This window comes from Esox lucius, chromosome 21 (assembly GCF_011004845.1).
Source record: "Esox lucius isolate fEsoLuc1 chromosome 21, fEsoLuc1.pri, whole genome shotgun sequence".
In the NCBI taxonomy this organism is placed as follows: domain Eukaryota; kingdom Metazoa; phylum Chordata; class Actinopteri; order Esociformes; family Esocidae; genus Esox; species Esox lucius.
In genome coordinates this window covers 30,463,940-30,608,118 of record NC_047589.1, presented here as the reverse complement: position 1 = coordinate 30,608,118, position 144,179 = coordinate 30,463,940, and the positions used below count along the sequence as shown (strand labels likewise).

At 43.4% G+C, this 144,179-nt stretch overlaps 2 protein-coding genes across 5 annotated transcripts; one reads left to right on the top strand and one right to left on the bottom strand.

Moving 5' to 3' along the window:
• Positions 1-38,691: 38,691 nt before the first annotated feature.
• On the bottom strand, positions 38,692-80,856 carry dipk2ab (divergent protein kinase domain 2Ab). Of its 4 annotated transcripts, XM_029116402.2 has the most exons (5): positions 78,574-78,731; positions 78,262-78,382; positions 67,584-68,489; positions 43,479-43,782; positions 38,692-39,816 (listed from the first exon to the last, which is right to left on the bottom strand). In XM_029116402.2, exons 3-5 carry the CDS (start codon positions 68,235-68,237, stop codon positions 39,470-39,472), a joined length of 1,305 nt encoding a protein of 434 aa, XP_028972235.1. In that variant the 5' UTR covers positions 68,238-68,489; positions 78,262-78,382; positions 78,574-78,731; the 3' UTR covers positions 38,692-39,469. The 4 variants fall into 4 exon arrangements, with proteins under 4 accessions (XP_028972235.1, XP_028972238.1, XP_028972236.1 ...); XM_029116405.2 differs by lacking the exons at positions 78,262-78,382; positions 78,574-78,731 and adding an exon at positions 80,577-80,856; XM_029116403.2 differs by lacking the exon at positions 78,262-78,382.
• Positions 80,857-84,032: 3,176 nt separating this feature from the next.
• Positions 84,033-115,515, top strand: dipk2a (divergent protein kinase domain 2A). Its single transcript, XM_013131567.4, is given in 5 exon segments — positions 84,033-84,476; positions 94,823-95,740; positions 111,343-111,646; positions 114,249-114,439; positions 114,441-115,515. Coding segments are annotated over 4 exon segments (1,305 nt in total). The 5' UTR covers positions 84,033-84,476; positions 94,823-95,086; the 3' UTR covers positions 114,597-115,515.
• Positions 115,516-144,179: the final 28,664 nt, after the last annotated feature.

The following is a 144,179-nucleotide window of genomic DNA, read 5'->3' as shown; positions in this document are numbered from 1 at the left end:
ACAGCAGTGGGTTAGTAAATAAAGGTGTCTGGTTTGAATTCCCAAATCTACAACCTAATCTGCTCGTATGACTTTGAGCAAGGCAAAAGATGGCTCAGTGGGAGATGGGATATGCAAAATAAAAAAATAAAAAAAATCACACCAACACGTTTTGTGTGGAGCAGGGAAATATAGGCACCCTGTATTAATCCCAGTATAAAATGTCTATTTTTGTTATAGTATGGAAGGAGTCTACATACCCCACCCCTCCCTCCACCCCACATCCATCCCTCCACCCTCCACCCCACATCCATCCCTCCACCCTCCACCCCTCCCTCCACCCCCCATCCATCCCTCCACCCTCCACCCCTCCCTCCATCCCCCACCCCTCCCTCCACCCCCCATCCATCCCTCCACCCCTCCCTCCACCCCCCATCCATCCCTCCACCCTCCACCCCTCCCTCCCTCCATCCCCCACCCCTCCCTCCACCCCCCATCCATCCCTCCACCCCCCCCTCCACCCCCCATCCATCCCTCCACCCCCCCCCTCCACCCTCCACCCCACATCCATCCCTCCACCCTCCACCCCTCCCTCCACCCCCCATCCATCCCTCCACCCTCCACCCCTCCCTCCACCCCCCATCCATCCCTCCACCCCCCATCCATCCCTCCACCCTCCACCCCTCCCTCCACCCTCCACCCCTCCCTCCATCCCCCATCCATCCCTCCACCCCTCCCTCCATCCCCCATCCATCCCTCCACCCCTCCCTCCATCCCCCATCCATCCCTCCACCCCTCCCTCCACCCCACATCCATCCCTCCACCCCCCACCCCTCCCTCCACCCTCCACCCCTCCCTCCATCCCCCATCCATCCCTCCACCCCCCACCCCTCCCTCCACCCTCCACCCCTCCCTCCACCCCACATCCATCCCTCCACCCCCATCCATCCCTCCACCCCCCCCTCCACCCTCCACCCCCATCCATCCCTCCACCCTCCACCCCTCCCTCCACCCCCCATCCATCCCTCCACCCCCCACCCCTCCCTCCACCCTCCACCCCTCCCTCCACCCCACATCCATCCCTCCACCCCCCCCTCCACCCTCCACCCCTCCCTCCATCCCCCATCCATCCCTCCACCCCCACCCCTCCCTCCACCCTCCTAGCAGGTGCTTCTGGGGCCGATCAGGTCTCTTTTTAATTTGCTACATATTCCGTCTTCGCCCGTCCGTATAAAAAGGACTGTTGATTTCCCTCACCTCTCCCATTAAGTGCAGTGAGGAGGAATGTTGAAACAGCAAGGAGGCCATCTCAGGAGGAGGCCTGATTACTGTATATCATTACCATTCTAGTCAGCTGAGGCACAGGGAGCTGAGCACAACCTTCCTCCATGCACAGCAGAAGATTAACCAAGGGACCTCTCCCCCTCTCCCCCATACTCTCTCTCCCCTACTCTTTCTCCCCTATACTCTCTGTCTCCCCCATACTCTCTCTCCCCTACTCTTTCTCCCCCACTATCTCACTTTCCCCCTCTATTCTCTCTCTCCCCCTACTCCCTCTCTCTCTCTCTCTCCCACTATTTCTTTCCACTCCCACTACTCTCACTCTCTCTCTCTTCTCCCCACTCTCACTCATTCATAATAGTATGCATCATTTGTACCAAATCCAGGCTTGTTATATTTTAATTGTTAAGTGATTGTAAGGCTAATTCCCTAGCTGACAGTGTTGATTGTTATTGTTAGATATTTTCAGCCTGGGGGAGAGATAAATGATAATTTATGAAGTTATGTGGAGTTCAAACAGGGAGATTCAGGTCCATTGTACATAATCCACCATCTTTAAACCTTGTGTTAGTTCAGTAAAATGAGAACTGGGGGCTTAGAGAAAACATTTCTGTAATAATCTTCACCATCTTTTCTTCCTTTCTCAGTCTCACTTTCTCACACAGTGTCTCTCTGTCTTTATCTCACTTCTATCTCGTTGAACTTACTAGTACGATATTACACCCTTCTAAGTTTAATATTACAAAAATTGTCCGTTTGTTTCTACATGGCTCGGCCGCAAGGTGACAGATTTGAATGGAACAGATTTCCTTTTCAGAGCCGATGTTTGCAGCAGTAATGAAGAACGGAGAGATGAGAGAGAAGAATGAGGAGGGGTAGAGAGTGATAGACTGAAAGGGAAGGAACAGGAGGGCTGGATAGAGGGAAGAGGGTGAGAGACCCACTACAGAGAGAATGATAGAGACATTCCTTACGGAGTGCTGCCAACTTTAATAGCATAAAAGCCATGAAGTGAAGCAGTCATATCCCCTCTAAACATCACCCCCCCCCCACACACACACCCACACACACACATATATAAACGCACACACGCACAGGGTGAGATACACACACACATACTGTCATAACAGTTAGGTTATTGTGGTTAAGGTTAGGTTTATGGAAGGATTTGGTTAGGCTTAGGGTTAGAAAATAAGGAACATATATATCTGGGTCAGGGCTCCAGCTTAGGGGCTCAAGGTCAAATGGACCACTGGGCATAGTGGTAAAGTTGGTTAGGTTTAGGTTAAATGGACCACTAGGCACAATGGTAGTGTTGGTTAGGTTTAGGTTAAATGGACCATTGGGCACAATGGTAGTGTTGGTTAAGTTTAGGTTAAATGGACCACTGGGCACAGTGGTATAATTGGTTAGGTTTATGTTAAATGGACCACTGGGCACAGTGGTAGAGTTGGTTAGGTTTAGGTTAAATGGACCACTTTTCTCTTCATTAAATAAACTGTCTGGGATTGACAGAAGAATATGAGGATGCAGATTACATTGTCATTTTGAAACCGTGTGTGAAGAGCTTGGCATTACCATCACTTGAATGGAGTGAACCTTTCACAATATACTAAGCATTCCATTGTGTAAAATAGTGTTTCTGTTAAATAACAGTTAAACTAAAACCAATATATGTACTTGCAAGCATTTTTGCATGTTATTTTATTTTTATTTTAATATCTTTTAATATCTTTTTGCATGTTAAGTCATTCATTAATTTGTCACAAATTTACTTTCAGTACTTATTGCACACATCACCCATTACTGAAATTGTTACTCCAGAGGTATAAGTTATTCTCCTAGTTATTGCACACATTTCCCGTTACTGAAATGGTTACTCCAGACATGTAAGGTATTCTCTTACTGATTGCGAATGCAGGTTGAGAATGAATAAAGATAATAAATGGATAACCTGACACTGGTTGCATGCCAGTAGGAATAATGCATCACTTTGCAAGCCAGTAGAATGTGACTTGCTAGCTGGATGTAAACTGAGTTTCAGGCTTCTCCGTTATGTTTTGTAGGCATTGTGTTGAATAATGAAATGTTAATGACAACATACTACTTTCGGATCTCATATAATGAATTACCATAAGCCGGTGAAGGGGTGTTGAGCAGTTTGTGAATGATTTCTGTGTCACCGCTCTGTTCTATTTGTGACTTGTTCAATTTTATCATGCATTTGAAAGACAGTCCCTCATAAATTAGTGATAAAAAATAATAATATTACTTCTAAGGGAAGCAAGGACAACAGTCACTTTGAAGAAGCTACTGGGTTCAGTGGAGTAATTAGGTCTGATAACAGTGTTCAGGATGCAGTAATTATACCATGTGTTGATTACTTAATTGAATGAGGGGGACACAGCTTTATAGAACCTACACTGAGACACTGCCTAAGGTAAAGACCTTGAGTTCTTGTATGGTTCTTCAAATACCATGTAGAAGTGGAATGGAAATGTGTGTTTCTTTTGTATATTTGGCTTTCCCCGAGGCCTTCTCAGAGAGCCGGGTCGCAGACAGAGATCCGTCGTTATTGAAGGCAACCCTGGAGCAATTAGGTTTATTATTTATTGTATGTTTGTGTTATTGTTCTTGTTGTTCTGGAGAAGAAATCTGTCTTATTTAAAGGGTTTCTGTTGGTGCCACTATTGAATACAAGATATAGGCTGGCTTCAACAAAATAAGAGTTGAGATCAATACTCTAAATAAAAAAGGCATAATGTTCAGTGGAGACATCCAGTAGGGTTCAGCTTAATGTTCAGTGGAGACATCCAGTAATGTTCAGCTTAATGTTCAGTGGAGACATCCAGTAGGGTTCAGCTTAATGTTCAGTGGAGACATCCAGTAGGGTTCAGCTTAATGTTCAGTGGAGACATCCAGTAGGGTTCAGCTTAATATTCAGTGGAGACATCCAGTAGTGTTCAGCTTAATGTTCAGTGGAGACATCCAGTAGGGTTCAGCTTAATGTTCATCTTTCTGTATGTTTTCTATTATCATCTATTTCACCTGTAAAGTAATTATTTCATGTTGTGCAGATCGAACATATTACATGGGGACTCAGGAACGAAGAGAGAATGTAACCTTCCTGATTCCTAATGGGAATTTAGCATTTCATTACAAACATACCTTCATGTCTGATCTGAATAACTTAGAATAAGCCCAAAGAATTAGATAACATATTCAGCTATTTAATTTTGTCTCTCTCTAAAGGAAGTATTATCCCACATACTATTGAACACGGCTATAAGGGTTTTATCACTTCCAAACAGATGTTGGTTTTCAGGCTGTGGGTTTATTTGACTTCTTACAGATCTGAGTGTCTTCTTTTTCCACACTGGAATTTTATTTTTTTCACATAATGTCAGCTGTAAATGTTTGGGCTCAGAAAACAGATCCTGGTTTGATGTTCTTGACCTGCATCTTTCCATCCTTTTACACCAAATAATAGTATAGATTTTACTGTGAACTATTCTTCATGTCTCTTTGTGTGTTTTGTTTTCCTTCCTTCTTTTCTACCTTCTTCTTGTACTGTTTATTTAGTCACTAGTAAAACTGAACATAGAGTAAATGATTGTGTTTCCATGACAATGGGGTCTGTGAAACGGGATGTTCCCATGGGGAAAGATACCTAAACAGTGGAAATAGTGCTGTTGACTTCTTAATTAAGGAGAGTGTCTATTCTAGAAGCCCTCTCTCGTTCAGTAGAGGGTTCTAGTTATGGGAACATTATTCAGAAGCCCCCCCCCCCTCAGTAGAGGGTTCAAGTTATGGGAACATTATTCAGAAGCCCCCCCCCCCCTCAGTAGAGGGTTCAAATTATGGGAACATTATTCAGAAGCCCCCCCCCCCTCAGTAGAGGGTTCAAGTTATGAGAACATTATTCAGAAGCCCCCCCCCCCCCAGTAGAGGGTTCAAGTTATGGGAACATTATTCAGAAGCCCCCCCCCTCAGTAGAGGGTTCAAGTTATGAGAACATTATTCAGAAGCCCCCCCCCCCCCAGTAGAGGGTTCAAGTTATGGGAACATTATTCAGAAGCACACCCACTGATTCCACCAGTCTTTGAAGTCCAGCCCGTAAAGTCAAACTTAGTAAGAAAAGTCAAACTAAGTAAGAACTTGAAAAGAAAGACAAGGGCAGGGCTTAAATGAAAAAGCCAGCTCTTATTGTCAGCAGGAATGATCCGGTCTGTATCGCAGCATCAGGCCCAACCCAACCTAAATTAAAATGAAAAAGAGATGAGTGTATGAGGGGCCGACAGGAGAGCAGGAGAAGAGGAGCGCAGTGTCAGGGTTTATTTCTCAATCTGTATGCGTCTGCATTTGTTTGGTTTTATTAAGTGCTCCTTCTCAGCCCCTCTTGGTAGAAATCTATCAGTGTTTGGCTTCAGAGGAAGAAATCCTCTCCATTTCAATAGGGCAGCGTTCCTTCTGTCTTGCCTCAGTGACTCAGCAACTTGAAGCAAAGCTGTGAATAAAGAAAGAATGGAACAGCTCACACACACACAAACACACACACACAAAGAAACAAGCACACACACAAGCACAGACACACACAACCACACAGACAAACAGACACACACACACACAAACACACACACACACACACACACACACATACTAGTTCCCTGTCTAGGAAATTCAATGCTCTAAATACTGACAGACTCTCCACTTCATTTATACCTGCGTCATTAGGCCCTATCTTCACTTCCTGTATACCTATACCAATTGGCACCCTCTTCACTTCCTGTATACCTGTGCCAGGAGGCCCCATCTTCACTTCCTGTATACCTGTTATAGGAGGACCCCTCTTCACTTCCTGTGTACCTGTTATAGGAGGGCCCCTCTTCACTTCCTGTATACCTGTTATAGGAGGGCCCCTCTTCACTTCCTGTATACCTGTTATAGGAGGACCCCTCTTCACTTCCTGTGTACCTGTTATAGGAGGCCCCTCTTCACTTCCTGTATACCTGTTTACGAGGGCCCCTCTTCACTTCCTGTATACCTGTTATAGGATGGCCCCTCTTCACTTCCTGTGTACCTGTTATAGGAGGGCCCCTCTTCACTTCCTGTATACCTGTTTACGAGGGCCCCTCTTCACTTCCTGTATACCTGTTATAGGAGGGCCCCTCTTCACTTCCTGTGTACCTGTTATAGGAGGGCCCCTCTTCACTTCCTGTATTCCTGTTATACGAGGGCCCCTCTTCACTTCCTGTATACCTGTTATAAGAGGGCAGACCGGAGATGCATGCAGTGCTGCCAGGACCCAAAATGTAAAGAGCAGGAATGTAATTTTTACAACCTTTTGAAGAACTGAAAGTTTAGATGGTGCTTGCTATGCCCTCCACTAATAAGCCACCATGACCCAAGTCAGGGCAGTAGTCTGGGACAGTCAATAATGTTTTTATAACAAATTAACTCAATTCAAACTGTTTCATGTTAGGTTTATTTTATTGATAGTGTGAGAAAAGAGAACGTTTTGTTAAAAGACCAGTGGGCCAGTTTCAAACCCATGCTACAGCAGTATATGTGTGACAGAGGCACATCTGGACATCCCAAGGCCCATAACAAAAAATACATTATTTCCCATGAGCATAACACATGGAAAGAATAATGAAAATACAGATATTGCTTCGCTGAAAATATATTCCCCCCCTCCAGACTCTATCCTGCCCCCCCCTCCATCCCCCCCTACAGCCCAGACTCTACCCTGCCCCCCCCTCCATCCCCCCCTACAGCCCAGACTCTACCCTGCCCCCCCCCTCCATCCCCCCCTACAGCCCAGACTCTACCCTGCCCCCCCCTCCATCCCCCCCTACAGCCCAGACTCTATCCTGCCCCCCCCTCCATCCCCCCCTACAGCCCAGACTCTATCCTGCCCCCCCCCTCCATCCCCCCCTACAGCCCAGACTCTATCCTGCCCCCCCCTCCATCCCCCCCTACAGCCCAGACTCTATCCTGCCCCCCCCTCCATCCCCCCCTACAGCCCAGACTCTACCCTGCCCCCCCCTCCATCCCCCCCTACAGCCCAGACTCTACCCTGCCCCCCCTCCATCCCCCCCTACAGCCCAGACTCTATCCTGCCCCCCTCTCTCCATCTCCCCTCCCTCTCGCTCCCCCCTCTCCATCTCCCCTCCCTCTCGCTCCCCCCTCTCCATCTCCTTTAATGCATCTTGTCACAAGGAGTAGCTTTTGGATTATGGAACCCTTGACAGGTTGATTTTTCCCTCCCCTCTACACCACCACCCTTTAACAATATTTCTCTCCCACTTTCTCCTTTCCATCGCCTCTCTCCCTCTCCCTTTCTGTCTCCCCCTCTCTCCCTCTCCCTCTCTGTCTCCCCCTCTCTCCCTCTCCCTTTCTGTCTCCCACTCTATCCTTCTCTCACTTTTTCTCTAGGCCCCCTGCTTATTTTTTCCTTTCTCTCCACCAGCAGTGAGTTCTGTTGTTCTGCGTAAGCCTCTTATCCTCCGTGGCCTGTCTTCCCCTCTGCCGTCCTGATTAGAAGAGGAGAGGAGGAAGTTTATAATAGAGTGCGGCCCATCTGTCTCCCTCCCTCCCAGACACTAGCTGGTCCCGCTCCCCCTCTTTTCACTCCCTCTCAGTCTTGCACGATCCTGTGACTCGAACAGTGTCATGATTCAACATGAAGTGAGGCGGAGAGCCTTTTCAGCCCTTCAGTTGGCTCCTCAAATGAAGAACATTGAGCTGAAGACTTCCTGGCAAGAGGATGTTGAGTCTCCAGTGATGCCTTGCCAACGGAGTCTCCGCTCTAGGAAAGATGGCTACCCAAAATGTTAGGATGTAGCTATTAGATAACTATGCTCTAGTTTATTGTGTCTGTTTTCTGAATTAAAATACCTGTACAATAGCTAGTAAGCCAGATTGTTAGGACCTTAAAGGTTCCAGTACAAATACTGTCCTTGTTAGGACCCTAAAGGATTCAGTATAAATATTGTCTTTGTTGTTCTTGTTAGGACCCTAAAGGGTCCGGTATAAATATTGTCCTTGTTAGGACCCTAAAGGATCCAGTATAAATAGTGTCCTTGTTAGGACCCTAAAGGCTTCAGTATAAATACTGTCCCTAATCATCATCACCTGTTCCCATTCCCTAATCATCATCACCTGTTCCCATTCCCTAATCATCATCACCTGTTCCCATTCCCTAATCATCATCACCTGTTCCCATTCCCTAATCATCATCACCTGTTCCCATTCCCTAATCATCATCACCTGTTCCCATTCCCTAATCATCATCACCTGTTCCCATTCCCTAATCATCATCACCTGTTCCCATTGTCTAATCATCATTACCTGTTCCCATTCCCTAATCATCATCACCTGTTCCCATTCCCTAATCATCATCACCTGTTCCCATTCCCTAATCATCATCACCTGTTCCGATTGTCTAATCATCATCACCTGTTCCCATTCCCTAATCATCATCACCTGTTCCCATTCCCTAATCATCATCACCTGTTCCCATTCCCTAATCATCATCACCTGTTCCCATTCCCTAATCATCATCACCTGTTCCCATTCCCAAGTGTTGCTGTGTGCGCAGTCCATTTATGTTGAGGAATAAAAACCCTGTTCCTGGTCCCTTCCTTGGTGCATCCCTCTGACATTGGCTGCTAATTTCTGAATTAATGTTTCCATTGTTTCATTGATTGTTTGACAACTACATGACCCAGCACTGGAACACTCAAGAAATGAGGGTCGACAGCCGGCGGAGGGCCAGAGGCCGGGAGAGCTGACGGAGGCCGCCCCGACGCCCTCTCCTGTCCCGGCCGCCCCGACTCCCTCTCCTGTCCCGGCCGCCCCGACTCCCTCTCCTGGCCCTCCGCCGGCTGCCGACCCTCCGTCGGCTCTCCCAGCTCCTGGTCCTCCGCCAGCTCCTGATCTTCAGCCGGTTCTGCCTCCCCGGTCTGTCCCAACAGCTCCGCCGCCCTGGTTAGTCTCGGCTGTTCCGCCCCCTCGGCGGGTTTGTGCCGATGGGGGTTCTGCGCTGCCCTGCCCCCCCTCCCTTGGGCTGGGGTTCGTCTAGGCCCGTCCGGTGGCCGGCCCTTTGGGGGGGGGGTACTGTCATGGTGCGGTGAGCAGCAGTACCACCGTGCCATATATTCTCAAGTTCCCATATCACACGAACACATCCCAGACTGTCACATGTCTCCAATCTTTCACACCAGGTCCCAATTTGTATCGTTTGTATGTGTTTAAATGTTTCCCCTCCCCACATTGTGGATCAGTGTTGCGGTTATGTCTGTTCGTATGCCGGTGAGTGTTGTTTGATGTACTGTTTGAATGTTAGTTGTTAAGTCGCGGTGTCGCACACTTTATTTTCATTCAGTCCTTAGTATCGTTTTCCGTTCGTGTTCGGTTTGTTTGTTTGTTGTTCATTAAAACCCACGAACGAGGTAAATGCCTGCGCCTGGTTCCCTTGCCAACACTACACCACAACTACAGCGTTACAGTTTGGGGGGGGTGGGGAATAGCGGTCGTGCGGCAGACCCTTATGTCACCTCACAACTTGGCTGTCACTTTGAGGAAGAAGTCGAAAGAGGTCGTCAAAAAAACTAAAAGAATTTGACCCAAACCGCTAAATTCAGAGCCAAGCAATACCCATAAGAGCATTGTGAGTCAGGCAATAAGCTGTTCTGGCAACACACTATTGATTGGACCTGTAAAGATATGTGATGACCCACTTAAAACCCATTTGAAGAAAAAGGAAAAGCACCGTGTTAGCGAGAGCACACCTCTTCAAACGATCATTTGCCCGCTAATGCAAGTGGTTCAACAGATTCAAGACAATCATTTATTCAGGACATTGTGGCTGTGAGCGCCGAGTCTCACATCCCCTTTGACAAGCTATGGCAGTTTCTAGTGAAGCACTGCATACAGGGAGAAGCGTTGCCTGAAAATGAGAGCAGCCTCGGTCAAACTCATCTACACCGTGTGTTCGACCAACATATGAACAGCCTATTAATATACTGTCGCAATAGCCTTCATTTACATTCTGCAATGTGAATTATCGGCATGCAAATTGTGATAATCCTGGTGAAATATAACGATGCATAATGTCAGCCTCTCCATCTAGCTGACCATCGCTGTAGCCATATTGTGTTTACACTTGACATTTGAATAACTTGTGTTGATAGAAAATAGTGCAATCGTGTGTTGCATCATTATAAATGTACTGCTATTTCCTATTTAATTGTTGAAGTTTAATTCATTCACATTATTACAAACTCTTTCTGATGATAAATGTAACGTAAATTGTAAAACACAGACATCATAAAAACTTAAATGGGAAGAAAGGGCGTGCATATGTAATTCAGTGCCTATAAGCCCTTGGTTCAAATTTGTACACTATTTAGACCCATTTGAAACACAGGCCACTAGCCTTTCAAGGTTTAGTCCAACAGACAGCTGGCACCCAGAGAACGGTGAGGATACTGGGGCCTCTCCCACTCCCCTCAGGGCGTCCCCCTGACTGGTGCTGCCACTAACACTTAGCTCCGGTCTGGTCACACAGAAAATGCAATATTCAGGCGTGTCAAGTGAAAACACTTCCACATCACACTCTTTTCTCCTCCTTTCCCCCTCTCCCACTCAACATCCCTCTCCAGACACTGTGAGAGTCCCTGGCTAAAAGAAATGTAAAGCAAAAACTCAACATGAGTGGCCTACTTCTCCTTGCTAGGGGTGTGCTTCCAGCCCAGTGACTTCACATCTTTTCGCCCTTAAAGAGCAGGTAGCATTAAGTACTTTTCAAAGTAAAAACTAATTACTTAGAAAGTTCCTTGTAGTCACGATCTGGATATCTATTAGTAAATAAATAGTTATATTTCAGGGTTTAAAATATCTCCGGAACTACCCAACATGCATTAGTGTAAACATCCTCAGGAGGTCCTCCCTCTTTGGTACTCTTGGTGACTAGCGTTAGCCTCAGGCCATGACCTGTGCTGCTGTGTGGTCAGTTCCACACTCTAGAACCTTCCTGTTGACCAGCAGCTTCTTGAGTGCTCACCTGGTACCCATCACTTCCCTCAGAAAGTCCTTGCTGGATATGGGTAGGAGAATAATTTTACTGAATAACTTGAATAACAGGCTCCATTTCGTCATATTTCCCCTGTTGTTTTAGCAATGTTCCCTTTGTAACCAGCCACATGGTGATGCTGGTAGGTATTAGAAGAACCAAGCTAGATGCTTTCACCCCTGTAACTTGCCTAGATCAACTAATTTACCGTACGAGATTGAAATACAGTCTAACTGCTGTGGCCCACCCAACATTACTGTATACTGACCGAAGGACTGTGGGTTGAGTGTTACCTGGTTGGCCAGTATGCTCACAGATGAATGTGTCAAAGGCCTAGCTAACAGGGTATTTGGAAAATAATGTTGTACACTGATTTGTGCTTGTTGGCTGAAAAGTGAATTGAAAACTGTACATTTTTCTGTCAGAGTTCAGAGTAAAGTGATTTATACGTTTGAAGATATTTTTCATAAGGTTTATATTGTAGGTAAAAGGCTGGCTGGCTGACAAGTTTTATTGACATCACAGGCCTCATATAAGAAGTGTTTAAACAACCTCACAGATCTTCTGAATTCTGATGGGTTTTATGTAACAACTCTAAAAATAGAAAAGTGTAACATTGCATTGGGGCTTTGACTTGTAACAAGTCTATATTTTACAGTTCCAAGCTCCAATAAATGGCCTCAAGGCCTGAGGAGTCTGAAAACATTAGGTCTCTTTTTATCCTCCATTTCTCTTTGTTAGCCCTTTAGTAGCACATCTGAAATATTAATATGTAAGAGATGTAGAGGGGTGGCTGTATCACTGGAACTCAGGAAAATACACGTTGAATTTAAAACATTTACATTTTTCAGTTCGATGTAAAGAACAAAACATACCAACTGATTTACCCATTGAATAGTGCAAATAGAGCAACACAAAATAAATGTTTTATATAAATAAATAAATAAATGCATACATCAATAAATAAATGCATTTATTTATTTAATTCCAACAATGAATAAGCATATATGGTACAATACATAATAATATACAAACAAAATTGTCTCACTGTTATGCATAATACATTATATTATTATACATTTATTAATTTGCAGTTATAATTATAATTAATTGTAATATATAATATCATGCATCAGTTAGTTCATACAGTCTGCTATATGTGTAATCCTATATTATAATTAGTTGTAATATATAATTTCATGCATCAGTTAGTTTATACAATCTGTTATATGTGTAATCCTATATTAAAATTAGTTGTAATATATAATTTCATGCATCAGTTAGTTCATACAGTCTGCTATATGTGTAATCCTATATTATAATTAGTTGTAATATATAATTTAATGCATCAGTTAGTTCATACAGTCTGCTATATGTGTAATCCTATATTATAATTAGTTGTAATATATAATTTCATGCATCAGTTAGTTTATACAATCTGTTATATGTGTAATCCTATATTGCTACATGCTGACCCCTGACCCTTGTCCACTGTTGAAAGCACCTACAATGGGCACGTGAGCATCAGAACTGGACCACGGAACAATGGAAGACTGTGGCCTGGTCTGATGAATCACATTTTCTTTTATACCACGTGGATGGCCGGTTGCATGTGCATCACTTACCTGGAGAACACATGGCACCAGGATGCACTATGGGAAGGAGGCAAGCTGGCGGAGGCAGTGTGATGCTTTGGGCAATGTTCTACTGGGAAACCTTGGGTCCTGCCATTCATGTGGATGTTACTTTGACACGTTCCACCTACCTGAGCATTGTTGCAGACCATGTGCACCCTTTCATGGCAACGGTATTCCCTGATGGCATTGGCCTCTTTCAGCAGGATAATGTATCCTGCCACAAAGCAAAAATGGTTCAGGAATGATTTGAGGAACACAACAACGAGTTCAAGGTGTTGACTTGGCCTCCAAATTCCCCAGATCTCAATGTGATCCAGTATCTGTGGGATGTGCTGGACAAACAGGTCCGCTCCATGGAGGCCCCACCTCGCAACTTACAGGACTTAAAGGATCTGCTGCTAACATCTTGGTGCCAAATACCACAGCACACCTTCAGAGGCCCTGACCATGCCTCAACAGGTCAGGGCTGTTTTGGTGGCATACGGGGGACCTACACAATACTAGGCAGGTGGTTATAATGTTATGGCTAATCGGTGTATAAGTCCATCCAACCATTAGGCTCATTCTGAGATGAAGCTAATGGTTCATTAGCATTTTCACTTCATTTATTTGTGCCTCCCTGGTAGAGAAATCAGACAAAGAGACATTTCAGCGCAGCCCGGATGGAGAGGAGGGAACGGCTGGGAGGAAAACTCTCCCTTTCCGCCTCACTTTTCATTTCTTCTACGCTCTCTCACTTTTTCTTAGTCAGACATCTTCACCCAGATTCCCCTCCCCCTCCATTTAATCTCATCTACTACACTCTCTACCGGATTAAACATGATCACGCAGAGAGGTGAGCAGAGGGGACTGTGGGAAGTCAGAATGAACATGGGTAGTTAGGGAGGACTATGGGTAATCAGACAGGACTATGGGTAATCAGACAGGACTATGGGTAGTGGTAGAGAACAAGGGTAGTCGAAGAGGACTATAGGTGATTGGTATGTCTCTGATCCAGTAACATGTATTCAGTCCATCTCCATGTCACGAATCCTTTCCACCATGCACGGATGTGCAACAGCATTTACATAGATTTAAAATCATTAGAAATACATGGCGGTTAGGGTGACTTAACAGACCCATTCTGGTCATAGAACCAAACCCCTATTAGGCTGCATCCCAAATGATCCCCTATTCCCTATGGAGTGTACTGCTTTCCACCAGTCTCTATAGGGGATTTACTGTGGACGCTGCTGCCTTCGATTGAGCTCGAAACACAAGGGATCAAATGAATGTGTGGCTCAGATAATTCTCCTCACGTGGAAATATCTCAAAGCACATGACCGCAGAAAGCATCCGATGGAAATGAGAAGTACTTGTACTGACTCCAATTACAGCAAGCAGGCAACAAGGGTGTATCAGTGGACGTCCCAAATGACACTATTCTCTATAGAGTAGACTACAGGGATCAGAGAAATAAAGTGCACTATGTTGGGAACAGGGACTGATTTGGTCCGTAACCAGTGTGAGAATGCATATTTGAAAGCAAATTAAAACAGCTTGCTTAACCATCACCCCCGGCAATTCAATTCACGTACCCGCTCCGCTCTGAAATTACTTTCGCAGCTCTACTGCCAGTCTTTCATTTCAGGACAAATATGGGGGTGTTTGTGCTGTTCTACACACAAAAGTGTTGTACAAGGGTGTTGGTGTGAAGTGGAGATTGGTGTTTTTGCGCATGCAAACTCACCCCAACAGACCCTCAGGTCAGGGCCAGAGGTCGGACAGTAGAGTGCCTAAAGCGTATTTCCTGGAAGTCTAATACAATGAAACCTTCCCCAGTCCTGGCTTGGATGTGAAGCCTCACACCTTCAGTCAGGTCACGTGTTCATCGAGACACTTTTTAACATGTAGCGTGTCCACAGTGTGATGCCCATGGAATACACACTGAGATCCCAGAAACCCACATGGCCACGGTCTATCACTGCATGTTGCCCCCAGCGACAGCCCGTCTAAAGGTGTCCATACTGTTCATTGGTAACACAGAAGAAACAGGCTTGAGAATAGGTCCACAGGCACATTTGTTCCACAGATGCGACATGGAGTCATGGTACCAGTGTTATAATGTCTCGTAGTCATGGTACCAGTGTTATAATGTCTCGTAGTCATGGTACCGATGTTATAATATCTCGTAGTCAGGGTACCGATGTTATAATGCCTCGTAGTCATGGTACCAATGTTATAATGTCTTGTAGTCATGGTACCGATGTTATAATGTCTTGTAGTCATGGTACCGATGTTATAATGTCTTGCTTATCATATTACAATGACCTGTAAGTGCTGTTGAGCTTCACATTTCAGATATGTCCAGAAGATCAGAACATAATGCCTGGCTCATGCTAATATCGCTGCCAGGACATTTTGCCACAAGAGCGGTAAAACCGAAACCAAAGCATGAGAGCAGGGGTTTATGATATAAGGCCTTATATGGTCCGAATTCAGGCTGGCCGGCCCCATCCAACCACCCATGGCTGCTTCCAAAGTGAGGAAGAGGGCAGTCTGCACACCTGGCCCCTTGCTCTGTATTCCGCTCAAACAGCCGCCTGTAGGAAGATACTAAAATCACAATGCTGGTGCTTTCCTTCCAGGAAACACACTCTACCATCTACCGTCCGTTTGATATTATCTGAGTCCTTTTTCTATTTCCACAAGTGGATCATTTAACCTGGACATTACACTGGGCTATTTCCAGACACAGTAAACAACATTGCCATCTGCTGATGATGAGTGCTGACACTTGCAGAAATAAACGTCCCTTCCCCTCCTTGCTATCCCTCTTCCTCCCTCTGTTACACTCTCCCCCTCTTCCTCCCTGTGTCCTGTTCTCCCTCTCCTCCTCCCTCCCTCCCTCTACCTCTATTGTGCTACCTCCATCTCTGTTGTCCCATATATATCAAATCAATTCAATTCCTATATATCTGTATTGTACTATCTATGTCTACGGTGCTAAATCTCTCTATCTTTTAAATGTTTATCTCCCTCCTCTCTCTGTCCATCTTCGTGAACAACAGGGTCTCTACATTTTGGGATGCAGACCATGTCATTTATTTCAACTGTGCATATGTGTGTGTGTGTGTGTGTGTGTGACTGAGTGATTAGGTAAAGGTTACATTGGGGGCAACCAGTGTTTGTTTTGACTAATGGATGTGCAGCACGGTGCTGATACATCTTAACTACCCACCTACACAGACCCTCCTACTACATCACACACACACACATGCTGGAACATTACACACACACACATACACACACATTGGAACATTACACACACGAACATACTGGAATATTACCTACACACACACACAGGAACATCACACACACACTGGAACATCACGCACACAAAAATACTGGAATATTACACACACACACACACACAGCACATGATGAAAGGATCCCACACACAGAGACCTTTGTTGCCCTGCTGAGGCGTGACATTGTCTCCAGTGTCTCCAATGTCTCCAGTGTCTCCAATGTCTCCAGTGTCTCCAATGTCTCCAGTGTCTCCAGTCTGTTGCAGAGGGACATGAGGGGCGTGGCCAGGCACTGAGGACCATCGACCTCCTGATTCCACATTTCTGCTCTGGACGGCCATGGAGACACACACACACACATTCACAATGTCTAGGTGTGTTGTACAGTAGTCCGTCCACCCGCCAGCTTGTTAATCTGCTCAGCTCCAGCTGGATCTAATCCCCTATAAAAACCTCTGACCCCAGGTCATCCAAGGGCTCAACATAATCGTTCTTATGATACAATAACCCCCATCATCTCCCCGTAGGCTTTTTCCTAAATGCCTCCATAATTCCCAAAACAGTGCACTGCCAAGGCACATAGTGCACTTTAGTAGGGAATTGACACAATGACAAAACCATTTACTCTGGTTGGTCTTCTGTTCCTAACCTGATCACCTGTTTATCTTCTGTTCCTAACCTGATCACCTGTTAAACTTCTGTTCCTAACCTCATCACCTGTTGGGGTTCTGTTCCTAACCTGATCACCTGTTGATCTTCTGTTCCTAACCTCATCACCTGTTGGTCTTCTGTTCCTATCCTTATCACCTGTTGGTCTTCTGTTCCCAACCCCAGCAACTGTTTGTCTTGTGTTTCTAAAATGAGCTACAGTTTGTATTGTGTTCCTAACCCTCTCCTCCTCTCTGCTTTGCATGCTACCAGCTTGTATTTGAAATCACATGCAGCGGTACAGATGGTACACAATGTTTGATTGGAATCCTTTTATCTGAGGTTGATTTCAGAACAGCAGAATCTTTTAATGTTCTACTAAGCTTCAGAATAAAAGCTTTTTGCTGAGCAGTTCTTTGAGGTCAACTTTGGAACAACAGAATGTTCCATGTAGAAGAATTCAAACTAGGATGACTGTTGAAACAGATCCTGGTGGTTTTAAGCCATGTTATTTCATGTCCCCAGTGTCATGGTGGCCTACGTCCCAGACAGGTTTTATTGTGGCCTGGTTTTCCAAGCAGAATGGCTTGGCGAGATGTGCTTTGGAACAACCACGCTTTGGAACAACCACGTTTTAGAACAACCACGTTTTGGAACAACCACGCTTTGGAACAACCACGTTTTGGAACAACCATGTTTTGGAACAACCACGCTTTGGAACAACCACGTTTTGGAACAACCACGCTTTGGAACAACCACGTTTTGGAACAACCATGTTTTGGAACAACCACGCTTTGGAACAACCATACTTTGGAACAACCACGTTTTGGAACAACCATGTTTTGGAACAACCACGTTTTGGAACAACTACGCTTTAGAACAACGACACTTTAGAACAACCACGCTTTGGAACAACCACGCTTTTCTCCTTTACTCTCCTACACCTACCATGGTCTTTTTGTGAGGAGTCAAGACCATGACCATGAACCAGGCAACACACAGCTGAGAGGCGGGATCCACCTGATTCAGTACAGACACAGCCAGGAGGCAGGATTCACCTGATCCAGTCCAGACACAGCCGGGAGGCGGGATCCACCTGATTCAGTCCAGACACAGCTGGGAGGCAGGTTACACCTGATCCAGTCCAGATCCAGCCGGGAGGCAGGATCCACCTGATCCAGTCCAGACACAGCCGGGAGGCGGGATCCACCTGATTCAGTCCAGACACAGCTGGGAGGCAGGTTACACCTGATCCAGTCCAGATCCAGCCGGGAGGCAGGATCCACCTGATCCAGTCCAGACACAGCCGGGAGGCAGGATCCACCTGATTCAATACAGACACAGCTCATCTGAAGGCCCTGCTACAGCACAAATTATGACAAGTCAGTCCATACAGGCCCCAGAAAATATGGGGTAGGGAGTGTGAAGGACAAAAAATGGGTCAGAGTTTTGATTTATCTTAAAGAGTCATGTTCAGATTTTGCCATTAACATGGCTGAAATATGTAGGCCTAATTCTGGGAAATGTGTAGGCCAAATTCTGGGAAATGTGTAGGCCAGATTCTGGGAAATGTCTAGGCCAATTTCTGGGAAAAGTTAGGCCTAATTCTGGGAAATGTGTAGGCCTAATTCTGGGAAAAGTTAGGCCTAATTCTGGGAAATGTGTAGGTCTAACTCTTGGAAAATGTAAGACTAATTTTGAGAAAAGTGTAGATTTATTTCTGGGAAACATGTAGGCATAGTTTTTATTCTGGGAAACATTTATGCCTAATTCAGCAAAATGTGTAGGCCTATATCTGGGAAAAATTTTGGTTTAATTCTGGGAACGTGTAGGCCTGATTCTGGGAAATATTTAGGTTTATTTCTGGGAAACATTTAGGTTTAATTCTGGGAAACGTTTAGGTTTAATTCTGGAAACTTGTAGGTTTAATTCTGGGAAATGTGTATGTTTAGTTCTGGGAAATGTGTAGGTTTAATTCTGGGAAACATGAAGGTTTAATTCTGGGAAACATGTGGGCCTAATTCTAAGAAAAATGTAGGTTTAATTCTGGGAAATGTGTAGGTATAATGCTGGGAAATGTGTAGGTTTAATTCTGGGAAATGTTCTGCTTTGACTGCATTATATATTGGGACTGACACTGCATGTATTATGAGGAAGATAATACAAGACGATGATTCTGTGTCTACTGAGTTCTTTATCCACTGTTGTTTCGGATGCACACAGTCCACATTCACAGTCCACATTCAAAGCTCCCAAAAATCACTGGGCAGCCCATAATCCATCACACAGGATCTGTGTGTGTGTGTGTGTTTGGAGTCGGGGTGGGCAATCACAGAAGTCAACTTCAGAGGAGATCATGGTCAAACCATTGTCTCAAACACATACTCAGCACTATGATACGGTTTATAGGAGCAGGTCTGAATCATGTTAGGAAAATACGCCTTCTGAACATGGAGTCCTGGCTAGACAGAGAAGCCAATATGGCCAGTGGCGTGTGGTCTGGTTAGGTAGGGACGGCGCCGCCTTCCCTGGAGTTTTGGAAGAAATAGAAATGTATGATAGTGTGTTCCAAATAAATATTTTTTTCTGCAGTTATTATTGATTTGTCAACAGAAATCACATTTTTATTTTGTGTATTTAGTTACAAGAAATATGAGAGCCTGAGACTCAACATCCTCTCAAGATATCAACAAATACACTCACCTAAAGGATTATTAGGAACATCATACTAATACTGTGTTTGACCCCCTTTCGCCTTCAGAACTGCCTTCATTCTACGTGGCATTGATTCAACAAGGTGCTGAAAGCATTCTTTGGAAATGTTGGCCCATATTGATAGGATAGCATCTTGCTTTGTGGGATGCACATCCAGGGCGCGAAGCTCCCATTCCACCACATCCCAAAGATGCTCTATTGGGTTGAGATCTGGTGACTGTGGGGGCCATTTCAGTACAGTGAACTCATTGTCATGTTCAAGAAACCAATTTGAAATGATTCAAGCTTTGTGACATGGTGCATTATCCTGCATGGACATGGTCAGAAACAATGCTCAGGTAGGCCGTGGCATTTAAACGATGCCCAATTGGCACTAAGGGGCCTAAAGTGTGCCAAGAAAACATCCCCCACACTATTACACCACCACCACCAGCCTGCACAGTGGTAACAAGGCATGATGGATCCATGTTCTCATTCTGTTTACGCCAAATTCTGACTCTACCATCTGAATGTCTCAACAGAAATCGAGACTCATCAGACCAGGCAACATTCTTCCAGTCTTCAACTGTCCATTTTTGGTGAGCTTGTGCCAATTGTAGCCTCTTTTTCCTATTTGTAGTGGAGATGAGTGGTACCCGGTGGGGTCTTCTGCTGTTGTAGCCCATCCGCCTCAAGGTTGTGCATGTTGTGGCTTCACAAATGCTTTGCTGCATACCTCGGTTGTAACGAGTGGTTATTTCAGTCAAAGTTGCTCTTCTATCAGCTTGAATCAGTCGGCCCATTCTTCTCTGACCTTTAGCATCAACAAGGCATTTTCGCCCACAGGACTGCCGCATACTGGATGTTTTTCCCTTTTCACACCATTCTTTGTAAACCCTAGAAATGGTTGTGCGTGAAAATCCCAGTAACTGAGCAGATTGTGAAATACTCAGACCGGCCCGTCTGGCACCAATAACCATGCCACGCTCAAAATTGCTCAAATCTCCTTTTCCATTCTGACATTCAGTTTGGAGTTCAGGAGATTGTCTTGACCAGGACCACACCCCTAAATGCATTGAAGCAACTGCCATGTGATTGGTTGATTAGATAATTGCATTAATGAGAAATTGAACAGGTGTTCCTAATAATCCTTTAGGTGAGCCTAGATAATCAATGGAAATAGGAGGCAGCATTTAACAGTCACTTTTTCAAAACCTGCGGAGGACCATTTCAAAACATTATGTAGCAAAAATAGACAGTGACAATATTGTGGGTTACAATCAATAAATCATGATGGATTTGATGAATATCCACATCTACATAGCAAGTAGTGAGGAACATATGCACCAGAGGAAGCGGCCTTGTGCACAGATCAGAGTATTAACTGTGTGCCAATGACATTCCTTCTTTTATCCTTTCACGGGCTGGGTTCTATTGAGCTCTTTTCCACATCTCCGATCACTGGGTATTATTCCCCAGATAATCCCTTTTTCCCAGAGATAATGCAGTAGTACCATGCGCGCCTTTCACTGCTAATCCACACTGTTGCTGGATCCTCTTTCTTGGTCATAACCAATCCCTAATATCCCAACCTAACCCTTATAACCCCACCCAACAGCACCTTGTCCCTGTTATCGCTGTCCTATTATAGCAGGAACAAGGTGCTTTTGGGTTGACGTAGGGGTGTGACGCTACACCCCTACCCCAGGGGTGTAATACTAGATTCAGAGAGACAAAGAGGAAGAGAGAGAGAGAAAGAGCGAAAGTAAAAGTCTAAAGTTCAGAGAAAGAGAGAGAGACACACAGAGCAAAGGATCAAGGTAGAGAGGGCCTAGAGATCAGAGAGACAGATGTAGCGCCATAACAGATCGTGGTCCTGTGGAATGGTAGATGGTGAAAACATGTTGAACCTTGTAGTGATCAGATTATCCCTGAACAAAGCCTCCTGATGGACTGCCTCTGGACACAGTCTTCCAGGTGAAAAACATGCTGAATGAAGGACATGAAAACAATTACCCAGAAACAGAGCAGCAAAACAGACCACTTCAAGCCACAAGGTGCAACAGGGTTTCATGGTTAATTTCCCATGGTTCACCATAGAGTTAGACTGAGAAATGGGCGGGAGAAATTAACCTGTTAATAAATCAATACATTCTCCTGTTTCAATTCAAATCTGTAGGATCGTATTTTAACTGCATGAATCTCTGCATGAGATTCCGCGAGAGATTAAACGATCGTTACGTTGCAATAAAAGTATCAGTCTGCAAAGACATTGCTGAAATTATTTATTGTGCTGGGTTGTCAAAATTAATTTCCCAGTGCTTCTGTAAACAACATACGAGTTGACGCGTTGCTGTGAAAGCGCCACGTATTGTGGTATTCGAATAGCGATGTGTTTCATTTGCTTAGTCTTAAGCTTCTCGTAATGGTTTTCAACTAACAAACAGATCCCCGATAAAATAAAGAAAATAAAGTAACAGTACAGGGAAGCAAAAACACTTGCAACGGACAAAGACTTGGAACGACCGAAGGTGGTACATGCCTTTGACTTCGTAGAAAAACGGAGCGCTGAGACCGAGACGTACTTGCAGGACGTATAACAACACAAAATGACCACCAGTGTCCTATTAAAGGTAGATCGTTTTGACTAAATACTTATTTAACTAAACAATTAATACACATGCTTACAGTTGCAGTGTCACGAGTGTAGGTGGAGAAGGAGCCGGTCGCAGGAGTATGAAGAAGAAATTAATTGTATTACTCAAGTTCAAAAGGCGTAGTACAATCAAACTGAGCATGGGGTTATTGTTTATTTTATTTTACTACCAGAAAAAAAATCGTAACTGGAAAACCAAATTCTGTTGATAGTTTACTCTTCCCTCCCCATCTGAGCCCCTCTATCGGAACAGGAAAGTTTAGAGCCAACATTAGCATATATCATCGGTGTAGCCCTGGTACCGAGGTAAAGCACCAGTGGAAATGCGGTATTATTAAAGACTTGTATGAACATCTTTCAGTCAAGTCTTTAGCTGAATTTGGTGGGACTACTTGTACTATGTAGTGTGGATACATTGAGTGTATAAGCTGTCAAACTGTTGAATGTCTGTAGCATAAACTGGAACTGAAAGTTGAAAACAGGAAATCTTATTTAGGCTGTTGCTGGGGAGAGAGAGCAGATTGAGCTTGTGTGTCAGATTAAGAATAGACAAGACAGAAACCACAAAGGGCAAGATGACGTTTGTGCTTCTTTTACACATATAAGGTATAGAACATAAACTGGACCAATGGCACACATACTTGGCATAAACCCCCACTTTTAGGCATGTTTGAAGTATAAATAATGCTGATGTGACTGATTGATCTTTAGACATTGTGAGGCGACACTCTGTCTCCAAAAGCTTTTGTAATAAACGGAATATACGGTACGGTAATTGACCTGACTCCTGGTGTGTTATTCTCCTTTCCAACAAACCAACTCGGGGAAGTGTTAGACTTCAACAGTAGATTGTCAGTGGTGTGGAATTTTCTCCATTTGTAGATAAACTTGCGGAATGTAAATGGCTTTGTAACCCATCGCAGACTCATGACAACTTTGTGAGGGTCTTGAATTGCTCTTTCAATCTTGTTTCACCAAATACCATAAGGTTAGAAAGGCTGGCCTCTATCATAAGTGACTCTCTGACAATTTTCTGATCATTTGCACCTGTTTTGGTTCACCTGATTATAATTTCAGCCGTGTTATGTGATGGTAAAGGCAGGAGGTGACAACTTTCCCCTTCATTCCAATGCTAGTGTGATTGAATAACTGATCATTTAGATGGGAAGCAGCAAGCCTACTTATACATTGAAGCGATGTCAATTAAGCTGTTTATTAAAGTAAAGCTAGCTAGGTAGCTCACAAAGGTATCTAGACACAGCGAGTTAGCAAGTAGCTGCTCAATTAAATGGTGGCAGAAAAGCTACAACTGACTTATTGATTTACAAATCATCTTGAATCCTGAACAGCTCATTTTATCTCTAGATTAGACAGTCAGTCACAAATTACATATGATCAAAACATTGCAGTTTTGATCGTCTCAAGCACGGTTATTGTGATAACTGTAATGAAATGTCGGAACATTTATTAGTTTTTGTTTTTCCATGTGATTCTCTTAATATGGTGTTCCCTCCCTCCAGTAGAGTAAATGCATTTGAAGCTGTTCATTGCGGCTTGTTGTCGCCCAAAACTTAAATGAGCCACTCTGTTGGTTTTTCCTTTAATTTGTCACCCATCTGTATATTTCTAACACAATTAATGATATCGGCCAAAATGTATTGAAAACACTAAGAAACATTTAATCAATATGTAATAATGTTGAAATCATTGTGTAATTCAAAGACGTGTGTATACTAGAATGTGCCTGGTGTTTTGTTGAGTGGCTTGTTGCAATTGCCTTGAACTTCTCAGATCAGGCTGACTCAGTATGAGAGTAAGATGTGTGCAGTGGGCTTGTGTTATCATGCAGGAGTTCTGTGAAGTTTGACTGTGGCTTCATCTTGTCTGCTCCCCAGATGCAATAGTTGGGAGTCGTATATGTTATAGCTTAGATTTATAGAAAACTGTTAGCTCCAATAACAGTCTCTGCCTCTCTATGGTAAACCGAGGATCCTTCTACAAGAGACCAACACAGATCAACTGAGAGTAATAGCAGAGAGAGAGTGAGAGAGCGCAAACCAAATGCAGGGAATTTATCTACTCTGAAGCCATCAAAGGACTCTAAAATACCAGCAGATTCGTATGAGCCAGATGGTCACAGTAAAGGAAACAGGAGGTCTCTACCACAAACACAGTGCTGTGCATAACAGGTGAGAAGGTGATGTCATGCTGTCACCCTGGGTTTTAAAGTGTGTTGCACTATGAGGATCCTAACTGCCTGGTTTGAGCCTACGTGTTAACCGCATGCATTGTGCTGGAATCAGTGTGATGAAAGTTGCTTCGCACCTGTCGTTTTTCACCAACTGCATCATGCAACCATCACCTGGGGTGTGTTTGTTCATAAATATTTGATCAGAAGTTTAGAAAATAACTTCTTAGTTGCAAAAAATGTCATCACACATCTTCAAACAGATCAAAACAGGGAGTGGCCTACCTAAAAACGTAGGCCACAGGACAACTCAGGCAAAACGTTTTCAAAAATAATAACAAAAATATTTTTAGGCGGCCAAAAAAACTATTCTGTCGTTTTTTTGTGATATTACCAACCAATCATTAGTGCTGCTAAGTTTTACTAAATTAATGAATTTCCAAAGACAGGACTACAACACCGGAACCAATATTTTAAAACTATACAGGTTCTAAAATAGGAATTAGAAAACACATTAATGTTATATTTTCAGTTTGAATGTCTGATATGAGGTCATTATTTTCCTGAAAAATTCCTCGTGGCAGAAGGAAATTCTACTCCCAACACGTCAATGACTCCAAGAGTCTTTATGAGGATTTCAAGAACACAATTCTAGGCAGCTTGAGTAGTCCTAGAAACTGGTCGTCAAAACTACAACACTGTTTCCAAAGAAGTTGGGACATTGTGTAAAATGCAAATAAAAAAAAATTGCAATGATTTGAAAATCATTTATTCCATATATTTAATTGGAAATAGTACCCAAAACAACATGTCAAATGTTGAACCAAAGAAATGTTCTTGGAAAAATATATGCCAATTTTTTTCTTTGATACCAGCAACATGTTTCAAAAAAGCTGGGACGGGGATGTTTACCACTTCTTTTAAACAAACAATACTTTACAGCGTTTGTGAACTGAATAGACCAATTGCTGTAGTTTTAAAAGTGGGATGTTTTTCCATTCTTGCTTGAGAAAGGATTTCAGCTTTGTTTTGGGGTCTCTCTTGTATTTTTTGTTTCATAGTGTGCCAAATGTTTTCAATTGGTGACAAGCCTGGACTGCAGGCAGGCCAGTTTAGCACCCAGACTCTTTTACTACGGAGCCATGCTGTTGTAATACATGCAGAATTGGTTTGGCATTGTCTTGCTGAAATAAGCAAGGCCTTCCCTGAAAAAGATGTCTGGATGGCAGCATATGTTGCTCCAAGACCTGTATATATTGTTCAGCATTAATGGTGCCTTCACAGATGTGCTAGGAACCCATGCCATGTGCACTAATGCACCCCCATATCATCACGGATGCTGGCTTTAGAACTTTAGTGCTGATAACAAGCCGTAGGTTCCCTTTCCATTTCAGCTCAGAGGACGTGGCACCCATGATTCCTACAAAATGTTGATTTGTCAGACCACAGGACTGTATTGTATTTCGCCTCAATCCATCTTAAATTAACTCGGGCCCAGAAAATGTGGTGCCATTTCTGGAAGTTGTTTTGGTATGGTTTTGTCTTTGCATGATTGAGTTTTACCTTGCATTTATGGGTATAGCGACATACTGTGTTCACAGACAATGGTTTTTGGAAGTGTTCCTGAGCCCATGCAGTGATTTCCACGACAAAATCATGTCTTTTTAATGTAGTGCCGGCTGAAGGCCTGAAGATCACGGCCATTCAATATTGGTTATTGGCCTTGTCCTTTAAGTACAGACATTTCTCCAGATGAATCTTTTAATGATATGTACCGTAGATAATGAGATTCCCAAACTCTTTGCAATTTTACATTGAGAAACGTTATTCTTACATTGTGCACTATTTGTCTGTTCAGTCTTTCACATAGTTGTGAACCCCTCCCCGTCTTTACTTCTGAAAGACTCATCTGCTCTGGGATACTTTTTTTATACCCAATCATGTTACTGACCTGTTGTCAATTAACCTCAATTGTTGTGAGATGTTCCACCAGGTTCTTTTTTTACATCACACAACTTTTCCAGTCTTTAGTTGCCCCTGTCCCAGCATTTTTGAAATGTGTTGCTGGCATCAAATTCAAAGTGGGCATATATTTTGCAAGTAACAATAAAACATTTGATATGTTGTTCTATTTAATATAGGGTTTAAATTATTTGCTCATCTTTGCATTCTGATTTTTTCCATTTTACACAGGGTCCCAACATTTTTGGAAAAGGGGATGTATTATAATATGAAGCAATGAAACAAAAATGTTTCTATTGTATTCTCAAAGGGAGCACATGTCTAAGAACTCATGCTGTTTTATTGCATGACCTTGTGTTTAACGTTTTTGTAGTCATATATTTAGAAATAATTCAAGCCACTTAGTAGACCTTTGAACAAACGAGCTCAAGGTCATCATGGATTATTCTGAGAGGTGTGTTCATCTGTAGCTGCCATTAGTTTTCTCTCCGTGAGCACACACAACAGCTTTTTAAAACTGGAAGAAACCACTATCTCTGATAGAGAAATCACAGAGAGAAAACCAAACAAGCTTTTATGAAACGAGAAAGATGGAGTGGGGTATGTGGGTTGGGGTGGGGGGGTCGATGACATCAGAGAACATTTAGCATTTTGTCCAGTGAGGTGAAGCTAAGTGATGGACCTCTCTAGAGAGAAAGAGAGAGACTGTATGGTGGCACTCAGAGTGTCCTGTAGGCAGACGTGAAGCGCTGAGGGTTTTAGCACTGCTTCACTGCTTCACAAGGCACATAGTGGAGATACAGTGTGAGGTCAGTGAGAAATGTAGATCATGTTAAAGTCTTTTATCTCTGGGTCTACGGCCCCACCTCTGTCTGTCCTCTGGCACCAAGCCCCAGGCTAACAATAGGATCACAGTTAATGGTTAAATTACGTCCCTGTTGTGGCCTGTTCTGGTTGGGGAAGAGTTCTATGTTTCTCTACAGGGAATGTGGCCAAGCCATTTTAAAATACATTTATTCATAAATGTAAATATTTTTCTTAACAAAATTCATCTGGAACAAATCTAATAGAAGTATCTTCCCATTGATAAACTGTATATAGCATCTCTGTGTCTGGGTGACTGAGAGGTGTGTATTACAGACAGATAAGATCTTGTTCTGCTTCCACGGGTCCCGATCAATCGGCCTCCTATTTCCTATGGGACCCTGGTTAAAAGTGGTCCACTACAGAGGAGACAGGGGGCCATTAGTGACGCCAACCTTGTTGTTCCCTGCTGCAAATTACCCATGAGCCTCTTGTGTTCATCTGTCTGGAAAGACTGGGGATAAGAGCTGGTTATAAGGGGCTGCAATAAGGAGCTTTAAATTGGTTCAATTATTTCACCCTCGGAAGGAATAGTTGTTGCCTCCGACACAGTGTCTCTGACCTGGAACAGGCTGGACATGGATTCTATGTGTTGTATCAGGATGAGCTGGGGCTAGTGCTGAGGTGATGTACTAAGTTATGCTAAGTTATGCTAGTAATGCAGTATTACTGAGTTACTGTACTGAGATGCTAGTGATGCTAGTGATTCTTTACATTGCTTTAACGTTGTTCTTCACATTTAATTTTACATTCCCGTGTGTCCCTCAACACTTCAATCCTGGTCAAAAGGGCGCAACAGTGCCTGTACTTTTCAAGGAGGCTGAAGAAGCCAGTCTGTCTTCCAAGCTCCTTGTGAACTTCTACCGCTGCACAATCGAGAGCATTCTGTGAACTGTGCCACAGTGTGGTTTGGCGGACGCTCCGTGGCTGACTGGAAGGCCCTGCAACGGGTGGCGAAAACCACCCGGCACCTCACTGGTGCCCAGCTCCCGGCCATCGTAGACCTCCAGCACATCACTGGTGCCCAGCTCCCGGCCATCGTAGACCTCCAGTGCAAGTGTGCGGTGTCATCAGGGACCCTTCACATCCAGGCCACAAACTGTTTGTCCTCCTCCCATCAGACAGGCGCTACAGGTCTCTTAGGTCCTGCACCAGCAGGCTCAGCTTCTTTTCATCTACACATCCCATCACTAACCACACCCACCGCTTAGTACCGCCTCTCAGGGACCCAGTGTACAACGGGCCTCTGACACAGCCTTGCAAGGTCTGGTAGATTTTCATTCGTTACATGCATGTGTCTACCTTGGGAGGGATATCATTGCTGGTATCTCTATGGTGAGGAAATGTCTTTCTTATGCCCCTACACACATTGTGGAGCGGGTGGCTAAAATCTAAAATGTTATGTCATTTGGATTATTGTGCCCCCGTATGGTCATCTATATCTAACGGTCAACTAAGAAAATTACAAATGACCCAAAACAGAGCTGCCAGGTTAGTATTACATTGTCCCATTAGAACAAATACTGTAAGTATGCCCTGTCAGCTCTCATGGTTAACGGTGGAGAAAATTTTGGTTTTTAATACAACTAAGTTTTTTAGAAACATTGTCTATTCTTCTCAACCAGTTTTTTTATATAACCAAATTGTTAGGTGTGACCAGGTACATTCTCAAGTGACTAGGTCTGCGGATGATGGCCTGATTATGTTACCACGCCCAAAATCAAATGCTTTAAAGAGGACTGTTATTTATCGTGCCATCAATCATTGGAATAATTGCCCATTGAATATACATAAAATGAATGGCAAAGACTATTTTAGGTACCATCTGAGAATGCACTATTTAAATTAGTGAGTAAGGAAGGACATATTTACTATATGATTTTAATACTGTAATAATTTATTCAGACTAATTTCTGATGTGGTAATAATGTCTATAATGTTATACTGTTTTTATATTAACATTGTTATGTGATTTCTTTTTTGTTGTGGACCCCAGGAAGACTAGCTTGTTCACTTTGGTGACAGCTAATGGGGATCCTTTTTACAATAAACAATATCCCTGCATTTCAGTTGTACAGACTACCTCACACCTCCAACTAGCTCTATTGCATCAGAAGAATTGCCATTTGTACTTGCATTTTGTCTCATTGCACAACTATTCATTCCCACTTGTACATACATTATACTTAATACTTGTATATTTTCTGCCCTCCCCTTTTTGCATTCAATGCTCATTTAGAATTGCCATTTGCACTGTATTTGCCTTCATTGCACATCTATAAATTCCACTTGTAACATATACTATACTTAATACTTGTACATTTCCTGCCCTCTTCTATTTGCACTTCTGGTTAGATGCTAAGTGCATTTCGTTGTACTGTACTTCTACTGTTCAATGACACTAAAGTTGAACCTAAACTAATCTACTGAGGATGTAGGCAGCAATGTTGTTGTTTATATTAAATTTGACTGGGGATGGAGGCAGTGATGTTGTTCTTCATATTTTATTTGACTGGGTATGGAGGCAGTGATGTTGTTCTTCATATTTCATTTGACTGGGGATGGAGGCAGTGATGTTGTTTACATTTTATTTGACTGGGGATGGAGGCAGTGATGTTGTTTACATTTTATTTGACTGGGGATGGAGGCAGTGATGTTGTTTACATTTTATTTGACTGGGGATGGAGGCAGTGATGTTGTTCTTCATATTTAATTTTCCTGGGGATGGAGGCAGTGATGTTGTTCTTCACATTACATTTTCCTAGGGATGGAGGCAGTGATACTGTACCTCTGGCTGGGATAAATGCATCTGTTGTATAAATGACATTATAATTAGGCCTCGGGTGACGGCTAATCTGGGGAGAAGACCCCCCCCCCCCCCACTGCCAGGCAGATGATAGTGTGGGTTTAAACGGCAGTAGCACCCGGACTCCCCCCCACCCCCTTTCTCACCACTCACCCCTCCTGATATCTTGTTTGAACCTTCCCCCACAGGAACAGCTAGTGTGTCTGGCTGCACATAAGGGGGGAGCTACATGTCTGGGATGCTGTATGTGTATAAGGCTCATATCTGTAGTGAATACTACACACTTCCAACAGAGAGATTCATATTTGTAGTGAATACTACACACTTCCAACAGAGAGATTCATATTTGTAGTGAATACTACACACTTCCAACAGAGAGATTCATATTTGTAGTGAATACTACACACTTCCAGCAGAGATTCATATTTGTAGTGAATACTACACACTTCCAGCAGAAAGCATTCATATTTGTAGTGAATACTACACACTTCCAACAGAGAGATTCATATTTGTAGTGAATACTACACACTTCCAGCAGAAAGCATTCATATTTGTAGTGAATACTACACACTTCCAACAGAGAGATTCATATTTGTAGTGAATACTACACACTTCCAGCAGAAAGCATTCATATTTGTAGTGAATACTACACACTTCCAGCAGAGAGATTCATATTTGTAGTGAATACTACACACTTCCAGCAGAGATTCATATTTGTAGTGAATACTACACACTTCCAGCAGAGAGATTCATATTTGTAGTGAATACTACACACTTCCAGCAGAGATTCATATTTGTAGTGAATACTACACACTTCCAGCAGAAAGCATTCATATTTGTAGTGAATACTACACACTTCCAGCAGAAAGCATTCATATTTGTGATCACCCTTGAAACATGTTTCTCATTATTACACTAAATGTCAGTTTTAAGCCAATATACTGAATATATATTTTCAGTAATTTCTTGATTTGTGCTGCAATCACCTCACAGTTAATTGTCAGCCCTCAGTCTTAGATGTAGCCCTTTAATTATAGAGCAGTGTGTGTGTGTTTGTGTGTGTGAACAGACAACCAGACGTTCAGTTCTTTCAGTGGTTGACCTTGTGTGTGTGTGTGTTGCTATGCTACTGTTGACCGTGGCTTTCTGCAGCAGAATCGTTTTCACATTCCATCTGTGTTCCCTCCATCTCCTAGGTCAAATGGAACATCACCCCCATCAACCCCAATATCTTCACTGTCAGATATAGGAACCCAAACCCCTCTCCTCTCCATCTCAACAGCCCCCGTTCCCGCGCCTTCATTCTCAATCAAGGTTGGGAACGTTGTTCTCCATCTCCTCCATACCAGTCAGTTAAATTAGTGATGTCATATCAAGCACGCATTCAGACTTGATGTCTTTCAAGTGGCAGGCTTTCCCCTCCCCGCCCTGCTTCAAAGGGCACTAAATTAGGGAACAGGGTAGCTCTCTCTTCCCCTCCCTCTCTCAGTTAAACCTGGAGAAGCACCAGAACAGAGACATTTATTTTTGTCTTCTACTCCTTATTTTTGTTATTCATGTCCTGTCCTGGCCAGAACACAACACTACAGGCTAAATCAATTTCCCCTCAGAAAAATATAGGTTCTATTTCATCTAAAAATGTATCTCTTTGTCTCTGCTGGGGCTGGTGTAGCATGAAATAGACTTTACGTTGCAGTAGCAGAGACACGGCAAGTCAGGATACTACTCTTTCCATCGTCATTTTTCATCCTCCTCTTGCAGCCGTAATACATAGGGAGGTTCTGCTCCTCAGGTTATCGCCTCCTCTGTCTCCGTTTACAGCCTAAATATCTGCTCCTTGCCAGGCCTGGATATATGACAGGAGAGGCTAAAGTGATGTAGAGATTTAGATGATGTGGCCGCTGAAGACTTTACAATGCCTCCCTTTCTCATACCTCAGCCTGTTCATACCCGCCGTGGCTGATAAGCAGTCTGGGACCGTGTCCGTGTGTGTCTTCGTGTGTGTGTATGTGTGTGTGTCTGGGGGGGATTTAAAATAGTCTGCTGCTGAAAGCCTTCCTTATACAAGCCTTTAAAGGTATTCACCTCCCATGAACAGACCTTCTCACCCAGACACTCAGTTTTTTAAGACAGCCAGATCCGGACTTTCAGAGTTGTGCCATGTTCTCTTCATTTCTTAATAATTTATTAATAGGGGACATTCAATGCAGAGGACATGTTCTTATATTCTACCCCTGATTGGTGCTTATGAAGAACCTTTTTCTGTATTTTGATTAAATGTTCCTCCATCTTCATGATGTTGTTTTTGTTAGGAACAACTTGTTTTTCACTTTGACAGAAAAATATAAGATCCAAATCTTTTTAGTGTTGTTCACTCCGTTGTTGTCCACTCCGTTGTTGTCCACTCCGTTGTTGTCCACTCCGTTGTTGTCCACTCCGTTGTTGTTCACTCCATTGTTGTTCACTCCATTGTTGTTCACTCTGTTACCAAATAACATGGAAAAGTCCAGAAGAGGTGAACACAGAAGAGTCTCATTTCCTGACTGAAAATGGTGAAAACGCCTCCCTAAATTGAAGCACCTGTGATAACCCTGACAGCTGCATTACACACAGAATGGTCGAGGTAATACTACCTGTCATTGTAAAGCACAGAGACACCCCCCTCCCCAGCCCCCCACCCGGGAAGCTTGTATTTGGTCTGATGGCTGGAACAGCACAAAGTCCTTCCCAGGGCTTTGATGTCCCGGTGAGCGTGTGTGTCTCAGTAACATGGGTTGAACTCCGCAGGACACAGTAATACAGGCCAATTATCACCAAACTATATCCAACCGTTCAAAAGTTTTGAGGTCACTTAGAAATTTTCATTTTTTTAATATAAAACAATATCAAATTGATCTGAAATACAGTGTAGACTTTGTGTTCATCTCATCTTCATCCGGTATCGGGTCACGGGGGCAGCAGCTCCCAGCTGTCGAGATATAATCTCTCCACCTAGTCCTGGGCCTACCCCGAGGTCTCCTCCCAGCTGGACGTGCCTGGAACACCTCCCTAGGGAGACGTCCTGGGGGCATCCTTACCAGATGCCCAAACCACCTCAACTGGCTCCTTTCGATGCAAAGGAGCAGCGGCTCTACTTCTCACCCTATCCCTAAGGGAGAAGCCAGCCACCCTTCTGAGAAAACTCATTTCAGCCGCTTGTACTCGCCATCTTGTTCTTTCGGTCATGACCCAGCCTTCATGACCATAGGTGAGGGTAGGAACAAAAATTGACCGATATGTGGAGAGCTTTGCCTTCCGGCTCAGCTCTCTTTTCGTCACAACGGTGCGGTAAAGCAAATGCAATACCGCCCCCGCTGCTCCGATTCTCCAGCCAATCTCCCGCTCCATTGTCCCCTCACTCGCGAACAAGACCCCGAGATACTTGAACTCCTTTACTTGGGGTAAAGGACCCTCATTCCCTACCCGGAGGATGCACTCCATGGGTTTCCTGCTGAGAACCATGGCCTCAGATTTAGAGGTGCTAATCCTCATCCCAACCGCTTCGCACTCGGCTGCGAACCGGTCCAGTGAGTGCTGAAGGTCACAGACCGATGATGCCATCAGGACCACATCATCCGCAAAAAGCAGCGATGAGATCCCCAGCCCACCAAACTGCAACCCCTCCCCACCCTGACTACGCCTCGATATCCTGTCCATAAAAGTTACAAACAGGATTGGTGACAAAGCGCAGCCCTGGCGGAAGCCAACCCCCACCTGGAACGAGTCCGACTTACTACAGAGAACCCGAACACAGCTCTCACTTTGGACGTGCAGGGATTGGATAGCCCTCAGAAGGGACCTCCTCACCCCATACTCCCGCAGAACCTCCCACAGTATCTCCTGAGGGACCCAGTCATACGCCTTCTCCAGATCCACAAAACACATGTAGACATGATGGGCATATTCCCAGGCCCCCTCCAGGATCCTTGCATGAGTAAAGAGCTGGTCGGTTATTCCGCGACCAGGACGGAACCCGCATTGTTCCTCTTCAATCTGAGGTTTGACTATCTGCCGAACCCTCCTTTCCAGTACCTTTGAGTTGACTTTCCCAGGGAGGTTAAGAAGTGTGATACCCCTGTAATTGGCACATACCCTCTGGTCCCCCTTTTTGAACAGGGGAACCACCACCCCGGTCTGCCACTCCTTAGGCACTTTCCCCGACTTCCACGCAATGTTGAAGAGGCGTGTCTGACTTTGTGTTATAAATGGCAGATGATCAATGTCTAGACAGGGGTTGGGAACCGAATGCTGTACTTTTAAGGGTACCAACCGAATTACGCCGGTACCACAGAGTACCGATTCACGTACAATCAATCGGTGCCAATTTTTGGTACCTCACAGGGCATCTGGGTGAGAGAGTAGAGAGAAAGAGAGAGAGCGAGTCTACAAGAGTGAGATTACCTGACCCTGCAGCTTGTTCAATGTTCAACACCAACAGAGTTGCTCAGCAATGGCGAGCCAAAAGCAGTCCGAAGTGTGGTTACACTTTTCAGACAACGCTTGCTGCATTATTTGTGACATAAAATGCAATGCTGGCCAAGGCAACATGTCTAACCTTAGGAAACACCGGGTCAAACACAAAGTATTTCTTAAAGCTGAAGCGTGTAACGTATTTGATAGCATGAAAGCCAAGTTGCCCGCAGCTACAAAAGTACTGAAAAAGGGTACCGGTATCGGTTCAAATGCAAACGGTACCCAACCCTAAGGTGTACAGAGGCCCAATATCTACAACCATCACCCTTGTGTTCCAATGGCGCGTTGTGTTTGCTAATCCAAGTTTAGCATTTTAAATGGATAACCCTTTTGTGATTGTTAGCACAGCTGAAAACCGTTGTGCTGATTAACCTTTTCACGCGTGAGTTTCAAATATTCCTTACCGACCCCCCAGCGTGAGTTTTTTTGCACGTGACTTCAGTACTCTGCAGCATTTGAACTCACGCCAGCATTTGAACAGTCACCTTGCTAGGTAAGGAACACTACATGCATTGCATTGCAAGCTTCTCTCGTTGACTCAAATTCTAAGAGCTGCAAAAGTTGGTTGATTTATAACTGTAGCTAGCTAGAAAACGTCAGCTAACCGCTAGCAAACGTCAGCTGCCCGCTAGCTAACAAATCGTGACCAGTAATTCAGTGCAGTGAAAATTAATAAACTATATAAAATGCATACAACGGGTAACGTAACTTCTAGAAAGCTTTTGCTATGGTTTTGATAGGTAGTAGTCGCTAATAATATAATAATATAGTTTTTGTGTATTAGTGTTGGCTGTCTGTTGGTACGTAAGTAACACTTCTTGTACCAATTTGAATGCTTTCTACCTGGTTAATATCAGAGTATGGTCTTGAAACAATTACAATCAGGAAATAAAGTTATAAACACTGTTTGAGCTAAATGTGAGTACATAATAGCGCGGTTTTACCAGGCATTGTTACGTTACTTGTAGCAAGGCATGCTAATGGTGCGTTCTAAACATGACGTTCTAATCACACCAGTGTGATCGTACGCTTCAGGGACTACTCTAGCTTGATCACACTGGTGTGACCGTACGCGTCAAAGGGTTAAAGAAGCAATAAAACGGCCTTTAGACTAGTTGAGTATCTAAAGCATCAGAAAATGTGGGTTTGATTACAGGCTAAAAATTGCAAGAAACAACTAATTTTCTTCTGAAACTCATCAGTCCATTCTTGGTCTGTGAAATAAGGCTATTTCATGTGAGAAATTGCCAAGAAACTGAAGATTTTGAAAAACCTGTACTACTGACTTCACAGAACAGTGCAAACTGGCTCTAACCAGAATAGAAAGCGGAATGGGAGGCTCCGGTACACAAATGAGCAAGAGGAGAAATTATAACACAGCCTTTTAAAATGATGAACTTGGATTAGCAAACACAACGTGCCACTGGAACACAGGACGGATGGTTGCTGATAATGGGCCTCGGTACACCTATGTAGATATTACACACTGTATTTTTACACTGTAGAAATACACACTGTTTCTGATCTATTTGATGTTATTTTAATGGACAAAAAATTGGCTTTACTTTAAAAAACAAGGACATTTTGAAGTGACCCCAAACTTTTGAACAGTGGTATAACTGAGGCAATACCATGAAGTCAAAGACGGAAAGAAACATCAACAACACCAGTAGAGTATATATATATATATATAGTCATATATTTTAATATTTAATCCCACTAAAAAGTTGTCAATACAACTTTTGAATGAAAGGCACAGTAAAATCAGACAGTGCTGATAGAATACTCAAATGAAAAATTACAGTACAAAAGCAAACGCATATTCACGCATATACAAATCCCTTGGCCATCTACGGAACCAAAGCAAACCAAACAGAACCTTCCAGGCGAGGGAAACATGAAACATATCTTTCAAGAAAAAAGTAAGGTAGGGTGCTGTTCCGCACACATAAAAGGTGATTAAAAAATAATAAAAATCAGCCATTATTGCTTCTTCAAACGGATAGGGCAACAACCTCAGAATCAGCGTCGCTACCTTTCGCTTCGCTATAACATGGACATTTATTGAGGGGGGAGTTGCAAATGATCTATGTCTATATAATTACATCTGGACGGTAGATTATGAACTATGCCACGCCGTGTAACTGCAAAATATAATGTGCCACGGTGCACAGATTTGTTACCTGTTCATTTCACCAGGGCGCCCCGTTCAACAGTAGGGCACTTCCATAGCTTCTTGTGTCAGAACAAACCTCACCAATCCGATTGACTGCTTAAAGCCGGGACCCTTCATTTTCAGACTAATAAAGTGAGCACCCCACCTGTTCTGCTAAAACGCAGAGGGAAACACTGGATGTGTCAAGAATCAAGTCATACCATTGCTAAAAGGGAGAGAAGCCCAATGGCTGGGCAGTGATTTTCTCATTGATCAAGCATTTTGTCTTAATACGTTGTTTTTTTTTACTTCTCAAAAGCAGAACATTAGAGTGGACTTTTATTATTTAACTTTTGCGAAATTTGAACACGCCACTATTGCACAAGACCTTGCATGTTGGCTCTAGGCCCCGCCCACGTGAAACGTTGGCCACCTTTGTTAGGTAATAAAAGAAAGCTCTGAAAGCAAGGCCCATCAATTGTATGTAAAATCCCATCATGCTTTGAGGCAAAACAGCAACTGTTTACATTTAAATAGTTTACAAGAAGTAAAACAATTGTATATTTTGGGTTCTGAAGGTGTATGACAGTTGAACTACCCTCAAGAGGCATTTCTAATTCATATTTGTCAAGAATTAATGTACAGAAAAATAACGGATATGTAAACTTAGAATCCCAGCTTTAAGCTTTAATGTATTAATCCGCAGGTGCTAATTCAACCCAAATATGCAAATTTACTGGGGATTAAAAATATATCCAGTTTAAATCTTGATGGCTCAAAGTGATGCTGACTATTAAGGACAACTTTATTACTGCAAACAAAGTGAAAATGACAAAACGATAAGACAAACCTGGGAGACGGAAAATAAACCCAACAGAACAATAAAGACAGGTTTAGCATTTCCCTTTTTAAACATGAGACAGTAGAACTGCATTGGAGACCAATAGTCAGGATAGACACAGAATCATTCACCAATTACATCAGAGACACTGATGGTACTGCAGGTCAGTGCAATGGCTCAGTAAATTGTACACGGTTCCTTTGCCACTGATTCAGCTTGGCTCACCCTGGGCCTAGTTCCATTCATACAAACCTTCCTATGCACACTGGGTTCCTACTGGATCACAGAAAAGAGCATTTCTTCAGGGGACTGGAATGACTCAGGTCAGGAGGGAAAACCATAGCTTCATTATACTGGGTTCAGATGAGGAAGGAAAGGGTGATCAGAATTACCTATAGCCTCTTTGGTATAACAGCACCTTCATCTCAAAACCCATAAACAGTCCAATCGTCATCCTGATCCCTTGATTGATTGATAAACACAGCAGGAAGTTAAGACTTTTACAGCTGCAAACGGTTCTTTCCCTATCCTTACTGCCCCTCCCCCTCCACCATCCCTATCCTTACTGCCCCTCCCCCTCCACCATCCCTATCCTTACTGCCCCTCCCCCTCCACCATCCCTATCCTTACTGCCCCTCCCCCTCCACCATCCCTATCCTTACTGCCCCTCCCCCACCCATCCCTATCCTAACTGCCCCTCCCCCTCCACCATCCCTATCCTTACTGCCCCTCTCCCTCCACCATCCCTATCCTTACTGCCCCTCCCCCTCCACCATCCCTATCCTTACTGCCCCTCCCCGTCCACCATCCCTATCCTTACTGCCCCTCCCCCTCCACCATCCCTATCCTTACTGCCCCTCCCCCTCCACCATCCCTATCCTTACTGCCCCTCCCCCTCCACCATCCCTATCCTTACTGCCCCTCCCCCTCCACCATCCCTATCCTTACTGCCCCTCCCCCTCCACCATCCCTATCCTTACTGCCCCTCCCCCACCCATCCCTATCCTTACTGCCCCTCCCCCACCCATCCCTATCCTTACAGCCCCTCCCCCTCCCCCACCCATCCCTATTCTTACAGCCCCTCCCCCTCCCATCCCTATTCTTACAGCCCCTCCCCCACCCATCCCTCTACCTGCTGCTCCCAGGTCCCACCAGCTGCCTGACAGGGTGTGTGTGTGGGACTAGGAGTGTTTCCCTGGCTAGAGTCCTTTCAACCACAGTACCATTCCCAGCCTTCCACTCGAGCCCAGCCTCCTGAAAGAAGCCTCAAACCTCAACAGACACAGAAAAAAACTCCTGCTGCTACAGTTCTTTCAACCCCAAACCAGGAAACCAAGCAATGCTGACTGAGATTAGCAGTGTTGATAATGAGTCCTAGTAGAGAACAGCCGGCGGGTACCAGTCATACTATAGCCTAGCCATGAGGTTAAAGCTCCAGTGGAGCCCCCCCCAGTCTTCCCATTGCTCCCCACTGGACAGCAGCCCCCCTGCGGATTGAAAGGAGACTGACCCCCTTACTCCTGGTTCTATAGCTCCAACCACCAGTTCCAAAGTCAGGAGGAATCATGTAAACAAGAGGTGAAGGACGACAGAGGTTGAAAGAGGTCTCAGCTGCATATCGGTCTCTAGGTTTCGGACCTTCTCAGTTCGGTTCCAACATTTCCTATGAAGCGGTGCAGGTGGGCCTCCATCAAAGAGCAGAGGACCTATCACTGCTGGCGTTGCTGCCTTGTAACCACGGACTGAGAACAAACTCCTGGACTTGTAGGTTGATGAGGAGCAGGGCCAAGTTTCAAAGGTTAAAGGTCAAGTTCCTGGGGAACAGGTTGGGGTGGTCAAACCCAACCCCATACAACAGTCCTCTCTGAGCTGCTGTCATTACCTCGCCGTGGCGGAGGAAGACGAGGAGGCCAGCAGAGTCAGGTAGTCCCTCAGCTCCTTGGCTGCCGTATAGCGCCCATAGCGTTTCTTGGGGTTGGTGCACTCGTCCAACAGCGCCGCCAGCTGGCCATCTTTGGCCATGTGGGCGGGGGGGTCATGGAGCAGGCCACCGGTGGTACCTCGCCACGTGGCGTAGCGCGACAGCAGGTTCTGACACACGGCATAGTAGTTATGGTCCACAGTGACCCGGCTACACAGAGACTCTTTGGAGAAGGACAGACACGCCTCCTTGTCACAGTCCTCGAAGCGACTCTCATACCAAACGTCATAATTCTCTGGTTTATCTGTAGGGGGAGAGAGAGAGAGGAGGTAAGACAGTTAGATTGACATGTACCACATCATAGTTGCCTGGTTTATCTGTAGATGAGAGTGTAGACAGAAACAGACTGGAAGGACAACACAAAGATAAGAATACAGATAAATATCACACAGGACAGGTCATAATATATATATATATATATAAGATAAATTGTTTGACTATAACATTCAAACCGAGAGGAGAGGAGAAGTCCAATACCGACAGATATAGGAACGCTATGAATGAATAGCCCTGGTGTATCAACAACAGTGAATTCATAATTCATATCTGTCTCCAAGTTGTAGGCTATTAAAAACTACAGATCATTCCACACAAGCTGAACTGGAGATGATCCAGACTCTCAGAACAAATACTAACCCACCATGGGACCAACTGAAGACTCAAGCAAGGGGTTGAAAAAGGTTGCAAAACGGGATGAGGAGAAAAGCCTGAAGGAAAACCCTGGAGGTCATAACTGCATGAGGCTGTCATGATCATCACACACAAAGACATGTTGTTGGGACTAATATCAAGCTAATCAATGAACTAATTTAGCATTTCATCTGGCAGAAATGGAACCAAGTTCTTGTTTTATTAAAGCAATCTATTTGGATACAACTTAGTGAGTTAATTTTATATTTCTCTTTCTGTTTAGGGACTTGTACGAGGTTTGTAGCAGAGCGTTAAGAACATGTCAGATGATGAGAAAGCAGTTGGAGTTGCATTAAAACAGATCAATAGTTAGAGAGTGGGTTAATCCCTGAGGTTTTCAAACACGTAATTAGAGTATTAGCTGTTCTAATGCAGTCCTGCTACGGCCCTGTCAGAATGACTCAATCACCCTGCAACTGTTGCTGTCGTGTGCACACACACACAGACACACACACACAGACACACACACACACGAACACACGCACACACGCCCCCTGCAGACTCAGCTAGTTAGGGCCCTTCAAGGCCCCCCATTGTAGACGGGCCCTTCCAGCTCAATCAAGGTTTCTGATGAAGAGTGATGAAGACAAGCAGCAACGAACACCGAAGGAACGCTGACACACACACACACACACACAGATACACACACAAGTTGAAGACAAGGCAATTAATGTTGCAGGCTCTGAACCACTAAAGCATTTCAAATCACAGACAGCATGACAGACCTGACAGGATGACAGACACACAGCTTCAGTGTAGTGACACACACTAGCAGGGAAGGGCAGAGGGACAGAGATACCCACTGTGTGTGTCTATATGAAAGACTAGGCCCGGGCTATGTTATGGAGGTTGGTTTGTTATAAAGGACAATGATGAGCACAGCAGAAAAGCACTTTGTTGCTTCCATTTCTGAAACTCCAAAGAAGCGTAAACCTGCTCCGATCATTTTCATCTCTTTCCCTCCCTCCCTCCCAGCCAAAAGGAACTTGGAAGAAAAACAAATCAGGAACATTTTCAATTCAAATCACCCCTGGATCACTGCATGACAACATGAGTTCAGTCTTTGGTGTTCCTCTCTGGTATCCTACATCTACCTGGACAGAGAAGGCTTCTGGTAACAAACAACATTAAGGTGAAAAACAAATGGGCAATTTATCTAAACAAATAAGTGCTAAATATATTAGTTTTATAAATTGTACTTATGTATCACATTCCAAATAAAGGTCATTTTTTGTCACGTGACATCACTTGACGTGACTGTTATTAGCCCTAAATAAAACCATTTGTACTTTTAGGAATGTCTTAAAGGCTTCTTGTTTGCAGACTGCAGAGATAATCATGGGCTACAAGAAGCTAACAAAACATCTATGTTCTTATCGTTGGTACAGAGAGAGGGATATACAATAATGTTGAATGCAGAGGTGGAAAAAGTATGAGTACCCAACTGGGTTTGGCTGTGTTCACTGGTTTAGGGAAGTATCTAATTACGATCTAAATAACCAAGAAAAAGGGAGTTCAACACTAACCAGTGATCAATTAAATTAAAAGAAGAGTATAAATGTCCACTTAATGTCACTGGTTAGTTACATACTCTGTTTCTCTGGTCATTTTGTATAACTTAAGAACTTCCCAAAACTGGTGAACACAGCGAATCCTTTTCCTTTGTACTTTTTCCACCTCTGGTTACATGTAATATTGGAACAATATTATCTCAGTTATTAATATCTGGAGGCAAGATGGTGCCAGTAAAAGATTGCAAGGACCAGGACATCCTTCCACAATTGGTTAGGGCATGGCTCATCCAAAATATGCATCTGATGCATCAGACACCTGTCCACACAATCAGACGGACTCCAACCTCTCCACAAAAGACCAGAGAGCTGTGTAAGGATATCAGGGATACATTTCTAGACTTGCACAAGGCTGGGATGGGCTACAGGACAATAGGCAAGCAGCTTGGTGAGAAGGCAACAACTGTTGGCGCCATTATTAGAAAATGGAAGAAGTTCAAGATGACGGTCAATCTCCCTCGGTCTGGGGCTCCATGCAAGATCTCACCTCGTGGGGCATCAATGATCATGAGGAAGGTGAGGTATCAGCCCAGAACTACACGGCAGGACCTGGTCAATGACCTGAAGAGAGCTGGGACCACAGTCTCAGAGAAAACCATTAGAAACACATTACGCCGTCATGGATTAAAATCCTGCAGCGCACGCAAGTTCCCCCTGCTCAAGCCAGCGCATGTCCAAGCCCGTCTGAAGTTTGCCATCTGGATGATCCAGAGGAGGAATGGGAGAAGTTCATGTGGTCTGATGAGACAAAAATAGAGCTTTTTGGTCTAAACTCCACTCGCCGTGTTTGGAGGAAGAAGAAGGATGAGTACAACCCCAAGAACACCATCCCAACCATGAAGCATGGAGGTGGAAACAAAATTCTTTGTGGATGGTTTTCTGCAAAGGGGACAGGACGACTGCACCGTATTGAGGGGAGGATAGATGGGGCCATGTATCGCGAGATGTTGGCCAACAACCTCCTTACCTCAGTAAGAGCATTGAAGATGGGTCGTGGCTGGGTCTTCCAGCATGACAATGACCCGAAACACATAGCCAGGGCAACTAAGGAGTGGCTCCGTAAGAAGCATCTCAAGGTCCTGGAGTGGCCTAGCCAGTCTCCAGACCTGAACCCAATAGAAAAACTGTATATAGGGGAGATGATGAATAGCTCCAAATATCAAGATATTTAGATCAAACCCTGCTGCGCTCTGTCAGAATTCTGGAGAAATCTGACCATTTAACATGATAATGACTCAAAGTACCCAGCCAAATCAACCAAGAAATGAATTGGTAAAACCAAGATCAATGTCCTGGAATGGTTCGGAGCCCAGACCTCAATCTCATACAAAATCTGTGGACTGACTTAAATGAGAGTTGTGCACAGGTGATTGAACTCTTCTGCAAAGTAGAGTGGGATAAAATTACAAAATCCAGATGTATTTTGGTTGACAGAGGTGAACACTTATGCAACCAAGGCAATTATTTTGTCCCATATAAACCATTCATTTGTTCTTCACATAAATATTGTTTGTAAAAAAATATTTTAGGTAAAAAGAAAAGGTTTTATCTTGATTTCAGCTTTTACCAAATAAAATAAACCTGCTTTTTGGGGTGTGGGGGTGTATACTTTTCATTTTAATGTGCTTCTACAATGACCACTTACTCTGTTTGATGAGTCTCTTGTCGGCCACCAGGACATTCTCGGCGTCCACCACAATGACCTTCCCGTCCCGCGGCCCCACAGCAAAGTTATCAAAGCTCACGTCCAGCAGGTACAGGGCAAACTCAAAGTCGTTGTTGGTCAGCTGCTCAGCAATGTCCATCAACTGTCTGGCTAGGTCCACCCTCTTCTCCCAGGGAGCATTGTAAAAACTCCACAGCTCTTCCCCCACGTAGTTGACTGCCACCACGCGACCACATGCTCCCAGGTACTTGGCAAATGGCCAGCCCTCATCTGACGGGAAACTCTGTGTGAGAGAGGAGAAAGGAGAGATGTTGGTTGTTAGGGAGCGACAGGAGGTGAAAGCAGAAGCGTAGCTCTCTGAAGGAAGAAATGTAAATATAAAATAATTTACATTTAAAAAGTAAAGGCGGATGTTCCTGATGAAGGCATGGCCTGGGCACAGTTGATACAGAACCATCAGTTATTGTAATACAGCACGCCCATTACAATAAGACAGTATCACAATGAATATCTGCTAGTAAACTACCAAAATGACAGAGACAGAGGGGGTTTGGTTGGTTTAGCAGATTGTCTTTATTAAAACAAAGAGGCGGCTGACAGCTGATGTTGTGAAAAGTCGTCCAGCTAAACCTCTGGATGATTCTGATCAATTCCCTGGTTTACACTATGGATCACAGACAATGTTTCTGTGTGTGTGTGTGTGTGTGTGTGCTTGCATGTGTGCATTAAGATTATTTTTGAAGGAAGTAGCTAACTGGCAGGTAGATGGACTGAAGTGAGGAATCAGTGAGGGTGAAGGGGACAGCAGCACTGGCTGTTAGTGTGTGTGTGTGTGTGTGTGTGTGTGTGTGTGTGTGTGTGTGCTGGTCGTGTAAGTTGTGGTCACATAGAGGAGTGGTCCACTTAACACCACAACAGCTTCACTGCCAGGGAAATGGAAGCTCCAGTCTGACTTGGTTGTGTGTTTGGAATGACACACAGCTGGACTGAGGCAGTCTGATAACTGGGCAGCCCTCTGAGGAACTGGATAGGGTACGTCTCACTGCTGCTGTGTTCCATTCAATCTCCCCCCATCTATCTCAATCTGTCTTTCTCCTCATCTCCCTCGCTCCGTCTCCCAGAACCCCCCCCCCCCTCCCCGCGGGGCTGTTACATAGCCAAGACAATTATAGATGAGAGGGGGAACAAATTGCATGAAAATAAAAATCTGAAAACAAACACATTTACTGGAGCCCACCAGAGTGCTGCTTAACTGCCTGCTAGCCACCAAGCCAATCTACTAAATCAATCTGTGTGTGTGTGTGTGTGTGTGTGTGTGTGTGTGTGTGTGTGTGTGTGTGTGTGTGTGTGTGTGTGTGCGTATGCGTACATACTTTTGTGTGGTGTGTTTGTATGGTGTGTGTGTCGTAGAACTTCCTGTGTAGCCAACCCCAGACGCGGATATGGAGATCATTACAATATCGGTCCCATTATGGCATCTGGGAACACGGGAAACGCCAACGAGAACGTCTCTATTCTGAAGTCCACTCTAAACTTCACAAGTAGAAATCTCTTCCTGATTCCTCCGTCTGTATACATCCTCATTCTCTCAGAGAGTTCTTACACATCAGACTTGTAATCAGATTTACGTGGAAAAGTCACTGTCCCGAGGTAACGTTGGACATTCCAGACAACGTGGCTTCTGAGGCCTAAAGACACGTCTCCGTTTGTATCAGAGTGGTGACATACAAAGCAGCTGCTCCACATATAAACAGAATCAGAAACATAAATCTCACCCTCTGCAACTCAATAATTCCACCGTCATCCGCAACAGGACTAGTTCAGTGCCGAGTCCAATGTTAACAACCAGGTGAGCTTTAAAAGCATTCCAGGACAGGTGCCAAAGAGCTGCATGGGTTCTACAGCAAACCCCTGGACCAATGACAGTCTCTCATTATCCACAGTGAATAGTAAATAGTATTTGCATATTATGTAAATGGTATTCAAATTAATTTGTCATCAGGACAATAGCTGTATTCTAAGCAGGCTCTTAACTCGCAGCTGACACCTCCGCTGGCGTGTGTGTGTGTGTGTGTGTTTGTGATCAACAAGTTAATCAGATAAACCAATAAAGGCAGAACTTGACTGACTACTTAAAAGGGCAGATGGCCCATGATGTCCATTCAAAAAGGAGTGCCATCCAAGTCGACTTCTCTATCTTCAGACATGAACAATAGGTCATCGTAACCATCATGTGAGTTCTCCATCCATCTTTATGCCTGAACAATATGAGCATCGTAACCATCATTGAGTTCTCCATCCATCTTTATGCCTGAACAATATGAGCATCGTAACCATCATATGAGTTCTCTATCCATCTTTATGCCTGAACAATATGAGCATCATAACCGTCATTGAGTTCTCTGTCCATCTTTATGCCTGAATTAGTCCACTGGCTGACTTCCTGAAAGCTGCTATCTGACCTACAGAGATTGTCAGATAAATGCTGGAGCCTGTAATGGGCATCCTGCTTGAGGACGGCAATTTGAAAACAGTTAGGCTGTGTGTGTGTCTGTGGAACAAATAGAGCTGTTTCACACACAGCCCAGCCCCCCCCCCCCCCCCCCCCAAGATCAATTAGCCTTTTAAAATGCTAAACTTGGATTAGCAAACACAACGTGCCATTGGAACACAGGACGGATGGTTGCTGATAATGGGTCTCTGTGGGCCTATGTAGAAATTCCATTAAAATCATCAGTTTCCAGTAGTCATTTACAACATTAGCAATGGTATTTCTGATCAAATTGATGACATTTGAATGGACAGAAAATTTTATTTTCTTGCAAAAACAAGGAAATTCCTAAGTGACCCCAAACGATTGAACGGTTGTGTGTGTGAAACCAGGGCTGTCCCAGGTCTGATCGTGTCAGACAGTCCTTCATGACTTTTTCGGACGCATTCAGAACAAATGGCAGAAGAACCAGGTTGGATCTGCGAGTTACCTTTATGTCCAACCTGGAAGAGCTCCAGGCGACGGTTGAAAAACAGACTTTCTGCACCTCTCCCAACTCTAAATCTCCCAGTTGTCTTGAAACTCAGGTCCGAATTTTCCTAGTCCCCAGGTATGAACCATTATAAATGCAGCCCCGTTACAAACAATGTGCGCACGCATTCATGCACGCACACATGGACCAGCACTTAGGAGGCAGGAAAGATAGTGTTTCTCCTGAGCGACAAGACTGTCACAAAATTAATGTAGTTACTACTGGAGGATGTTCAAGACTGAATCACATACAGTATTCATTTCTCTACAGCCCCATTCTGAACAATACACCTCTAGTGGAGTTGATAAATGCCCAGTACATCCAACCAATCATTTTCCCTGAGTGCTCTTTAAGCGGTTACTGTGCTGAAGTCATTAGCCTCCGCAATGAGGCGCGGAGAGACAGAGAGAAATACAGACGGAGAAAGAAATTCATGGTAAAGTTATGGAAGCCTAATATTACATCCACTGTACCCCGTCTGTCAGAATAGCCTGGAGACAAGAGACAGACACATTGTCTCAGGACACACAGGGGCCTGTCTGGTTCTGACGCTCCTCTTCAATACCCCCAAAATGTTTCGGGGGCGCAGGGGTGTAGGGAGAAGAGGAGGGAGCAGTAGAGAATGAGGGAGAAGAGGAGGTAGAGAAGGGTGTAAAGACTGAACAGGGACCTCCTTTCCTCCACCTCCTAGTAAATGTAGGTTGTGGGATTCAGATCCCGAAACACTGGAAAGGCAGAGATCGCCAATGAGACGTTCCAGTGGGTTCAAGTGTGACGTGGGTTTTTAGAATTCCCTGCTACTGTCAATGGATACAGAGGCTTTGTCTCTGTACACAGACATATTATATGCAGTTCCACACCGACATCTAGAACAGACTATTACACTTCCAGAATAGTGTCTGTGATTCTCTATAGCACTGCTTTCTGTAGATGAGGCACAGTTTATCACACAGGTAGCTGGACGACTCTCCGAGGCACAGAAGAAAATACAATACAAGTGGTGGTTTTGCTCCTGGATGCTGGGTAGGGTCGTACGAGCCTCACATCGCTCTGGGTGGCAGCTGGAGGTTTCATCGGATACACCTATTGTATCCATGTTACCTGGTAACTACGCAGAGGAACTAAAGACTGGGTTGTGTCTGTAGCAACATGACCAAAGGAACTAACAGACATTCTTTACCCATATCTTATAGTGAAACAATTCAATCGCATGCATCTACTTATCACAATGAAGTCGTAGAGTCTGAACATCACTTCAATAAGTCCCTGAGGTTTTACATAAGCCTTAAGGCAAGGGGTAAGAGCTGTGATGTAAATGCAGTCACAGGTAAATGGCTTGACTGGCCCACCACAGACATCACTTACCGATGACCTCAGCTGTTTATCAACGCCACAGAGGAGTCACAGGAACACATAACAGCAACACGTTAAGGACTATCAATCCAAGCAAATCAATCAAAATTCATAAATTAGGCCATAGCTAAGCTAAGTATAAAGAATGTGTGGTACAGTGGAAGCATATTCTTTGAGCAGGCCTGAAATGAGGCTGCCGACAAAACAAAAAGACCACTTCCAGATGGAGAGGATTAAATGAGCGAGAGAGAGACACACCTGCATCACCACACAGACACACACACACCTGCATCACCACACAGACACACACACACACCTGCGTCCTGACATCTGCTGACAAAGCCACGTCGCTCTACTGGACCACGCTGGGGAGGGAAGTGGTGTGTGTGTGTGCGCGTTGTGTGTGTGTGTGTGTGTGTGCGCGTTGTGTGTGTTGTGAAAGGCAGCCACGTGTATCGGGCTGATAACATTCATCCTACAGCAAACTAAACACGACGCAGCTGAACAGAACACCCAGGTCCAGAATGTGTGTGTGTGTGTGTGTGTGAGGTGTTGATCTGCTAGCGCTGTTCCGTTGTAAAGAAGCCAGCACGGGGAGAGCTGGAATTGTCTCAAAATTCTCCCCTCGTCAAAACTCTGAACGCTCCACGATGAACAGGTCTGGACAGGACTGACATGACTTCACATGGCAAAGCAGAGAACCCCCCCCACACACACACACACTTCACAAACTCTGGAACACAGATCACAGAGACCTGTGACTTAATGAAAGGAGTTTATAATGAGTCATATCTCTACAGCTAAACACTGTGTGATTCTGTGGAGTCTTGTCGGTTCGCCTCTCTTAAATGCTTGGCCTTCTCTGTCAAACCCCTCCATTAACCTAGAATGTGTGTGAGCGTACACCTGTGTTTGAGAATGTGAATGTGTGCCTCTGTGTGTGTGTGTGTGTGTGTGTGTGTGTGTGTGTGTGACCTGTTTGGCATTTTGCTGGACATTAAAGTTTGAAGCCCACTGAGACCCTATCTAGCTGGAGCTATGTGCAGTTTGTAGCTAGCTAGCCGGAGCTATGTGTTGTTTGTAGTTAGCTAACTAGCAGTGGCTGTGTGTGGTTTGTACCTAACTAGCAGTGGCTGTGTGTGGTTTATACCTAGCTAGCAGTGGCAGTGTGTGGTTTGTATCTAGCTAGCAGTGGCTTTGTGTGGTTTGTATCTAACTAGCAGTGGCTGTGTGTGGTTTATACCTAGCTAGCAGTAGCGGTGTGTGGTTTGTATCTAGCTAGCAGTGGCTTTGTGTGGTTTATACCTAGCTAGCAGTGGCTGTGTGCGGTTTGTAGCTAGCTAGCAGTGGCTGTGTGTGGTTTGTAGCTAGCTAGCAGTGGCTGTGGGTGGTCTGTAGTTAGCTAGCAGTGGCTGTGGGTGGTTTTTAGCAAGCGAACAAGGGCTGTGTGTGGTTTTCAGCAATCTAAGGAGGGCTATGTGTGTTTTTTAGCTAGCTAGCGAGGTACGTATGTTGTTTCTAGCTAGTGAGCGCTGTGTGTGGTTTGTAGCTAGTTAGCGTGGGCATTGTGTGCTTGGTAGCTAGCTAGCAGTGGCTACTGCTACTTCTGCTTTAGGGTACTACACTAGCTCCCTCTCTCACTCACACACACACACACACACACACACACACACACACACACACACACACACACACACACACACACACACACACACACACACACACACACACACACACACACACACACACACACACACACAAACACAAACACAAACACAAACACAAACACAAACACACACACACACACACCATTAACCAGCATACACACTGCTACAACAAACACTCAGGTCGCAGGTCTTTGATATGCAGATGTGGTCAGAAAGGTCGGGTAGGAAAGTCCATGTCTGGGACCATTATCAAAGCTAGACTCACAAACAAATAAACAGCGATCAATGGTGTATGTATCCAGAAAAAATGGCTTATGAAAAGAGGAGACATTCTGGTCTTCCTCTGTCTGATCCGGTCTCATCGGGCCTGGGAGCAGTTGTCTATACTTGTGTTAGAGAGAGACAAAGAGAGACAGAGACAGAGATAGAGACAAAGAGAGAGAGCGAGAGAGACAGACAGAGACAAAGACAGAGAGAGACAGAGAGTGTTTACAGTAGCATCTGGATCTGCTACAGCAATACTGTCAGAACTGGGCCCTAACAGTAAACTTCAAAAAATCTAAAATAATAATCTTCCAGAAAAAGCCCAGATCTCAGAAAAGCAGACATACGTTCACTCTAGGAAACACCACAGTAGAACACACCCTATCCTACGAATACATGGGGGTCAAAATCAGAGCCTCAGGAAAATTTGGTCAGGCAGTGAATGCGCTAAAGGAGAATATTTTGATATATTTTGCAATTAGAAGAGAATTCCACAATATAGACATATCACTCAGACTGTGGACTAAGATATTTGATAGCATCATCGCACAAATAGCACTATATGGAAGTGAAGTGTGGGGTCCACTCAGTCAGCATGACGACACGAGATGGGACAAGCATCCAATAGAGGTCCTACATGCTGAATTCTGCAGAATTATACTGAACATACAAAGAACACCATCCACCAATGAATGCAGGGCAGAATAAGGTCGCTATCCTTTAATAATAAACATCAACACTAAAATGTTGGAAACATCTTAAATCAAGTCCCCAAGATACAACGTAATTTGAAGCACTGCAAACGCAAGAACTGAACCTCAAACAGAGTCCATTCAGGCAGCGGGTCATGAGACTAACCAACTAACACCTAACATCGTTCCATCTCAGACAATCACAAATCAGAGTGAACCAAATTGTAAAAAACTAAACAAAAAGGCCTATCTGAAAAATTGGAACAATCAAACCAAAACACAAAAATGAAGTTGCTACTGGGCCCTAAACAGAGACTATGAATTGTCTGAATATCTTTTTACTGTCAAAGATATAAAGCAGAGATAGATCCTGACCAAGTACAGGTTCAGCGACCATAGTCCAGCCATCAAAAAAGGCAGATACAAAAAAACCTGGTAACCAATAGAAACCAGAACATTTGGTCACTATACGACAGGTGATTTCCTGCCTGTTGGGCCCTATCCGAGCCCAACAGGCAGGAAATTTGTGTGAAGTTATTGTGTGGTTGTGTGAAGTTATCGTGTGGTTGTGTGAAGTTATCGTGCGGTTGTCTGCTGTTATCGTGCGGTTGTCTGCTGTTATCGTGCGGTTGTCTGCTGTTATCGTGCGGTTGTCTGCTGTTATCGTGCGGTTGTCTGCTGTTATCGTGCGGTTGTCTGCTGTTATCGTGCGGTTGTCTGCTGTTATCGTGCGGTTGTCTGTTGCTGGTGAATTGAATTGAGAAAGAGACTGTGACAGAGAGGAAGAGAGGGATAGAAAGAGAGAAATGTGTGTAAGTGTGTGTGTGTTTACCTTGATAATACATATTTTCAGTACAGGGCTGACGTGTGCGTGGTGAAGGTGGTGCAGTACAGGGCTGACGTGTGCGTGGTGAAGGTGGTGCAGTACAGGGCTGACGTGTGCGTGGTGAAGGTGGTGCAGTACAGGGCTGACGTGTGCGTGGTGAAGGTGGTGCAGTACAGGGCTGACGTGTGCGTGGTGAAGGTGGTGCAGTACAGGGCTGACGTGTGCGTGGTGAAGGTGGTGCAGTACAGGGCTGACGTGTCCGTGGTGAAGGTGGTGTTCCAGTGACGCTCCTGTGTTCTCTACTTAACCGTGCTTTCCATTTGCCTCTCTCCTCTTTTCCAGAGACAATGAGGACAGGATGAGAAATGGATTCCAGGTTCCATGAGACACTTTGGCAGACACTTGAAACCCTTGGCCTCCAACACAAAGACAGGCACACACACACACACACACACACAGACGCTTTCAGGCCCAAACACACACACGCACGCCAAGTCAACCTGCTCTAAGCCAAAGTGCATCCTGCCACCTCCTAAATCCTCGCCAAGACAGTAGAGCCAGTATGACTGTGTACGTGTAGTATGAGAGTGTGTGTTTATACACTCTTGGGGTAGATGGTACTGTGTGTGTGTGTTTATACATTCTCAGGGTATGTGGTAGTGTGTGTGTGTGTGTGTGTGTGTGTTTATACATTCTCAGGGTAGGTGGTAGTGTGTGTGTGTGTGTGTTTATACATTCTCAGGGTAGGTGGTAGTGTGTGTGTGTGTGTGTGTGTGTGTGTGTGTGTGTTTATACATTCTCAGGGTAGGTGGTAGTGTGTGTGTGTGTGTGTGTGTGTTTATACATTCTCAGGGTAGGTGGTAGTGTGTGTGTGTGTGTGTGTGTGTGTGTTTATACATTCTCAGGGTAGGTGGTAGTGTGTGTGTGTGTGTGTGTGTGTGTGTGTGTTTATACATTCTCAGGGTAGGTGGTAGTGTGTGTGTGTGTGTGTGTGTGTGTGTTTATACATTCTCAGGGTAGGTGGTAGTGTGTGTGTGTGTGTGTTTATACATTCTCAGGGTAGGTGGTAGTGTGTGTGTGTGTGTGTTTATACATTCTCAGGGTAGGTGGTAGTGTGTGTGTGTTTATACATTCTCAGGGTAGGTGGTAGTGTGTGTGTGTGTGTGTGTGTGTGTGTGTGTGTGTGTGTGTTTATACATTCTCAGGGTAGGTGGTAGTGTGTGTGTGTGTGTGTGTGTGATTATACATTCTCAGGGTAGGTGGTAGTGTGTGTGTGTGTGTGTGTTTATACATTCTCAGGGTAGGTGGTAGTGTGTGTGTGTGTGTTTATACATTCTCAGGGTAGGTGGTAGTGTGTGTGTGTGTGTGTGTGTGTGTGTTTATACATTCTCAGGGTAGGTGGTAGTGTGTGTGTGTGTGTGTGTGTGTTTATACATTCTCAGGGTAGGTGGTAGTGTGTGTGTGTGTGTTTATACATTCTCAGGGTAGGTGGTAGTGTGTGTGTGTGTGTGTGTGTGTGTGTGTGTTTATACATTCTCAGGGTAGGTGGTAGTGTGTGTGTGTGTGTGTGTGTTTATACATTCTCAGGGTAGGTGGTAGTGTGTGTGTGTGTGTGTGTGTTTATACATTCTCAGGGTAGGTGGTAGTGTGTGTGTGTGTGTGTGTGTGTGTGTGTGTTTATACATTCTCAGGGTAGGTGGTAGTGTGTGTGTTTATACATTCTCAGGGTAGGTGGTAGTGTGTGTGTGTGTGTGTTTATACATTCTCAGGGTAGGTGGTAGTGTGTGTGTGTGTGTGTTTATACATTCTCAGGGTAGGTGGTAGTGTGTGTGTGTGTGTGTGTGTGTGTGTTTATACATTCTCAGCGTAGGTGGTAGTGTGTGTGTGTGTGTGTGTGTGTTTATACATTCTCAGGGTAGGTGGTAGTGTGTGTGTGTGTGTGTGTGTGTTTATACATTCTCAGGGTAGGTGGTAGTGTGTGTGTGTGTGTGTGTGTGTTTATACATTCTCAGGGTAGGTGGTAGTGTGTGTGTGTGTGTGTGTGTGTGATTATACATTCTCAGGGTAGGTGGTAGTGTGTGTGTGTGTGTGTGTGTGTTTATACATTCTCAGGGTAGGTGGTAGTGTGTGTGTGTGTGTGTGATTATACATTCTCAGGGTAGGTGGGAGTTCAGTGCACTGGGGTGGAAAGAGTTCAGACAGGCAGGACCTTGGCTCCAGATCTCAGAGTTGAGGTTTTCCGAGGCAAGACAAAAGGGCAGTGTTTCATCACAGGTGCAAGAAGTTTAAAATAACTGGCGGCTTCAGAACATTAAACAGGACGTAGTGATCTACTTGTCAAGGCTCCAACTGGAGACCTTTCTATTATTACTGAACAAAGGACAGGACACATGCTCTGTTGCCCAGGCCTTTTGCAATCGCAGGATACCACTAAATGTTTTGTGTCTGGTGAGGTTGGAGTGTTGACCAACCAATCGGTGTCAATATTGACCAACCAATCAGTGTCAGTGTTGACCAACCAATCGGTGTCAATGTTGACCAACCAATCAGTGTCAGTGTTGACCAACCAATTAGTGTCAGTGTTGACCAACCAATTAGTGTCAGTGTTGACCAGCCAATCAGTGTCAATGTTGACCAGCCAATCAGTGTCAATGTTGACCAACCAATCAGTGTCAATGTTGACCAACCAATCAGTGGCAGCTGGGCTCATGTTGCTTCCTACAGGGTCATGTGGAAACACCCAAAGCTAACTAAGGTGAAGAGGAGAGTGAATGTAACCTGGAACTGAAAAGGCAGATTGGCTTGGTGCAGATGCCCAATGGGAATGCTGGCTAGGATCTTTAACTTTGCCAAATTCTTTGGGTGGTATTTGCTATGAGACAGAGCTGAAAACACGGTGGAAAGAGGGAAGCAAAGGAAAAACATTTTTAAATATTTATTTTCACAATTAAGAAAAGATATAAAACACCTTACAGCTGTGAAATGGCAAATGCATCCCTCATGATGACTGGGCTGGGATAGTTATGCTCTCCATCAGCGATAGAGAAAAAGCTCTACCTCAACAACTGAATTGTGCTCCTAAATTTATTTCCACGCACCGAGATCAGCTTAGTAGCAAATGTGCTCCTTGTGAAACATGCCAGCTTAGAGCCCTGAGTGTGTGGGTTTGAGAGTTAGTAAGAGTGAGCGAGCGAGGCACTAAAAGAACAGCCACGGGCATTTACCCAAAACAGCTGCCATCACGAAAGGTGTGTGTAGCCCAACAATTATAGTAAAATGTATAGTGTGAGTTCAGAATTAACAGCATTCAGCAGTCTGGCCCATTCATTCAGAAGAGGGTAGAATATTCCCCCCCAACCCCTCCCCTTGTTCCCCATAACCTCTAGTACCTCCCCATTTTTCCCTGTTCCCTTACTCCCCCTTCTTTCTCCAGGGAGACTTGCCGGCCTGCAGATAATTCTCAAACTCATCCTAATATGGTTCAGTCAGAACAAAAAGAGCGACACGCCATTCAAAGGTTTTCTGGTGGCACCAGCGCCTGGGTTAAGTGCCTTTACACAAGCACAAGTCTATCGTCCTGTCCAACACGCCTGAATCCCCGAACCCAAAAACAAACACACTAATCCCACACTGGCAGCAACTGAAACAGGTCTCAGAAGACAGACTGTGGACCAAACTAAAGCCTTCAGAGACGAAGGAAGAAGCCAAAGTCCTGGACAGCGAGCAAGAAAAATGAAGAGTGGTTTCGATAATTAAATAATACAAGGTCTCTTTCTTTCCCATAACATATCTGACCTGGTTTCCTCAGCATTAAGGTTAATGTGGTTTACTATGAGTTTGTTTCATAAAAGCATTAGGTTGATTACAAAGCACATCCATTCTGAGCCCTGAGAATGTTTGCCTTCACAGAAGCTTAAAACGCTACCTTCAGCAAAAGACTCCTGGGAAGGGGAGGCTGTGAGGGGGGGTCTGTGAGGGGGGAAACAGGGTCTGTGATGGGGGGTCTGTGAGGGGGGAAACAGGGTCTGTGATGGGGGGTCTGTGAGGGGGGAAACAGGGTCTGTGATGGGGAGGATGAACGGCCGTCCCAACTGAATGACAGAGCAGAGGGCCCTTGAGTCTGAGTTAACCCTAAGGGCCTGTCATGTCTGTTTGTGGGCTTGACTGAGCAGACAAGGCTTCGGCTCACACAGCTAACACAGTCCTATGCTCCTGCTGACCAAATAGCATAGCACTCAATGATTCAAAAGCTCCTCCTGACGAAATAACACAGCACCCAATGATTTGGAAGATCCTCCTGGCAAAATAACACAGCACCCAATGAACAGTAAGCTCCTCCGGACAAAATAACACAGCAATATTGTTTTGTTTTGCAAAAGAAACATATAGCCTCTTAATCACAGTGGAACAACTGGACTTGGTTTTCGGCACAGATGGTAACTGTCACTTGCACCCGGGCAGCTTTGAAGCCTGATACTGTCAACAGGCTAGTTAGTTTTCCCAGCAAGAAACCTGTGCTCCTATGTGTGAATTGCAATAGCCACAAGGTGTAGTGTAATTGGGATTCACAATTTGTCTTTGTAATTTTTATACTTCATTTTCCACTCTACTATACTTTGGAATCTATTTGACTCTCAGGTCAGTGGTGGAAATACACTGACTGCACATATACTCTGACTTGTAATCCTATAGTTCTTGTAGCCAGTATTCCCTGTTAATTCCAAACAGCTATATAGTAACATAATAAGTATTTATTTTATGGTGTCATTTATATTCTCATTGACAGCAGAGTACTCACCTTCATGTATTCTAGTCAAAGCAAACCAAACCAAAATAAAAAAAACATGAATACACTGTGATATCAATATCAACCTCTAGAAACATGAATACACTGTGATATCAATATCAACCTCTAAAAACATGAATACACTGTGATATCAATATCAACCTCTAAAAACATGAATACACTGTGATATCAATATCAACCTCTAAAAACATGAATACACTGTGATATCAATATCAACCTCTAAAAACATGAATACACTGTGATATCAATATCAACCTCTAAAAACATGAATACACTGTGATATCAATATCACCTCTAAAAACATGAATACACTGATATCAATATCAACCTCTAGAAACATGAATACACTGTGATATCAATATCAACCTCTAAAAACATGAATACACTGTGATATCAATATCAACCTCTAAAAACATGAATACACTGTGATATCAATATCAACCTCTAAAAACATGAATACACTGTGATATCAATATCAACCTCTCCTATTTCATTGGCACGGGATAAAAGCAGAAGTGAAATTCGAGTTGGACTGTGTTCAATTGAAGACTGACTTCATGCAATCCATCCTGGATAACTAGTTGGGCTGTGTTCAATTGAAGACTGACTTCATGCAATCCAACGAGCCTAGCACACAATGATTCAGAAGCTCCTAAAAGGCTAACGAGCATAGCACACAATGATTCAGAAGCTCCTAAAGGGCTAACAAGCCTAGCACACAATGACTCAGACACTCCTAAAGGGATAAAGAGTCTAGCACACAATGATTCAAAAGCTCCTACAGGGCCAATGAGCCTAGCGCACAATGATTCAGAAGTGACTGTTGAGTAACGCCACCTCAAGGCCTGCTAGGCACTAGGCTCACCAAAGGATGGGACCGACCATTAAAAATAACCTTCACCTGAGGTTCCACTGACATGCTGCCTCCTCCAGAGGTTCCACTGACATGCTGCCTCCTCCAGAGGTTCCACTGACATGCTGCCTCCTCCAGAGGTTCCACTGACATGCTGCCTCCTCCACTTAGTCATAAGAACAACATGCAGAGAGTTTCCAATGGAAGGCTCTGGCCAATACGTTATGGTAGCTAGGTTGAGGTGTTTATAAAAGGAAAGGAGGAGGTGATCGGTGTAAAAGGAAGTGACATTCCGTTAGGGAGCATTCTGGGAACACACTGGTACACATCAATAATTGACCATCTTAAATAGGATAGCATGTCATTTAAGCAGAGAGAAACCCCAGCAGGCCTCAGAAAACACAACCCCAGTATGTATTCGGTCCAGAGGCTTGAACTATAAAGCAGAACTAAGGAGTAACCCGGCTAACTTATTTAGCCTAAATATTTTGAAACGTTTTATTATTTTAAATGAGCATGGTGCAATTTTTCCAACAACTGAAAAACAAATATCAAAGTTTAGCTCTCTTTGTTAACCAAAAAAAATATCTGGCTGCTTATCAAAGTCTGCTGACTAACTCATTTATCTTGATCTAAAGTACACCCCCAAGTGTTAAGGAACTCTAAAAGACTACCCACATGGAAAGAGTAGCGATGGGCCCCGCACATCAGCAATTCAATTGTTCTGCCGCCTGCCTTCATTTGTTTTGCCTCCTAAAATGTGTATTCCCCAAATCCAAAACTGTCTTTTAAATGAGTGGAGGAAAGGCACACATGAGGAGCAGAGAGAACAGAGGCTTGTCTGACAAGAAAACAGACTGTCAGTGGAAAACGGAGACCAGTTTCGCCGGGTCTTAGATACCTGACACGCTCATTACTGTGTAGCTTCAAAGAGAAGCAGAGGCTCTCAGTAAATGAAATGTTCAGACAAAGCTAGCCAGCAATGAGCCGAGTCCCTGTAGAAGGAAGACAGACCAGGCCAGCCCCCTTAGTAGGAAGACAAACCAGGCCAGCCCACTTAGTAGGAAGACAAACCAGGCCAGTCCACTTAGTAGGAAGACAAACCAGGCCAGCCCCCTTAGTAGGAAGACAAACCAGGCCAGCCCACTTAGTAGGAAGACAAACCAGGCCAGTCCACTTAGTAGGAAGACAAACCAGGCCAGCCCACTTAGTAGGAAGACAAACCAGGCCAGCCCCCTTAGTAGGAAGACAAACCAGGCCAGCCCCCTTAGTAGGAAGACAAACCAGGCCAGTCCACTTAGTAGGAAGACAAACCAGGCCAGTCCACTTAGTAGGAAGACAAACCAGGCCAGTCCACTTAGTAGGAAGACAAACCAGGCCAGTCCACTTAGTAGGAAGACAAACCAGGCCAGTCCACTTAGTAGGAAGACAAACCAGGCCAGTCCACTTAGTAGGAAGACAAACCAGGCCAGTCCACTTAGTAGGAAGACAAACCAGGCTAATCATTACTAGAAAGAGTGAGAAAAGAGTTAGAGGGAGATAAAGGAGTAAGAGCGAGAGGGAGACAAAAGAGTAAGAGAGTGAAGACTGAGTGAGGGAGTGGAAGTGTGCAACAGCACATACTTCCTAAATTCCTCCCTGTATGTTCCAATGCTCCAGGTCTGTTAGCAATGGAATTCCTCCCTGTTTGTTCCAATGTTACAAGTCTGTTAGCAATGGAATTCCTCCATGTATGTTCCAATGCTCCAGGTCTGTTAGCAATGGAATTCCTCCCTGTATGTTCCAATGCTCCAGGTCTGTTAGCAATGGAATTCCTCACAATTTCAGTGCTTATTTCTAAAACTGAAACAGACAATATCTAAATTCTATGCAAATGTACCCAGAATTTTATTAATAAAATAAACCACGAAAGATTTGACCAATAACCACTTAAGACATCCAGCTAGATCAGAGTTTGTTACTGTCCTCAAGGAGACGAATCTCTGAACAGTCAAATGCACTTAAATGAGCCGGAGAAGACTATCCTCTCCATACACCTTCCACTAACGTCCAAGCCCCTTGTTCAAGACACTGAGGGTTTCTTGCCCGAGCTTCTCCATGCCCACCGTTCATGCATCCAAAAATGTCACAAGTTCAGACCTGGATTAATTTTTTATGAGCATGTAAACATGCAATGGGAGACTTGAAATAGGAGGATATACACTGTTTTCTCTGTACGGGCATGAGCGTGTGTTAGAAGTGGGAGATGATTTGCCAAATCCTTGAGCGAGGACACAGCAGTGTTTCCTTTTTATTGTAATAAAAGTGTCGGCCCACTGGAAAAACGATGTAAGGGAAAATATAAATGAAACAAAATTACTATTTAAATAATACCAGTTAAAGAATATTACAAGGTGGAGCAAAATGAGAAATGATTAGAGCTTCAGTAAGTTCATGTAGAGAACATGCATAATATTGTTATTGCTAATTAGCTTTAGAGAGGGATTTTGTTATAATTCCAACCACACTGTAATTTCCACCCCCCACTGTAATGTACAAGGGATACTTTTTGTAGAAAAACTATTCAGTTCCTCTGTGAATGTGTTGTATGAAAGATATAACGTGAAACCACAGGGCCTTGTTTGCTAAATCCAGCATAACTATATTTTCTGCCCCCACTTCAACCCCCAATGCAAGACACAGTATTGTACATGGAATTCATATTGCTTCATTAGTTAGTAGCTAGTTGCTTTCATTAAGAGTCTGGGAGGCGAATGTTAGAGAATGTTTAATTGAGGGGGAGTAGTTAGATTATTATTAGGGAATGTTAGAGTACTGTCAAATAACGTTAAGAAAAGTCAAGTTGACAAGCAAGAGAGACTGGTGTACAGGGAGGGCACTGTAGCATTTCACTCATCAAGCCTTCTGTGTCGTTGATGCTGGCGTGTCGGCCCACAACACCCCCCCCCAACGCACCCACCCAACCACTGGTATTAAAGTGCTGACGGAATTACCCACAGTAAAATGTTTGTAAATCCAATAGGAAGAGAAAGCAAGAGAAAGCAAAGAAAAGTGAGGGGAAGAGAGGGAAAAATGAAGAAAGAGGAAGAGAGGGACCACACAAGGCTAATCAGATTGTATAGATTTTCTGGACTAAAGGGCTGATCTGGTCTTTGTCCTCCCAAACGCCTGGAGGAATAGGGGGCTGTGTGGGGCTGCATGAAGTATTGGAGGTCATGTCACATATTGAATGTCTACACAGCCTGAACCCATTCTGGTGCCGACCTTTAACGAGAGCCGGTCAATGCCAAATTAAATTGCAATTGATTGGTTGGTTTTAAATCAACTGGGAGGGTGCGCGAAGGAGAGATGCTGTAATATATTAATATCAGTGGTCTGGACACAGGACGGTAAAGGGATGACAACTGATTACCCAGAATGGTTTAGGGATGACAGCAGGTGAGATAAGATGGTTGACAGCCATAATCGGCATGTTGTGGGGACGATAGCCTCTTAAACCAGGCCTCAAATGTCGCTAAGGAATACCTATTGGATGTTTGTTGCAAAAGGGTGGGAAAAACATTTTTGACAGACCTCCTTGCTTGGGCTAACATTTTCCCAGTCAAAGGCATTGCTTGGGAGGGGCTTATACAGGTGCTCACGAGAATAATGGCTTCAGTGCAACAGCAGCTAGCTAAGTGAAGATGGCAGCAAAATTGCTAAAGTTCAAAGTTTATTTTCAAATGCACTGCATAACACAGCATACTACAGGACTGGTAACATTGAATGATGGGTTTTCTAAAGCGGTATGCGGCTCCTGTCACAATCTTCTGCTATAATATAAAAGGTGATTACCCAGAAAGGTATAGAGATGACAACTGATTACCCAGAATGGTATAGAGATGACAACTGATTACCCAGAATGGTATAGAGATGACAACTGATTACCCAGAAAGGTATAGAGATGACAACTGATTACCCAGAATGGTATAGAGATGACAACTGATTACCCAGAATGGTATAGAGATGACAACTGATTACCCAGAATGGTATAGAGATGACAACTGATTACCCAGAATGGTATAGAGATGACAACTGATTACCCAGAATGGTATAGAGATGACAACTGATTACCCAGAATGGTATAGAGATGACAACTGATTACCCAGAATGGTATAGAGATGACAATGGATGTCATAGGACGGCACAGGGGTGACAACTGGCAGCACGAGATGATACAGGGATGACAGTCAATAACAGGTAAGAAGACAGCATATAACAGGATGGTGCAGGAATGATAACAATCTATACAAGTTGCACAGCAGGGTCAAAGTGCAGATTTTAGCTCTATTTAAAGGATGAATCTAGTGTGATGGATCCATCCAACTGTGTGATGGATGCAGGGATAGCAGTGATGATGACAATAATCTGTGTGATGGATGCAGGGATAGCAGTGCTGATGACAATAATCTGTGTGATGGATCCAGGGATAGCAGTGATGATGACAATAATCTGTGTGATGGATCCAGGGATAGCAGTGATAATCTTCCATAAAGATACCGTCCAACAATTACCTCAACTAGTTAACAAACTGAGGCAAATCGTATATATTCGTTATTCCCTTTCAACCAAACACTGTTCCATACTTATTGGCAGTTGCCTAACCTTTTATTCCCAAGAGTCCAGAAGCTTTGCAGTGGAAAAGCATGGAACAACATTACCAGTCAGTGACTTTATCTTTAAATATATACATATATATTTTTCCCATATAGTTTAATCCCCCAGCCATAAATCTGAGGCACATCTAAAGAGCCCAAGAAAGACCATAACTGGACCATCCTGACTTTCCAGTGTGCATTTAATTGAGACCTGATGGAAAACTGGGCCTGTTCAAAGAGAATAGACAGAAATAGTATTGGGCTGGGCCTCGGTTTCAAACCACATTTTCCTTCCTAAAAATGTCCGGGACTTCAGGGATGAAGACAGATGTGACAAAAAAAAAAATAATCCAAAAGACCATCCCACAGATGCACTTTGAATAATTCATATCTGCCCTCAATTTACTGTTAAATATGCAGTCACTCCAAATCCTTCACCATCAGGGCAGGCCACGCACCACTGCACTACACTTCAACACTTTTCCCATATTTCCAGAGGACGTATTTAGATGAAGATTCAGGTTGGTTTTAGGTGGGGTCTGTTAGACCAATAAAGAGCAAGATGAACATCTGGATTTAGAGGGTGGATTCATACTCTAATTTCCAGACAGTTTGGCTGGTCTGTCCTACACTCATCCATGTTCCTCTTTATTGAAAACCAGGGGCCTCATGTATTAATTGTGCGTACGCAAAAATATGCGCGTAAACCATGCGTACACAAGTTTTGATGCAAAGTATGGTATTTATCAGTTTTAAACATGATGGGAAAGTGTGTCTCTCTCTACACAAATCTCAACACATTCGTATGCACAGCCTAGCGGTTGAATTAAACCATGCTATTTTGGAAAAGCTGGTAGAAAAATGTCAACTGAAACTCACAAGAAAAATCATATCAATACACATGAATAGCCTACAAGAATGTGCCAACTGTTTCCTGCAACAACATAGGCCCATAGGCATGTTTGAAAACCTACAGCCTGTAGCTGATCCAAAAACTGTTAGGACTAATAGGTTGTAAACTGTTAGTCCTTTCAATGGGCATATCCATGCGGACTGAAAACAATATGAAACAATAGACTGTAAGCAAACGTGTTAAGGCTATAGCTCATTCAAAAACACAAATAACCTATACTAAGACAATGTGTGTAAAAAAGAAAGTATTCATTCGACATTGTATATTTTACCGCACACTACAATATGCCAGTATAATTAAGGATGCCTAGTTTAACAACTAGTAGAGGTTATTGGCGTTTTTGAATGAGCAATAACCTTAACACAATGACTTTGTAATTCGACAAAATTTACAATATGCATCAGTAATTACTTCTATTTAAAATTCTCATAGAATGAAAATGAACAGAACATAAAATAGGTAAGCTTATTCACCACAAATAACAGAAAACAGCCAATAGGCCTACTCAAAAAACAAGAAACCAAGCAAGCCTAGTTCAGCCGGCCCGCAATAGTGTGTTACCATCTCGAGGTTCGAACCCGGGTCGCCCACGTGAAAGGCTGCATTGCTAACCGCAACACCACAGGTGATAGTATAGCCTCGTCGCTATCCTGAACAAATCCTCTTTTGCCACTGGCCGTTTTAATAGTTGATTAGTCATTCGTGAATGACGAGGATACAGTAAAACTGACTAACATTTCTTACTAAGTTTACCTCTACTGCAAATTGCGGCTATGTATGGCGTTTGCCACTGGCCGTTTTAACAGCGTATTAGCCAGTAATAAGCTTTACCGGTATCTACTAACTTACTAGAACAGTCATAAGAACTTAGCAATTGCAAGTTCGTATTTTTTTTCTTTCATGGCAAAACAAAAGAAAAAAAAATATTTCATTTGTGAATGACATTTATACAATAACTACCAATAAAGGCGACGATAACTAACTTTTTATCTAGTGAAAAGACGAGAGAATCGTGGAATCTACCAGAAATAATTAATAAATGTTGTTGCTCTCAATAGATTAAAATGTAGGTCTTCCATATGAGAGACACTGTCGTTAACAACTACGCCACGGCATTACACGTTTCAGCAGTCGCTAGACTCCATTGAGGACTGTGTTAAATTGGCTTACATGTATCTACTAACTTCCTAGGAATAATCGACATTAATGGCTGTGTGTTGAGTTATTTTGATGGGACAGCAAATGTACACTGTTATACAAGCTGTACACTCAATACTTGACATTTTAGCCAAGTGTCATTTCTTCAGTGTTGTCACATGAAAAGATATAAACAAATATTAGCATAAATGTGAGGGGTGTACTCACTTTTGTGAGACACTGTACAGTGGGGCAAAAAGGTATTTAGTCAGCCACCAATTGTGCAAGTTCTCCCAATTAAAAAGATGAGAGGCCTATCATTTTCATCATAGGTACACTTCAACATTGAGAGACAAAATTAGGAAAAAATAATCACATTGTAGGATTTTTTTATGAATTTATAGGTAAATTCCTCAGTAAAATAAGTAAAAAACAAGCAACATTTCTGGCTCTCACTGACCTGTAACTTCTTAAGAGGCTCCTCTGTCCTGCACTCGTTACCTATATTAATGGCACCTGTTTCAACTTGTTATCAGTATAAAAGACACCTGTCCACAACCTCAAACAGTCACACACCAAACTCCACTATGGCCAAGACCAAAGAGCAGTCAAAGGACACCAGAAACAAAATTGTAGACCTGCACCAGGCTGGGAAGACTGAATCTGCAATAGGTAAGCAGCTTGGTGTGAAGAAATTAACTGTGGGAGCAATTATAAGAAAATGGAAGATCCGGGGCCCCACGCAAGATCTCACCCCGTGGGGTCAAAATGATCACAAGAACAGTGAGCAAAAATCCCAGAACCACACAGGGGGACCTAGTGAATGACCTGCAGAGAGCTGGGACCAAAGCAACAAAGGCTACCATCAGCAACACACTACGCCGCCAGGGACTCAAATCCTGCAGGGCCAGACGTGTCCCCCTGCTTAAGCCAGTACATGTCCAGGCCCGTCAGAGGTTTGCTAGAGAACATTTGGATGGGGCAGAAGAGGATTGGGAGAATGTCATATGGTCAGATGAAACCAAAATAGAACTTTTTGGTAAAAACTCAACACGTCGTGTTTGGAGGAGAAAGAATGCTGAGTTGCATCCAAAAAAAAAAAAACTACTGTGAAGCATGGGGGTGGAAACCTCATGTTTTGGGGCTGTTTTTCTGCAAAGGGACCAGGACAACTGATCCGTGTAAAGGAAAGAATGAATGGGGCCATGTATCGAGAGATTTTGAGTGAAAACCTCCTTCCATCAGCAAGGGCACTGAAGATGAAACGTGGCTGGGTTTTTCAGCATGACAATGATCCCAAACACACCGCCCGGGCAACGAAGGAGTGGCTTCGTAAGAAGAGTGGCCTAGCCAGTCACCAGATCTCAACCCCATAGAAAATCTTTGGAGGGAGTTGAAAGTCTGTGTTGCCCAGCGACAGCCCCAAAACATCACTGCTCTAGAGGAGATCTGCATGGAGGAATGGGCCAAAATACCAGCAGTGTGTGAAAACCTTGTGAAGACTTACAGAAAACGTTTGACCTCTGTCATTGCCAACAAAGGGTATATAAAAAAGTATTGAGATTAACTTTTGTTATTGGGAGAGAACAAAAACGTATTTTCCACCATAATTTACCAATAAATTCATAAAAAATCCTAAAATGTGATTTTCTGGATTTTTTCTCACACTTTGTCTCTCATAGTTGAAGTGTACCTATGCTGAAAATTACAGGCCTCTCTCATATTTTTAAGTGTGAGAACTTGCACAATTGGTGGCTGACTAAATACTTTTTTACCCCACTGTATATTTCACATTACGGTAAAAAATTATTGCCATTTTGTTCTGACCGGTCTCCATCTACTGAAATTACATAGTCAATAGGGATAATTTGGCTACCTTATATGGGTAATTGAATACTCTCATTTGGCAGAGATCTTACGCTTGTTCACATACACAGAAGTATAGTACTGCTCTGATTTATCAACGGAAGCATATGTATTGATAAGTTGGATAAATCCCAATAATTCTGTATGCATTCAAATCGTAGCTTTTCCAAGTACGCCAGAATTTAGTAAGAAATGTACGCATGTTTGATACGAGCCCCCGGGTCTGGTATTCTCAAAATATCTAGGAGAAGTAGTGCTGGTCTAGGGTCAGATGCTAACCTGTACACACCACCTCCTTCATTATGATTTAAAAGAAGAAATGCCCTCTACACTGGACTTAATAAATCATTCCTAAATCGACTTCAACTGGTACAAAATGCAGCTGCACGTCTCCTCTCAAACATCTCCAAACGCTCACACATCACCCCAGTCCTCTGCTCACTCCATTGGCTTCCGGTGCGGTTTAGGGTGGAGTACAAGGTCCTGCTGTTTGTATTCAAGGCCATCAATGGACTGGCCCCGGCCTACCTCACCGAATTAGTAACGGTCTACCAACCTGCTAGAGCTCTCCGCTCCTCTGAACACACCTCTCTGGTCATTCCCAAATTCAAATACAAAAAGTTTGGAGGCCGATCATTTGCAGTTCAGGGCCCAACTCTGTGGAACGCTTTACCACCATCCCTGCGTAACATTACCGTGTTCAGTGTTTTTAAAGCGCAGTTGAAAACACATCTGTTCAGACAGGCTTTTAACACGTAATCTCTGACTCGTCTGCTCATTTTATATATTTTATGTGTATGTATGTGTATGTGTGTGTATATGCGTATGCGGGTGTATGTGTATATATATATGTACATATACATTTTTCTTCATTTATCTTATATTTTTATATGTTTTAATATTTTTTATATTCTGTCTACTGAAGCTTTTAATGGAAAGCGCCTTGTGCACCTTTTGGCTGTTGTAAGGCGCTTTACAAATAAAATTTGATTGATTGATTGATTGAAGAAATGAATCATAGATCAACACTAAACCTAAACTCCAGTCCTGCTGTGTTCTGCTCTTCCTTTGTAAACGTTCAGGCATGAGCGTGAATAGGTGAAAGCCCAGACCTACGATACTTCCAGACAGACAGACAGACAGACAGACAACACTGGAGGGTTAGGTTGGCCTACATAGCTCTGGGGTCAGTGAAACATCCCAGGCAGTAAAACACACATTTGAGCGTATGGAGACTGTCGACACTAATCATGCTAGCTGCTAGCTCCTCTACTAGTCCTTACTAATACACATTTTAATGTAGGCTATAAAATTGATTAAAATGCAGATTAATTCCAGCAGCATATATTTCATTAAATAAATTATTTATCACACTGAGGCAGAGATAATCTGTCAGGCAGAAAGTGGGCAGCTCTTAAATGGGTGGATGTTGTGTGGGTGGAGAAGTTGGCTGAAAGCTGACAGTGCAAGGGGTAGAAGATGTGTTCTTATGATACCTTACCAGTCAATTTCAGTCTGAGAAATGTTATTTCTCATTAAATTCTCTGAACATTCCTACAGAACAAGCCTTGACCAATCTTCCTGTCTTTCCTATCCACCCGAAACAAACATCAGAATATTTCATCCTCCAAACATCTCACACAGACTCCCACACAGACAAACTTTAGCAGATGTGTCAACTCTTCAGCATCGAAGAGATTCACAAAGATTCATACAGTATCAGGGCTGATCTAGAATCACATTCTCCGGTCAATTACTTTATATTAATTTGGTAAGGGAAAACAACCTCAAAATCAGCATGCATACTTTGACATGCTTTTGAAATAGGGATTTGTTCTTCTGCTAGCCAAGAATAACCCCTAAGGCCACAAATCAGGTGGAAGATAGGTCCTTGTCAAGCCCTGCCCTTCCCTCGATCATTTCCTCTAAACCCACCAATCCCTGTAGTACCAGTGACTGAGGGTGGAAGGGATATTACAAAGCTTTAGTTCCTACCTATAGTACCAGGGTCTCATGGTTGAAAGGACATCAAGTTATAGTTCCTACCTGTAGTACGAGGGGCTCAGGGTTGAAGGCTAGAGTCATCAATAGCTGCATTCTCTCTGTGTCCTTCAAGTTCTTCAACAGGAAGCTGCCAGAGTCTTTGGTCTCTGCATAGCGGCGCACCACCCTGTCTAGTAACCTCTGGGATGGGCAGTGCACCAAATCTGACCAGCCTTCTACCACCTCAGGGGTCAAGAGTCGGACATCCCCGTTCAGTCTGGAGAACTCAGTCTTGTACATGGCCTGGATGAGATCGCAGCGTGGCCGGCCCGTTGCCCTCTTGCAAATCTTCTGGTCTATGTCCGCCAGCTCCTGGTTGGAACCGAGCCGCTTGAGAACCACGCGCCTCGTCCCCTCCCTTGGCTCGCCATACTGGGCGAAGTAGACGTTCTTGACGTTGAAGACATCCAGGAAGCGCAGGCGCCCCCACGTCTCGAAGGACACCTGCCCGTTCATAAACTTTCTGCACCAGCTGGTCCCGAAGCAGGCAGGGCACTTGTTGAGGTTGATAAAGCGACGGTCCATCAGTTCATTCTTCTGGAAGGAGGCAAACAGGTTGTGGGTGTTCATCAGCAGGATGACGAACAGGCCGACAACCAAAAGGAGCTTCAGACAGCGAAAGAGGCGACCCAGCTTCAGAGGCAGGAAACGAAGCATTGTGGGGCAGGATGGGGAGGTTAAGGGTCACAGGTCAGGGGAATTCAAAGGGGGTGTTGAGGGCAATGATGGCGTGGGGGGAATCCAAGCCTCAGTGCCTCTCAGTCATGATATTGTGGGGCATTTTCTTCTAGACGGCCTGACAGGGGCAAGGCTGGCTTAACAGCCCAATGCCAACCTCTGGCACAGGCCTGTAAGTCATGTTCTCCGTGTCGGTGTGGAACCAGGAATGTCAACAGGAGAGCCTGCAACCTAGCAGAGAGAGGAGAAGAAAACATCAAACCAGACCTCAGCAACAAACAAAAAACATCCACAGTTTACACATGGAATTTTGGTTAATGGATAAGTGTAACCTAGGAGAAAAAAAATGTCGACCTCAGGGTATTCATATTCAAGCTCTTTATGCCAACATTATTTACCTGATTTAAGAGGTCAATTTTGTGGAATATGAAATTGCCCCAATGAAGTGTGACCCAAAAACTGTTATAGCCCTTAATTAGCATTGAACTGTCAGAGATTACAGAAAATAAACACCCGCTCTGGTGCTGGTGCACAGTAACGACCTCTACAGGCCATAGATGGTAACGACCTCTACAGGCCATAGATGGTAACGACCTCTACAGGCCATAGATGGTAACGACCTCTACAGGCCATCGATGGTAACAACCTCTACAGGCCATCGATGGTAACAACCTCTACAGGCCATCGATGGTATAGACCTCTACAGGCCATCGATGGTAACGACCTCTACAGGCCATAGATGGTAACGACCTCTACAGGCCATAGATGGTAACGACCTCTACAGGCCATAGATGGTAACGACCTCTACAGGCCATAGATGGTAACGACCTCTACAGGCCATAGATAGTAATGTCCTCTACAGGCCATGTCAGCACATCTTCAGGTAATCAAGGAATCTGTGCTCTTAGCCAAGCAGGAAACCAAAAGGCAGGAGTTTGCTGCCAGGGGTTCTGATATAAAAAAAGTTCTGGAAAATCTAAAATCAAAAGAAATCACATTCTCTCAGCAGCCTACAGCACTCACATTTGAGAACACTGTCAACACTGACAAAGCTAGTACAATTGAACTTAACTAACACTGTCAGGGCAGCTACCATTTCCCGATTGAAAGTGATTGAAACTGTTAAATGCCTACCTAAATCCTGCCCTGCCCGTCTAAATATGTGTGAATGCCTAGTCCACAAACCTATGCAAAACTGGAGGATTGAAGCAAAATAAAAAAAATAAAGCAGCATTCCAGCAGGCGATACCCTATCTTCTGAGCATCCTATATCAGACACGTGAAATATTTTCACGCTTCTATACCAGATTTAAAGCGTTTAGACCAGTGCTGGTTTGCAACCTAATACCCAAATATTTTAACCTAAACTCCGGGAAACCCATCACACTATGTGATTATATTATAAAAATCACTAATCTGTATGATGGTCGATGATGACAGTGTAACGGCTTGCTCCCAGTGTTTTATTAAAAACTGCAGTGCATATGTTTATTAACAGGTGAGTCATCCTCAAGTTTATTCATGCTTAAGGCATCCTCTGTCAAAAGGCTGCGCTCATTGAATCTGTACAGTCAAGGTTTTACTCAATTATGGGTCAATCACAAAGGAATTCTGCTTCACTGTGTACTCTGTTCAAGGCACGCTAGCATTCCAACTGGCTTGTTTGTCGGATTCTTTCCAACGTGTTAAACTGTTCCTTTATTTCTCCTTATTTGGTTGAATCGAACTGTCCGGAGAGCCCTGCTGATAACAGCTTAACCTTTGATCACCTGAGTTAACCTGCTTGGCTTTAATGCAGCTTTGATGTAGACGGTGCATGATGGTGCATTCTCGCAGACGTATCGAAAAAGACTCGAGATGCTAGGTTATTTTGTTGTGCAAACCTGCAGATCTACGATAGCGTGAGACGCCACCTTCCAAGGCATATCACCTTGACTATGCTGGGTGTAAATTCAAACTCTATGGAAATTATTATGCAAACTATGATAAGCCTATCTAGCGCTCTTATTCTCTCTCGCACAATGTAAACAAGCCTTTTGAAGGAGGTGGGTGTCTCTGAGGTAACAGCAAGAAAACTAAGAGAGAAACACAGCCGTGTAGAATGAATATTCTATGTGTTAGTTGGGTTTAGGTGGTGAGCCAGCCAAGCAGAGCCTGGGGGATTGATAAGAACTTAGCATCGGGGAGAGAAAGAACAGCCCTGGTTTAACACAGCCATAACCTCCATTACAACGTCCTCTAACAAAGGCACTACACAAACCGCCTGCCTGGGTTCTAGATAGAAGCATGTTGGAACAGCAGTGCCCAATCTACTCAATAGCAGTAGCATTTAAGAAGTGGCTTTGACCCTGTGAATAACAGCTCATTAAGACATGGCTATCGGCACTGCCGCTGACTTAAATGGGGAATGCCTAACCAGGAGGTCAGGAGGTAGCAGCAAGCATGATTAGTATGAGTCGATGGCTTTTGCCCACAGAGATGGAAAAAGGTCTCATTTATATATCCCTGCCATTGAAGCATCTGTGCCAACACCACATACGTCAACTCTGCTTAAGTCATCCATTTCCACATCATTAACGGGCTTATCCCTCCTCATGGCCTGTTTTGACTTACCTGATGACCCGGTTGATCTCAGGAGGGGTCAGCCAATTAGCAACCGGCTCAACAAGAGGGATCAGCCAATGAAGTTGGAAGTCACGTCCATTTGACTAAATTTAAATGACAGACGCCTCCAATGGCCATGTCCTGGACTGGTCAGGGAGCAGGAAGTGGCACGGGTCAGGGAGCAGGAAGTAGCACGGTTCAGGGAGCAGGAAGTGGCACGAGTCAGGGAGCAGGAAGTGGCACGGGAGAGGATGCAGGAAGTGGCACGGGGGCAGGAAGCAGGAAGTGGCACGGGGGCAGGAAGCAGGAAGTGGCACGGGGCAGATAACAGCGGCCAATAGAGACAGTGGCTGGCAATAATCCAGCGAGAAACTCCCAGACATATGGATCAACACACCAGCCAGCCTCCTCGTCTTCTCGTCTTCCTAGCTAAAAATACATCAGAATTACTGATTTAAAAGATTATGCATCCATCTAGCAGCACCTGTTCACCTTCCTTCACTCCAGGCACTGTACGGTCTGATGGGGTTAAACTCAACCCACAGAGAAAGAATCTTGCAGAAGTATGATGCATTTGTTCAGTGCCAGTTCCTACTGCAGAATTACATTTTATAAAACAAACAAATTGGATTACTCCAAATCCAAGATGCAGGTGAGACGTCTTTGGTCAATCAGAACCTTGGCCAAAGTACACAGAAAACATAACTGTCTCTGAACAAGGGGGACATAGGAAGATTTAACATGAGGTGGAAAACCTTGTACCGAAACTTCACATTCATATTCTGCAGACACAGAGGACAAGACGACGATACGAGGGAGAATGAGATAAAGAATGAGGAGGGAGAATGAGAGAAAGAATGAGAGGAAGAATGAGAGGAAGAATGAGAAAGCCAATGGTGGATAAGCAGAAGCTGCCTTCCAGAAGAGAAAGAGTGAGAGGAGCTGATTGCTGTGGAGGAACAATTGAACATCCCTACACACGATATGATCTCTATTCAAGTACCATTTAGCATAAGACACGGAGCACCACGAGGCGGGGAAGGATCCAACAGGCCAGGCCCAGATCAGGAGAGGAGAGCTGGGTTCACTGAGGAGAATTAAGGAGGTAAGAGACAGGCTAATCAGTAGGAGGGCTACGCTCTAACCTCTGGGCCAGACTAAGACAAAGGAGGGTTAACCTCAGAACTCTGGGTGAGGATAGGAGGAAGGAGTTGTTGGGGTCGCAGGTAGCCTCACGGTACAGTATTTGACCAGTACCCAAAAGCTTGCTTGGTATGTTTAGTTATTATGAGGAAGACAACTTTGAATGGTATCAGCTTGGTTCTCCATAGAAAGCGTTGCTTTACAAAAAGAACAGCTTTCTTGTTTCAGGAAATGATCAATGACCCCTTAAAAACCTTCAACATCTCACATGGCTAACTCCCACAAAGACAGATCTCCAGGATTTTTGTGTCTAGAGAATCTATTCAGTCAGGCAATGCCCACATAATTCGAACATATTTTACAAGGTAAAAACGACATAATTACAAATGAATACTGCCATGGGGAAGGCCTATTCAAATCCTGAATTTACACTTCACATATACTTTTTAGTATACATTTCTTGGGGAGTTTTGTTCAATGGGCTATTACAACGAAATAAAATGTAGATCATTGAAAATGACAATTATCTTAAGCGCTTAAAAAGTGCTATTTGCCAATGTCTGTATGAACAAACTGCCAATGTGTGAACAGACTACTGCCTCAGCACAAATAAGTGACAAGATCATTGATAACGAAATGAGGCAATGTGCTCTTCCTGTCTGAACCTAATGTCAGCCAATGGGTACTAATTGGGGCAACTTCATATAGTGCTACCAGGTCTTCTACATAAACAACCATTGCCATCAACGTCTTCACTGACTTATCAATATTTAAAGTACACTTGTCTCTAGGATGGCTTACCCCTGACATCAGTCTCCACAGAATAAGAAAAAATGGCTTTTGGTTTCCTTAAACAACATTCAATAATTTACAAAACTCTTTAGAAGTTTGTACCTTTGTGCATTTCAAGAAGCTTATTGAGCCCCTTTCTAATTAGCAATCCTGATTTTTATTGTATCAGTGTATGACTGTATATATTGTTGTAAACAGGCCAGAGCATGACTTCCTGCACACCAAAGAACAGCGGAGTAAGAAAATGCTCTGCCGGGCCAGCAACTGGCTCTGACGCCATACTGCCGGGCCAGTGACTGGCTCTGACGTGATAAAGCCGGACTAGCGCAACGGCCAACTGAGAAGATAGCCAATGGGCGGAATAATCTATGCGGAAAACCGGTATTATGGCACTGACCTTCAACGCTAATTACCAAAACGTCACACAACTTATATAATATGTAATAAGTCCCTCCTCTATTATCTGTATATGAAAATATTTAAATAAAGAGGTAGAACATAAGAGGGAGACATGGTAGATTGTCTCCAGTTTACTCCTGACCCCTGACCTTTAGAAGGATTAAGTCTATTTGAACCTAGAAGGATGATTTAAATTGACTGTGAATGGCATTTACATTCAACCATGAAAAACACAAGTAAAAAGGTCAATACATATTTAACAACAGCAGGGCAAGCTTTGAAGCTAGAATTCCTTTTTCAGTTAAGAACTAAGCCTAATAGATTTATTGTTTCAGTGAAAAACAAGGCAGCTATTAATTTAGCCTCAATGCGTTTTAGACCTATTTCTATTTATGAAATCTCAGTGATAGGACTCTGCATTTTTTAGTATTAATGTACTGACCGGTAAAGTTAAATGTTGCTTCCCTCGAATGTTCAGGAAACATTATGGTTAATCACAGACTTGGTTGATGTGAGTGCTTGACTGAACCCAGAAATGGTGTTTTGTAATGCAAATGTGTTCTGTATCACTGGCAGTGAAACTCAAACCAATGTTCTCATTTGGACTAACCTCACCCTGCCCACAGAACTTGTGTTTTGAATTAGGTGCTTATAGGCCCCAAAGTGTCTGCCCTCTCCCAGCAGAAGGGCTGGAATCAGGCTGGCCAGTGACTGAGGAGGGGGGAGAGCAAAAAGGAACCAACTAACTCAAGAAAAATCTACAACAATCGGTAGAACCAATTCACAAATGATACCAACTCATTGTCAATAAGATGTTTAATCATTTACATTTGAGAACTGTTGACATGTTACTGGTTAAATATACCATACTTGTGCGCAAACATTCAGTAAAACAAAGATATCATTAACATTTTATTAAAACAAATGATGCATCTGTGTTGGGCTGATATACATGCGCTATATTCCCACTTTAAAAGTGTTCACTGGTCTGTCTGTTTCCATTGACTTGTAGTCTCCTCAAACTCTCTTTAGGCACCCGTAGTGCTATTCCCCACTTCCCTAAACCCCCCTGGACTAGAAGGTACTATTCTGGTCTTGTTTGGTAAAGGAAGAAGAGGACAAAGTTGTGTAATTATTAAAATTTCATCTTCTAAACGTTACATGCAGGATTCTCCGTTAAACGAGACAGGTCATTCACAAGAGCTGTCGCTCAGCAATTAACCTTAACTGCTCCAAAGTTGCCATTAATATCGGCTTATCTCTGGCCACGAGCCCGCTTTTCAAGGATGTCTCAGGGTGAGTGGCCATGCAAAAACACGATAAATTCACAAAAACCAAGTGAATTCACACAAAAAAGCATTGAATTCACACACACACAAAACACACTGTACATGTGAAATTAGCACATAACTAATTCCCATTATAAACATGCACCAGGAGAAGGCAGCGCTATGTAGACTACTGCCTTCAGCTGGAACTCCTGCTACTGCTGGACCAAGGAGCATTGATCATGTTCCACAGTGCCTGCTAAGGTGAGTAAAACAAAATGCACCAAATCATCCATGAATATGTATGACTAGAACTACCTAAACTTAAGGCATAAGTAATGAAGGTGAAATGTTTTAAGATAAATGACCTTTCATTTGTGTACTATATGAAATACTAAATCCTAAAATAACTTGACTCTGAAGCTTATAGTCCAAAACCAAATACCATATGTAAAAAATAAATAATAATAAATAAAGAGAAAATAATAAATATTTGACATATTGTCACTGAAAGTTGGGTTCAAATGATCAAATGATTTTAGGTAATCTGTCTATCAGAACTAATTACCTTCCTGTGTTGAGAAAAGAGAGGAAGGGGTAGGAGACAAGAGAATCAAAATGGCTTCCAGTCTAGAGAAACCAATGTTTTTGGTTAAGACAATATGAATGAACAGAAAACCAAGCGTTGTGTGAATAATGCCATGGTTGAGTAAGACCACAAGAGCAGTCAACCATTATGGCTAGCAGACTTCTCCCTTATGCCGTGAATATATTATACAACTTCTACAGACAACGGACGACAATGTGCTCAGGTAATGCCGTGAATATATTATACAACTTCTACAGACAACTGACTACAATTTGACTTTACCCCGGCAGTCACACTCCTGACCCCGGCAGTCACACTCCTGACCCCGGCAGTCACACTCCTGACCCCGGCAGTCACACTCCTGACCCCGGCAGTCACACTCCTGACCCCGGCAGTCACACTCCTGACCCCGGCAGTGAGGTTCACAACCTGATCACAAACAAAGATTTGTTGGAGGGCAAAACCCCAGACATCGGTTTATAATGTATGTCCGTCGACAGCCAAACATTTCCTTCCCTCTTAGGGCCAATCTGCTACCCAAAGGGCTCAGGTCAAAGTGTACTACCAAGGGGATTAGAAAGGGATTGGGACCCAGCCACTGTCCCTACCCGAGGGTAAACCGGGAGAATAAGGCAAAAGGGAATGTGCTTTATTCTTTTTCATTGGTCCGGTATGAGAGGGAATGAAGGACACAGGGAATCAAGGGTACAGATAAATTGCAACAAAGAACAAGAAAGAACATGAGAGAAGCATAGAAAAGCAGATAAAACAACATGAGTGAAAGAGAGAAATGGATGGAGATGGCCATGTCCTCCTCTGAATGAGAATGGATTTACTACTGCAGTCATTTTGAAGAGGTTCACAAAGCCCCATGGTCCCCGTCAGCCTGCCTCGCTTCAATCACATTGTGCTGCGAGACCCTGCAATGAAGAACTACAGTTGCCAAGGTTATTGACTGGGAGAGTCAATAATGTTTGATCACAAAAACATTCATCCACAGCCGAGAGTGAGACAGGAAGGACAGCAAGGGAGAGGAGATGCAGTCTATTCCGCCAGCCTCCCGGAGCCAAAGACAAAGATGAATGGACGGAGATGACAGGAACACACAATGTCTAATGGAAAATTGAGTCCTGCGAATGTAAACAAATTAGCAACTTCCCCATACAAACGCTCGTCCATTTGTCTATCGCGTCGACCCAAATTACAGCAGCTTTAATTGACACCGATGTGATCCAAACCAGTGCAGCCAGGCAGCAAAACCCAGGGATTCAGACAGGAAGTCATGCGATGATGTAACGCATGATGTTTCATGTCAATGTTTACAGACATTCGAAGGGACGCTATTCAGAGGACACTATTTCGAGGCCAGGTACAATTTCTACATTCAAGCAAAAGCTGTGTAAACAAACTTCATTGCTTGGATGGTCAGTCCTCACATCCGATATGGAGAGATTTACGAGACACGGAGGTGGCGGATGCTTCCTTAACGCTTGGTAACAATTTATTAAAGCCCTGTGAATCACGGCATTACAAGGCGACTCCTTTTTTCCTATTTCGTGACCACCACACCCCCCACAAGAAACATTTTGCGAGAGAAGCAGGGGCCAGTTAAGCCAACTGACAGAACTGAGTGGCCATCAGTGTCATCACAGGGAGAACAGAGCCTAGTCTGGATCCATGCAACCAATCAGTGTGCAGTCAGAGGTATCCTCAGTCAATAAGGATTAAGTGAGTATGTCATGAAGCAACACGCAGCTTCATTAATACGCCAACTAATTGAAGAAATGGGAAGATAATACGCATTGATCGCCCAGGAAATGCTGTGAAGAGAGGTGCTACATGCCTTTCATAACGACGTGTGATGAGATCAGGCTCGTCCTCGCACCCAGTCACAGTGAAGGGGCGATTTAAACAGTAACACCTACTAAACTGAACATTTCCACTGGGACCGTTTAAACATTTACCTACTCAGAGCTCCCCGTGGTGAGAGAGACAGTGCCAGACAGCGAGAGGGGGTGAGAGAGACAGAGAAAAAGGAGGAATAAAGCAAAAGAGGAATAAAGCAGAATGAACAAGGCAGCAGCAGAGAACTCATCAGTGTGCGTTATAGATGACTGGCCAGTTCACCCAGCAGCACAAAAAGCCCTCTGTAATGGTTTCCCTCTGTTGTGGAATAACTTCTGTTAGTTTACTGAGCTGGTAAGACTAATCTCATAAAAGGCTTATGAAATTCAAGACGCGAAATACAGCTATACATAGTAAAAAAAAAAAAAAAAAAAAATGATCCTATTTGCTTCCTGTGACACAGGAGTTTGTAGCAACTTTTTTTTTATCTGATCTGCGGGACTAACAGGCTGATCATTAGTAGTCACGCACTAACGCTGACATCAGCAACTGCAATTATTTTCTTCCGAAGCAAAACAATGATGATTCAAAGCTAGAGGTTCTGTCAGATTGGCGCCCGCATTCACACACAGACACAAACACGCAGAAATACTTACGAGATTAATACACAAAGCTTGTTTGCGATTGAATTCTAGGTTGGCTTTGTGGAATCCAGTTACGTTGTTCCAAGCGCCAAAAAACAGTGCCAAGAAATTCGAAACCATTTTGTAAACAAGGCTGTTTTTTTTCTTCTTCAATGGATCCACAGACAACCTCAAAACGTAGTTTTAATGTCACCGTAACTGTATCAACAGTCACATGTAATTTGCTTATACTTCAATATCAAATAGACTAGCGATTTCAGCCTAACTATTAATTCGGTAAAACTGATTAGACGACCTTTAATCTAGTCGGGATTAGGGTATTACTCACGTTGTGGAAGTGGCTGTTGGCACATGACGAAATTACATTAAATTTGTGTAGCCAATTAATGCCGCACTACAGTTAAAAGGAAAGCGGGAGTCAACGTGCCAGTACGACTGTACATAGAATGCTCGGTTGTTGTTCCAGGGTGCCTGCAAAAGTAATTGGTGGAGCATACTTCTTATTTCGTCACTCCGGGTCTAGTTTCAACTCCCCCTACTCGTCTTCAGACAGAATCCCGGCTGAAACTGGCAAATCTTACCTATACCAGGAATCGTACTGTACAAGATGTTGAGGATATAAACATAGACATGTAATACTGTCCTTTTCACAGTGGTTTAGTCAAATGCTTGTATCTGAAGTTTTTGTTAAAAAGAGTGTTTAAAACTGTGTAACTAACCTGTAACGTTTGACTTTATTTGTCTTCACTTGGCGGTCAATAAATGCTGGGTCTCTCTTAGCATTCAGTTTGGATAATTCTTCTGAATCCCAAGTTGCCAGATAGTGTGGGAAATGTTTGGCTATGAAAAAAACAACGTGTTCATTGAGATGTTTATTCCATGCACGATACAAATCCCTACCGAGGAAACTCGCACGACAAGCTTTCCATTCCAGTCTCGCATTAGAACTAGCTGCTAGCCTGCTAGCTAGTGAAATAAACAGTTGTGATGTCGGAGCTTAAATCTTCGTTTACAATATGTTTCAGATTTACCCTTTTCACCAATTGTAGTATCCGCGATGTTGCGCTATAGTATCCATATTTATTCCGTGTTCGTGTGATGATCCGTAAAGAATATTACATTCTGCAATCTCTGTAACGAGTTCCTTCGCCCGTCTGCAACATAGCTACAATAGATTCTGTTCCGACTTTTTCCAACACCGAAAGATTTGTATTTACGACAGTCTTCATTTATTTACGCCACTGGTTGCTAGGCGATATTATAATACTTTCGGTGTCCGCTGCAGCTCCGCCCCCACGCATAACTTGGTACGTATTTTCATGCTTAGCTGCTTTGAGTTGTTTAATAATTTGAACATTTCAAGGATGAAATCTTCCACCATTTAATTTTCAAGAATAATAAGTAGGGAAAAAACAGGAACATTTTAAATATATCCACATTGTTTCCATAGGTAATAAATGTACAGAAATTAGGAATAATGGTCTAGCGTTGAAGTCACTGATTTTAGTACATGAAGGTGAAGAACCCTAGTGTCCTGTCCCTGAGCCAGACACAGATAATTGCTCCCAGGTCATTTCTGTAGAGTGTTGGCATACTTACCAGGTAAAATAACGTCAATAAAAAATTGTACATCTAAATCACATACTGTGGCCAAGGCCAAGGATCTTAAAGGTCCATTAAACCAATTATTTTCTCTTGAAACTGTGAAAATAATAATAACGCCTTAATAATATGAAAGAGAGGGAACCGAGTTCACGTCTGTTTATGTGCAAGGGAACTTAAAACTCTTAAAACCAAGTGAAGTTTTTATGCTAACCTGTTCCTGTTTACCTGAACGGCTTTTAAAAAAAATCCTATAATCATGTAAATCTTTTTTATTATATATATATTTTCCTCACATTAAAGTGATGTATTAGACACAGTGATGATATACTAATAAAATGATTTCTAAAGGTGCAGTCACGGGTGATTAATCAATTATTGGTCTCCTGAATTATGTAAATGTAATTGGTTGATATCGCAGGCAGTCAAGCCTTGTATCTAGAACAGGTGTGATTACATGCTCAGAAAGGAGAGGGGAGTAGAAATACGCTATCTTTTAAGCTTGGTGTCAGATCAGATGGGTTGAGGGGCTTGACCTTGCAAAGTTGCCATGCTCAGTCTCACATGGCACCATCAGATCAATAATTTCATTTTCTGGATCGGGGAAAGTGGTGTGTTAGACGTCGCGCCTGATGTTCCTTTGGAGACCGATCCACAGGGCCCTGAACTGTGGCAATCATTCATGGCTTATCGATCCCAACACACACAGACAGACATATGACGAACCTACCCCTCCCAGGACGTCTTAAAGGCCCAGAAAGGGTCTAGATTAACTTAAAGACATGTTTTTTTTTATCTAAAAGTTATTTTTAATATCCTATTATTCAGTGGTTATAGTGCAAGCGTTAGTGGATGTGTAGAACATGAAGAGGTACATGGTACTGTAGGTATGGACCGGATTACATCATAGTATACATACCATATTTACCATGGGAGATTACAGTGGTCATATTTAAACATGAACCCACACAAACCAGGTTATTCTAGGTCTTCAGTTTTCTATCAACTGGCCATTTCATGACCTGTTGCCCTCAGTGACATACAGAAGGAACATATTCCTTGAGCTTCGGCTTCATAAAAAAAACGACCGTAATTGCAGAAAATGCTTTACTTTCCTCCAAGACTATATTTTACTGTCCATTATCTTAATACAGCAACTAGTTCATTAGTGATTTGTTGTATTAAGACAATACCCAACATTACACAATGACAACTGACACCTGAGGAAAGAACAGAGGTGGAATGTCTGTTATTCCACAGCTGATTCACTCATATAATCTTAAAGCAATACAGCACAAGGGCTGTGGTGCACGGTCGATATTTCACAGCAAAGGGGTGTTCTTTACTGTAAAACGCCCGAGGCGCGTTGATGCCATTATAGACAGACTACCAACACAATTACAACAGTGAAGAGTGATGTTTTTTGTCGTACCTGTAGTACATGATCTGACAGCCAGGTCTCCTACACAGTTGCAGCAAAGTAACATTGAGTTGAGCTGCATGGGGGCTGTTTTGGGTTCATTAAGGCCTTTCTCTGCTCGCAGCATTCCTTGACAGTGTGACGGCTGTGGAGGCATGTGGCCGTGTCCCAGAAGGACGCATAAAACTGGGCCAAAAACAGGAGAGGCAGAGTTGGACCGCATCCCAAATGATGAAGTGGCCATCCTGCAAAAATAGTAACATCTGTGGATCCAGGGGAATGCTTAGATATCCAGGCGATGAATGTTTAATTGGGTTCTATATGAGCTTCAGCCTAGTTCGATCCAAGTGCTTTGGGAGGTGGGATTATTCATGATATAGGCCTGGTACCAAACTCATTAGTGTGGAGTCATACCACAACACATGGTCAAATTTGTTTGTTTGTCGGATTCTCTCATGTCCTCTCATTTTAATTCAGCAGCACTGGTTATTATAGCTATTTAAATAGTCATGGTTTTCTTCTTTGCTCAATGTCTTCTAATGTGGAAGACAGGCTCTTGTTCTACACAGTGTGAAGTTCGCGTAGGATCAAGTGAGTCTCGTTACCCATTTTACAGTTCTCTTATCAGCTGGATCGGTTTTTTGCTGAATGCCGGACCGTAGGTCGTTTTTCAGAATAAGAGTCCCCTTCAGAAACATGCATACGGAATTAGCTAATCTCATTCAGTTTCTTTCTGATGTGCAAAAGAGTAATTATTGTTTTGTGTTTTTGCATTCCAATTTTATTTCTATTACATTAAAAACTCATTTTCAAATACAGTTAAGTTTAATTTAGGTTTCCAAATGTTGTTACTTTACATGCATTCATATTTATTAATGTATACTGTAACAGCTAGGCACTGCCTGTGACGTGCTGGCTGTTGCATTTTTAAGTTCAGTGTCTGTTAGTTCCATGTGGTCTGTTTGAATGCCCTATGTACATTGATTTCACCTATGTCTACTCTTCTATTTGCACTTCTGGTTAGATGCTAAGTGCATTTCGTTGTACTGCAGTCTTACTGTTCAATGACAATGAAGTTGAATCTATTCTAATCTTAATTGATGCCACCAGTGTCTTGTTTGCCCTCGTCACCTCTCTATTTCGTTTTCACTGTTCCCTGTGTTTTTGGATGGTCATTGTTGTATGTTGTGTTCCCATTCGAGTCTTTGTTTTTTGAGAGCCTGTGGTTATTAAGTCTGATTATTAGAAGTCCTTTGATCCACCACCTCTGTGCCTGTGTCCTGCTGCTACTCATCGTGACATATACTTCAATCCTATGCAGTGTAGTTTATTTTTAACAGAACAAAAACACTTATTGCTGATACATGGCTAATTTGTTGATTGTGTCTTTGAAAACGACATCAAATGTATTGTTGCTAACAGAATAGCATCCTCCCTGACAGTGTGCCTCATCACACACTATGTGTGAACTCACGTCCTCTAATTCACAACACACTTCCCTCCTTATTAAAGATCCAACCGTTTGACATATACAAGCCCCATTGTATAGCTCCATCTGTGACGTTTCAAACAAGCTGTGTAATGAACTTGTAGCTGTGTAGTGGTTATTTCTTAACTCTGTTACACTCACCACTTCTAAACCCGTTACACTCACCACTTCTAAACCCGTTACACTCACCACTTCTAAACCCGTTACACTCACCACTTCTAAACCCGTTACACTCACCACTTCTAAACCCGTTACACTCACCACTTTTAACCCGTTACAATCACCGCTTCTAAACCCGTTACACTCACCACTTCTAAACCTGTTACACTCACCACTTCTAAACCCGTTACACTCACCGCTTCTAAACCCGTTACACTCACCACTTCTAAACCCGTTACACAGTGACTAACACAGACGTTAAACTGATCCAATAAGAAATAAATAAGGCAAAAATAAAAAAGACACATAACAATAGAGACTAGCAGCAATTCCAGAGAATGTGGGAACTGGAATATGGACCATAAGAATATATAAAGAAATCTTAAATATTATAAATATTATACATTTAAGTGTTGTAGTGCCTATAAATGCATACATTCAAATGTGTTAATGTACATTGAATGTACATAGAAAGTGACCAGAGCATATGATGTGTTCATTCAATAGATCAGTGTTGCTGATTGAGGAGCCTTATGGCCTGGGGAAAAACATTTTTGGTGAGTTTGGAAGCGCCCTGATGCTCCAGTAACATCTACCAGATGGCAGCAGTGTGAACAGACCATAGCCTGGGTGGCTGTAGTCTTTTATTATGTTCCGTGCTTTCCTCAGGCATTGTGTATTGTAGATGCCTTGCACGGAAAGGAGATGGCAGCTGATGATCCGCTCTGCAGACTTTACCACCCTCTGGAGGGCCTTGTTATCAGCAGCGGAGCCACTGCCATACCAGGCAGTAAAGCAGCCTGAGTGGATGCTCTTAATGGTGCTCCTGTAGAAGTTGGTGAGATGTTTTTGCAGACATGCCAAACTCTTTGAGTGTCCTCAGGATGTACAGGCACTTTTGTCATCAGGGCGATGTCATCAGCCGTAGATCTTCTGGGTATGCAAGTTGAAGGGCGTCCAAGGTGTCAGGAAGGGTTAGGCAGATGTGGGTTCTGACCAGCCGTTTAGTCCCAACAGCTCCTTTACGTTTGCTGTGTGATCTATAAATTAATGAATATGATAACTGAAAATGTGTAACGTTTTAATGGTCTAATATCTCAACGTTCTTGAAGTGATACAAATTCATGCATTTTACTGTTTAATTTGTATTAAAAAAAATAACTGTGTTGTCTGCGGTGCTCTGAGTGTCTTTAAATAGTATTTTTTTAAATTCTCAAAAACAATGTTTTTCTGCTTCTGATGATTCCTCTTTACGAGGAGCCAAAGACCAAGTAGACAGACCCTAAGCATTAGCCCTAGCTAGTTCCACATGAAAACCTGATGCAGTTTTGATTGACATCTGAAGTGCTGGTCCAATATGTACCAAAGCTGCCCCATTGGCCCTGGATTTAGCTTGAACAACTTTGATATCCTCAACAATCAAATGGTAGTGAAGTGTCTATTGTGGTGTACCTATAACCAGGAAATGTGGACAACCCGTTTCTACCGTATTTGTTTGCTTGGGGAAATGTTGATTGCACTTATGACATGTTCATACCACATTAACAGACGTGTAAGCAGATAGAGCAGCACTGATATTACGCTTTAAGCAATGAAACAACGTTGCTTTTTATTATCCCAAGAAACAAAGTGTGGTTGCCTAGTTGCATTAACTATAGTATTAGAATTATATACATATATTTCTGAATTGCGGAGATATTAAATTCAGGCCTTTATTCTGAATGTTGTTACGTTCCAATTCAAAAATGACGTCATCATTTGTGCTGATCGCAGAACTTGTAGCACGGATAAGAGCCAATCGCCAAATCCAGTCTACACCATCCTTTCCCAATGAACAACAGCTTCTGCTTTAAATTGTGTGAGGTCTTGAACACGATCAGTTTTCCTTAGATTTGGTGTCGCTGTTGATAGAACATGTGAATGAGGAGCAGTCCATCGCGTGCACCAGTATCGACTACAGTAAAAGATGAGAAGGAAAGTTTGATACGCAAAAAAACGGAAGGACATGGAGGTGCAGTTCGCGTCTGCCAATGCATCCCAACAGAAAGGGCACCCTGAGACCAAACTTCGCAGTTACAGTCATTATACATGGGACTAACAACCGCGTCTATACCTGGCTCTCGGGATGGACGCGCATGTTCCACTGCGGAATATAGTGTAGCAGCTTCTCCACGAATGATTCTGGGAATGAAAGAGCCTCCATGAAATAGCAAGCACGAATATTATCACTACGAAACTCGCTGTATTAAATACAGTAAACAACAGTAAGTAATATTACTTTTACAGTAGACCATTAATAGACTACATCTTGAGTTAATGTATCAATAGTGTATTAATATAGATGTTGGTCTACCGACAGTGACGACCACCTGTACAGTTACCTATCAGTTTCGAACACCTGTATGTACTAACTACGGGAGGAAGTGTAGTTCGTCGGCTTGTGTCCCTTTCGATGGACATTTTAATTCTCCCATATGAATTAACAGGCGACATTAGTATAATTTGAAACCTGTTTCACAAGTGTCTATCTACATTTAAAAAACGCCGTGATTGTAGTTTTAGAGAAAGTAATTTGGGAAAACATGTAACCGTTCAACTCTACAGTAGTTTAGTTTTCGAAAAGTAGCCTATATATTCATAGTAACTTTCCGTCTTTGGCCATTACATTAAGATTTCGTGATTTTACTACTCTTTTAATCAGATCTGTAGCAACGCGTTGGACAGTAAGGTAGGGTAGCTACTATAGGGTGATGCGTGATTTGGTATACGTTAGAAGGAAAACTGCCTCCCGGAGCATTGCATGTAATTAGTTGTGTAATTAGTTGTGATTCCAGCTGTTTGATGCTGCCACCACCACGCCAAAATCACACGCATCAATTTGAAAGTCTAAGCGCACTCGGCGTGTGCGGTACGCTACAGCTAGCTACCACTACGCTAGAATAGATGTAGGCTAATGCTTTTTTTAACCGAACGATTTCCTGATGTACTTGACTGTTTAGTTTATTATATATTTGACTTATTAATTTCATGTATTAATTTATTTATTTTATAATAATGCATGATATGTATGCTATTGCCTAGATTCCATAGAGAGGAAGTGAAGAGTGTCATATTCATAATATTTCCAGTCAACGATTTTCAGTTGTACATTCTTAATTATACTTATTTTTTGTGTGCAAGTAGGCTTATATTCCGTGCATAAAAGTATTAAATTAGGTAGTCATTCCGGAAGAATGCCGGGCCTATTTTGACATAATTAACTTTACAAAGCTGGCTATTCTGAATAGATCATTGTAAACAGTCGAGCCGACACGTTCCACTGCTTAGGGACTGAAGTAGACACGTCAATTGTGAAATACAGACAGCGGTGTAAAAGTTTGCTGTTGGATTAGGAGCCTACTGAAAATGGAACATTTTGAAAATGTACCGTTCGTTCTTGAATACAGAAACACAGACAGGTTTGAATATCCTAAGGTTGTGCTTGTGTGCGCGCGTGCTAAATAAACTGATGCATTTGATAAACGTAGTTTTAATTAAATGTATGAATTGCAGGTGCCCTCTAAGTACTGCAATTGCACAGTAAAAAGCATAACAGGTAAGCATTTTCATTTCAATTGACATCTTTCAAAATAGGGACCATTTAGAGCTTCTGACCTGTAACGAAGAGTTTGCTAGATCGTATCCCTTAGCTGGCAAGGTGAAAACAGTTTTTCTTGGCTGGCAGTTAACTCTAATTGCTCCCAGGTCGTTGCTAAAAATAAGAATCTTAGCTGGTAAAGTAAGTCACATTTTCAGCTGCTTTGTGCAGTCTAAGAGGATTTTTACATTGTGATTGATTTTCTGCAATCTCTGGGCGGTACTTCCCAAGGTTGTGCATGCTATTTGTGTGTATAAATGGGCTGGTGTGGGACTGTCTGTCTTAGATTAACCCTCCTTCCTCTAAGCCCCACCCAGAGGTTAGAGGTTAACCCTCCTTCCTCTAAGTACCCCCCAGAGGTTAGGGGTTAACCCTCCTTCTAAGCCCCACCCAGAGGTTAGAGGTTAACCCTCCTTCCTCTAAGCCCCACCCAGAGGTTAGAGGTTAACCCTCCTTCCTCTAAGCCCCACCCAGAGGTTAGAGGTTAACCCTCCTTCCTCTAAGCCCCACCCAGAGGTTAGAGGTTAACCCTCCTTCCTCTCATCCCTACTCAGCGGTTAGAATTTTATCGTCCTCCGTGAACCCAGCTCTCGTCTCCTGATCTGGGCCTGGCCTGTTGGATCCTTCCCCGCCTCGTGGTGCTCCGTGTCTTATGCTAAATGGGACTTGAATAGAGATCATATCGTGTGTAGGGATGTTCAATTGTTGCTCCACAGCAATCAGCTCCTCTCACTCATTCTCTTCTGGAAGGCAGGCTGCTTATCCATCCCTTTAGTTACTCTCTCCGTCTCGCTCTTGTTTCTCTGCCTCTCTGCCAACCTTTACTCTGTGTGTGTGGAATTTGAAACAAATGTACAATGACTAGCTAGACAGGTTGTCCGTCAGGTACAATTAAACAAACTTATTGGGAAAGAATCTACAAAATCAAACCTGAGAGAAATTATAGTTAAACTGGGTGGCCAGCATATATGATAATTGTGCTGTTTTAAAGTTTATCTTGATGTTGTGAGTCAGGTCTTATTAGTGCTGTGTTGCTGAGGGCTGGAACATGGGAAGAGAAACAGCTGGCAGGATCCTGGTCAGGATTGACCGCCTGGTCCTCTTTCTTGCCAGCCTTGTCAGCAGTAGGCTGCTGATGATGCAATAACTCCCTACTAGTCAGTTCACCAACGGCGACGAGGCAACTGACGAGGCGCGTGGGGTGAATGGCAACTGACGAGGCGCGTGGGGTGAATGGCAACTGACGAGGCGCGTGGGGTGAATGGCAACTGACGAGGCGCGTCGGGGTGAATGGCAACTGACGAGGCGCGTCGGGGTGAATGGCAACTGACGAGGCGCGTCGGGGTGAATGGCAACTGACGAGGCGCGTCGGGTGAATGGCAACTGACGAGGCGCGTCGGGTGAATGGCAACTGACGAGGCACTTCGAATGAATGTTAAGTGATTCAGGAAGTAGGTTGCATTATTAGTTACTGAGATCTCAGTCGAGCTTATAGGCTGTATTTAATTATCCAAAAGCAATCCATTGCCTTATTCCTACCAAATTTCGTCCAGAATTTGATTTATTCGTAATTAATTCTACCTAATTAAATCTTTTTTTATGGTTGAATTTTGCCTAAACAGTATAGTGTGATGTTTCTCATATCTTGCCTACATGTTTTTGAAAAGGGTGTTGCTGGCTCTCTTCGCACCTGATCCTTTACCCGACCACAGCTCCACAGTTACATTATCCTACAATTTCGCCTAGGGTTTACAACAACATTAAAGTAATTTAACAGACACTACATCCTCATGCAGGCTTCCTTGGGGAATCAAACTTACAACCCCGGCTTTTCAAGTTCCCTTGCTGTTGTCTGAAAACCTTAGGCTCTTTTTTGTTTCTGAAGATATTGCAGAGCAGCCAATTACCAAGTACTTATAATGGTCTATAGCCTACAATTCCCACTTAGGCAGCCTTCTGCCAACAAAATTACCAGGTCGAAAAGGCATTTTATTTGAGCAGCGTGTGGGTGTCTCATGGGTTCCCAAAGCGGGGAGCCTCCTCAAACTATGCTGAAGTACTACTCATTGTTACTGTTATCGCCATGTCTACTGACCAGCGTAATAACAGTAATATGACAATAGTAATAAAATAACCATCATAACATCAGGTGTACCCTTTTTCTGTGTCTGTCCAACCTTTCTTTCTTTCCAGCCTTTATTTTTTCTAACCTTTCTTTCCAACCTTTCTCTCTGTCAGTCCAGCCTTTCTTCTTTCATGTTCATTCTTTCTGCTCAATCTTTCTTTCTGTCTTCCTTTCCGTGTCATCTTTTTCTTTCCAACATTTCGTTCCAACAATAGTTTCTGTCTGTCCAATATTTTTTTTCCTTTTGTTCAACCTTTTTCTTTCTTTCTGTTCAACCTTTTGTTCCTTTCTGTTTAACCTTCCGGTCTTCTGTTCAACCTCTCTTTCCAACCTTTGTTTCTTTTAACCTTTCTTTATTTTCCTTTCATTCTCTGTGTTCAGAATATAAGAATGAAGTCTTAAGTGGTTTAGATAATCAGACTATACAGTACCTTAGAGTGAGGGAAGGCAACGAGTTGCTGTTGGCTGGGTGCATAATCTCTCAAATCAGTAATTCTGAGGTCTTCTTAGCCAGTCAGGGAATGAGTGTTGAGGGGCAGATGGGGACTGGTTAGTGTGATGGGGAATGATGAACGGCTCCCAGGCTGATGCATCAGTTTGTCAGGCTCCATTACGCAGCGATGGAGCACCGCGGCCTGTTGGTAATGGGCTGCAAGCCTGGACTGCTTCTGCTGCTCAGGGTTTCCACAATGTACACAGGCTGCTGTGTCTTCCCTTCTGAAAGGCCTCTGTGGCTGACCCGGCCCGCCCTGCGTCGCTTCCTGTAGCCCGCCCTGCGTCGCTTCCTGTAGCCCGCCCTGCGTCGCTTCCTGTAGCCCGCCCTGCGTCGCTTCCTGTAGCCCGCCCTGCGTCGCTTCCTGTAGCCCGCCCTGCGTCGCTTCCTGTTGCCCGCCCTGCATCTCTTCCTGTACCTGCCCCACCAGTGCTGGCATTCGGAGGCCATCAACCCACACTGCTACCTCCTGGTTAGGCGTTCCCCTTTTAAGTCAGTGGCAGTGCCAATAGCCATGTCTTAATGAGCTGTAATTCACAGGGCCAATGCCCTTTCTTAAATGTTACTGCTGTTGAGTAGATCAGCTTTTTTCTATGGCCAGTCACCAGATATTACAATGTTTTTTTTTCTTCTGCATCAAGCACATACTGTTAGAAGTTACTTAGCTATTGCTGTTTACTTCTAAACAAACCAAGGTAATTGTATAATTGTTTTTCCCAGTCATTACATGGAATATAGTTATGTAAATGCCCCTAAAGTTTGCTCAGTTCATCTTTTAGGAACTTTGTGCTAATGTTAAAGCTGTTTCTATTAGAACCCGATTCCGTCTGTACCAGTCCAATGCTAAGGGCATGAGGATGGTGTGATCCATCCCTCCAAAAAATGAATGCGCTACTGAACACAGTTCCCCACTTGTCTGGCAGTTGTGGTACAGACGGGTTCTCCAAAAAGTTGAACTTTCTGGAAGCGCATTTTCCCGGTGGATGGCAGTTGCTGTCTTTGGTTCTGAAATACATTAGTCTCCAGCGGGCGCTGTTGAATTGATGAGCTCTGCTGCTGTGAAAGTTAAACAAACAATATTGTTGAATTTGTCCTTGGATTTAACTTATCAAATAGTAACAACATGGTGGTATGCATTCAGTAACATCAGGACAAACATCTGGAGTAACGTTAAAGCAGCTGAATCTTAGAAGACACCAGTTGCAGTGAGTCAGGTCAGGAACATGCTTATATATTTATGGCTATTTTGTCAGTACCCCTCTTTAGGTCCTTATGTGTTCCTTATTTAATCCAACAGTACATTAAAGAATAAAATAAAATGTTTTATTAAAGGAGTTTAGCAACGAATTGTTCATAAATCGCTTTACGTAATTGTTGAGCTGCCTCTCCATGCGTGCAATTCTCTCATTCAGGGAGAGCAGGGCCGAGCTAGCAGGAGTCCAGCATCATCTGGTTATTGCTCTACACACACTAATGTGATTTAATAAAAATGTTTTCTCTCATAATGAAAATACTAAATTTGGGAACCCCAATCGATTATGGCATATACCATATAAATGTCAATTAAATGTAGATGAAGTTGAACAGTTTTTTCATCTTCCATGGATGGCTGATGGGCCTGCGGAACAAATATTTTAAATTCTGACACCTTCAGAGAGATCAGTCTTGGTCGACCAAAAAAAAAATGTTGGTCAGGGACAACATTGGTTTGCGCCTCCCTGGGTCAGGCTCAGTGGTTTTCTGCAGGTTATATTTATTTAACCAATCAAAATGTAAAATTTCCCACATAAATGCCATCCTCCCTTTTTCTTTGGCCAAATGTTTTGCGATCAAATGTTGTTGTTTTTTGGCACAATGAACACACCACTAGAGTTGGCGTGTGGATGAAGCAAGATGGCATGTTTATGTAAAGGTTTTAGGACAGGTTTTAGTATACTGTCTATCCAAGAGAATTCTCTCAACCACTAAATCTCTGAATATGCTCTCTCGGGCCCGATTTCACTCGCTCTATCTGTCTTTGTTTGCTCTCCGTGTTTGTTTCACTCTACTTTTATTTCTGTCACTCTGTCAGGCTTTCTTTTCCGCTGTTATCAAAGTGACACCCGGCTTTTTCAAAGTGTCGACTACATCAAAGCTACATTAAAACCAACCAGGGTACCCCAGGTGATCAAAGGTTAAATTCTTCTCAGCAGGTGGATCATAATGCATAGAGAAGCCTGTTCCATTTGAAGGCAGAACGAATATGACTATTTGAAGCATTAGCATTCATGAATAAATCAGCATTTTCAAAATGACTGCTATCTGGGCCTAAATGAACACCTGCCAAATGAGGGGTAGATGTCTAATGTCTGTTTTCACACGGGAGTGCTTTATACAGGGGAGCATTTCACAAGTTTTAGGCAAGAAGACATTGTCTAAGTCAAGTGTGAGTAAAGGTAAATTGCATTATATACAGTCAGTGGCGTTTCTAGAACATTTTGCATGGGTTGGCAGAAGGGTGGTAAATCAAGGGTGGCATATCATTCTATTGTTGGTTATGTCCACCTCTTTTATACTAATCCAGCTACTAAAAACGGACAGTGTAATGTTTTGCTAATAAATATCATATGTTCTACACTTTGATGTTTATGTGTTCAAAGTTTGGTAGGAGTCTTTCCAGTGTGCAAAATCTCAGAGTGAGTTCTTTAAGTATATGCAACAAGCATTGAGGGAAAAGATGCTGTATATTATTTGGAGACATTGTTTATATTGTCCTGCCAAGTGCCTAAGTATGAATCAATGGATCCTGAAAATTAAGGCCTTATATTGCATGACACAAACACTGAATATACTGAGGTTATAAATATGAGCAATTTAATATACTAACAACATTTTAATTACAATTGTTTATCACATATGACCGCACATCACATTTTGTTGAATGTTATAGAGATGTCCAAAGATGTCAAATTTACAGTTGCTGTAGATAAATGTTCTCCACAGATTAACAAATTAATTATCCATAGCAAGCTACATCAACATTGTTCAATGCCCCTTTGCTAGCTATCTATCAGGACAAGCATTACATGACAATGATGGCAGCTAGCTGCAAGATACTTGAGCCAGCTAGGTAAATTTACCAATACTATTGACAGTTGCATTGCATTAGTAGTAGGCGTGGTCGGGGTGGGGAGGGGTTGCAGTTTGGTGGGCTTCTGGTAAGGATGCCCCCAGGACGTCTCCCTAGGGAGGTGTTCCAGGCACGTCCAGCTGGGAGGAGACCCCGGGGTAGGCCCAGGACTAGGTGAAGAGATTATATTTCGACAATGGCCTGGGAACGCCTCGGGATCCCCCAGTCAGAGCTGGCAAATGTGGTTCGGGAAAGGGACGTTTGGGGTCCCCTGCTGGAGCTGCTGCCCCCGCGACCCGATACCGGATAAGCGGATGAAGATGAGATGTTGCATTGCATTAGCTAGTGGATGATACTAGACATCTTAACTGAAATAAATGGTTGTTGCTAATGCAAGATAATTTTGTATCATATTTAGTATACGTGTGCAGCAGTACCTTCTTTTATTACGGCTAGGCTAGTCTAGTGCAATCCTGACTGCTCTACTGGTAATCCTGACTGCTCTACTGGTAGCATGAGGCGATACCTGCAGCCAATTCAGGTTGCACAGGCAGTCCAATTTCTCCAGGATGGCTCATCCATATGTGCCGTCGCAAGGAAGTTTGTTGTGTCTGCCCGTACTGTCTCGGGCATGGTGGAGATACCAGGAGACTGGCTGTTACACGAGGAGAGCGGCACAGGGCTGCTCATTTGTGCGAGGAGGAGCACTGCTACAAAATGACTCCATGAAGGTGGCATGAGGACCCACCATCCTCTAGTAGGACCTGTGCTCACAGCCCAGCACCGTGCAGCTCGACAGGCATTCGCCAGAGAACACCTGAATTGTCAGGTTTGTTCTCTTCACAGATGAGAGCAGGTTCACACTGAGTGACAGATGTGATAGAGTCTGGAGACGCCGTGGTGAATGTGATGCTGCCTGCAATATCATCCAGCATGACTGGTTTGGGGGTGGGTCAGTGATGGTCTGGGGAGGCATGACCTTGGAGGGTCGCACCGACCTCCACATGCTAGCCAACGGTACCCTGACTGCTGTTAGGTACCGGGATGACATCCCCTCGTCAGACCTTACGCTGGTGCAGTGGGCCCTGGATTTCTCCAGGTGCAGGACAATGAGTGTGTAGGCAGTTCCTGGATGACGAAAGCATTGATGACATTGACTGGCCCTCACATTCCCCAGACTTGAATCCAATTGAGAACCTCTGGGACGTTATGTATCAGTGCATCCGACACCGCCAAGTAGCGCCACAGACTGTCCAGGAACTCACTGATGCCCTGATCCAGGTCTGGGAGGAGATCCCCCAGGACACCATCCGTGGTCTCATCCGGAGCATGCCCAGATGTTATCGGGAGTGCTTACAGGCACGTGGGGGCCATACACACTACTGGGTCACATTATGAGCTGCTGAGTCACAAGTTGGAGCAGCCTCTGATTTCAATCAGCCTTCAATAGGTTTGTTGATTTTGGTTTCTATTGACTGTTCTCAACATAATTTTGTTGTCAACAAATTACTCAATGTACAGCAAAGATTTTGAGCTTCATTCATCAAGGCCCGGTGTGTGCTTTAAGTGTTCCCTTAAATTCTTTGAGGAGGGTATGTTTATAGAAGATCTTTGTTGGAATGATGAAAGGAGTACAACTTTGGATTTTCATGTGAATATAGCTACATTTCCATTGTATGATAACAGAACTGTTGTTTGGTCAGCAAGTATTTCCTGAAAAATGATTCATGGCTGTCCGGTAATTCACGTTTACCATAGAAAGACTGTGGCTGGCTTTGTAGCTCTTGCCTACATTACTGCTTAATACCAAAGGAAGTTGTTGCCTAGAGAAAGGAAGTTGCTGCCTTCAGAAAAGGTATATCCTGGAGAAAGGAAGTTGCTGCCTTCAGAAAAGGTATATCCTGGAGAAAGGAAGTTGCTGCCTTCAGAAAAGGTATATCCTGGAGAAAGGAAGTTGCAGCTTACTGGTAAATCCCAAATTAATTTTGGTAAATCCTTCCTCCACTCCACACTAGACCCTCTGTTTGCATGTTCACAGAAGACTTTGCCATTTGCACAAGAACCTAAAAAATTAGGGAGTAACAATTGTTAAAGTTTTAGGGGCTAATTAGACCCTCAAGTGGCCTTTTTCAGCGAGTGTGCAAAGTGGAATCCCATAAACACTTTTCACACAAAATAATATTTTGAGACTTCACACACAATATAAATATACCTGCTGAATTAAATATTCAATAGTTGATACATTTCTTTTAAAAAACTATAGGAACCATTTGTAAATGGTTATTTCATGCTTGTTTTATGAACAAAAATCTGACCATAAATTGCACAAAAGTGATTTTTTTTAAAGTAAGTAATACTTCAATTGGAAACGTTATGCTTTACAGGGGTTGGATTGGAATTATTTTGGTATTGTTGCTTGATTCTATTTGTGACGCTTTTATCTTTTTATTTGTAAGGATTTTTTTCTTAAATCAGAGGTTGTAAGAACTCATCCCAGGAAGAGGGAAATATGTCGAGAGAGAACAGACGGGGAGGGGGGTTTATAACTTTGGCTGTGTTCCATCTCAGTTCTCCCTGGAAGGTAATGAATTCTCTTAAATGACCCAGCCTATTCTCATCTGGGAATCTGTTTCATATGCCCCTGCAAGTGCCTTTTTGTTTTTTGTAAGTTGTGTATTTTTGCACAAAGAGCTTCAGCTTATCTTTGTATTAATAATATGGTATATCATACTAAATCTGTTTGTAGAAACCCCAGACCCAACCTGTGTCAGTGTCAGGACTCATGTGCTGGGGTACCAGGTCATTTTGGGTTGTGTACAAGAGTAGGGGTGCTAGTGGATAATGTCTAGGGGGTAGAAGCTATGCAGGGCTATATACTTGAGGCACTGGTATTGCAATATTGACAAATCTTGATTGTGGCGTCCTTCGGACTGTACAAACTTCCCAAAACAAGCTGCTGAGAGATTCACTTGTGCTTGAATTTATTATTTATTTTGCATCAGAGCTGACCACCGACACAAAACCAGAGCCAGAGACTTGAATATTGATATTATCTGTTTGACTAGCTGTGGTAAAAACACCTTTTTATATACCATGGTTTGTTGGAAAAAATTGTGTTTACAGTGTGTAGTGTGGTAGAGATTCTTTAAGCTATACTTGTGTATAGTTTAACTTTGTTGGGATGACCCTGTGTTTTTCTTTGTTCCTGAGAACTGTTGTAATGTTTTCCTCTTCTCTCACTTCTAGGTTGTAGGTTCTCCAGTTGACGTTCCTGGTTCCACACCAACACTCAGGAGAAGCGTAGAACATGACTTACAGGCCTGTGCCAGAGGTTGGCACTGGGCTGTTGAGCCAGCCTTGCCCCTGTCAGGCCATCTAGAAGAAAATGCCCCACAATATCATGACTGAGAGGCACTGAGGCTTGGATTGCCCCCACGCCATCATTGCCCTCAACACCCCCCTTTGAATTCCCCTGACCTGTGACCCTTAACCTCCCCATCCTGCCCCACAATGCTTCGTTTCCTGCCTCTGAAGCTGGGTCGCCTCTTTCGCTGTCTGAAGCTCCTTTTGGTTGTCGGCCTGTTCGTCATCCTGCTGATGAACACCCACAACCTGTTTGCCTCCTTCCAGAAGAATGAACTGATGGACCGTCGCTTTATCAACCTCAACAAGTGCCCTGCCTGCTTCGGGACCAGCTGGTGCAGAAAGTTTATGAACGGGCAGGTGTCCTTCGAGACGTGGGGGCGCCTGCGCTTCCTGGATGTCTTCAACGTCAAGAACGTCTACTTCGCCCAGTATGGCGAGCCAAGGGAGGGGACGAGGCGCGTGGTTCTCAAACGGCTCGGTTCCAACCAGGAGCTGGCGGACACAGACCAGAAGATTTGCAAGAGGGCAACGGGCCGGCCACGCTGCGATCTCATCCAGGCCATGTACAAGACGGAGTTCTCCCGACTGAACGGGGATGTCCGACTCTTGACCCCTGAGGTGGTAGAAGGCTGGTCAGATTTGGTGCACTGCCCATCCCAGAGGTTACTAGACAGGGTGGTGCGCCGCTATGCAGAGACCAAAGACTCTGGCAGCTTCCTGTTGAAGAACTTGAAGGACACCGAGAGAATGCAGCTACTGATGACTCTAGCCTTCAACCCTGAGCCCCTCGTACTACAGGTAGGAACTAAAACTTGGTGATGTCCTTTCAACCATGAGATCCTGGTACTATAGGTAGGAACTAAAGCTTTGTAATATCCCTTCAACCCAGTGTGACTTATAATATTTAGTCCATACAATGTTAATGTAAATCTACAATCCACTAGAATCACTAGAATCCAGTTAAAACAAGGCCTTTGGTTAGACTGTTGACCACTGCACTCTTTCCTACCGCCCCAGAGGCAAATGGCTCTGTTCTCCTCAAGTTAGCTTTGTTTTCTCTACCAATATCACTCTTTTGGATGTAAATGGTGTTATTGAACGGTTATGGTTTTTATTGAAGCGACACTTTTTTGGCATTGCATTTGTACGGTTATGGTTTGTCACTCTTACAGCCGTGTCCCTCTTTTGTCCTGAGTAGCTGTAGAAGAAAGGCCTGAAGGACTTCTCTCACTGTCATCCTCTATATCACTCCACTCATGTCATGTCCTGGGTTGGTTCAGGGGAAATGATCGAGGAAAGGGCAGGGTATGACCAGGTACTTCCACCTGATCTTTGGCCTCAGATGTTAAATGGCTTAGCGGCTAGTCTGCTTGGAGTAAAGCCTTCAACCCTGGCTTAGGCCTTCAGAATCAGGACATGGCGTTCTGAAGAAAACAAAGCCCTGGTCAAATCTGGCTTAAGCCTTCAGAATTAGGACATGGCTGTCTGAAGAAAAAAACTGACCTGGACAACCCTAGCTTCAGGACATGAGTATTTGTAGCGGTCAGTCGAGAACATCTCCTGGCCTGCCTCCATAAACCATCTCTGACTAGGACTGTTGACCTAGGATTCATTTCTCCTTTTAGATTATAATGAATGATCTGGCATGGACAGGTTAGCACCTGACACTAGATCAGCATATCTTTATTGAGACAGTTTGAGAATACAGGACCTTATGGCCAATAGAGTTGTAGTTGTGTATGAACATGCCAGGGTATGAATCTTCCTTTTTGCCGGACCGCGTAAGCGGAGCCAGCCTAGAAGAGCGAATGTCACTGACTGACTGACTGGCTGACCATAGTTAAATAGTGTAGTGGTTAGAGACGTGGGCTCCAGAACAATAGGTATCACGTTTTACTCTCGTAACAGTCAAAATGCATTGTGACCATCCATGAAACCAACCTGCACACTCTTAAATACAAACCCGATTCCAAAAATTTTGGGACACTGTACAAATTGTGAGTAAAAAAGGAATGGAATAATTTACAAATCTCATGAACTTGTATGTAATTCACAATAGAATATAGATAACATATCTATATGTCGAATGTTGAAAGTGAGACATTTTGTAATGTCATGCCAAATATTGGCTCATTTTGGATTTCATGAGAGCTACACATTCCAAAACAGTTGGGACAGGTAGCAATAAGAGGCCGGAAAAGTTAAATGTACAGATAAGGAACAGCTGGAGGACCAATTTGCAACTTATTATGTCAATTGGCAACATGATTGGGTATAATCAGAAGTCAAGATGGCCAGAAGATCACCAATTCCCCCAATGCTGCGGCGAAAAATATTGGAGCAATATCAGAAAGGAGTTTCTCCGAGAAAAATTGCTAAGAGTTTGAAGTTATCATCATCTACAGTGCATAATATCATCCAAAGATTCAGAGAATCTGGAACAATCTCTGTGCGTAAGGGTCAAGGCCGGAAAACCATACTGGATGCCCGTGATCTTCGGGCCCTCAGACGGCACTGCATCACATACAGGAATGATACTGTAATGGAAATCACAACATGGGCTCAGGAATACTTCCAGAAAACATTGTCGGTGAACACAATCCACCGTGCCATTCGCCGTTGCCGGCTAAAACTGTATAGGTCAAAAAAGAAGCCGTATCTAAACAGGATCCAGAAGCGCAGGCGTTTTCTCTGGGCCAAGGATCATTTAAAATGGACTGTGGCAAAGTGGAAAAGTGTTCTGTGGTCAGGCGACTCAAAATTTTAAATTCATTTTGGAAAACTGGGACGCCATGTCATCCGGACTAAAGAGGACAAGGACAACCCAAGTTGTTATCAGGGCTCCGTTCAGATGCCTGCATCTCTGATGGTATGGGGTTGCATGAGTGCGTGTGGCATGGGCAGCCTACACATCTGGAAAGGCACCATCAATGCTGACAGGTATATCCAAGTTCTAGAACAACATATGCTCCCATCCAGACGTCGTCTCTTTCAGGGAAGACCTTGCATTTTCCAACATGACAATGCCAGACCACATACTGCATCAATTACAATGTCAAGGCTGCATAGAAGAAGGATCCGGGTACTGAAATGGCCAGCCTGCTGTCCAGATCTTTCACCCATAGAAAACATTTGGTGCATCATAAAGAGGAAGGTGCGACAAAGAAGACCTAAGACAGTTGAGCAACTAGAAGCCTGTATTAGACAAGAATGGGACAACATTCCTATTCATAAACTTGAGCAACTTGTCTCCTCAGTCCCCAGACGTTTGCAGTCTGTTATAAAAAGAAGAGGGGATGCCACACAGTGGTAAACATGGCCTTGTCCCAACTGTTTTGAGATGTGTTGATGCCATGAAATTTAAAATCAACTTATTTTTCCCTTAAAGTGATACATTTTCTCAGTTTAAACATTTGATATGTCATCTATGTTGTATTCTGAATACAATAATGACATTTGAAACTTCCACATCATTGCATTCTGTTTTTATTCACAATTGTACAGCGTCCCAACTTTTCTGGAATGGGGTTTGTATGTCCTCCTCTAAATATATGAAAGAAATAGAAGTGGAGTGTTGTGGCTTGGCCCTGATGTTTTGGATTTGCCTCGAGTGACTGGAGTTACTGCATATTTAACAGTAAATTGAGGGTAGTTTTGCATTATTCAAAATGCATCTGTGGGATGGTCTTTTGGATTGGCTTTTTTTGTCACATCTGTCTTCATCTCTGGAGTCCCAGACATTTTTAACAAGGAAAATGTAGTTTGAAACCGAGGCCCAATACTATTTCTGTCCAGTCTCTTTGAACATGCCCAGTTTCCCATAAGGCCACAGTTCAATGCACACAGTAGTCAGGATAGTCCAGTTATGGTCTTCCCTTTAAGCAGTTTACATGCTCTTTTTGTATCACCAATATCCCTGTATCCGTTCCACATCGCTGGTACAGGGAACTCAGGTGTGTCCCTCTACCATCTTGTGTTATTAGATTAGATTCAACGTTATTGTCATTAAACAGTACAAGTACAGTACAACAAAATACAGTTTTCGTTTAACCAGAAGTGCAAATAGAGGAGGGCAGAAAAATTTACAAGTACAAGAATATATGTGTGTACAAGTGGAATGTGTTGGTGTGCAATTAATGCAAATGTATTACATATGGCAATTCTAAATCTGCAGTGGAAAATTCACAAATGTACAGAAAATCTACAGGTATTACGTATAATGCATGTACAAGTGAGATATATAGTTGTGGCAATTCTCAATGCCATTCTGGGATTTGCAGTTGAGGGAAATTGATGGAGTAGGGTAGCATGTCCAACTGAAATGCAGGGATAGCAGGAATAAGGTTCCCCGAGGTAGACGTGTATGTAAATGTTGAAAATGCAAGTACAGTGGCACTTTTAAATGTGCACTGAGGGCAAGGTGCAGGTGTAGATTAAAGGTGCAAGTCGGCATGTGTGAGAGAAATACAGGAATAGGAGCAATGACAATTGAACTGAAAAATCTTATCAGACTTCAGTCCAGTTGTACAGAGGGTGGGCGTAGTTAGTGAGGGGAAGTTATCAGCTGTTATCCCTGTACCACGCTGTTATCAGCTGTTATCCCTTTAACATCCCATCCCATAATATTGAGTCAATAAAGCCATTACAACTTATCTGCTTAAATGCTGTTTTGAAAAAAAATATGTTTTGGCGTGCCTTCCTGCAGGCTATGGTAAAAGAATAATTTATCAAGCATGGCCGACAGTCTGCGATGTAATTGAAAATGGACAGATCAGTGATACTAGTGGTTATTCCTCTGATTTCAATAATCGAGGATCAGGTTTGTGTTCTGAACACAAAATGATTTGCAGCAGCATAAGCTGGTCAAAACGAGGTGATACAGTTTAACTGTATCAATGTGATTCATGAATGGCCAATTAACTGTTAAAACAACCAGTGGCAAAAGAGGATTTGTTCAAGATAAACACAAGAGGCTATACCGACAGCTGCCAAATGCATGGCTCCATGTTGTAGTGGTTAATGGCAATGCCTTTCACTTGGGCGACTCAGGTTCGAATCTGGGGAGGATAGTACTTTTTTATTGCGGGCTGGCTGAACTAGGCTTTGTCTGGTTTCGTGTTTCGTTCAGTTTAGAATAAGCCTTTCCCCAAACAAAAAACGCAAGATCTTTCTACCTCATCCAAACTTTTATATTATAGCAGAAGATTGCGACAGGAGCATCCTTCAATGTTACCAGTCCTGTAGTATAATGTAATATATTTTCTATGATTATATTTTTTAATTGTGCAGGATAACACTGTGTTATGCAATGCATTTGAAAATAAACTTTGAACTTGAACTTTAGCAATTTTGCTGCCATCTTCACTTTGTTGCACTGAAGCCATTATTCTGTATAAGCCCCTCCCAAGCAATGCCTTTGACTGGGAAAATGTTAGCCCAAGCAAGGAGGTCTGTCAAAAATGTTTTTCCCACCCTTTTGCAACAAACATCCAATAGGCATTCCTTAGCGACATTTGAGGCCTGGTTTAAGAGGCTATCGTCCCCACAACATGCCGATTATGGCTGTCAACCATCTTATCTCACCTGCTGTCATCCCTATACCATTCTGGGTAATCGGTTGTCATCCCTTTACCGTCCTGTGTCCAGACAACTGATATTAATATATTACAGCATCTCTCCTCCGCGCACCCTCCCAGTTGATTTAAAACCAACCAATCAATTGCAATTTAATTTGGCATTGACCGGCTCTCGTTAAAGGTCGGCACCAGAATGGGTTCAGGCTGTGTAGACATTCAATATGTGACATGACCTCCAATACTTCATGCAGCCCCACACAGCCCCTATTCCTCCAGGCGTTTGGGAGGACAAAGACCAGATCAGCCCTTTAGTCCAGAAAATCTATACAATCTGATTAGCCTTGTGTGGTCCCTCTCTCCAACTTCTCTCTTTTCCCTTCTCTCTTGCTTCCTCTTTATCCCTGGTCCATTTCCTCTGTCCACTGTACAAACATTTTACTGAGAGTAATTACATCAGGGTATTGAAGCTATTGTGCCTCAGCTCAAAGGTTTTGTGATTCTTCTCCTGCTCCCCCATAGAAAACACACACACATTGTAACAGGGTCTGATCTTGTGAGTTTGGGGGCAGCCTGAAGCGGTGACCTTCTGGGCAGCCTGAAGCGGTGACCTTCTGGGCAGCCTGAAGCGGTGACCTTCTGGGCAGCCTGAAGCGGTGACCTTCTGGGCAGCCTGAAGCGGTGACCTTCTGAGCAGCCTGAAGCGGTGACCTTCTGGGCAGCCTGAAGCGGTGACCTTTGGGACAGCATGGAGGTGTAGGAATTTATGAACCCTGGGTGTCCATGGACCAGGGGACAGACATGAGAGCAGAGGCTGTGAGTAGAGAGGTTCTGCTGGGCTTTGAGCGAGAGCTGCCTCAGGGTTGTTTAAGTGCCTTTGACAGTTCAGTGTCTCTGCTCCACGCAGAATCAGTGAGCACAGTAGATAAGGAGAACGTTTGCCAAGAGATCGGAAGCCTGTTCACAGCAGGAGAGGATACATAATAAATGGCATCTGAGAAGAGGTTGCACACTAGATGCACTGCACATTCCTCCAATAATGATGGTCTCTTCTAATGGAGGTTGGAGTGGATCGTTGTTCCTAGGCCTTTGTCAATAGGATTAACATAGTGAAGAATTCAGGAAGAATGTGCTATTGGACACTCTCTCTCTCTTTGTCTTTACCTCTCTCTCTGTCAGTAGCATATCTCCTGGATGTAGCCTGGTTATCTTATCACTGTGGCTTGCCTGGTTGTCTTCCCACTGTCCTCTGAATGTAACAAAACAGCTTCTGTTTCCAGCTTTTTGAAGCTGCACGGTCATGAGGCTGTTCTGTGTCTGAGGGGAAACCAGACTCTTTGTCAGACGAAAACAATCACCTGTGTTGTTTTCCTTTTGGCCACATCACTGTTGTCGGCTTGTGTCGTGCAATCGAAGAGCCGCTCTTTCTTGTGTTCCTTTTATCCGGTTTGGCTCTCTCCAGTTTGGCTTTGAGGATTACATATTTTGGGAGTCAGGTGGAAGACCAAGGCAATTCCTGAAAGAAATTGTGGGCCTGTCATGACTGTTTTGTTTGCGGGTTGTTTTCCAGAGGTTCACAATACTGACCTGCAGGGTGCTTCAAAGCCTGACTTAGACAGCTAACTTTGATAAACATTTCCAAATAACTATTGATTTTATCATTCAGTAAGAAAGCGTGAAACAAACAAAACACGGTTACAAGTTATCTGGCTAACTCTTTGGTCCTGCTTTAAATAATACCTCTGTGGACAGAATAAACTAAATTGTTTTCTGAGGTCTGCTGGGGTTTCTCTATACTAAAATGACATGCTATCCTATTTAAGATAGTAAATTATTGATGGGTACCAGTGTGTTCCCAGAATGCTGCATAACGACATGTCACTTCGTATTACACCTCTCGCCTCTTTCTTTTCTTTTATAGAGAAACACACGAACTGAGCTCTCATGAAACATTAGCCAGCACCTACTTTTTGCCTCCTCCAATCCATGTTTTACTTTCTTTGAAAATTCAATTTGCAACGGTCTGGTGGTCTTCCTGTTGACTGGGTTGTGGGGGGAGTAAGTCCGTGAAGCTTCAAGTGAAGGTTGTTTTTAATAGATGATCCCACCCTAGTTACCCTTAAGACAGAATGAATCACCTGTCATTTCTGAATCATTGGGAGCTAGGCTAGTTAGCCTTCGAAACCTCTCCGGAATAATTTGGGGCTAGGGTAGTAAGCCTTCTAGGATCTCCTGAGTCATTTGGGGCTAGGGTAGTAAGCCTTCTAGGATCTCCTGAGTCATTTGGGGCTAGGGTAGTTAGCCTTCTAGGATCTCCTGAGTCATTTGGGGCTAGGTTAGTTAGCCTTCTAGGATCTCCTGAGTCATTTGGGGCTAGGGTAGTTAGCCTTCTAGGATCTCCTGAGTCATTTGGGGCTAGGGTGGTTAGCCAGGAGGAGCATCAGAATCACTGGCCACTATGCTAGTTAGCCAGCAGGAGCATGGAACTGTGTTAGCTGTGTGAGCCGAAGCCTTGTCTGCTCAGTCAAGCCCACAAACAGACATGACAGGCCCTTAGGGTTAACTCAGACTCAAGGGCCATCTGCTCTGTCATTCAGTTGGGACGGCCGTTCATCCTCCCCATCACAGACCCTGTTTCCCCCCTCACAGACCCCCCATCACAGACCCTGTTTCCCCCCTCACAGACCCCCCATCACAGACCCTGTTTCCCCCCTCACAGACCCCCCATCACAGACCCTGTTTCCCCCCTCACAGACCCCCCATCACAGACCCTGTTTCCCCCCTCACAGACCCCCCATCACAGACCCTGTTTCCCCCCTCACAGACCCCCCATCACAGACCCTGTTTCCCCCCTCACAGACCCCCCATCACAGACCCTGTTTCCCCCCTCACAGACCCCCCATCACAGACCCTGTTTCCCCCCTCACAGACCCCCCATCACAGACCCTGTTTCCCCCCTCACAGACCCCCCATCACAGACCCTGTTTCCCCCCTCACAGACCCCCCTTTTCTTCCTCTCTTGCGTGACACAGATAGCAATATGGTTTTGTTTACTGTCTCCAAGACAAAAAAAAACATAAAGAGGGAGAGAGGGGAAAAAAACGGAGGAATGCAGTCTGCCGAGGAACATCGTCTTGACATAACCTCTGCTGGGATTATCCTCCCAAGACCATCTCAATGGAGGCGGTGTTTCACTGAAATGTGTCAAAGCAGACATTCCCAGAGCTGGGAACAAACGTTACTGTTTGTTTGGATTTCTAAAAGGAAGTATCTTCCTGTGCTGTTGATTTAATGAGCCTTGGTGTAATCTAATAAAATGCTCATTCGCTTTCATGAAACATTCCCAAAGTAAACCACATCAACCTTAATTCTAAGGAAACTAGGTCAGATTTGTTATTGGTGAGCAAAGACCTGGTTTTATTTAATTACTGACAACTGTTCATTTTTCTTGCTTGTTATCCAGAACTTATTCCATCGTCTCTGAAGGCTTTAGTTTGGTCCCTGGTTGTCACAATTGGCCTAGGGGTGGATAGGAAGGAAACCTGGCGCAGGCAGAGTGGCAGTCGATGATGAGTTTTAAATCAAAATTAACACAGAGCACCGAGAACATACAAAACAAAAGGGATCAACCAAAACGGCACACTCACCACGCACATCGACAAGCAACAATGGCCGACAAATGAGGGCAGCAGAGGAGCAACATTTAAACACATACCAACGACCGGATTGGGACCAGGTGTGGGTGACCATCAGTCCGGGATGTGTTTGTGTATGAACAGTTAACCAGGGAAAGCGGGAGATGACGTGGCTGTCCGTCACCTCACCGTCACACTGGTCTGTCTTCTGAGATGTCTCAGTTGCTGCCAGTGTGGGATTAGTGTGTGTGGGATTAGTGTGTGTGTGTGGGATTGAGGTGTGTTGGAGAGGAAAAGAGACTGGGGCTTGTGTAAAGGCACTTAACCCAGGCTCTAGTGCTAACACAAAACCTTTGATTGGAGGGAGGGGTTAGAGGTACTGGTTAAAGCTACCCTCTTCTGAATGAATGGGCCAGAGTGCTGAACGTTCTTCATTCTGATCTCCCACACGCAAACCTTATCCCATAGATGTCCTATACTTATGTCTAACACAAACCCTAACAGTAGCCCTAAACCTAACGCTAAACCCAACACTTAACTTGATGTTAAACCTAACCCTAGCATCCAAATTCAAAATGGACTCATTTTACTTGTTTTTCCATCCTGGTGGGGATTGTTCTGGGGCAAGTCTGAAGGCCAAAAGGTCCTGAAACAAACAGGAAGTGAAGATGGCTGCAGTTGAGGCCTGGAGGAGCATCACCAGGGACAAGACCCAGCGTCTGGTGATGTCTATAATGGGTCTCAGACTTCATGCTGTCATTGCATGCAAAGAGAAATATGGAAACGTTCTAAACATTGCGACTACACTGTACATAATGTTAATGTGTCCACACACTTTTGGGACCCTGAAATCAGGGGAATGTGTGTGCAAAACCCAATACCCATCACATTCAATCACAGATTGTATGTGTTCTGTCTCTGTACAGGTCCACCAGGTAGTAGTCAGTACTTACAGAATAATGGTGATTTCCTGCTCATCCACCATTCTCTAGTTGACACTGATTGCTTGATTATCACTCCAACCTCTCCTTAGACCAGACACAAAACATTTAGTGATATCCCATGATTGCAAAAGGCCTGGGCAACAGAGCATGTGTCCTGTCCTTTGTTCAGTAATAATAGAAAGGTCTCCAGTTGGAGCCTTGACAAGTAGATCACTACGTCCTGTTTAATGTTCTGAAGCCGCCAGTTATTTTAAACTTCTTGCACCTGTGATGAAACACTGCCCCTTTGTCTTGCCTCGGAAAACCTCAACCCTGAGATCTGGAGCCAAGGTCCTGCCTGTCTGGACTCTTTCTACCCCGGTGGCCTGAACTACCACCTACCCTGAGAATGTATAATCACACACACACACACACACACACACACACACTACCACCTACCCTGAGAATGTATAAACACACACACACACTACCACCTACCCTGAGAATGTATAAACACACACACACACTACCACCTACCCTGAGAATGTATAAACACACACACACACACTACCACCTACCCTGAGAATGTATAAACACACACGCACACACACACTACCACCTACCCTGAGAATGTATAAACACACACACTACCACCTACCCTGAGAATGTATAAACACACACACACACACACACTACCACCTACCCTGAGAATGTATAAACACACACACACACACACACACTACCACCTACCCTGAGAATGTATAAACACACACACACACACACTACCACCTACCCTGAGAATGTATAAACACGCACACACGCACACGCGCACGCACACACACAGTACCATCTACCCTGAGAATGTATAAACACACACACATGCACACACACAGTACCATCTACCCTGAGAATGTATAAACATGCACATGCGCGCACGCACACACACAGTACCATCTACCCCAAGAGTGTATAAACACACACACGCGCACACACACACACTTTTACACTTGCTCTCTAATATTAGCCCATTTTCCAGACAGGGATTTCTGAGAGGGCACTGTGGCTTAGAGCAGGATGACTGACTGTGTGTGTGTGTGTGTGTGTGTTTCTGTGTTTGGGGCCAAGGGTTTCAAGTGTTTGCCAAAGCGTCTCATGGAACCTGGCTTCCATTTCTCATCCTGCCCTCATTCTCTCTGAAGAAGAAAAAAGAGGAGAGAGAGCGAGAAGAGCGGGGAATTGAGTGAGGAGGCATGAGGAGAGCCACAAAAAGAGGGAGAGGAGGAGAAGAGAAGGGAAATACGAGTGAGAGGAGGGCTGGTGGTAATGGATGCAGGAGGAGGGGAGAAAGAGGAGTAGAGGACAGAGACATGAGGAGAGCCACATACTCTTAATCCTTTTCATGAGAGCCACATACTCTATTAATCCTTTTCATTCACTGGGGTGTGGGTGGGTGTGTTTCTGTGTTCCTGTTTTACAAAAAACATTGGGCCGGTTCTTACTATGTCATAAAGCTTTATTTGACTTGCGTTTAGGTTTAGGAGTTAGGGGTTGTTTAGGCATGAAGGTTAGTTTATTGAGGTTAAGATTAGGATTAGGTTAAGGTTAGGGGTTTGGTAAAATTTTCTTTTTATTGTGCTAAATTGACGGTCTTCACTTTGATATAAAAATCTACGTTTGTGTGTGTGTGGAGGGTGTGTTTTTACGTCCTGTCTATCCTGTCCAGACCTGTTCATCATGGAGCGTTCACATTTTTGATGAGGAGACAAATCAGGTGAATTCCAGCACTCCCTGTGTTGTGCTTCTTTATAATGCAACAGCTCTAGCAGGTGGACCTTGGTGTGTTTTGTTGGGCCAAAACCTTTGTCGTCAATGACGTCCTGGAAAAGGTGTTGTCAGCGGATCTCAGAACGCAGGAGTTTGTCCCCTGTAGTGTAGATGTGGAACAACACAAGCATGTGTCTTGTGTAGATGTGGAATAACGCTGGCATGTGTCTTGTGTAGATGTGGAATAACACTGGCATGTGTCTTGTGTAGATGTGGAATAACGCTGGCATGTGTCTTGTGTAGATGTGGAATAACGCTGGCATGTGTCTTGTGTAGATGTGGAATAATGCTGGCATGTGTCTTGTGTAGATGTGGAATAACGCTGGCATGTGTCTTGTGTAGATGTGGAACAACACAAGCATGTGTCTTGTGTAGATGTGGAACAACACAAGCATGTGTCTTGTGTAGATGTGGAACAACACAAGCATGTGTCTTGTGTAGATGTGGAACAACACAAGCATGTGTCTTGTGTAGATGTGGAACAACACAAGCATGTGTCTTGTGTAGATGTGGAATAACGCTGGCATGTGTCTTGTGTAGATGTGGAATAACGCTGGCATGTGTCTTGTGTAGATGTGGAATAACGCTGGCATGTGTCTTGTGTAGATGTGGAACAACACAAGCATGTGTCTTGTGTAGATGTGGAACAACACAAGCATGTGTCTTGTGTAGATGTGGAATAACGCTGGCATGTGTCTTGTGTAGATGTGGAATAACGCTGGCATGTGTCTTGTGTAGATGTGGAATAACGCTGGCATGTGTCTTATGTAGATGTGGAATAACGCTGGCATGTGTCTTGTGTAGATGTGGAACAACACAAGCATGTGTCTTGTGTAGATGTGGAACAACGCTGGCATGTGTCTTGTGTAGATGTGGAACAACGCTGGCATGTGTCTTGTGTAGATGTGGAACAACGCTGGCATGTGTCTTGTGTAGATGTGGAACAACGCTGGCATGTGTCTTGTGTAGATGTGGAACAACGCTGGCATGTGTATTGTGTAGATGTGGAATAACGCTGGCATGTGTCTTGTGTAGATGTGGAATAACGCTGGCATGTGTCTTGTGTAGATGTGGAATAACGCTGGCATGTGTCTTGTGTAGATGTGGAATAACGCTGGCATGTGTCTTGTGTAGATGTGGAATAACGCTGGCATGTGTCTTGTGTAGATGTGGAATAACGCTGGCATGTGTCTTGTGTAGATGTGGAATAACGCTGGCGTGTCTCCCCTGTTGTTTAGATCTGGAATAACTCAGATGTGTCATGTGTTGTGTAGATGTGGAAGAACTCAGACGTGTCGTGTCGTCTGTTGTGTAGATGTGGAAAAATGCAGGCATGTGTCTCTGTGTCTCATCCTCCTGACCCATTTCAATCTCTCCTTTTGGAAAAGGACTCTTTGTGCCCCCATTTCATTGCATCCTAGCCACATACACTTTCATACACAAACAAACTTACTGAAAATTACTGAATATTTAAGCTATGATGTGTAGATTTTATTACACTTTATTTCCTTGTAGTCTTTAACAAATTATTGTATGTTCCTCTGATCAGACAAGGTCTGATATAAATATTACTGATTTGACTCAAATGTTGAAGTGTACTCACTGAAACATTTCTGTGCAATACTAGTCTGTTCTAGATGTCGGTGTGGAACTGTATATAATATGTCTGTGTACAGAGACAAAGCCTCTGTATCCATTGACAGTAGCAGGGAATTCTAAAAACCCACGTCACACTTAAACCCACTGACACGTCTCATTGGCGATCTCTGCCTTTCCAGTGTTTCGGGATCTGAATCCCACAACCTACATTTACTAGGAGGTGGAGGAAAGGAGGTCCCTGTTCAGTCTTTACACCCTTCTCTACCTCCTCTTCTCCCTCATTCTCTACTGCTCCCTCCTCTTCTCCCTACACCCCTGTGCCCCCGAAACATTTTGGGGGTATTGAAGAGGAGCGTCAGAACCAGACAGGCCCCTGTGTGTCCTGAGACAATGTGTCTGTCTCTTGTCTCCAGGCTATTCTGACAGACGGGGTACAGTGGATGTAATATTAGGCTTCCATAACTTTACCATGAATTTCTTTCTCCGTCTGTATTTCTCTCTGTCTCTCCGCGCCTCATTGCGGAGGCTAATGACTTCAGCACAGTAACCGCTTAAAGAGCACTCAGGGAAAATGATTCAATGGATGTACTGGGCATTTATCAAGTAGAGGTGTATTGTTCAGATTGACTGTTTGGAGATTTGCAGCCTGCTACCCTCATTCAAGACAAGAAGATGAATCCTGTACATGATTCTGTCTTGAACATCATCCAGTAGTAACTACATTCTTGGATTGACAGTTTTGCTGCTCTCAGGCAAATTATCTTTCCTTCTAGCCAATTGCTGTCCCGTGTGTGAATGTGTGCTTGTGATTAGACCCAGAGAGCCAACAGCCAATCCTGTCTGTCCTGTTACAATGTTACAACACTTCACTTGGTTGGCCTGTTACAATGTTACAATGAGTCACCTGACTGTCCTGTTACAATGTTACAATGAGTCCCCTGACTGTCCTGTTACAATGTTACAATGAGTCCCCTGACTGTCCTGTTACAATGTTACAACACGTCACCAGGCTACATTTTTACAATGAGTCATTTGGCTGTCTTGTTACAATGTTACAACCATCATTGATATATGAAGATAATGTCCTAACGCCCACCCTATATTGCCACCTTTGATATATCTATGCATTCTCTAAAATAGCTGTGTCGTCATTTAAGTTGGTTAAGTGTTTCCAAAACATATAATTGCAGACAGAGTTAGCTGAATAATGGAATAATATTTGATCATGTATTTCACGTCAGGAATTGGTTCTCCCATTTGGCCATTGGAAAGGGAGATCATTAGCAGATTGCTGATTGCCTATTATGTTCAGAAGAGGACTGGTCACCCTGCCGAGCCTGGTTCCTCTCTAGGTTTCTTGCTAAATTCCGGCCCCTTTTAGAGTTTTTCTAAGCCACTGTGCTTCAACGCTGTTGTTGCTTGTTCCTTGGGGTTTCAGGCTGGGTGTTTTGTAAAATTATTTTCTGACAACTGCTGATGTAAAAAGGGCTTTATAAATTAATTTGATTGATTCTGATTTCTGGGACTTTAAATAAACATTATGTGCTATTAAAGGTGTAAGATTTTGGAAACGTGTAAATGTTTTGTTTGTCCAAAGTTCCAGCTAAATCTGTCTGGACTGGAAATTCTCCATTGACTGTTTGACCATCTGAGTCGTCAGCAGAGATCAGGCATGTCATTATACTTGTTTGAAATGGAGACGTTCTCATTGGTGTTTCCCGTGTGAGTTCCCAGACGCCATAAAAGAACGATGATGATCTCTATTTCCACGTCTGGGGTGGGCAGCCCAGGAAGTACTACCACACAAACACACACACACACACACCATACAAACACACCACACACAATTATGTACGCGCACACACACAAACACACAGATTGATTTAGTAGTTTGGCTTGGTGGCTAGCAGGCAGTTAAGCAGCACTCTGGTGGGCTCCAGTAAATGTGTTTGTTTTCAGATTTTTATTTTCCTGTAATTTGTTCCTCCTCTCATCTATAATTGTCTTGGCTATGTAACAGCCCAGGGGGGTGAGGTTAGGAAGGGGGGGGGGAGAAACAGGCAATAAGACCGAGTCAGCCTGGTACCTCAGAGGGTAGCAGCTGCCTCACAATCACTTCAGTTCAGCCATCTTCCTGCCTTCACTCCAAAACACAACGAAGACATGGTGGAGGAGTCACAACACCGTAGGTTCACTACCATAGGTTCACTAACCCGGTAGTGAACCTATGGTGTTGTGATGTTGAATGGATCTCTATGTTACCACCACTTCCACGAAACGTACACACACTAACAGCCAGTGCTGCTGTCCCCTTCACCCTCACTGATTCCTCACTTCAGTCCATCTACCTGCCAGTTAGCTACTTCCTTCAAAAATAATCTTAATGCACACATGCAAGCACACACATACACACACACACACACACACATACACACACATAAACATTGTCTGTGATCCATAGTGTAAACCAGGGAATTGATCAGAATCATCCAGAGGTTTAGCTGGACGGCTTTTCACAACATCAGCTGTCAGCCGCCTCTTTGTTTTAATAAAGACAATCTGCTAAACCAACCAAACCCCCTCTGTCTCTCTGTCATTTTGGTAGTTTACTAGCAGATATTCATTGTGATACTGTCTTATTGTAATGGGCGTGCTGTATTACAATAACTGATGGTTCTGTATCAACTGTGCCCAGGCCCTGCCTTCATCAGGAACATCCGCCTTTACTTTTTAAATGTAAATTATTTTATATTTACATTTCTTCCTTCAGAGAGCTACGCTTCTGCTTTCACCTCCTGTCGCTCCCTAACAACCAACATCTCTCCTTTCTCCTCTCTCTCACACAGAGTTTCCCGTCAGATGAGGGCTGGCCATTTGCCAAGTACCTGGGAGCATGTGGTCGCGTGGTGGCAGTCAACTACGTGGGGGAAGAGCTGTGGAGTTTTTACAATGCTCCCTGGGAGAAGAGGGTGGACCTAGCCAGACAGTTGATGGACATTGCTGAGCAGCTGACCAACAACGACTTTGAGTTTGCCCTGTACCTGCTGGACGTGAGCTTTGATAACTTTGCTGTGGGGCCGCGGGACGGGAAAGTCATTGTGGTGGACGCCGAGAATGTCCTGGTGGCCGACAAGAGACTCATCAAACAGAGTAAGTGGTCATTGTAGAAGCACATTAAAATGAAAAGTATACACCCCCACACCCCAAAAAGCAGCATTATTTTATTTGGTAAAAGCTGAAATCAAGATAAAACCTTTTCTTTTTACCTAAAATAATTTTTTACGAACAATATTTATGTGAAGAACAAATGAATGGTTTATATGGGACAAAATACAAAATAATTGCCTTGGTTGCATAAGTGTTCACCTCTGTCAAACAAAATACACCTGGATTTTGTCATTTTGTCCCACTCTACTTTGCAGAAGAGTTCATTCACCTGTGCACAACTCTCATTTAAGTCAGTCCACAGATTTTGTATGAGATTGAGGTCTGGGCTCCGAACCATTCCAGGACATTGATCTTGGTTTTACCAATTCATTTCTTGGTTGATTTGGCTGGGTACTTTGAGTCATTATCATGTTAAAAGGTCAGATTTCTCCAGAAATCTGACAGAGCGCAGCAGGGTTTGATCTAAAAATCTTCCCCTATATATACTGACCTAACTGAAGAGAAGCAAACCCCATAGCCTGATGCTGCTGCCATCTTGTTTGACAGCAGGTGCTGTGTACTTTGGGTGAAGCACCTTGTTGGCCTTGAGGCAGATGCATATTTTGGAACAGACATGCCCTTACCAATTGTGGAAGGATGTCCTGGTCTTTACAATGTTTTACTGTCGCCATCTTGCCTCCACATATTAATAACAGAGTTAACATTGTTCCAATATTACATCTAACACCTTCAACATTATTGTATATCCCTCTCTCTGTACCAATGATAGGATAATAGATGTTTTGTTAGCTTCTTGTAGCCCATGACTATCTCTGCAGTCTGCAGGAACCAATAATCTTTTAAGACATTCCTACAGGAACAGATGGTTTTATTTAGTGCTAACAACAATCACTTCCAGTGATGTCAGGTGACAGTAAATTACCTTTATTTGGAATGTGATGCACAAGTAAAATGTATACAGTGAATGCATTTACTGTTTTTTAAAATGATTTGTTTAGATAAATTGCCCATTTGTTTTTCACCTTAATGTTGTTTGTTACCAGAAGCCTTCTCTGTCCAGGTAGATGTAGGATACCAGAGAGGAACACCAAAGACTGAACTCATGTTGTCATGCAGTGATCCAGGGGTGATTTGAATTGAAAATGTTCCTGATTTGTTTTTCTTCCAAGTTCCTTTTGGCTGGGAGGGAGGGAGGGAAAGAGATGAAAATGATCGGAGCAGGTTTACGCTTCTTTGGAGTTTCAGAAATGGAAGCAACAAAGTGCTTTTCTGCTGTGCTCATCATTGTCCTTTATAACAAACCAACCTCCATAACATAGCCCGGGCCTAGTCTTTCATATAGACACACACACAGTGGGTATCTCTGTCCCTCTGCCCTTCCCTGCTAGTGTGTGTCACTACACTGAAGCTGTGTGTCTGTCATCCTGTCAGGTCTGTCATGCTGTCTGTGATTTGAAATGCTTTAGTGGTTCAGAGCCTGCAACATTAATTGCCTTGTCTTCAACTTGTGTGTGTATCTGTGTGTGTGTGTGTGTCAGCGTTCCTTCGGTGTTCGTTGCTGCTTGTCTTCATCACTCTTCATCAGAAACCTTGATTGAGCTGGAAGGGGCCGTCTACAATGGGGGGCCTTGAAGGGCCCTAACTAGCTGAGTCTGCAGGGGGCGTGTGTGCGTGTGTTCGTGTGTGTGTGTGTCTGTGTGTGTGTGCACACGACAGCAATAGTTGCAGGGTGATTGAGTCATTCTGACAGGGCCGTAGCAGGACTGCATTAGAACAGCTAATACTCTAATTATGTGTTTGAAAACCTCAGGGATTAACCCACTCTCTAACTATTGATCTGTTTTAATGCAACTCCAACTGCTTTCTCATCATCTGACATGTTCTTAACGCTCTGCTACAAACCTCGTACAAGTCCCTAAACAGAAAGAGAAATATAAAATTAACTCACTAAGTTGTATCCAAATAGATTGCTTTAATAAAACAAGAACTTGGTTCCATTTCTGCCAGATGAAATGCTAAATTAGTTCATTGATTAGCTTGATATTAGTCCCAACAACATGTCTTTGTGTGTGATGATCATGACAGCCTCATGCAGTTATGACCTCCAGGGTTTTCCTTCAGGCTTTTCTCCTCATCCCGTTTTGCAACCTTTTTCAACCCCTTGCTTGAGTCTTCAGTTGGTCCCATGGTGGGTTAGTATTTGTTCTGAGAGTCTGGATCATCTCCAGTTCAGCTTGTGTGGAATGATCTGTAGTTTTTAATAGCCTACAACTTGGAGACAGATATGAATTATGAATTCACTGTTGTTGATACACCAGGGCTATTCATTCATAGCGTTCCTATATCTGTCGGTATTGGACTTCTCCTCTCCTCTCGGTTTGAATGTTATAGTCAAACAATTTATCTTATATATATATATATATATTATGACCTGTCCTGTGTGATATTTATCTGTATTCTTATCTTTGTGTTGTCCTTCCAGTCTGTTTCTGTCTACACTCTCATCTACAGATAAACCAGGCAACTATGATGTGGTACATGTCAATCTAACTGTCTTACCTCCTCTCTCTCTCTCCCCCTACAGATAAACCAGAGAATTATGACGTTTGGTATGAGAGTCGCTTCGAGGACTGTGACAAGGAGGCGTGTCTGTCCTTCTCCAAAGAGTCTCTGTGTAGCCGGGTCACTGTGGACCATAACTACTATGCTGTGTGTCAGAACCTGCTGTCGCGCTACGCCACGTGGCGAGGTACCACCGGTGGCCTGCTCCATGACCCCCCCCGCCCACATGGCCAAAGATGGCCAGCTGGCGGCGCTGTTGGACGAGTGCACCAACCCCAAGAAACGCTATGGGCGCTATACGGCAGCCAAGGAGCTGAGGGACTACCTGACTCTGCTGGCCTCCTCGTCTTCCTCCGCCACGGCGAGGTAATGACAGCAGCTCAGAGAGGACTGTTGTATGGGGTTGGGTTTGACCACCCCAACCTGTTCCCCAGGAACTTGACCTTTAACCTTTGAAACTTGGCCCTGCTCCTCATCAACCTACAAGTCCAGGAGTTTGTTCTCAGTCCGTGGTTACAAGGCAGCAACGCCAGCAGTGATAGGTCCTCTGCTCTTTGATGGAGGCCCACCTGCACCGCTTCATAGGAAATGTTGGAACCGAACTGAGAAGGTCCAAAACCTAGAGACCGATATGCAGCTGAGACCTCTTTCAACCTCTGTCGTCCTTCACCTCTTGTTTACATGATTCCTCCTGACTTTGGAACTGGTGGTTGGAGCTATAGAACCAGGAGTAAGGGGGTCAGTCTCCTTTCAATCCGCAGGGGGGCTGCTGTCCAGTGGGGAGCAATGGGAAGACTGGGGGGGGCTCCACTGGAGCTTTAACATCATAGCTAAGATAGGCTTTGAATGCCTGCTTTCAAGCACTTTGAAGCTTCTTTCAGGAGGCTGGGCTCGAGTGGAAGGCTGGGAATGGGACTGTGGTTGAAAGGACTCTAGCCAGGGAAAGACTCCTACAGTCCCACACACACACCCTGTCAGGCAGCTGGTGGGACCTGGGAGCAGCAGGTAGAGAGAGATGGGGGGAGCTATTCTTCTAATCTATCCTTCAGTCCTGACCTGAGTCATTCCAGTTCCCTGAAGAAATGCTCTTCTCTGTGATCCAGTAGGAACCCAGTGTGCATAGGAAGGTTTGTATGAATGGAACTAGGCCCAGAGTGAGCCAAGCTGAATCAGTGGCAAAGGAACCGTGTAAAATCCGCTGAGCCATTGCACTGACCTGTCTCTGAATGTCTCTGAATGGGTGTAATTGGTGAATAGTCAGGTTTCCATCAACCCTTTTTTTTTTTTTTCAATAAAAATCCTGTCAAATAAAAAATCTTTAGGCTTGATGGATACTGCAAAGTCGATTGAGTTTCATAAACATTGCCCAAACATTTTTGCATCTGACAGAATTGGATTTTCGATTCTGGGACAAACGCCAATGGAAACGGCTTTTACCCATTACTAATGCCTTGTCAAATAGGTCTGCTGCCATGTGATAGGATTTGGTCAGGTGTCTAGGAAAGTTGAACCGAGGAAAATGGCAGCGGCCAGCTTTGTGTACAGGTGGACAGATGAGGAGGTTATTTTAGAGGTTATTATAGGTTATAGGGGGGTTTCTTGATTACAAGTTTACCAACAAGATGCCAGAATGGCCATTCTTTGCATCATGACATCATGGCAAATTTCCTAATCTCTGCACTGACGCCTTCAGAAGACACAAACCATGGTGATCCTCTGACAAATCAAAATGATCACAACTTTGAATAATTTCTTGATGAATTAGCTCAGTTTTGAGGGCCTTGGTCTCACTGGCCGAGCATCAAGTGTAGGATACACGTCGAAGTGTGTCAAACATGTCTACGCGCAAATCAACAATTTGTTGAAAGCAACAAAGGAAACACTCAGCATTTCCGAAATGTTATTTGACAATATTGATTGCATGTGACAGAGTGCTTTAGCAGGAAATTATGTTAAAATTTGATAGTTGGGATGGAAATGCAACTTGGCTTGTGAAATGTGCATATACTTTTTATGCTTACTTTAGAATTTGCGCATAAAACATGTTTGACAAGTAGGTGGAAACAAACTTATTCTGTGTCTATGCTAACTGTTGGTAATCCAGTCCCCAGTGCAGTTCTCCTGTCTGATGTCTAAAAAGGGAAATGCTGAACCTGTCTTTATTGTTCTGTTTTATTTACCGTCTCAACAATCCAGATTTGTTTTTGCACATTGTCATTTTCTTTGGACTGATCTTTTCAGTAATAAACTTGTCCTTAATACTCAGCATTCTTTGAGCCAACAAGCTTTAAAGTGGATATATTTTTTTATCTCCAGTAAATGTGCATATTTGGGTGGATTTTGAACTTGGTGGTCCAATAAATTAAATCTTAAATCTGGGATCTTATTTTAGCAATAACAAAAATAAGTCACCCTAGCTATGGTTTTTGTTAAAAAAAAACAGAGGGATGGAGCTGGAGAAATTGAAATACTCTCAAATATAGTCATTGCAATGAGAGCAAGGCCTGGTTATCTAACATGTTTCAAGAATTGATTTAACAGTTTTTTTTTTACATTGCTTATAAACGTTTGAGTAAAGAGCAGACATGCTGGATACAGGCAGTTGTACTAACCTCATGAGACATTTATATTCTTCAAGGATTGAGTATATATACATAATTAATCTAGAGGCCAAAACATTTATGGACAAACTGTGGATCCCAGGTTCAAGTAATCGTAATGTCTGTATGTTTAGTAAGGCCTAGTGAGAAGTGTTTGCACTGAAAAAGCCTTCAGTCTTAAAGCTACGGAACAGGAAATCAACAGTTAGGTATCAAAAGGGAATGGTCAGTCGGGTACCAGAAGAAAAACTTCCAACTGTCAGACAAGTACCAGAAGGGAACTGTCAGTCAGGTTCCAGAAAAAACATCCAGCCATCAGTCAGATACCAGAAGAAAAGCATCCAACTGTCAGTCAAGTACCAGAAGGGAACTGTCTAGTTAGGTTCCAGAAGAAACATCCAGCCATCAGTCAGATACCAGAAGATATGCTTAGTCAGGTACCAGAAGATGAAGCTCTAACAGTCAGTCATTTCCACTACACTGTCTACATACATAGATTTCTGTAAATTTAACACTATTCCCTACATAGTGCACTATTTTTGGGTCAAAGCCCTTAACCTGCCATTTGCCATGGAGATAACGGAGTTACTGAGATATGTTATGAGAAAGCAAAGTAGATCCAGAGGTTGTTTTATTTTTGTCCTTCTGCAGATCCAGGACAGATTGAATCACATCTGCCTGTGTGGGTGGAGCAATGAAGAATAGTTTGAACTGAATAATGTTGTCAGTTATTATGAGTGCTTTTCAATCACTGCTCACCCTATTCCCTATGCATTCTTGGAATCGGACCTGGTTTTGTTGTAATGAGGTATGTTTCCTGTTACCCTGTTCTGGGAGATTGGTTTGTTTCAGTAGTTGGACGAGGGAATAACTGTTCTTTGTAATGTCATCTGTCATTTGAGTATTCATATCAGCAGTGTCTGATTTTACTGTGCCTTTCATTGAAAAGTTGGATTTACAGCCTTTTTGTGGGATTAATTATTAAATTATGAATATATATTTACCTTGTGTGTTGTTAACATTTTGTCTCTGACTTCATAACATCACCTCAGGTAATCACTTAAAACAGTTTCTCAACCCTGCTCCTGGACGCCCCCCCCCCCCCTGCCCTGCATGATTCAGATCTCTCCCTGCCCTCACATACCTGATATAGCTTATGAAGGACTTGATAATGAGCTGATCATTTGAATCAGGTGTGACAGAGCAGGTGGAGATGCAGGGCAGGGGGGGCGCCCAGAAGCAGGGGTTGAGAAACACTGTTTTAAAGGGTATCATAAATGTGCCCACAGGCAAGGCAGTTACCAGGAATCCTGGGCCCCCTTATTTACAGAACACATTGACATTGTTAGGACCAGTACCAGTACCCCCACCCCAGTCATATCCACCTTCACCCATGGTAGCTGTCTGTCAGCTCCTCCCTGTGTGGACCTTGCTGGCTCTGCTTTCTGAATGGGATTCCCCTGACCGTAATTTAACCCTCAACCTAAAAACCTAACATCAACCATAGAAAACCTGCATGATGTTGGGCCAGTGCAAAACTTTTGGTAAAACAGGCTAAATCGCTTGTGCTCCGTTTGTGCTGTTAAAATGTTCGTTTAGTGCTGCTATAATCTTTTAGATATTAAAGAATGTTTAATAGGTCATTTTGAGTCAGTCAGCCCCCAACATGCTCCAAATTCACCCAAAATAGCCTAAATTAGCCTAAAATTAGTAAATTAGGAGCAAGTGTGGGGGTGCTGACATCATCACCTATAATTTTATGACTAATATTTATAACGCCGAAGCAGCACAAACGACACTTTTAACGACACAAACGAAGCACAAACAAACAATACTATTTGGCCAAAGTTTTGCATTGGACAACGCCAAACTTCACACAGGTCTCTAACCTAACTAGAATGACTTCCCTTTATGAACCTCATCCTTTGCGGAACCAATTGCTACTCCCGCTACGCCATGTTTAGGAGACCATTGTAGAGACCGTTGTAGCTAATGGCTGTAGCTGCTCAGAGGAAACAAATGTTCACTGTATATTATGTTCTCCAAGTTTCTGTTTACAAGATGAAGCACGTCCTGAGAGCAGTGCAGATGTCAGACAAAATTAGAGCAAAATGCGCAGTGATGGAGGAAAGATATTTTGCTCTATTGGATAGTGTGTGGGGTGAGGGTTGGCTTTACAGCGTAGAGACTGTCGAACAGCGTGTTTCCTTCTGAACGCCTAGCAACACTGCTGACTTTGGCATTTTGATAGAGCTTTCTGTCACATTGCGTGAATACCCATGGGCTTTCAGCTGCAACCCCTTATGGACAAAACCACACAGGGCTGTTTGCGCCTTCTGCTGATTTGATTGAGTTTGATATCTACAGTCGTTTATTACCATTAGTAGCATCGCAGCGTTATCTGGTCGAATTGTTGGTGAATTATCTGAATTCCGGCACCAGCAGATTTCCGGGGTGTACACGTGTCTTTCTACCTCCAGGCTTTCAGCAGCAGACTATTTTAAATCCCCCCCAGACACACACACATACACACACACGAAGACGGACACGGACACGGTCCCAGACTGCTTATCAGCCACGGCGGGTATGAACAGGCTGAGGTATGAGAAAGGGAGGCATTGTAAAGTCTTCAGCGGCCACATCATCTAAATCTCTACATTACTTTAGCCTCTCCTGTCATATATCCAGGCCTGGCAAGGAGCAGATATTTAAGCTGTAAACGGAGACAGAGGAGGCGATAACCTGAGGAGCAGAACCTCCCTATGTATTACGGCTGCAAGAGGAGGATGAAAAATGACGATGGAAAGAGTAGTATCCTGACTTGCCGTGTCTCTGCTACTGCAACGTAAAGTCTATTTCATGCTACACCACCCCCAGCAGAGACAAAGAGATACATTTTTAGATGTAATAGAACCTATATTTTTCTGAGGGGAAATTGATTTAGCCTGTAGTGTTGTGTTCTGGCCAGGACAGGACATGAATAACAAAAATAAAGAGTAGAAGACAAAAATAAATGTCTCTGTTCTGGTGCTTCTCCAGGTTTAACTGAGAGAGGGAGGGGAAGAGAGAGCCACCCTGTTCCCTAATTTAGTGCCCTTTGAAGCAGGGCGGGGAGGGGAAAGCCTGCCACTTGAAAGACATCAAGTCTGAATGCGTGCTTGATATGACATCACTAATTTAACTGACTGGTATGGAGGAGATGGAGAACAACGTTCCCAACCTTGATTGAGAATGAAGGCGCGGGAACGGGGGCTGTTGAGATGGAGAGGAGAGGGGTTTGGGTTCCTATATCTGACAGTGAAGATATTGGGGTTGATGGGGGTGATGTTCCATTTGACCTAGGAGATGGAGGGAACACAGATGGAATGTGAAAACGATTCTGCTGCAGAAAGCCACGGTCAACAGTAGCATAGCAACACACACACACACAAGGTCAACCACTGAAAGAACTGAACGTCTGGTTGTCTGTTCACACACACAAACACACACACACACTGCTCTATAATTAAAGGGCTACATCTAAGACTGAGGGCTGACAATTAACTGTGAGGTGATTGTAGCACAAATCAAGAAATTACTGAAAATATATATTCAGTATATTGGCTTAAAACTGACATTTAGTGTAATAATGAGAAACATGTTTCAAGGGTGATCACATATATGAATGCTTTCTGCTGGAAGTGTGTAGTATTCACTACAAATATGAATCTCTCTGCTGGAAGTGTGTAGTATTCACTACAAATATGAATGCTTTCTGCTGGAAGTGTGTAGTATTCACTACAAATATGAATCTCTCTGCTGGAAGTGTGTATTATTCACTACAAATATAAATCTCTGCTGGAAGTGTGTAGTATTCACTACAAATATGAATCTCTCTGTTGGAAGTGTGTTGTATTCACTCCAAATATAAATCTCTGCTGGAAGTGTGTAGTATTCACTACAAATATGAATCTCTCTGTTGGAAGTGTGTTGTATTCACTACAAATATGAATCTCTCTGTTGGAAGTGTGTTGTATTCACTACAAATATGAATCTCTCTGCTAGAAGTGTGTAGTATTCACTACAAATATGAATGCTTTCTGCTGGAAGTGTGTAGTATTCACTACAAATATGAATCCCTCTGCTGGAAGTGTGTAGTATTCACTACAAATATGAATGCTTTCTGCTGGAAGTGTGTAGTATTCACTACAAATATGAATCTCTGCTGGAAGTGTGTAGTATTCACTACAAATGTGAATGTTTTCTGCTGGAAGTGTGTAGTATTCACTACAAATATGAATCTCTGCTGGAAGTGTGTAGTATTCACTACAAATGTGAATGTTTTCTGCTGGAAGTGTGTAGTATTCACTACAAATATGAATCTCTGCTGGAAGTGTGTAGTATTCACTACAAATATGAATCTCTCTGTTGGAAGTGTGTAGTATTCACTACAAATATGAATCTCTCTGCTGGAAGTGTGTATTATTCACTCCAAATATAAATCTCTGCTGGAAGTGTGTAGTATTCACTACAAATATGAATCTCTGTTGGAAGTGTGTTGTATTCACTACAAATATGAATCTCTCTGTTGGAAGTGTGTTGTATTCACTACAAATATGAATCTCTCTGTTGGAAGTGTGTTGTATTCACTACAAATATGAATCTCTCTGTTGGAAGTGTGTAGTATTCACTACAAATATGAATCTCTCAGCTGGAAGTGTGTAGTATTCACTACAAATATGAATCTCTCTGCTGGAAGTGTGTAGTTTTCACTACAAATATGAATCTCTCTGCTGGAAGTGTATAGTATTCACTACAAACATGTTTACCTCAGGGATATCCTGCCCTCATCCACACAACAAAGCCCTTTCCTCTCCTCCCCCATTTTCTCTCTCTCACCTCACTTTCCCCCAACGTCTCAGACATCTACCCCCCCACCCCCATCATGTGCAGCCAGACAGGCAAGCCGTTCCAGTGTGGGAAGGGGTCAAACAAGCTATCAGGGGGGTTTACCTAGTGGAGGGTGAGTAAGGGGGTTGGGGAAGGTGAAGGGGGGGTCAACCCATTACCCACCTGGGCAGCTCTTACGCTGCCGACACTTCAACCCACGTTATCATCCGCCTGGCAGGGTGCACAGCAGACTTTCTCATCCCTTCATTTGGATTCATTTTATCCGGAGTGACGTATAGTGTGTTCTTGTTAAGATGCTCAACTGGCAACAGAACAGTTGTGTAAAGTACGTATTTGCTAGGAAAAAAAGAAAACAAAAGTGTAGCAAGCGCTGATCAGGATAAAATAGGTAACATGTTAGCCTGGCAAGTGAAGATCAGGATAAAAGGGTTAGGAAAACATTTTCACCTTCTTTCCTTCTCATCAACCCGGCTTCATTAGCATTCCCATAAGGCCTTTACGTCACACAGCAGGTTAATTTATCCAGGCCAGAGGTATGGTACAGGTCTACTGCAAACAGCTAACCAAATCGCATTGTGGCATGTTAGCCTAGCATTGCTCGGTGCAGCATGACTTTATACCACCATCCAAATACAATGTAAATAATCAATGCTTAGCATAGCTTTGTTCAATACAGAACAGCATTACTGCATTACCTACATCCAAATACAATGTAAAGAATCACTAGCAAAGTTAAGTACAGGACCTCAGCATTACTAGCATAACTTAGTACATCACCTCAGCACTATCCCCAGCTCATCCTGATAAAACACATAGAATCCCTGTCCAGGCTGTTCCAAGTCAGAGACACTGTGTCGGAGGCAACAACTATTCCTTCCGAGGGTGAAATAATTGAACCAATTTAAAGCTCCTTATTGCGGCCCCTTATAACCAGCTCTTATCCCCAGTCTTTCCAGACAGATGAACACAAGAGGCTCATGGGTAATTTGCAGCAGAGAACAACAAGGTTGGCGTCACTAATGGCCCCCTGTCTCCTCTGTAGTGGACCACTTTTAACCAGGGTCCCATAGGAAATAGGAGGCCGATTGATCGGGACCCGTGGAAGCAGAACAAGATCTTATCTGTCTGTAATACACACCTCTCAGTCACCCAGACACAGAGATGCTATATACAGTTTATCAATGGGAAGATACTTCTATTAGATTTGTTCCAAATGAAGTTTGTTAAGAAAAATATTTACATTTATGAATAAATGTATTTTAAAATGGCTTGGCCACATTCCCTGTAGAGAAACATAGAACTCTTCCCCAACCAGAACAGGCCACAACAGGGACGTAATTTAACCATTAACTGTGATCCTATTGTTAGCCTGGGGCTTGGTGCCAGAGGACAGACAGAGGTGGGGCCGTAGACCCAGAGATAAAAGACTTTAACATGATCTACATTTCTCACTGACCTCACACTGTAACTCCACTATGTGCCTTGTGAAGCAGTGAAGCAGTGCTAAAACCCACAGCGCTTCACGTCTGCCTACAGGACACTCTGAGTGCCACCATACAGTCTCTCTCTTTCTCTCTAGAGAGGTCCATCACTTAGCTTCACCTCACTGGACAACATGATGTCCAACAACCCCCAGCTCCTCCGCTGAATGGCGTTTGATTGGTTTTGGTGGGTTTTCCCTTTGTGATTTGTTCTATAACAGAGTAGGATATGTATACACACACACGCGTACGTACGTACACACACACACACACACACATACACAGGGAGACACATGCATAGAGGCCATAGTCCATGTTCATCTGAATGGATGCTTGATTTAGGCTTCGTGTCTGAGGTAGATATTGGGATGGAAAGGTCTGATTGAGTCCAGACTTGATGTAGTCGAGCTGGGTATCTGGGGTAGATTATGGGTTGGTTCAGTCTGATCGGGTCAAAGCTTTCTTGTCTGGTTCAGTTCAGTCACTTCTAATCCAGCCCATCACACACAGACACGCACACACACACTCACACACACAGACACGGACACGCACACTCACACACACACACACACTGAGCCCCACGCTCACATAGTATCACATCCTACTAGACTAATGGAGACTATTCAAATTCAGGTAACGCTCCCCCTCCTCTCCTCTCTCCTCTCCTCTCTGTCTCCTTCCTCTCCAGTCCCATATACTCTCCTCCCTTTCCTCGCCTCAGCTCTCCTAATCTTCACTCACAACACCCTTCACTCACAACACCCTTCACTCACAACACCTTCACTCACAACACCCTTCACTCCTTCCCTCACAACACCCTTCACTCACAACACCCTTCACTCACAACACCCTTCATTCACAACACCCTTCACTCCTTCCCTCACAACACCCTTCACTCACAACACCCTTCATTCACAACACCCTTCACTCCTTCCCTCACAACACCCTTCACTCACAACACCCTTCACTCACAACACCCTTCACTCACAACACCCTTCACTCACAACACCCTTCACTCACAACACCTTCACTCACAACACCTTTACTCACAACACCTTTACTCACAACACCTTTACTCACAACACCTTCACTCACAACACCACTTCACCCTTTCAATGGGCACTCCCAAATATGGATATACAATTATTCTTCATCATGTTATCATCATGTTGTCATCATGTTATCATGTTGTCATGTCTTCTGGGGACACTAACATTAGGATTGTCCTGACCGATGTGTGTACATTAGTATTTGACATGTGTGTACGTCCAGAGAGAACGTCTTCCAACTCAAGGTCATGTAACTCTACTGCTGGGGTCGCTGTATAAGCCATAAAGGACCCATTGTCAGTCTCACAGTTGTTTCTGTCTCTCTGGTGTTACCAAGGTCATGCGAACAACAGACTATATTACTTCCTTTAGATGGGTTATCATCAGGGCTAACATGTGGATGCAGTATAATAAGACCTCTTGAGATCTCACCCTGTTCAGGATAGATATCACGTTGTCAAAAGTCATATCTATTGTTGTACATAGCTATGCCAGTGTTGATAATAGAAGCTTCCTGGGTTTTTTTGCACACTGACCAAGACACTGTAAAGAATATGCTGCTGTTGCAACTATGAAGATTAAGCAAATATACCCTGAGTGTTAAAGGAGTTAAAGTGGCAGCTAAGACAAATGTTTTTGTTCAGACTACTGATCCTCACACTGCTGACTTTTAACAGGGGTCTTGAATCTGACCTTAGACCCTCACACCACTGATATTTCACAGGGTCTTGAATCTGTGAATCTGACTGCTGATCCTCACACTGCTGATATTTCACAGGGTCTTGAATCTGACTACTGATCCTCACACCACTGATATTTCACAGGGTCTTGAATCTGACTACTGATCCTCACACCACTGATATTTCACAGGGTCTTGAATCTGACTACTGATCCTCACACCACTGATATTTCACAGGGTCTTGAATCTGACTACTGATCGTCATACCGCTGATGTTTCACAGGGTCTTGAATCTGACTACTGATCCTCACACCACTGATATTTCACAGGGTCTTGAATCTGACTACTGATCCTCACACCACTGATATTTCACAGGGTCTTGAATCTGACTACTGATCCTCACACCACTGATATTTCACAGGGTCTTGAATCTGACTACTGATCCTCACACCACTGATATTTCACAGGGTCTTGAATCTGACTACTGATCGTCATACCGCTGATGTTTCACAGGGTCTTGAATCTGACTACTGATCCTCACACCACTGATATTTCACAGGGTCTTGAATCTGACTACTGATCCTCACACCACTGATATTTCACAGGGTCTTGAATCTGACTACTGATCGTCATACCACTGATGTTTCACAGGGTCTTGAATCTGAGCATTACAGCAAAAATGTATTCATAATAATATTTTATATATTTGTTTCATACTGACAGGGGTTTTATAATTCCAAATCAAACTGCTAAATGATCCAGCTCCTGAACACACATTAGCTTTTTACAAAAAACGAAATGATAAAATAAACTTGATGGCTAAAGAGATGCTTTGACAAACACTTGACTGAGGAGTGAAGTATCTAATCTGAGCCGACAATGGAGATGAGACGAGAAGGGTTCATTTCATTAGGCTTTCAGAAAGTAGACTTGAGTCATCCTCCTGTCCTTAAATGGAGAGATTGACAGTTACGTTCAGAAAGGAACTGAATTACTGGGGGTTTGGGTTATGCAAGCTGTTTTAATCTTCTGTCGAGTCGGCCTTTTCATATCAGTTATGTACCAACATAGGGTTAGTATGTCATTTGGGACGTCCACTGATACACCCTTGTTGCCTGCTTGCTGTAATTGGAGTCAGTACAAGTACTTCTCATTTCCATCGGATGCTTTCTGCAGTCATGTGCTTTCAGATATTTCCACGTGAGGAGAATTATCTGAGCCACACATTCATTTGATCCCTTGTGTTTCGAGCTCAATCGAAGGCAGCAGCGTCCACAGTAAATCCCCTGGTGGAAAGCAGTACACTCCATAGGGAATAGGGGATCATTTGGGATGCAGCCTAATAGGGGTTTGGTTCTATGACCAAAATGGGTCTGTTCAAAGTCATCGTAACACATGTCACCAACATCTGCCTGCTGCAATTAATAAATCAAGAGATGATATTCACCGTCAGAATAGTACACACACAAATTAAAATGAAACGTTGCAATCCAAAATAGAATTTCTACAAGACAGATTAACGCCAAAAATCCTCCACATATTTGTGATCAATCTGAATGAAAGCTATTTTATTTTCAGTGCTGTAAGATCCTCTCTGACTAGCCACAATCAATTCTAATTACCCATACTCCTCTCTGGCTACCCACAATCCAATTCTGATTACCCATACTCCTCTCAGACTACCCACACTCCAATTCTGATTACCCATACTCCTCTCAGACTACCCACAATCCAATTCTGATTACCCATACTCCTCTCAGACTACCCACAATCCAAATCTGATTACCAATACTCCTCTCAGACTACCCACAATCCAATTCTGATTACCCCTACTCCTCTCAGACTACTCACAATCCAATTCTGATTACCCACAATCCTCTCAGACTACCCACAGCACTCATACTATCCATAGTCCTCTCTGAATACCTATAGTCCTTTCTGATTACCCATAGTCCTCTCACATACTGAAGGCAATGGTGCGGCTGGGTCAATGGGAGGGAGAGGAATGAGTACATAGGGAGAAAGTACAAGACATAAAGAGCAAGGAAGAAGAGGAAAGTTTAATATTTTTCTCTTTTCATCCCAAAGCCCCCCCCCCCCAACATCCAGGCAGCGCTGACATGTAACATGAGAGGAATCAACCAAATCAACCATAGCAGGCAGCCTCCTCTCTGACAAAAACATAAATAAAAATGAACATGTTAATAAAGAGAGTAGCTTCATATCCCACTGTGTCTCACTGATGAATGACATATCATCATACAGAGCCGTTCTACTGACTGAGGAAGTCCAAGCCCTTGTCACGGTATCATTTAGGGCTATAAATCAAAAACGATGTCCTGCTGTCTCTAAAATGTTGAATAATATGCCAATCAGCCGGTGTGTTTGTTCTTCAGATCTACATGGTAAACTGCTTTATTATGTTCATAGGCAATAGAATGTGCTGTTTCCTGTGGATGTGGGGGCTGTCCGAGTGCCACGGACACAGGGCGTCTGGGGGCGCAGTGAATCCCCAAACCCAAGACACTTTATCAATATTTCAGATACATGAAAGATACATGGAGGAGGAAGACAGACACAAGGGCTGAGGCTTTTGTAGGCGCCTCAGTCCTCAAGATCGTTCGGTGGAGCTACAAGCTGAGTCCTCTTAAGGCCAAAGAGTTAGAAATTCACTGAGATGGAAGCACATTCTAGTAGAACGAAGGAAGCCACTCATAGCAGGGCTAGACATACACACACACACACACACACACACTCACTCTCCGTTTCACATTTATTTCAGGCAGACTGTTCACAGACCTCTTAGAGTGGAGAGGGGTGGAGAAGAGGAGGAGTGGGGTGGATGTGAGAAGGAGAGAGGAGAGAGGAGAGGGGAGAGAGGGAGAAAAGAGTGTGATGTGGAAGTGTTTTCACTTGACACGCCTGAATATTGAATTTTCTGTGTGACCAGACCGGAGCTAAGTGTTAGTGGCAGCACCAGTCAGGGGGACGCCCTGAGGGGAGTGGGAGAGGCCCCAGTATCCTCACCGTTCTCTGGGTGCCGGGGTCAGGTTGATGGCCCATTCAATTCCTGGTAGTTCTGGAGGAGCACAGACGTTCCCATTCCAGTACACTTCAGTGAGAATTTAATTTGGAGTTCGGACTGGAATCTGAATGAAATGGCCCCCAAACCCTGCAGTGTATGGCAGCCGTCTGTCAAACTGTCACAGGCTCACGGGTTGAAGACCAAACAAAACCTTCTTCCCCAGACCAAAGCCCTATGGGAAGTGTCTAACAAAGGCCATAGGGTGCCATTTGGAATGCATCCATAGCATGGGCTTGGATCTGTCAGTGTCTGGGAGGGAGGCTGGTCGACAGATGGGCCGCACTCTATTGAAGATGTCCTCCTCTCCTCTTCTAATCAGGACGGCAGAGGGGAAGACAGGCCACGGAGGATAAGAGGCTTACGCAGAACAACAGAACTCAGCGAGGAGGAAGTGGAAGAAGGAAGGAGTGAGAGGGCAAAAGAGGAAGGAACGGAAGGAGAGACCGGGAGAAGGGGTGAGAAAAGGGAAAAGAGGGGAAAGATGAATAGAGAATCAGCCTCCTGGTGCAGGTATACAGAGAGAGAATCAGCCTCCTGGTGCAGGTATACAGAGAGAGAATCAGCCTCCTGGTGCAGGTATACAGAGAGAGAATCAGCCTCCTGGTGCAGGTATACAGAGAGAGAATCAGCCTCCTGGTGCAGGTATACAGAGAGAGAATCAGCCTCCTGGTGCAGGTATACAGAGAGAGAAGGACTTTTCTTGAGACACACGTTTGATAATCTGCTGTGTTCTGGACAACAGTGTGAAATCAGACTTGGTGGCAGCTGTTGTTACGTAGCCAGTGGTGTCTGCTTTTAACATGGTGTATAACATGGTGGTAGTGTGGTAACTAGGTGTATAACATGGTGGTGGTGTGGTAACTAGGTGTATGTAGAAGGGTGGTGGTGTGGTAACTAGGTGTATGTAGAAGGGTGGTGGTGTGGTAACTAGGTGTATGTAGAAGGGTGGTGGTGTGGTAACTAGGTGTTTGTAGAAGGGTGGTGGTGTGGTAACTAGGTGTATGTAGAAGGGTGGTGGTGTGGTAACTAGGCGTATGTAGAAGGGTGGTGGTGTGGTAACTAGGTGTATGTAGAAGGGTGGTGGTGTGGTAACTAGGTGTATGTAGAAGGGTGGTGGTGTGGTAACTAGGTGTATGTAGAAGGGTGGTGGTGTGGTAACTAGGTGTTTGTACAAGGGTGGTGGTGTGGTAACTAGGTGTATGTAGAAGGGTGGTGGTGTGGTAACTAGGTGTAGATAGAAGGGTGGTGGTGTGGTAACTAGGTGTATGTAGAAGGGTGGTGGTGTGGTAACTAGGTGTATGTAGAAGGGTGGTGGTGTGGTAACTAGGTGTATGTAGAAGGGTGGTGGTGTGGTAACTAGGTGTATGTAGAAGGGTGGTGGTGTGGTAACTAGGTGTATAACATGGTGGTGGTGTGGTAACTAGGTGTATGTAGAAGGGTGGTGGTGTGGTAACTAGGTGTATGTAGAAGGGTGGTGGTGTGGTAACTAGGTGTATAACATGGTGGTGGTGTGGTAACTAGGTGTATGTAGAAGGGTGGTGGTGTGGTAACTAGGTGTATAACATGGTGGTGGTGTGGTAACTAGGTGTATGTAGAAGGGTGGTGGTGTGGTAACTAGGTGTATGTAGAAGGGTGGTGGTGTGGTAACTAGGTGTATAACATGGTGGTGGTGTGGTAACTAGGTGTATGTAGAAGGGTGGTGGTGTGGTAACTAGGTGTATGTAGAAGGGTGTGCTTGTTTCTTTCTGTGTCTGCGTGTGTGTGTGTGATTGTGTGTGATTGTGTGTGTGTGTGTCTGTTTGTCTGTGTGGTTGTGTGTGTCTGTGCTTGTGTGTGTGCTTGTTTCTTTGTGTGTGTGTGTTTGTGTGTGTGTGAGCTGTTCCGTTCTTTCTTTATTCACAGCTTTGCTTCAAGTTGCTGAGTCACTGAGGCGAGACAGAAGGAACGCTGCCCTATTGAAATGGAGAGGATTTCTTCCTCTGAAGCCAAACACGGATAGATTTCTACCAAGAGGGGCTGAGAAGGAGCACTTAATAAAACCAAACAAATGCAGATGCATACAGATTGAGAAATAAACCCTGACACTGCGCTCCTCTTCTCCTGCGCTCCTGTCGGCCCCTCATACACTCATCTCTTTTTCATTTTAATTTAGGTTGGGTTGGGCCTGATACAATACTACAATGCTACAAAACAGACCGGATCATTTCTGCTCACAATAAGAGCTCCTTCTCACTTCTTTCTTTTCAAGTTTGCGCTAAGTTTGACTTACATATTCTGACTAAAATATTCCTATTTTCTTACCAAATCAGACTTTCCTGACTAAGTTTAACTGGTGGACTTCAAAGACTGATGCAATCAGTGGGTGTGTTTCTGAATAATATTCCCATAACTAGAACTCTACTGGGGAGGGGCTTCTGAAACACACATTCTCTTAAAAATAAAAGTCAACAGCATCTTTTCAACTGTCTCGATTTCTGTCCCCGTGGAAACAACCATCAACAACGACCCCATTGTCATGGAAACGCAACTATTCACTCTATGTTCTGTTTTGATCTTACTGCTGATCGATGACCATAACATAATCTGACTGACTAGGGTACACTAGTCTATTTACGTTTCAAGACCAACATGTTTTTATTACATAGCATGAGGGCTAAGGTTAAATCTTCAACTTTTGATTGGGGCTTGACTGAAAATGGAAAGCACAACTCTAGATTTCTCTCATCGTCTTAATATTACTAGGTGTGCTTGCCAAAGGCAAAGCACAAGTCATTTTTTTCATAGTCTAATTTGTAGGTGTGCTTGCCAAATGGAAAGCCCAACTCTAGATTCTTTGATAGCCTTATCATTAGGTGTGTTTGCCAAGCAAGAGAGACCAAACTGTTTTGCACACTTTTCCATACTTAATTTCACTCATCTATAAAACAGTCTATTTTGAACCGTTCAAGCTATTGAGACTAAAACAACTTTGTATCACATGCTTAGGCTATCCCAATTTACAATTCTTAAATGTTCAACTATTTCTCTGTTATATAACCGTAATGTAAGACACAATTATTTCATTGCCACCCTCAACTTTGTTTAGATCTATTTGGTTTTTATTATTAAATTGTTTATGCAAACAAACATTAAATGTTCCACTCCACTCTATTATAGTAAAATGCAAATTTAGCACTTTATTTAACCAGATGCCCAGAGATTTAGGTAAGGATAACATTTCTATCAGTTGTCCATTTAATTAGAACATCTGTCTGAGATTAGATAAAACCCTGTACTGAGATGAGGACGGATCAGTAAAAAGAGAAACACAGAGCCTTAACATCACGAAGAGAAACACAGAGCCTTAACATCACTAAGAGAAACACAAAACCTTAACATCACTAAGAGGAACACAGAACCTTAACATCACTAAGAGAAACACAGAGCCTTAACATCACTAAGAGAAACAAAGAGCCTTAACATCACTAAGAGAAACACAGAACCTTAACATCACTAAGAGAAACACAGAGCCTTAACATCACTAAGAGAAACACAAAAACTTAACATCACTAAGAGAAACACAAAACCTTAACATCACTAAGAGAAACACAGGGCCTTAACATCACTAAGAGAAACAAAGAGCCTTAACATCACTAAGAGAAACAAAGAGCCTTAACATCACTAAGAGAAACACAGAGCCTTAACATCACTAAACACATTATTCACAGCTGGGACAGTATTTTTTCCAGCTCCAGACTAGTTCAGGGGTTGTGACGACATTCTGAATAACTTTTGGAAGCACAGACAGTTATGCAATAGGTCCAATTGAGACGGATCTCTTTAAGAATTGGCATTATCGGAAATATAGCGAAACTGTGTGATGATATAAGGAATAAGATAGTCACTCAAATTCGTTTTGTAGAAAAAAAAGATTATGTAAAAAGTTAACTGCAAACGACTGTTGATCATTTCTGCTTATTTTTTATACTAGTAGTACAGCAGAGATCTTACATAAACCTTTAAGCAAACCCATGTAAACATTTTCAGTGAGATGAACCTAGTCCATTGTGTTGGTGGAGTGCACCAGTCAAGCAGCTGTTAATCCGTGTCTTATCTTCAGTGAAGGAAGTTGATGAATACTACTCTATGATGATGCCCAGAACCCAGAATTTCTTGACTGGTGCATGTTTATCACATATGGTTGAGAACAGTAAATTTTTTATGCTATTTATAAATAATAGTTTACTTTTATTTTACCTGTGATGTTTGACTCAGAATACATTCTCATGTTCAACAATGACCGGGAGGCAATTAAGGTCTACTGCTTTGCGCAGTGACAGATAATATTTACACCTAGTTACTAAATCAACACTTTTCAGCAAGTGTTGATTTAGATTTGACTTCTGTGGAGTTTTAGCTGCATTCACTAATTAAGTGAATGTCCATGTATAGACCTTTTATGAGTCCCAGTTTAGTCCATGAGGACTATATTAGTTCCCCAGCTGTGCAACAGCTCAGCTAGGAAATCTGGATATTCAACCCAAGCAGATGGACGTCCATAACATCCAGTCACGTCAAGACGTACAGCAGCTGACAACACTTTTATGGCTAAGAACTCAAACAACTTGGGTTTATATGGAGAGAGAACTTCTGTAGCAATTTACAGTATGTATACAAATGGATGACAAAACACCACAAACACAGATTGAAGCCATGCTAAGCCAAAGCCATGTAGACAAGCAAGTCAGAGTATCTCTGATAACCTAGGCAATGTATTATATTCCAGGCAGGAGTTGCAAAAATAGACCCATTTTCAGAAACCAAGAGAAGCGGAAGAAGCCAATTAAGGTAACACACCAATTTTCTCAGATAAATCTGAAGCTACAATGATGTAGTAAAGTCAGTTTGCAAAGGTTGGCCTCCATGCATAACAAGCCCATTATTTTAAAGTTACTGGCATTAGATATTAAGATATTGCCCAGCTGTATTTTACTCCTCAAATGTACTTCTTATATGGGATTCATTATTGCTGCATCACTTTTACTTTCCAAATATGTGGTTGATATTGATTAATGCTTTGCTTGTTTTAGTTCTGCACTTTCACAAATACAAATTTGTTGCAAACAACCTGATAAGACGTGCTCTGTCAAAGAGGAAAAGAGAAAGAAAATAATACAAATCAAGAGAGAGTAGCTGTGTTTCAAAATTCATACTTGCATTCAGCGCTCTCTTTTCACTGTGAACTTCCAAGAGCAACTGAAAGAGCATCTTTTGTAGTACTGGAGAAGCAAAATGCTTCAAATCTTTTACAAACATCCCTGTGCTAGTGTGGACAGGAAGCTGCATCAGATGCACAGCTGTGTAGAGAAGGAGACATTTTTGAGCTTCAGGCTGTCTGTTGTTATGCTAGCTAGCAACTTCGGCAAAGTTGCTAGCTACAAAGTTTTTTTGCTAGCTACAAAGTATTTTGCGCTCTGCTATGATAAGTGACCGTCTTTGATAACTGGTAGTCTTTGGTAGTCATCTTTAATCGTATATCTAATTGTATACCTACCAATATACCTGAAAAATAGTTGTCCATTGCATATTTTCTTTCCCAGACCGCCCAAGCACGCTACAGAACTTCCAGCCAGCTCACTACATACTTGCCAGTTCACATACTTAGGATTGGAATCATGTGGGATGTATAGAAAAAGAGGAAGGGTAAAAGACATGGAGAGAGAGAGAGAGAGAGTGGGGAAGACAGGAAAGACATGGAGGGAGAGAGAGAGAGAGTGGGGAAGACATGAAAGACAGGAAAGGAGAGAGTGATCCGAATTGCAATGGAAATGGAGTGAAAAAGAGAGAAGTCAGGATTGAGATGAAGGGAAAGGGAGATCAAGAGTGAAAGAGAGGGAGAGTTTCAAGATTGTGACTGAGAGAAGAGGAGATAGAAAACGGGAGAAGAAAGATAGGATGAGATGTTTCCTTCCAAGGTGCCCTTTCTTTTATTCAATAGTCACGCTAGCAGCAAATTACAGTCCCCCATTAAATTCAATTTGCACTGGATGTCTCCACTGAAGATTATTGTATATACCCTTTTAGTTATTTAGAGTATCGATCGCAACGCTCAATCCATTGCTTTTCCTAAGGCCTAGTCTTGGTCTCTCTCTCACTCTACTTCTCTATCTCTGTCTCTCTTTCCATACACTAAACAATGTGCATGTACCTCTGCAACAGGCCTGGCAGGTGTCTTAATCCTAAACAATGTGCATGCACCTCTGCAACAGGTCTGAAACAGGTGTCTTAATCCTAAACAATGTGCATGCACCTCTGCAACAGGTCTGGCAGGTGTCTTAATCCTAAACAATGTGCATGCACCTCTGCAACAGGTCTGGCAGGTGTCTTAATCCTAAACAATGTGCATGCACCTCTGCAACATGTCTGAAACAGGTGTCTTAATCCTAAACAATGTGCATGCACCTCTGCAACAGGTCTGGCAGGTGTCTTAATCCTAAACAATGTGCATGCACCTCTGCAACATGTCTGAAACAGGTGTCTTAATCCTAAACAATGTGCATGCACCTCTGCAACAGGTCTGGCAGGTGTCTTAATCCTAAACAATGTGCATGCACCTCTGCAACATGTCTGAAACAGGTGTCTTAATCCTAAACAATGTGCATGCACCTCTGCAACAGGTCTGGCAGGTGTCTTAATCCTAAACAATGTGCATGCACCTCTGCAACAGGCCTGGCAGGTGTCTTAATCCTAAACAATGTGCATGCACCTCTGCAACATGTCTGAAACAGGTGTCTTAATCCTAAAAAATGTGCATGCACCTCTGCAACAGGTCTGGCAGGTGTCTTAATCCTAAACATTTGTGCGTAAGTGAATATCAACCACATTTGTGCACATGAATAACAGCAGCATCCCTAATCAACTACAAACCCAATTCCAAAAAAGTTGGGACACTGTACAATTGTGAATATAAACAGAATGCAATAATGTGGAAGTTTCAAATTTCAATATTTTATTCAGAATATAACACAGATGACATATCAAATGTTTAAACAGAGAAAATGTATCACTTTAAGGGAAAAATAAGGTGATTTAAAATTTCATGGCATCAACACATCTCATAAAAGTTGGGACAAGGCCATGTTTACCACTGTGTGGCATCCCCTCTTCTTTTTATAACAGACTGCAAACGTCTGGGGACTGAGGAGACAAGTTGCTCAAGTTTATGAATAGGAATGTTGTCCCATTCTTGTCTAATACAGGCTTCTAGTTGCTCAACAGTCTTAGGTCTTCTTTGTCGCACCTTCCTCTTTATGATGCGCCAAATGTTTTCTATGGGTGAAAGATCTGGACTGCAGGCTTGCCATTTCAGTACCCGGATCCTTCTTCTATGCAGCCATGACATTGTAATTCATGCAGTATGTGGTCTGGCATTGTCATGATGGAAAATGCAATGTCTTCCCTGAAAGAGACGACGTCTGGATGGGAGCATATGTTGTTCTAAAACTTGGATATAACTGACATCATTGAGGGTGCCTTTCCAGATGTGTAGGCTGCCCATGCAACATGCACTCATGCAACCCCATACCATCAGAGATGCAGGCTTCTGAACTTAGCGTTGATAACAACTTGGGTTGTCCTTGTCCTCTTTAGTCCGGATGACATGGCGTCCCAGTTTTCTAAAATGAACTTCAAATTTTTGAAGCTGTTCCTTATCTGTACATTTAACTTTTCTGGCCTCTTATTGCTACCTGTCCCAACTTTTTGGAATGTGTAGCTCTCATTAAATCCAAAATGAGCCAATATTTGGCATGACATTACAAAATGTCTCACTTTCACAGTCAATATGTTATCTATATTCTATTGTGAATTAAATATAAGTTTATGAGATTTGTAAATTATTCCATTCCTTTTTTACTCACAATTTGTACAGTGTCCCAACTTTTTTGGAATCGGGTTTGTATAAATGACTGCGTTGAATGACTGAAATTTAAAATGTAATGATAATAATAATTATAACAGTAACTTAATTACAAAAACCATCAGAACATATTCACACTTTTTTTTAACAAACAAAACGCCCCCTTTTCCATTTTGTAATCCATCTAAAAATATGTTTTGCCTGGAAACAAGTGAAGGGGAAACAAATATTCCTATTGATTGCAAAAAAAAACTTGGTTCATAATCACTTGTAGCCTTTAGCTATCTTCAGGCTCTCTCAGGCAGAGATGAGATTACAGCACTGAAACACAAGGAACACTCCTGAATGATAAGCCCTTCGTACGAAAGGGGAAGCAGAGCTGTTTAAGTATGACTTGTCATTAATAACTGGGTGTGATGTTTAGTGGGAGCTTTTTCACTGATTAATACTCCCAACTGTCTGAATCCACACCAGCACTCACACACACACACACACACAAGCGCACACAAAACCCTAGCACATCTATGCCCATATACACACACACTCCCACCCAGGCCCACACACACACACATAACGACAACAACACATGAACTTCATTTTTAATTATGGTATGTCCCTGTGCGTTCTTGAAGTTGAAGGTCCTTATTTTGTTCAGACTCTAGGTCATATGGTGACAGCCGGCTGATCTCCTTCACACACACAAACACACACAAGATGCACACACACACACCCACACACACTCACACACACACAGTGCAGGGTGAGGAAGATGGTAACTGGGTCACCTACACCTGATATCTGTGAAGGAGCTATACTGGTTATAGGGGCCTAGGTACGATTCCCTGAGGCGCTCCACAAACACACACACACACACACACGCCTGGATGGTACCTGGGATTGTGCTTTGGCACCAGCAGACATGGGGAGTGATTGGATCCACCTCGAGGCTCTATTGTTAGGGATAATTTATCAGGCAAGCCCCTGGATGAGTAAGTACTGGGTCTTTTAATTAGGTCAGGCTACAGTGTTGCTTATATCCATCCAGATCAGTAGTGTGTATGTGTGTATGTATGTATGTATGTACGTGTGTGTGCGTGTGTATGTGTGTGTGCAGTGCTGGCTCAAGCCTTTTGGGGGCAATAAGCAAAATTAGATTTGGGGCCTCTTCCCCCCTGTCGGTCGGGGGCCCCCTCGTGGTCGAGGGCCCTGTGTGACCCTTATGTCGATTATGCATAGAACCGGTGTTTTTATACAGTATCTCACAGAAGTGAGTACACCCCTCACATTTTTGTTAATATCTGAGTATATCTTTTCATGTGACTACACTGAAGAAATGACACTTTGCGCCAATGTCAAGTAGTGAGTGTACAGCTTGACATCCGTCCCATTCAAATCTGTCAGCCGAGCCATGTAAAAACAAGCTGACAATTTTGGTGATATTAAACTTAGAGGGATGTAATATCGTACTAGTAAGTCCAGTTCAGCGATAGAGAAGAATGTGAAATGGAGAGAGATGGAGTGAGAAAAAGAAAGGAAAGTGAAAGATTCAGATGTATTTTAAATATGCATTCTGAAGTGAGAGGAAAGGGAAAGAATGAAGAAGACTGTGTGACAGAAAGCGACATGGAATGGAAATGGAAATGGAAAGAGATGGCTAGACAATGAGAGATAATGAGATAAAGAGCAGGGAGAGATAAAAAGTCAGACAGAGAAAGAGAAAAAGAGAGAAAGAGAGAGATAGAGGGACAGAGAGATGATTACGTGATCGGCAGAATGGAAGGTCACAGTCTGATGAGCGCCTACAAATTATTTTTGCTTTATTTTTAAAAAACGAAATGGATGAGATAAAAAAACTTCAAGATGGCATCCTGAAAAATGATGATGATGAAAAATGCTAAACTACTAAATTCAATGTTTTTTTAAACTGGATATAGCTGGTAACTGAGCCTTGGACATCTACCAGTTTTATTACTAGATTTAGAAACTAGAAACTGGAAAACTGGAAAATTTGAAAAGATAAATATATCCTGGTATATGCTAGTAAGCACCAATAAATACAGTACATAAATGTATATTTACTTGTTTGATGAAAGTACTAACTTTCTCAACTTGTTAAAATGAATGAAAGCTAGCACAAACTACCATTTGCAGTTGAATTGACAGTTAAACATCAGTGGTTGCCATGAAAACAACATCAAATGTATGCCCCGAGGTAGAATAACCAGTCAACTGCCACCAGAAAACAAATTTAAAAAGTAAGAAAATACTCTTTTAAGATATCTGGAAATTGTTTTTGTTGACTACACCACACAGAAGAGCAAAACAGTAAATATAACACATCCACAACACAGTCAATGATACATGGACGGATGTCATAGGAGGAAACTACAAATATGTTACCAGAGATGCCGTGGTCCTGAATGTCGCTGGGATCGAAGCAGGTGAGAGATAAACTCCAACTGCAAATAAAAACACAGCCATGTGTTAAGGAGAACCAGGGACATTTCAAGGGGATACATGAGATATTCAGGAAATTGCAAGAGGTGAGGAAACTGAAGGAATATGCAATGAGAAGAGACAGGAGCTACAGAAGACAGCTACAGCAGGTGAAGAAGGCAGGAGCTACAGCAGAGACAGGAGCTACAGAAGACAGCTACAGCAGGTGAAGAAGGCAGGAGCTACAGCAGAGACAGGAGCTACAGAAGACAGCTACAGCAGGTGAAGAAGGCAGGAGCTACAGCAGAGACAGGAGCTACAGAAGACAGCTACAGCAGGTGAAGAAGGCAGGAGCTACAGCAGAGACAGGAGCTACAGAAGACAGCTACAGCAGGTGAAGAAGGCAGGAGCTACAGTAGAGACAGGAGCTACAGAAGTTATGGAGGAATGCATTATTTTAGTGTATGTTGCTTGAATATGCAGGGACCCCACTCTTCCAATGATGGCCTTCAAAGTAGTAGGGACCCTCATTTATTTGAAGGTATTAATTATAGAGTGACGGGAAGTCCCATTACATGATCAATCAGACTGACAAACATTCATTGAAAAATCTCCTAATCAATGCTGGTGCTATTTGGTAACCATGTGGGGGAAAAGTCTAGAACAGATGAAGAACCAAACCCCCATCTATTTTTCTTTTAAAGAGTTAGAATTAACAACAACATACAAACAGCCTCAGAGAGAACATTCTTAGGCTGTTTAACCTGATAGGGAAGGTGGGCTACTGTCCTAAGATCTGGACCCAAAGCTTTATTACACATGTAATCAAAAAGGCTTGATTACACATTTAATTTGAAAAGCCTTTATTACACATGTAATCAAAAAGGCTTGATTACACATTTAATCCAAAAGCCTTTATTACACAAGTAATCAAAAAGGCTTTATTACACATTAAATCAAAAAGGCTTTATTACACATGGAATCAAAAAGGCTTAATTACACATGAAATCAAAAAGGCTTTATTACACATTGAATCAAAAAGGCTTTATTACACATGGAATCAAAAAGGCTTTATTACACAAGGAATCAAAAAGGCTTTATTACACATGGAATCAAAAACGGTGACAGGTTTGACCAAATAACCATTGAGGAATTTCTGTTATTAGTACGTTTCATGGGTCTTCCAGGGACATGGGTACCAGCGGCATCCCCACCCAGGGTGTGAATAACGGCCAGTCAGGCCCCACCCAGGCCCCACCCAGGCACCACCCAGGCACCACCCAGGCCCCACCCAGGCACCACCCAGGCACCACCCAGGCCCCACCCAGGCACCACCCAGGCCCCACCCAGGCACCACCCAGGCCCCACCCAGGCCCCACCCAGGCACCACCCAGGCACCACCCAGGCCCCACCCAGGCACCACCCAGGCCCCACCCAGGCACCACCCAGGCCCCACCCAGGCACCACCCAGGCCCCACCCAGGCACCACCCAGGCACCACCCAGGCCCCACCCAGGCCCCACCCAGGCACCACCCAGGCCCCACCCAGGCCCCACCCAGGCACCACCCAGGCCCCACCCGGGCACCACCTGGGCACCTGTAGTTCAAAATAGGTGCTGATTGTCAGGTCTTGGAGGGAGCGCTTCGACAGACCTCCAAGATACAAGGAGGAACGAGAAGTTTCTCAGTCTTCTGTCAAAAACTGATCCATCACAGAGTTTGGGTAACAAACTCAGTAGCAAAACTCTAACAAATCAAAATATCTAGCCAAAATACCCACACAAATTATTGGAAAAAATGTATACAACTGAATAAAAAAACTACGAAAATGACCAGCAATTCCTTCTCTAATTCTCTGAATACGACTCAATAAGTGATATTTATTTCCTAAAATGTATATTTAATGGCCAAACTTTTGGGAACTAGTTGTCTGAAGAGAAAATTAGCATTTTCTGATGTAACAAACATAGAGACAGTAGACCTCACATATAAATGTCCTGGCCTATCAGTTTAAAGGATAGACAACAGCGCCCTCAATGCGAATGTCTGGTCTGTTGAGGATTTTTTTTCATTTTCTGTGTAAAATGGTCTTTGTTAGTAGGTTCACTGTTGTTGTTTTTACTGTACCAGTATTTCTGCCTCAAACTATTTGCTTTGGCAATACTGGCTAACTATTCAATCATCTATTCAGAATATATAAAACACCTATTGAATTGAATAGAGAGACTGAAATAGAGAAAGATTGAGACAAAAAGAGAAATAGAGAGAATTGAATGTAAAGAGTTATTTACATAGAACTATTTAAACAGGCTGAGTGGAATACAACACATAGCAGTCCTTTGAATCAGCCAGGGGGACCAACCCTCCCCACCATCGCAGATCTACTATTGCAAAAGCATTTACGATCTCTTTAATGAGCTAATAGTGGAAGCGTGTGTGGATGTTGGATGTCTGGGTGGGCTGGGGAGGGGGTATCATCTCTCTCTCAGGCTGAAAATATCTAATAATATAAATCAACACTGTCAGCTAGGGAATTAGCCTTACAATCACTTAACAATTAAAATATAACAAGCCTGGATTTGGTACAAATGATGCATACTATTATGAATGAGTGAGAGTGGGGAGAAGAGAGAGAGAGTGAGAGTAGTGGGAGTGGAAAGAAATAGTGGGAGAGAGAGAGAGAGAGGGAGTAGGGGGAGAGAGAGAATAGAGGGGGAAAGTGAGATAGTGGGGGAGAAAGAGTAGGGGAGAGAGAGTATGGGGGAGAAAGAGTAGGGGAGAGAGAGTATGGGGGAGAGGGGGAGAGGTCCCTTGGTTAATCTTCTGCTGTGCATGGAGGAAGGTTGTGCTCAGCTCCCTGTGCCTCAGCTGACTAGGATAGTAATGATATACAGTAATCAGGCCTCCTCCTGAGATGGCCTCCTTGCTGTTTCAACATTCCTCCTCACTGCACTTAATGGGAGAGGTGAGGGAAATCAACAGTCCTTTTTATACGGACGGGCGAAGACGGAATATGTAGCAAATTAAAAAGAGACCTGATCGGCCCCAGAAGCACCTGCTAGGAGGGTGGAGGGAGGGGTGGGGGTGGAGGGATGGATGGGGGATGGAGGGAGGGGTGGAGGGTGGAGGGAGGGGTGGGGGTGGAGGGATGGATGTGGGGTGGAGGGAGGGGTGGGGGGTGGAGGGATGGATGTGGGGTGGAGGGAGGGGTGGAGGGATGGATGGGGGATGGAGGGAGGGGTGGGGGGGTGGCTTGTCCACACACACATGTTAAATATTTTGACGTGTGTGTTTTCTCAGGTGCTGCACATTGTAGAACTAAATCCTACCACACATAGTCTCTCCAGTCTTTCACTGTAGAACTACATCCTACCACACATAGTCTCTCCAGTCTTTCACAGTAGAAGTACATCCTACCACATGTGGTCTCTCCAGTCTTTCACAGTAGAAGTACATCATACCACACGTGGTCTCTCCAGTCTTTCGCTGTAGAATTACATCCTACCGCACATGGTCTCTCCAGTCTTTGATTGTAGAACTATATCCTACCGCACGTGGTCTCTCCAGTCTTTCACTGTAGAACTACATCCTACAACACGTGGTCTTTCCAGTCTTTCACTGTAGAACTACATCCTACCACACGTGGTCTTTCCAGTCTTTCACTGTAGAACTACATCCTACCACACGTGGTCTCTCCAGTCTTTCACTGTAGAAACACATCCTACTGCATGTGGTCTCTCCAGTCTTTCTTCTTTTCATTATGCGGTGGACTCCCAACTACTTTTCTCCTTGATCCCGTCTGACACACAGTTGGTGATTCACATTTCTGTGTGTCTTGCATATTTGCTTGTATGTTGGGCCCATCTATATCTACAGAGACAGAGTGCATCTTGCATGTTGGGCCCACATCTACAGAGACAGAGTGCATCTTGTATGTCGGGCCCACATCTACAGAGACAGAGTGCATCTTGTATGTCGGGCCCACATCTACAGAGACAGAGTGCATCTTGTATGTTGGGCCCACATCTACAGAGACAGAGTGCGTCTTGTATGTTGGGCCCACATCTACAGAGACAGAGTGCATCTTGTATGTCGGCCCATCTATATCTAAAGAGACAGAGTGACACTCTCTTAATCTGTTCTCCAGCATCGTTTCAGAGATAGATGTAAAATTAAGAACCAAAACTAGAGATGGATTCCTAATTATGTTTTTGTTTGTGTTTTTTCTTCTTCAGGGAGGCTTCCCTTTGATTCCTTGAAACGTCTCTGGTCTTGCATCCAAATGTGGAACCAGCTTCCCCCTGAGGCAAAGACAGCAGAGGTCCTGCTTATTCTCTGAAAACTTCGCTAATGGCTAAACTAAAATGACTAACATGTACTTACTACCACAGAGGTGAGTGCCTTCCCCACTAAGGCATCTGAAGACGAATGCACTGTAAATTGCTCTGGATTAAAGCATCTGGTAAATGATTAAAGCGTAAATGTTATTATTGATCGTCACTAAGTCTCTCGTTTGTAATTTTCTCTTAACATTCCTCCTCGCCACACTTAAAGCGAGAGGTGAGGGAAATCAAGATTCTCTTTATCCAGGCAGCTGAAGACGGAATATGTAGCAAATTAAAAAGAGACCTGATCAGCCCCAGAAGCACATGCTAAGGTTAGAGAGGAGTGGAGGCAAAAGGGTGGAGATAAAGAATGATTAATGAGGGGTTGAAAGATGGAGGCATGGAGGGTGGACAGATAGAAGAGGAATGGAGGGTGGACAGACAGAAGGAGGAATGGATTGATGGATATTGTATGTCTCTCAACAGACTGGCCGTGTTGCTGTTGTGATTGTTTTGTCACTGTAGTTCTGCAATAACCACTGCTGGCTTCATATCTTGGACATACATTAATATGGCACATGTGAGAATATCACAATAAAGCCTCTGATGAGGAAAAGGTGATGTCAACACATTTTGTTAATCTCTGTGTAGCGGAGGGGTTATCAAATTCATTTCTTCATCTCCTCTCTCCCGTGGCCTCACTGGTCTCCTTTTGAAGAATGTCTTTCTACTTCTCTTATTTCATCCCAGAGCTGCTCCTGCTAAGCCCTTAAACACCACACCCCCGATAAGGTCTCAATGAGCGTCGGCTGTGCGGAGGCAGGGCCGGCCCTACTGGCTGCCTCTGGAAGGTTCTGGATCCTGTCAGGTTTCTCCATTGGGGAGCCTTGGTGCGATTGTGGAGGCAAGGGTGTGTTTGCCCCACAATATACAGCTGATGAAGAGACCACGGCAACTTTATCTCTCCTTTCCAAATAGTCGAAAAGTAAGGCTTTGAGTGAGGAAAAGAAGGGTTGAAATTAAGAGACCACTGCAAATTGAACGCTTCCATTCCTCACTCAAAACCTTCCTTTTTAACTTTTGTGGAAAGGAAAAAAAGAGTACATTCATTTCTGTTTTTAGGTGTGTATTTATTGATTAAAGGTGATTCTTACTGAATAACTTTTGATTGCACTTGATAATATGTCTGAGACAGGATCAGATTCCTTTTTGAGAACACAATTGTCAATTTGCCCTGGGGAATCATGTGAATGCTTTTTCCAAGTTATTTTCTGAAATTATTTTCAGATTAGGATTACATAAATACAGTACTCCAATGAACACAAGTTGTAACTATTTGTGCTATAACCCAATCACTCCCAATTAATGAGTTACGGGTGACTGACACATTGGGCACTGCAGGAAATCAGGGTTAATTGCCTTGCTCAGGGAATTAACAATAGATTGGGCATTCATTCAACAACACGATGGACAGTTGTAAGCACAACTACCTGCTACCCTACGCTGTCATAT

Excerpts from the sequence above, each read along its gene's own strand:
- dipk2ab (XM_029116405.2), bottom strand. The coding sequence starts at position 68,237 with ATGCTTCGTTTCCTGCCTCTGAAGCTGGGTCGCCTCTTTCGCTGTCTG. Across the intron at positions 43,783-67,583 it reads CTGAGCCCCTCGTACTACAG|AGTTTCCCGTCAGATGAGGG; the intron begins GTAGGAACTATA and ends TCTCTCACACAG. Across the intron at positions 39,817-43,478 it reads CAAGAGACTCATCAAACAGA|ATAAACCAGAGAATTATGAC; the intron begins GTAAGTGGTCAT and ends CTCCCCCTACAG.